Below are 144,179 nucleotides of genomic sequence, written 5' to 3' on the forward strand. Positions count from 1 at the left end.
ACAAAGGTCAAGTCTGACTTTGATCAAGTGACTAAAACATGCCACATGATCAAACCTGAGGTCAAGCAGATGAGGACATGTTGCTTCCAACAGGATTCTCTGACCATCTGGGTGACCTTTGTTTCCTGCTAGGACTGTGATTAAATTATATTTTAAAAAGTCAAATTTATCACAATGATGCATGAAGCTGCCTTGTTGAATACAAAGGCAAGATTGCAGCCAGTCCTCGGGAATGAACCAGATGGAGAGAGTTGAGTCCATTAAGGACTCACCTTTTCTCAGTTGTGCTCCTTTCAGAATGCTTCCCTCTTTAGCAGGAAAAGTTCACTATCTCTCTTACCTACATATTGCAAAACATCATATCTAAGAAACCATAAATGTACTGTTCAAGATAAACTTGTCATTAGTTCTAACTCTGCATTCTCAGAGAAGACTTCTAAGTCCTCTGCAGTGCTGCACAGAGAGTGTGATGTCCAAGTTCACATTATATAAAGTAGCTGCTGGGATCCAGCAACATAACTACGTTGATTTGATAAAATTAATAAGAAAGGGACATCTAGACAGTTCCAGCCATAGGTTTCCTTTATAGATCATTATTCTGTTAAGCAGCTTTTATTAATTAAGTAAAATTAGTTTATTTTTGTTTTAGTTTTTGTTTAATGTAAGATTTATTTTCTACCTAAAGGAAATTTGAGTTTTATAATATGCTGTATCGTGGTTTTTGAATTCAATTTTTTGTTTGCAAAATGTTATATTTAAGTTTTCATTTTTCCCCCAAATACAGATAGAAAGAAAGCATCTTAAGTAGCTATCTCTCTGAAGACACCCGTGAAATTCAATTACTTGTCTACCTGCATATAGATATGGTATTGAGCCTAGGAATGAAGATGTTTTCACTGACTGATATATCAGATAGTTTTTGAGGGAGAGATTTTGAGTAAAAAGAAACAATGATTGTCTACACTAGGATTAGTATACCTATACTGCATAAAAGTATTAGCAAAAATACAAAAAAAAAATAGAAGCATTGTACTCGAAAGTTCTTGTCATTTCTTTTTGCTCATAATCTATGTGATATTTACCTTCACCTCAACAACACCGAGACAGGTGTTATAACTTCATTTTGCAGATGAGAACTGATGTTCAGAGAGGTTGAGCAGCTGGCTGAAGGTCACACTATAAATGGCAGATTCAAGATAACAAATCCAGGTTGGACCAACTCTAAATTCTATGCTTATTTGTAAAGTATCTAGCATATTGGTGTAATGAAGTAGATTTGCATGATTCTTTAATGAAATGAGTGGAATGGGATTATGATTACTGTGGGTTGCACTATTTCAAAAAGACAAAGATCAGAGTGAGGTAGGGTACATAGAGAATTGCTGAGGCGGGCTCCCAAGTGGCTGTAGTTAGGTTCCCTTACTGAGCTTTCCGGCAGGCTATGTGGTAGCCAGGGTTGGGAACCAACTCTGTTATGGTTAGTAAAAACCAGAAACACAGAGATTCAGCATACAGAATCAAGGTCATAAACATGTGAGCATGTGCCCCTCACCCCCTTATGTAACCTGTTGGCAGTGTGCCTTCTTTGTTTTGAGACTGCATATAAAAAGAGCCTAAGGAAATGGGCAAAGGGGAGGTGCTAAAATGGAATTGGCTGGGGGTTGAAATTGAAGCTGGTGGATGGCTAATGGCTATGGCTACCTCTGCATGCAGAATGACCACCATTCCCACCGTGCCTTGCATCTTCTTCCACTTGCTGAACCCCAAATCGGTTTCCTGGGTCAAGGCCCTGACACGACAAGAATATTTTATGCAATGTTTGTATTAGTTATGTCATAGGGAACTGCAGTAACAAATCCATCTTAAAAATTCATGACTTAAAGAAGAAATGTGTGTTCATTACTCATATAGGAATCCAGCGTGAGTTTGGAGATGTGGTAACTCTCTTCTGTGATAAGAAAAGCACTCAGGTTAGCAGTTGCTTTTCCCCTTGCAATGGGTCCCTTGGGGCATCTATCCAAGGGAAATATGGGGAAGGAGCACAGAAGAGCATGCGTGCACTTGGATGTCACTCCACTCTTGAAAGTGTACCCCTCCCTGGTTCTCACTGTAGCTCCACAAGGCGCCTCTCTATGAGAGTGGCAGGGGCATGCAATGTAGCTGGCCAGCCCATATACTTGACCTTTTCATTGTAATGGAAATATAGAACATATTGTGGTGGACATCTGGGAGTCTCTATCGTAGAAGAAAAACACCCATGTATTGGAGGAATGAAGAAGAGAAAGAATGGCTTTATCTAGTCCGGAAGAACAATAAGAATGATGAGGCTGTTAATCCCCATCAGGTTTCTATTTCTTTAGCTGATAAGCAAAACTTATTCTAGATGAATTCCAACATTGTTTCTAACTTTTAAGTGCCTATGGTTCTGGGAACTAATATTCAGTGGATACGGTGTTCAGCTGGAGCAAGTTTTTTTGTGCTGGAAATGGTGCAAAATAACTCTCACCTTGTGTGAAAAGAGTGGGTCTTGAGTAATCATTTTATTACACTGGAGATTAAGAAAATATCAAATAACAGATGCTGATGAAAAATTTACTTGTGATGGTTAATTTTATCTGTCAACAAGACTGAGTCATGGGATACTCTGATGTTTAGCTGGAAAGACATTATTTCTGGGTGTTTCTTTGAGGGTATTTCAGAAAGCGATTAGCATTGGAATCAGTAAACTGAGTAAGAATCCACCCTAACCAATATGGTGGGCATTACACAATGCATTGAGGGCTGGATAGAATATAAAAGTGGAGGAAACACAAATTCACTTTCTTGCTGTTTCTGAGCAAAGACATTCATGTGTCCTCTCCTTGGACGTTGAGGGCTCCTAGTGGTTACACCTTTGGCCTTGGACTAATCATACTGTCTGCTCTTCTAGCTCTCCAGCTTGCAGGTGGCACATCATAGGACTTCTTGGCCTCCAGAACTGTGTGAGCCAATTCAAATAATAAATATCATATATCCGTATAGATCTTACTGGTTCTGTTTCTCTGGAGCATCTTAGTACACTATTAGAAACCAGATACTTTGTCAGGTGCTGTGAAGGAGACATTCTTTTAGAGAATAGATTACATACTACTTTTTTAAAAAAAATATTTATTCTCTAGTTTTTTTTTAGGTGGACACAATATCTTTATTTTTTATTTTTATGTGGTGTTGAGGATTGAACCCAGTGCCCTGTGCATGCCAGGTGAGCGCGCCACAGCTTGAGCCACATCCCCAGCCCTAGATTACATACTATTTGTGGAGGAAGTTGAATTGAATTAAGAAAAAGAAAGATTAAAGCAAAACAGAATGGGATGTGTTCCCAGAGTTCCAGACCTCAGTATGCAGTGAATATGAAATGGTCCTTGAATATCTTCTAGAAGACCTTTCTGAAGACAAAAATAATAATAATAAAAAATAACTAAAAGAAAAGAAAAAAATATCTCTAGTAGGAGCTTATTTTACGGTGATTTGTTTTTTACATTGGGTCATATTAAGTTTCCATTCATTAAAAATTCTGATTAACTTTAGGTTAACTATAGTTTTATTGCAAATACAAATATATATAACTCTATCCTCTATTTTTCAGGTTGGGCTATTAATTTAATATTTTTTATGAGGTAAAATCAGGCCTTTATGCAATCAATAATTATTTCATACAACTTACCAATTTCCATGAAAATATTTTCTCAGGTGCTATAACCATCTGAAAACTCTGCCAAATGTAGTGTTATATTGCTATTAATTCTTCACCAGGTATAACTCTAAAATATTCCAGGACTCTGATCTTTGGATGTAATGTATCTTTTAATTTTTTTATTAATTAGGTTTTTGGAATTTGGGATTGAACCTAGGGGCACTTTAACCACTGAGCTACATGCCTAACTCCCTTTCTTTTATTTTAAGACCGAGCCTTGCTAAGTTGCTTAGGGCCTTGCTGAATTGCTTAGGCTGGCCTCTAACTTGCCATCCTCCTGCTTCAGTCTCTGGAGTCACTGGGATTACAAGGCCTGACCTACCGCACCTGCCTTAATGCCTCTATCTCAGCTTTACTCTTCTATGGTTGTAGTTACAATTTGTAAAAATCTTTTATTCTTAAGGAAATTGCAATCTTGTAGATTTTAGAGGAAGGCCATTTCAAATGTTTTTCTTTAGTTTTGGGGTAATGTATTGTTATAAACTCACTGTAATTATTTTTGTTATCTGAAATCCCTGCTTCAATTTGTCTTCCTGATGGAACACAAGACCTGGGACTAGAAGTCGGGAGAAATGCACTTCAATCAGGTTTGCCACTCACTACTGGGTGCATTCTTTACCTTAATGAGGCCTTGGGTATAACTTTCTTTCAAATGAGGGGATTGTGATAGCAAGATAAGGTGCACTCTTTAAAATATTATTCTTCTCTTTGTTGACGTTGGACTAACCACTTTTATTTATTTAGTTTCCATATGCCCATTCGTTTAATCGTAAATTCTAAAAAGTTGTGTTTCTTAATTTTTGAACCATTTATGACTGGGTGCAAAATTAGCTTATACAAGTGTCCTTTTCCTCATCTGCAGTACTAAAAGGCAAGATCGGCTTTGCAGAAATGTGTGCATTTGCATGTTTAAATAGGGTCTGATTTATACTGCGCCAAGCGCCATCACTGACAATTACGTAGGCTTGGAAATGAAATTATGACTTAGAAATACATGTGGCATATGTTCTACTCCAATTTAAAAATATGCCTGTGGGAAACTTTAAAAAAATTTCATAAACCCAACTAAAATCCACAGATTGTATAAATCAATTTACAGAGGTATTTTTCCTTTGCATGGAAATAATGTTTATAATCTCTCAACTTTGGAACATCAAATAGCTTTAAATCTCATTTGATGTTGTAGTAATTACAATCACATTTATAGTTCCTTACTAGGTGTCAGGCTCTGTACCATATGCTCTATGTGAATTATTCTTTTACTCTATAATCTCTACAGCCAAGATGCCCTATTTAATATGTACATTAGGAAAATGTTACTGTTCAACTGGTATTACACACACACACACACACACACACATACACACACACACAGAGAGAGAGAGAGAGAGAGAGAGAGAGAGAGAGAGAGAGAATCACCGAAAAGCAAGAACAAAGACTCTTTAAAATATAACCACCCTGAAATCATTGAGAGATCTAGCAAATTCTTTTTATTTACATAGAAATGTGTACACACACTTTCTCTGTACACAGAAAATTCTAAGTATATATACATATACGGTTCCCATGTATTTTACAATAAATAGTATTCTACTCTTGTTTCTAGATGAAAATAAAAAGATGCCTCAAAATATTACTTACTGACCACAAAATTACAAAAGCACCTGATGAACTCAGAGCAAAAACTTCAAGCCTGTACTACCACACACTAAGCCTAGTACAATTTTTACAAAAGACAAAATCGAACACTGTGCAGATATCACACAGGAAGAGAATGGAGATGTAAAAATATAGAACAGAGCTGTTGTTGGCTTTCTGAACAGTGTGGTAAGGGCATTTTTGTTGGTTAGGACTTATCTTCCTTTAGTCCACAATTGAATGTTTTACATTAATTGATATTTTACAGATAAGAAGGCCGGGGGAAGAAGTTAACGTCTATTGTAAATAGCAAACCATTCCACAAGCCCGAGCTCTAGAAGTCTCTCTCCTTGCCAAGCAGATCCTCTTTCTGTGCTAATCCATTGATCATCCAGTTCTACCATACAGGTTGCCACTGGTCCCTCAGGGAATTCGAGAAGGGCACTGGTTGTGAAGTGACATTAATTTGGAAGTAATTTCAAAAGCCAAGTGAGCCAGGTATCTTGGATATCAGCGCTTTATAATTAGAAATGTTCAAATATAACTCATTATTACCACATAGTTTCATCCTTCTTCCTAATAATTAACTAAATACAAGAACTTAATCTGAGAGGCTAGAGATTATGAACTCACAGTCCTGGAATTCCTTCCTTCAGCTTTCATTTTTACTTTTCCCATTCCAGTCTAAGGAATCAACCATTTTTGCTCAGTTTCAGAGTTGTTCTACATATGTAGATAATTAAATCAGACCATTAAATGAGTAGAACGAGGGAATAAGCTCTTAGGATGACTACAAATTTTATGTCGCTTCTGACAACCTCACAGCATTAACATTGGTAAAAGACTATAAACATCATGGTCTTCATTATTGTTGAGTGGACGTACCCAATTTGCTTTCCAGTACACCAGTATTATTACTCAGATGAGAATCATAAAGGTGGTGACCAACACGGGGTTAGGTAGGTGCTGAATCACATTCCACTGAACAGCTCAGGTTGCTCCTCTGTGGCACCGTAACTTTACACACGGGTTTTGAAACAAATTTTACCCCTTCCTCTCTCTTTATCAATACTGGCACCAATGTGGGGAAAGAGATAGCAATTTAAAAAAAAAAAGCAATCCATATCAGAAACACAATTCATCTATCAAATACCATCTTTTCAGGTATTTTACTAAATCTTTACCGAATTTGAGGTAACTTTCCAAAATATATTTCAAAGGCCGGCTCATTTCAAGAGCAATGTCTATCACATGTGAAATTGGCTTCCTTCTTTTCCCCACGTGGATACCTTTGATGCTGCTTTTACAGAAATAATATTTCTAGATCTTAGCCATCTCACATGAAAGGGATGGTTTTCATAAACAGTTTGACTCTTTAGATAAAGGTACTTATGATAGAAACAAACACATTTCACCTTGGAATATGTTTCTTTTTCTTTTCATTTGAAAATGTGATGGGAAACTATGGTTCACTGACAGAAACAAAAGGGATCCTGTACCATGGAAAGCTGGGCTTGTTTTTTGTTCATTCTAATTAAATATACATGAGTCTCTCATTTCTATCACTGTGGACAGATTCAGCCAGAAGATAAGTATGGGGTCTCACTATGATAATTATAGTCAGGACAGACCTTCTGCACAAGTTTATAATCAACACTGTAAAAGGCAATGTAAATGCAAATGACCTTGAAGGGCTTAGAGCATAACCAAGACACATGGCTCTGAGTCTGCTCCTGGTAGCAAATCTTGGATGGGTCAAAGTTGCACAGGGCGGTCTTCTTTGCCCGGTCTGTTTTTTCATACTCAATGCGACAATTGAAAGATTTGGATTCCTTGGTCTCTAAGGTCGACTGGGGGGAAACTTCAAATTCCACCACTTTGGAAGGAGGTACCAAGCTCACTGAAACATTGCCCAGGCCTGTTGAATTATGCCGGAAATAAACACTGAAGGTTCCATTTCCATGGTCGACAATTTTCCCTGTGATGAGAAGGTTGAGTTTGACAGTTTTAATGTTGGAATGAAAGTCACCCCATCCAAACATTTTCTTAAATTTTCCCGTTTTCACTATTGGCCTCCGCTTAGTTCTTGCTAATGGCTCCTGAGCCTCTGTGATATTGGCCAGCCAATCCCAAAAGTTTTCCATGCTGTCTGCATATGCCATGGGACCTGGCTTGGGCACTGGAGACTGTTTAACAAACAGGCGCAGAGGACTGATGATCCTTGAGTGCACCACATTTCCAACCAATGTCCCTGGGGTATCTTTGTCTTCCCAGTCCAGACCTTCTGAGGCATGCACCGCCTCTTTACCATCACAGAAGAGCTGTGGGGAAAGAAGAAAGAGAAATCAACTTCAGGTGGGCTTTGAGCATGCACACAGACTTGAAGGCAAAGCACAAGAGAGTTTCAATAGTATTTGGAGTCTTGTTAAATAGCATTCACACACACAGCTGGTCTCAGCAGTATTACGAGATGAGCATTTAATTCCAACTGTGAATAGAAAAATTAAAATGGTAAAGTTAGGAAGAGGGCATTTTATTTTGAGGGTTGATGGGATTTTTTTCTTTCTGTTTCCTCATCTTCACAATTTTTCTTTTCCAGATTGTGAAAAGTATCATGTTTTGGCCTCTCATTTGATAAAAACTGTTAAATTTGTGAGGTCTTTTCTGTTGGAAGACAGCTTTAGATGCTGAAAATTCCTACCAAGGAGCTATACAGCATTTGAATATAAGGTATTGATAAGTCTAGTAAACATATTTGAAGGATGTTATTATATTCAAAGGCTTAAGACATATAATTTTATAGTTTTTGATATAATTCTATCTCAAGTTGTTACAAAAAAAGGCATGTGATTAATGTTAAGAGGTTTTACAGAAGTTTCAGTGGGAAAAATATAATTACACATTTAGTTGTCTTAATAGAAACATAAATTAATGTTAAAAGTATAAATATAAGTAGACTTATATGATTTAATATATTTTATTATAGCAATATTATAATCAAAAGACAGGATTGCTAGGAAAGCATCATGAACATGTGTTTTACTGGTTCTACAGCATTTTAGTTCAAATCATAGTCACTGAAATATAGCACTTTGTTTGCACTTGATTTTCCTTTTACTTTTGTACTACAAGGGTCCTTACAATTTCTAAAAATCATTTAGTTGAGTCAATATGGATTTTCAAGGGGCAGAATCATTACATATGAAACTGTTGACTGGAGTGAATATTTATGGATGAGTTATAAAGTCTGGAAAATAGAGGTTCCTAGTGGAAACACAGATAGCCTCTTATCTCTAATGGCACAAACCACTCCTGTGATGATTCTACGGAAAACTGTCAGCATGATGAAAAGGATGAGGAGAGAAGAGACGCTGTGTTTATGTACCGTTGCTCTAGTCCTTTCATACTTGCAAAGCACTTGGTAGAACTGGTCTCAAATTACTCCAGAAATTATTGCTTTCAATACAATTTTGGGGAAAAAAAGGACACAGCCTGGATTATAAATATTGCACTCAGCTACACGGTGTAGTTTGATAACATGAGGTCCTCTTTTGTATGTTCATAAAATTTTAGAAGTTTAAGTTCTAACAGAACCTTGTGAAAAGTGTTTTTTTTACCTATACCTGTTTCCAAGATCACTTTGAGGGAGGTATTCAAGGACTCAAAATATATGAGTGGAATTGTGGGGTTTATTTTTTCCTTTGATGGGAGTAGTATAGGGGGTGTTGGATATACATTTCTGCCTTGATTAATTTTCTAAAGCCTTTTCTTCCCAATTTCTACAGTTTAAAAAATTATTTTCATTAAAATTACTGATGTTGGCAGAAGGGCAAATTAATGATGCATATGCTTACCATTAAGAACCCGTATAACTTCGTAGGGGCTTATACATCCTGAATTGATTATTTGTTTGTTTTTTCCTAGGGTTGTAAGGATGGCATATTCACTAGAGAAAGAAGGACAATCACTCAGGATTTGTGGCTCAAAATATGTCTGATACTATATAATTATAGCTTTCTGATGTTGAGCACTCTTAATTAGGAGGTAGGTAGATCAACTGAAAGCAGCCCATGGAGTTCAGTAACCTGGCTCCAATTCTGACTTGGGTTTCCTGAGAACTGATGAAGACTGGTCTAAGGGACATGTCCTGGCCTTGCTCCAAAGAGCTCCAAAGTCACATGCTCAGGCAAGAAGCCTCTGGGAGATGAAGGTCCGATTTCTCCACTCTGTGATCATGATTCTTTTTGCCCAGAGTCTGTCAACTATTTTTCACCTGTCTCCAGTAAGATTTGTCTTGCCTGGGAAATGCTGACAGATAACACATTCCATTTGCTCAACATCTGGTGTGCAAGAGCTGCTCCTTTGCTTCCCCATTTCTACCCCTTAATTTAGTATAGATTTCAAACTTCTTCCCTCATTCCTGCTTTCCTTTCTCTCTTTCATAGGACACATCCCTTCTGACATGTTCCCTTTGTCACATGCCTTTAAAACCCCCTCAGTTCTTATTCCTAAACCCCACTGTCCTAATTAATACTTCATTAGCAGAACTAAGATACATATTTCCACCCAAAAATATTTTTTCAACTACATGTTGAAACATTCATTGCTACCAGCAGCAGTGGTCTACTTTTTTTTTCTTCTTCTCTTCTTCTCAAAGTGTATGTTGTATGTTATATACTTTCCTGAAAATTTTCTGACTGGATAATTTCTCTTGATTCAGTGCTTTGCTTGATTTTTCTCACTTTCCGTTACTGAAAACCTATAAACATTGAGTCCATCTTTCAATGATGAGTATATTTTGCCATCACATAGATTCTCATCTGATTCTGATGCATTTTGGAAGACACAATAGGCCCCCAACATTTTAAGAGATTCTCCTTTTATTTCTAGGATTTCTGTTGTGATGGTTCCAAGATTATTCAATAATAATAATGTGTGAATATTTACTGAAATTTTTTTTAAAGATCTGAAGATTTTCCCAGAAGTCATTTATGTTGTAATATAACTTTACCCAAATATATGAGACTCACTTAAGAAATATTGGCTTGAAACAAAACAGAACAAAAGCTAATAGAGCCTATCAAATAGATAAATTGAATGCAATTGTTTTTTTTATAAAGACTCTTTAATTCCTCAGAAAAAAATTCTTCATGAGAACTTGAAATGGAATTTGATTTATAAAAAATTCTCTCTAACATATTACTCTTCAGGTCCAAGAGCTACTCAAGGTACCACTGCTTTTAAAGTTGGTCTACATAAAAAAAAACACTGTCTATTTATATGTATAAAATTATATCTATATATTTAGGTGTTTTTTTTTTTTTGCTTTGTCCTAGACCATCATTTTTTTAAAAAAATTTTATTTATTTTTATGTGGTGCTAGGATGGAACCCAGGACCTCACACGTGCTAGGTGAGTGCTCTACTGCTGAGCCTCAACCCCAGGCCTAGACCATCATGTTTTTAATGTGCTTTAACAACAAAATTAGACAAGCTGAGAAAAGCTGTGTACAACTTCATCTATTTATTATTTTAAAATACATGGTCAGTTCTCACAAGTGCTGATTTTCCAAATCGAAGTCCAAACTCAAAAAACCATTGGGAATTAATAGTACACCACTACAAGAGTATGATTAAAAGCGTAAAAGTATCTCTTGTGGTCTTTTACAAAGCTGCCTCCCTCTCTTCGTTTCCTTTCCCTTTGCTGTAACTTATTCAGCGCCAGCCTCTTGTCATAAATTATCACTTTATAACATCTTGGCTGAGAAGGTACCCTTTCCTCTACAAGGCTAAATGGCTCATGACTTAAGTCTCCAAGGCCATGATTAACCTCAGAAGAGCTAAAGGGGAAGATGAGGGCTGATGAGCCACAACTTTGTCCCCTTTACCCACTTACACCTGACTGGGAAACATTATGACACGACAGAAAAAGCAGTTTGGTACTTGATGACATCATCACCCCTTGCTCAAGTGCTGACCAGAACCCCAGTTTTCTCACCTATCCTTTGATGGTTAGTTGTAAGGACTAATCAAAAGAATGGATGGAGCCTACTTCTTGGCAAATGAAACTCAATGATTGATGGCCTTTCCATAGTCCAGTGGGCAGGCTTCTGCCTTTCACTGGCTATAACCCACATAGCCAAAGGATTACATGAATTTTCAAACCTCCAGAAAACTAATTAATAGCTAATTGAGCAACTTGTTTCACACTGTGTGATAAATTAATGACCAAGAAGAAATCAACCTTCTTAACTCCGGAACATGAATCAAATGCTTTCTCATGTTTCCATTTCCATTGGTCTCTGAGTCACACCTAGATCACAAGTACAGGTGAACTCTCTTTGCCAACAAAATGTGTTTGTGGATCTTTGATTCCAACCTTCCAAATGAGTCAGCCAAGGCTGAAAGTACAAAGTGTCTGGCAGGTGCCCACGTTCCCCCATGGATAATTTCTGTGATGCAACATGCTGAGAGAAGACTGTAGGTGGTTTTGAAGCTGTTGGCGACCCTCTGCGTTCAAGGCAAGTTAGACGTTATCTAAACACATGGCTGTATCCCCCTGTTTCCTTTCGTACTTGCTGGGGCTCTTCATGCTAATTTCAACATCATTGCTGTCTTCTGTCCCATCATATTACAATAATAATGCAAAACATTTAACTGCAAGCACAAAATGGAGTTTTAAACAGGGGAAGAAAGAGGAATTGCTGTGCTTTATCTGTTTGAACATTCCCTGATTTCAACACATTTATCAAAGCTTAAGTAATTTATGTCTTGGCAGGGTGTATCAATTTCACAAAGCACACACATTAGCTAGATACAATGATATCATATTAGCTTTTTCTGCATCTTACAGAAGAGCTCAAAAAGATTAATAAAAGCTCAAACCTTCATCAATTAAATGAAGCAGGTGGAAGGAAGGGGGTAGAAGAATAAGACTGTATTTCATTTCAGTTCTTTTGTTTTTTTGGGGGGGAGCTGACAGGTTCAAATCATTCATCATAACAAGCTGAAGTTGAATTTCACTGATAATTAAATGCATTTTTTCCCAAGAGGCAGAGAAGCTGCTATGAATTTTATAGTAGCAGATGTGAGAACTGTCACGAATTATGGAAATAATTTATAAACTAAAAGGCATCTTCCTCTGCAAACATCATATCAGAAAAGCCTTTTTTTCCCCTTCAACTGTATTTGCGGTGTTTTTTAATTAGCATTTTATTTTGGAATAACTTTAGTTTACAGAAAAGTTGCATAGTACAAACTCTGCTCCCAGTTTCCTCCATTGTTAACCTCTAACATTACCCTAGTACACTAGTAACAACCAATTAATTAATCAATACGGACACAATATTATTAACTGACCCCTATACTTAGTTGTCCTTACTTTTTGTTTAATGTCCTTCATCTGTTCCGGGATATCATTGAGGATTGCATATTTTATTTGGTTATTTTGAATCCATGGGGTTTATCTTGGCTATGACAGTTTCTCAGGCTTCCCTTGTTTTAGATGACCTAAATGTTTTAAGGAGCACTGATCAGGCACTTTGTAGAATGCCCCTGAATATGGGTTTCTCTAGTGTTTTTCTCATGATTAGACTTGGGGGATAGGTTTAGGGTAGGAAGAACTCATATGTAAAGGGCCACTTACATCACTTCATTTTAAGTGCACACGCTAGCAATATGGCTTATAATGGCTTATACCCTGTTGATGTTATCTTGATATCTTAGGCTTAAGTAGAAAAAATCGTTAAAAAAAGTTTTGTTTTCAGAATTCTCATAAGGACTATAGACTTTTTTTTAAAATATATAATTTCATTCCGAGTCCCTTGGGACCTCTAGGACCTCTCACTGCCCTGGGGTCATCTGCTATTTGGTGTTTTCCCAGAGAAGAAGCAAGGTTTGTAGTCTTTTACTATCATAAACTTAATTTAATTTACATTGAGTTCATTAGTACTTGGTTAAAGATTGACTTTTTAAAGTCAGAAACTCTAAATTATTTCAATTTATAACTTCAAAGAATTACTAAATTATCTAAAATAACCTCAGCTGTTTAGTAACTCAGATTATTTCTGAATAATTCTGGCAATTTTGCATGTTATAAATATGTTTGTCAACATCATTACCAATATTGCTATTTTATTTTTAGTTTATTAACCCCTTAAAAAATCAGGTATATTTTGATAATTAATAGCTCCATAAAGAAAAGTTTATTCTGCAAACATCTTGTGCAAAATTGGAAATATTTTCTGACTATGTCACATGTCCCTTCTTCATTTAGGAATCAGCCCATTGCACAGAAATTCTTTGCATCTAATGAGAAAGTCATCAAGCTTTAGATGGGATTTTCTTTCCAGGCCAACCAGTTTACCAAAGAGAGCAGTGCTAATGAAAGAAACTCTCCATAAGGACTCTTCTATATTCGGTGCTCCGGGTGGTACAGCACCATGAATGCTCTTGACTTCCCCTGGGTTCTGTGACAGTCAAAGCTTTGCCATACTTTGGGTTAACCCTTTTCTACGTGTTCATCATTGTGATTGCTTTGCCTTTTCTTGGTAGCTAAATGTTGGGCTGGTTTCTCAATTGTGGGGGAAAAATGATTCTTCAGCACTTAGTGAATAATAAAAGGGAAACTGAAATCTTTGAACTTTAATACCTATCATGCCATTATCAGTGTGGGTAGTGCTATATTTACAGCAGTCCTAACAGATGCTATTTTTCCTACTTGAAGAGGCGCTAAGGGAAGAGGGATCACCACCAGCCTTGCTGTCCTAGGCCAGGGCTTGACAACTCTAATAGACACATTTATTTAGCTTTTATTGACTCCTCACTTAATGGCAACAAGGGGATAGGGGAGGCCTGCATTCCTTAGATCATTCTAGCTGAGTCTTTTAAGCCCACTGTTTCTAAATATGCTTCTCCTGACTTAGCAGGAAGAGACTAGATGATATTATCATTCTGTTTAAGGAAAGTGGAAGTCTATAACAGTGCAGAAACAGTTTCACAGAAATATTATTTTATTTTTAGAGGATGAAGTTTGTTGCTTACTGACTTTTGTCTATACTTGCATTTATGGGAATGCTACAGGACTCCCTCGCTGCCCTCACAATCATTTGACTGGGACGAAAGGAAAACTAGAATGTCCCTGTCAAGTCTGTCTATGGTAGAAGAGTATATCACATCCATCAATGGCTGAATTTACCCAATCAGAAAAATTGTGCCAAGAGTTAAGGAACTAATCAAAGAAGCAGGGCAATGAGCTCAATCAGGACAGGTCTGATCAAAGAAAGAATGGAAAAGAGAGATGGGAACAGCAGTGGGAGTGCTTTGATTTAACTAGATGGCCTTGAGGAAAATAGAAACAGACATTTGACACGGTCATTTAACCATTCCAGCAACCTGTGCAAGCCAGGACCCTTCTCTGAGCCTGGTTTTCTTTTTTCTTTCAGTACCAGGGATTGAACTCAGGGGCACTCAACCACTGAGCTACATCCCTAGCCCTATTTTGTATTTAATTTAGAGACAGGGTCTCACTGAGTTGCTTAGCACCTTGCCGTTGCTGAGACTGGCTTTGAAGTCTTGATCCTCCTGTCTCAGCCTCCAGAGCCGCTGAGATTATAGGCGTCCACCACTGCATCCAGCTGAGCCTGGTTTTCTTTTTTTTCCTTGTTTAATCTCTCTTTAAAAATTTATTTATTTATTCTAATTAGGTATATATGATAGCAGAATGCATTCTGATTCGTTGTACACAATTGCTGCACAACTTTTCATTTCTCAGGTTGTACACAATATAGTGTCAAACCATATGTGCAGTCATATATGTACCTAGGGTAATGATGTTCATCTCATTCCACCATCCTTCCTGCCCCATGCCTCCTCCCCTTTGTCCAATTTTCCTTCATTTTTCCCATCCCCCCGCCATTATGGATCAGCATCCACTTATCAGAAAGAACATTCAGCCTTTGGTTTTTTGGGATTGGCTTACTTTGCTTAGCCTTGTTTTCATAACAGTGAAATGGTACAAAGCACAAAAGGAAATGCACTTTGCAGAGATGGAGGTGCCTGTGAGACAGACAGTTAATTCAAGTGGACAAGTCTGTGGTAGGGTCTCTGTAAGAAAGTGAGCTCTGCAGTGCAGAGAAGGGCGGGAACCCTCAGCCGTGCTCACAAACACCCTTACAAATGTCCGTACTAGTTCTTCAGTCACTTACTCAACACACACTTTTAGAATTTATCTGGGTGCCTGTATTTGTATTCTCAGCCTGGGAGTATGATGCTGAACAGGACACACATAGTTCTGCCTTATGCAGTCTGCCAAAGAGCAATCAAGCAGAAACATTAAAGAAATAATCATATATAAATAATAATTTACTCATTTACAGTTGTCATGAGGGCCTGCACGTATGTGTATACGCATCTTGGTATAACCAGGTGGGGAGTGCTAATACTCATTAAGAGAACAGTGTTAGCAACAAGGAAAGGATTAAACAGAATTGGGCAATTAATATCTTTATTCGGATAAGAGAAATGAAATCCAAGATTTACCAGTCGATAGCTGATAAAGAATGAATTAGCGACAAGAAAACAAATCTATCTCAGAATTTATATTCCCTTATCGCCAGATCCAAATTGTTTATTGATTTGTTTATAATTACTAATGAGACTGTGATAACATTATAAGGCTATAGTGTTTTTTATTTTTTATTTTTTTTAGTGGAAGGCTAATCTGGTGACTTTTCCACAATGATGAGTCTGCGGTTGCTGTTCAGTCTCTGCTGAATTCCAGACTTGCAGCTACAGTGCTAGAAAGAGAGGACCTCAGCTTCGCAGGTCTTTTACTCTAAGACTTCCAAAGAGCTATGAAAATGTTAATAATATATATCCTTGGGCCCTGGGACAGTGAGAGCTTTGCCATGATTATGGTATAATCCTCATTTTTGATTATATAAATTAATGTAATATAGTAATGCTATCGATGACAGCTTAGTTGATAATAAAATAAGTATGCTCTAAATGAGTACAAATATTCTTCAATAATATAGATTTGTTTTTATGTTTATAGGTGTCTCAAGAATCTAAAAGACAACAAATCTAGCTAATGTCAGTGATTATCACAGTTCTGATGAATGTTCTAAATGAAAGAAAAAAACAAAACAATCTAACTTTTCAACATAGTTATAATATCAAAGAGGCATCTATACTCAACAGAGTTTTCAGTTTTCTGTGTTTGCACTGAATACAAAATATTTATAGTCTATACAGGCTTACTGTGAAACACTTGGTGTAACATACAGTACACAATGCATAGATCATTTACCATCAAAAAGGAAGGCTGGAACTATTTTATAGTACACCAAAAATACGTACTACTCTACCCGTCAAAGAAGGGGATTTTGAAAAATGAGCTGTATGTTCCAAATATGTGGATTTGTGACAAGTTGGGAGAGTTGGCTTTTCCTTGACAAGAGGACTGGCACACATTGCAAGGAACAAGTTGATACAAATTTGTACAAATATTTTTAAAGGCAGCTGGTTTGCTTGTATCATCCCAAAGAGGGACAGTAAATTGCCAGGGCCCGAATGCCTCTTCTCTGTTCCCCCAAACCAAGCCAAGTTAAGAGAATGAGGAGAGGAAGCCTGGGCCAGTTAAGATACATATTAAGAAAGTTAAGATACATATTATTTTGAAGGACACTGGCTTTCTCTTACGCATACTGGGACCTAAGGCAAGGTAGTGTTACCCATATAAAGCTACTTTTTGCATGTATACCAGCACAGTTGCTCCTTGGGATGCTGGGCCTGCAAACAAACTAAGAAAGTTAATTCTAATTCTGCAGCCTAACGTAAAACTCCCTTCTGAGCAGGGCCTGGCGTGGAACTAAGGGCACTGTGGAAAGGGTATGTGTCACTCATCCAGTCAGCTATCACTGGACAAAACACTGTGAGATAGAGGAGGCAGTGCTTGGCAAAGCACCGTGAGGCACAGAGGTGCTTGTCAGCCTGTTGCCACTAAACTCTTGGGGCAGTCAGTGATATCTTGTAAGCTTTTCCCAATAAACCATATGTCTCTCCCATGCTGTCTCTGGGAACTTTCTTCGGCCTGTCTGCAACATACTCCCACTGAACTGGCACAACTGGGCTGTGGATGAGACACTTTGCCTTCTAGAATATCTTGGAAGCATTTATTAATGCTTTTTGAGAGTGACAACCATTCGTAAGTGCCAATTGGGAAAAATGGATGCTTAATGAATTTGTTTGTAGTGGTAACAATGGCATCTGTATAGCTGACCATTAATTATTTCACTGGGGGTATTAGTTTAAGCTGAGAACCCTAAAATGATCACTGTTAAGACAACCTGGAGGTGACTTGCAGATCCCTTCAGAGCTGAAAAATTAGAACTGATAATGAATAGTGATCCAAAGCCTCGCTTTTGTTGCTTACATATAGCTTACCTTATTGGATTGCTTTAACAATTCTGTCCCATATCCTGCAGTTAAAACTAAATAACAACTTGGTCAGCAGGAAAAAAAGAGAAAAACCTACAAAGAACAACCTTGCCATAATCGAACTCAGCATCCCATTAAATTTTTTTTGCTTGTAAATAAATCTTAGAAGGCATTTTCTCTAGGTAAAAATTTTACAGAATATCATCCCTGCTGACAAAACAGGAACACGTATCTGTTGGACAACATACAATGCTATATTGATGATTACTAGTATGGTTTGCCCTAGAGTCATATTTCTGGCGCTCCATTACAGAACTGTCAGAGCAGATTAAAAGAAGAACAACAAAAAAGGAATGAAGAATGACAGAATCAAACATCTTTCAATGTATTAATTATACCTATTAATATTTTGTGGCATTATATGGCATTATTTCAAAATTTATTTTGCAAGTTGGAAAAAAAATGATAGCTTAGGAGAGGAAAGCTAAACAATGGACATCCTTTCTGCTGAGAGTAGCAAATTCATCTTACCTTCCAGATATCTTTTAATAGCTACCCTTTACATTTTTCTAAATTGATACAGGAACTAACAGGAAACATAAATGTGAAGACAGAAATCTTAGCAGTAAGAGCCAAAAAGCTAGATTGCAATGCTTGGCAGTCATCTTATTGCTAAGGTTAAATATGGCAATTCTTATTTTATCTTGAAGACAGTAATCTGGAATATCAACAACACAAGTATCTGCAAAAAAATCAGTACACACTCCAATGCACCCTCACACACGTAATGTGACACACATAAATCATGCATATAAACACTGTGTGTATGTGTGTGCACATTTCACAATTTACTATAAACATTTAAGGGGATTATGAGGAAAAAACTTAGACTTCATTTTGTATTAGAAAGCTGAATAAAAAGGGCTCTTTAAACAAGTTTTAAACAGGTTGGAAGCATGTTAAAGATGTCTTGTGATAAGGGGCTGCTAAATATGGCATGACCATGTTTCCCTACTAAAACAGGGTCAGGAGGCAATCTCATTTAATACAGTTTATGCATAGTCAAGCAAGTTTTTTTTTTTTTTAAATCTAACAGACTGAAATAGTCCTTTTGTTACTAAGTAAATGAATCATCATGTTAAGTGGCCCCTGTCTGCTTTCACCAATGTGTCTTTTAAACCCCATCCAAGTTTTCAATGAGAGAGATGGCTTCCGATGATAGGAACACATAAATACTCCTGAAATATCATGGCTTGAGACAGACAACAAGAATCTGTGTCTTTGACCGCTAAGATTTGATATTTAAAAAGGAGAGTTGTAACCAAGAGAAGAGCAATCAGACGAGGAGTGGAAATGCCAGATTATTCTATTTCCATGTCAGTTTAGGCAGGGTGTCAAGGAGAGATGAGAAAAAGTGTGGGGAAGTGCAGAGGAGGCAGCAGGCCAGGGTTAGAACTGTGTGTATGTACAGCTTTGTGTCTTAATATCAGATCCACTTGGTATTTCAATCCGTAGGTACCATTGATTTGGCAATGAGCCTACACTGGCTGTCCTGGTCAGCTTTGTACTGACTTGGCTATTAAGCACTATCCTAGGCACTGGTGTGAAGGCATTTTGTAGATATGATTAACATCTGTATTAGCTGACTTTTTTGTTGCTGTTCATCATGTTAGCATTTATTGTTTATAGTCTTTCACCAAATGTGACATGTTAATTTAAATAATTTTTCAAGTTGCAGTAGATACACAGTGTAATACCATTCACAGTCTATTGGGGATTTCCACAGGATCCTATATAAATGTGCTGTTTGATTATGATCCAACTTAAATATGTTTTGTAATATTGGCAATAGTTCACAAATTAAAAAAAAACCCTACTTAATTAAAAATAAACACACATAACTCATACATGAAACTGATAACTGTTAAAATATTTCTGCAATAATCATTGTTGATATTTATATTGAGAATTAAAGTGTTGATAATAATCTCACTTGATTCTTACATTTACTCTTTGAGATAAATAGGACAAAAAAATAACTTTAGGGAGGTTAAATGACTTGTTCAAGGTCCAAGTATTAACAGCCAGCTATAAATCTAGAAATCAGGTTTTTGGGTAAGGTCAGTTATTCCTACACTAATGGTCTAATTGACCTGACACCAAAACACACACGTGCATGTGCACACACACAATACACCAAAGTATTTTGATTAATGTAATAAAATATCACAAATTTGCCTAATAGATTAAAAACTTTGTCTTTATAATGAGGTTTATTCTAGAAGACAAAAGTGAGAAAAATTAAAGTCTGATAATGACAATTACTATTTAAATGTTTAATTCATGATTTTCCTCTATGTAATATAAATAATATATATTTTATATATTTATTTTGAAGAAAACTATAGTCAGTTGTATAATAGTTTAAATACCCTGGAAGAAAAACTAATCTTGCTATTATTATGAATAAAATCTAAATTCAAATTAGTGTCGATTTTCTCCAGATTTCCTCCCTAAACCTTGAATGAGGTTTTCCTGTTCTAGCATTTGTCATCAAAATACAGATAGAAGGCTCCTGGATGGTTCTGGCAGGAGGAAGTTCACTGTCTTTTGGGCCCACTGGGGTGGCAGACTCACCCTCTGAGCCCAAGGAGGTCCCATCCACACCCTGGTCTTTTTAATCCATGATTTTGTCTTCAGAATTGCACTTTCTACATTTCTTCCTTCTCGGTTTCATTGTGTCTGTGCTGGCAACATTAGTGGGGGTGTGAGGTTTTCAACCCCTTGTCAATCTTCTGTGCAATTCACAGGAGTCCAAGCCATTGGCAAGAGGGTCTTCATATCCCAATTTCTGGGTTCTGCTGAAGTGGTGAATTAGATCCATGTGTCATAAAGCTAATGTTTCTAGTAAAAGTTGTCCAGCCACACCTTTGCTGTTTTCTCCAGAGCAATTAGTTGACCTAAGTCAAGCAGATGACTTTTCAAAATGCAGGTGGGCTGCCTCCGATTGGAATGCCTTGAAAGCACAACTGAACCTTACGAGATGAAACTGTGCCTCAAGACCTGATGCCCAAAGGTCTCCAGCCTGCTGCTCTGCCCTATGGATTTAGGGCACAGAGTCACATGAGCCAATTCCTGGAAAAAAGTTGTTTACACCCTTATCTCTCTGTTCTCCTGGTCTGTGTCTCTCGAGAACTCTTGTGATTTTAATTATTATGTGTGTGCATATTTTTTTTTATGACTCAATTAGGCCCTTGATTTCTATATCCTCTACAGAATATAGTATGGTGCCTGATAATGACTTAGTAGTCACAGGTTCGGATTTAGAGTTAAATATTTCTACCTGTTGCTCTTAGGGTAAACTATGAAAGTAAAGGTCACTGCACTTGTCACATTCTTTATTATTATCATTTTAATTGTATACACACAATACATACAGGTATACACATATATACATATATAGTGTGTATAAATGCATACACTATATAAACACAGATTTTGCTGTTATTTTTTTGTTTGTTTTGGAGTGATGGAGATTGAACCCAGGTCCTCATGCATGTGAGACAAATGCTCTATAACTGAGCCACACTCCCCCACAACTACTATATCTCCAGCTCCCTGTCACAGGGCCTGAATCCCCAATAAGGTCTGAGAAAATAATTTGACTGGCAGTGTATAACTTCCACAACCTTTTACTTTCTTAGGCTTTAATTTTTATGACTTTAGATGTTACTTTTATGCCATTTTGGGAAATGTTTTAAATTCTAATTGAAATTTAGTCACTAAAGCAGTCAAATAGGAAAAATAATGGAAATGGGCGGCAAGAAGTTAGACATTGTCAAAATGGAATAATAAGTAATGATAATTTGAGAGAAGTATAATGAAAGTTATATCAAAACATTTAAATAGAATTGGGAAAAGGTGGATCGTAATGATTTAAAAGATTAATTGACAGAGTGTAATAAAAATAACAAGGTCTATTGCTTTCCAGGGATAATTATCTACCCCTATGGTCTGGGATTGACACACAGATCCGTACATTTAGGCCAGATCTTTTCAACTAGTCTTCTAATAAATGGATCCACTTTAATGCAACATCAGTTTTGCACTTTGTAAAACATATGTGGTTCTTCTGTGGTAGTAATTAGTAATTAAAGAGGAGGCTAGGGGCTGGAGTTGTGGCTCAGTGGTAAAACACTTGCCTAGCATGTGTGAGGCACTGGGTTCGATTTTCAACACCACATATAAATAAATAAAGGTCCATCAATAACTAATAAAATATTTTTAAAAAGATGAGGATAAAAATTTTAAAAGTAGAGAGGGAGAAATCCTGGGTTCTTTGTGAGAGATCAACTGATCATTAGCACTTCCTTGTAGGAGCTGCACCTGGCTGGCGTTTTGCTTGCACTACCAAATAGACTTTCCCTACTTGGCTGACAATGGACACAGCTAAGTATAGCTGTGGGGAGCTCTTTCCAGCCCATCTGATACCTGACTAAGGTGGGTTGCGGTTTCTTTCTTGGCATCTGCAATTATTTACAAATGAGATAAAAATCTCGTCTCTCTGGTGATATCCTAGTGGCCCTCCTTCTTTCCCACCCAGACTGCTCTCCACACCTGGTTCAGGAGTCCTGGGAAAGGTCAAACAAAACTTGACTGGGATTAGATGGCTCAGGGCTACAGGGGGAAGGCACAGGCTCAGTCTGCTAAGCATGTGCTCACTGAATTTGTGAGACCTCCATAAGGAATAGCTACCTATTACCCAGAACAAGGTTTCATACATTCAAAGCCATGGAACATTTCCCCCGCTACAGTAAGCTTTCATAGAATTCCAATATATACAAGAAATGGATGTCACTTATAATGTATAATTATATGTGGGTTCAAATGTATAATTATTATCATTAACAGCTTTTTTAACATTTATTTTTTAGTTATAGGTGAACACAATATCTTTATTTTATTTTTATGTGGTGCTGAGGATTGAACCCAATGCCTCACACATGCTAGGCAAGCCCTCTACCTCTGAGCCTCAACCCCAGCCCCACTAACAGCTTTTGAATGAGAACAATTTTAGCAAATATGAACTTGAAATCAGAGGTTACAGATGATCACTGAAGTCACATCCCTCTCAAGATAGCTCATGGCAGCATCTCTTTCATAGCATCTCTTGACTGATGGACTTGGTCACTCCCTCCCCCAATTTGGGCTCCTGCCATTGTACTCCTATAATAACATTTGAACTGTGTGTGTCCCTACATTAGGCTGAACTCAAATACAAGGACATTTTCTTATTCTTTGCTGTATTCCTAAGGCCAGCACAATGCTTAAAATGAAGTATCCATAGTGAGTAGCATATGTTCCTGAAAAAATGTCACTTTCCCCATGAAGTTCCAATATCATTACAATATTGATTGAATGGTTTGGTTAAAATTTCCCTTGAGGTTTTATGTATTGCCAAATGACTCCTGGCTTGTACTCAAATGACTACATAATATTTTTAAATTATTAATAATTTTAAGAGGCTTCACTGACTGAAGCTTTTGTAGGAAACCTGGAGAATGCAATCACATTTGAGGAAGGAGCAAAGTGAGATGCTGCAAGCAATTCTTGATGGGTGTTGGCAGTTTTGGACCTTAGAGAGTGAAAAATAGTCCTGTAGGTCCCAGGGGAGATGGGTTGCTGAGTTTGGTTGAGAGGCATAGTCAGATTTAGGAAGGGTCCTGGAAGGGGAGGCTGTGACTTGCCCTTATAAATCAGAGAAAGTTTACTGTGAGGAGAATCTTCTGATGTCCTACAGAGAATTAATAGGACCCATTAAACTTGTTAAGCCTATCCGGGAGGATCCATGTCAAAGTAAAGGACTAAGGAAAAGTCACAGTATTGTAGGACCGCCTGATGGTTTCAGGCCCAAGTGTCCTGGACATAAGTCACATAGGAAAATTCTCTATTCCTCTCTATACTGCATTTGGCTTTTGTAGACAAATTTAACAATCTACTAAGTAAACCAGGATACTTAACAATCAGTGGCAACCTCCCCAAAGTGTGACTGAGGTGGAAGGAGCAGCCAGTTAGACCTACAGGGTCTTTATAGAGAAATAGTTAAGATATGAATTTATCAACTGGGCAGTTAAACTAAGCCTGTTCTGGTGCTGACTGAGCGAGCAACTATGATATGCACAGACCATACTGACATCCTCTGAAACTGAGAAGCTGCAGTGAAAGGGATGGGACTCCACGTTCAGGGAGCAACTTGAAGTGGTGGCATAGAGAGGAAGAGGTCAGAAAACAAAGTTATCCAGTGACTGGGAAACTATCTTGAAAACTCTCCTTAACAATGTTATCCCTTGTGCAATCACTAGGTCTTATTTTTTGCTCATATTGTCATTCTGATGTCCCTCTTGCAAATTATTTCTAATCCCATTTAGTGCATCTTCATCCACCAATGCTCAACCCAGAACCTTGAGTTCTTCTTGAACCGTCCCTTGTTTTCATCCTCCCACATCTAATTCATCACTAAGTCCTATAGTCTATCCCTAAATCTAATAATGACATTATTACTTTTTTTAATTTATTTTTTATTTGTTCTAATTAGTTGTACATGACAGTAGAATGCATTTTGACACATCATACCTAAATGGAGTATAACTTCTCATTCTTCTGGTTGTGCATGGTGTAGAATCACATCAGTCATGTAATCATGTATGTACATAGGGTAACAATGTCCCATTCATTCTGCTATCTTTTCTACCCCTATATCCTCTTCCCTCCTTCTTCACTCCATCTGCCTAATCCAAAATACCTCTATTCTTCCCCAGCCACACCGCCTCTCATCCTGAATTAGCATCTGCATATCAGAGAAAATATTCGCCTTTAGGGTTTTTTTTTGTGTGTGTGTGTGGGATTTGGCTTAGTATGATAGTTTCCAGCTCCATCCATTTACCTGCAAATACCATAATTTCAGTCTTCTTTAAATCTGAGCATTAAGCTCCAGGATATATAAATAACTCAAAAAACTTAATACTGAAAAAACAAAAACACTCAAAAAATGGGCTAAGGAACTCAAAAGAAGAAATACAATCGATCAACAAATATATGAAGATATGTTCAACATCTCTAGCAATTAGAGAAATGCAAATCAAAATTACTCTAAGATTTCATCTCACTCCAGTCATAATGGCAATTATCAAGAATATAAGCAACAATACATGTTGGTAAGGATGTGGAGGGAAAAGATACACTTGTACATTGCTGGTGGGAATGCAAACCCGTGCAATCATTATGAAAAGCAGTATGGAGATTCCTCGGAAAACTTGGAATGGAACCACCATTTGACCCAACTATCCCACTCCTTTTAAGTCCCAAAGGATTTAAAATCAGCATACTACAGTGATGCAGCCATATCAATGTTTATAGCAACACAATTCACAATAGTTAAACTATGGAACCAACCTAGATGCCCTTCAATAGATGAATGGATAAAGAAAATGTGGTGTATATACACAATGGACTATTACCCAAGTCCATTTTAAATCTACCTTTCTAACCTCCACTGACTCCTCTATGAGCAATAGCATCTCTCTCCTAATGCCTTCAGAATTCTCTTGTCCAATCTTACTTTTTCAATCAGCTTCACATACAGCACCCTGAGTGAACTTTACACAACCAGACTGCATCCCTCCAAAGCTCGTACTCTTCAGCTGATTCCATTGCACAGGGAATATCATTCAGCCTCCTCAAAAGGTTCTTTCAGCCTGACTCCTTCTTTGCCTTTTCAACAGGAAAGTCTTTGAATTTCTTTCAGTTATTTCTGAAAACCCTTGGAGAACTTTGCACATGGCTCTCATAAGGAATATTAACATTCTGCCTCATTTCTCCTCTGCTTACTAGATTGAAAGTTAGTCTGAGTCTCTAACAACAGCCTTTCCATACATATTTCGGGCATGCTGCTGTGTTCTAAGACAGGGACATAATGGTGAATAAGATAGGCACAGCTGTTAATTTATGGAGTATAAGGTCTGGTGGAAGAGACCAGGAAGAAACTTGTAAACAAATGCATTCACAAAACAAAGTGCAACTGTGAGACTGCAGAGAAGAAACCCAATAGGACTGTATCAGAAAATACGGTCACTTTGGAATGGGTGGGTAGGGAAGATGAATGATCTTTAGGAGATACTGTTTAAGCTTTTTTTTTTTTTTTTTAAGAGAGAATGAGAGAGGAGAGAGAGAGAATTTTTAATATTTATTTTTTAGTTCTCGGTGGACACAACATCTTTGTTGGTTTGTGGTGCTGAGGATCGAACCCGAGCCCCACGCATGCCAGGCGAGCGCGCTACCGCTTGAGCCACACCCCCAGCCCCTGTTTAAGCTTTTGAAGGGAGAATTAGCTGGAGTTTGTCATTCAAACACTAGAGAAGGAGTGTTGTGGGCAGAGGGGTGGTGTGTGAAAGCCCCATGGATTGACTAATCTCAGTGAATTGCAAGATCTGGGTGAAGATGTGAATGGAAAAAAGGACTCAAGGTGATACTAGAAATGTCAGAACATTTGAGCATGAGATTGAGTGGAACATTTAGTGGAGGTATTTAATAAATATCTGTTGCATTTTCATGAGGTGAATGTACTTCAACTGCAAAATTTATAGGCAATGGTATCAAGGTCCTTAAAATTAAGAGAAAAGTCTAGAATTGAGGTCTCCATATTCCTAGTTAAGTGCTATGTCTAGTGTCACTTGAGAAGTGATTATATAACATCAGAAGATGACCATTACAAATTCTATCACGCACAGATGAAATGTAACTTCCATATATTACTTCACCATCTTTTATTGGTATATGTCTCCTGGAGTCTTTTCATTCTGCAAACAAATACTATTATTAGCCTGAATATTCCTTTTGTCCAATTACCCCCATATTTTTTTCTGCATCAGGGAAGTGATTCTCCACTATTGAGGCCAAGTTATAATTCTCTAATATAGGCACTCTTGGAATCCAAATACCAAGTAAAAAGTCTAATTACTTTACTGGAAAGGCCATGTAAAGAGTCTGTGAAATTACATAGAGAAGGAAAGGAGCTCAGCTGAATTATCCCATCCCTTCCCAGGTATCAGGGAAGTGAAGGAAGCCATCCTAAGTACTCCAGACCAGTTCAACTGCCAGCTGCATGTCCCTGAGCAACCCCAGTTAATTCTACAAGTTCAACAGTCACCCAAGGAAGCCCTGTTCAAAATTCTGACTTATAACATCATGAAATATAAATAAAATGGTTGCTGCTTTAAGAAATCATGTTTTCCGTTATTTGTTTTTTGTTTTTTTTTTGAAACTTGGGAGCTGTTTTAGTCAGCTTCTTTGTTGCTGTGACTAAAGGACCCAACCAGAACAATTGTAGGGAAGGAAAAGTTTATTTGAGGGCTCAGGGTTTCTAAGGTCTCAGTCCATAGAAGGCTGGCTTGATTCCTTAGGGCTTGAGGTGAGGCAGAACATTATGGCGGAAGAGTGTGGCAGAGGGAACCCGCTCACATGATGAGCAGAAAGCAGAGAAAGAAAATTCCAGATACAAAATACATACACCATAGCCACACCCGAAAGGAACCACTTCATCCAGCCACACCCCACCTGCTCAGTTAATCCCATCAGGGAAAATTTCACTGATTAGGTTAAGGCTGTAACCCGACCATTTTTCCTTCAAACCTTCTTGCATTGTCTCACACATGAGCTTTTTGGGGGACATCCAAACTATAACAGGAGCCATATGTAACTCTACACAATGGTAGAGTAATAGACACGACACACGGGTCAAGGTAATCAGAACTTTGAACTAGAGATGATGTTGTCTGAATGTGGAATGCCCTGTGGGAAATTGCCTAGATACTTCATTTGAGTCCTGATTTATGGAGCCCCCACAAAGCCACGGAGTCCACCCAAACTCTAATTTTAAGATGTCATAGTTATTATTGAGGCAGATTCTTGAAAGTTCCACGTCTGATTCCTAGGTTTTTCCAGAACACTGTTGCCTAAGTCTAAACTGCTGATGTGAATTCTGTAAGAGGCTAACTTCACCGGTACTAGATCCTAATCAGCCATTGCAGAGCTTTGGCCAATTATATCTAATATTTCAATGATATTCAATATATGTATAAGAGAAGCTTGAGTAACTAACTTCAGATGCTAAGTACTCATCTCATTGTTTTGTTTTGCCTAAGAATTCCTATCGGTTTTGAGTCTTCATCAGGTATCTTTTTGTTGTGAAGAGAATTATAAAAGATTAATTTTGAACAACTAATGGGAAAAAAAATGTTAGGACAAACATTGCTAACCAGGCCAAAGAGACAGCAGATGAAACTCATGATTTTTAAATTTTTTAAAATTATATATTTACTTAATATACTGTACATAACATAGTTGATCATTAGCTATATTTCACTTCTCATCTGGCTATGACTAATTCTAAACAGTATGTGCCTTACAGTACTTGGAGATTTATAATATTCATAAAAGAATCACATAAATAATCAGAGGATAGAAGAAGAGGAAGCAGATAGAAGAAGTCTAAGTCAGTGGTCAGATTATAAGGAAGCCATTTCTCAAATTAAACTGCTTTCATATTTTTACAATGCATGTACATTACATTCCTATTTTATGCATATTTTCTTTTAAAACTAAGGCTCAAATGAGGAATTAATGCATTGCTAACATTTAATGCTTGCTGGCCCCCTTTGTCATTCAGCATTGCTGAATCACTTAAAAGTGGCCATCTGTTCTAACCACTTTGGTCAATCACCAGAGGGCTAAAAACTGTAAAGGTTGATTATTTACTTCCTCATCAACTATGTACCTGTAGGAGAAAACTCCCTGATAAAAAAGTGTGGAAGTCACTCCTTTACAACTATCGGCCAGTCTAAAATCACAAGGCAAGGCCTTGCCTGGGAGTAGGTTGGGTTGAAATAACAAAATCAACCCAGGTGTCCTGAATTTGGGACTGACTCCTGAGGCAATCAATGAGAATCAGGCTACTCAGAACTCACAAGCCCAAGAGTCCAACTTTACTGTGAACATTTCTAAAGTATCCTCCATAAATTAGTGGTATGAGGTTGTTGCATGAAAATGGATTCTTGATTATGGGTATATCTCATTGTTTTCATCAAATATGAGAATTGTTTTGGTATATCTGCATGGCAATAACCAAATGAGATATTTAGTGGGTTGCCCTTACGCCTGCATACTGAGACAATCAGTAGATTGACTGTGGCTTGGTAAAAGGAAGAGAATTCTCACTCGTCAATACAACAGCCTGCTCCTGTGATGGTTTTATGGGTTGAATTGTGTCCTTCCAAAAGAAATGTTAAAATCTGTTAAAGCAAAATTAAAATGGAGACCAGGCCTGAAAAATTCCTGAGCCAACAAAAACAGCTAGACCTTAAAAATAGCCTTAACCTTGCTTAAACTGCAAACATAGGCAAAATTTAACTTGGGTCATTTCTGGTAAATGCCTGTGTTAAAGAAAAGCAAAACCTAACCTTAGTCATCAGAAACAGCCAACCAGCATAAAATTATATGATCAGGGACTTCCCACTAAGGTAAACCAAAAATGTCAATTTTATAACTATAGCCAATCAAATAATTGCATTGGACTTCTGTGTTCACCCAGTGCTTTGTCAGCAGAGCATAAAACCCCCCTTTGGAATTAATGCTTCCCAATTCATAAATTGTTGTTTACTCAAACTCTTTTAACATTTTAATTTTGTCTCATATTTTTCTTTTAATAAGTCTTAACCCTGGCCTCCTGTGACTGTGACCTGATGTGAAAACAGGGATTTTGCACATGTAACCAAGTCAAGAAGAAGTCATTAGGGTGGGTCCTAATCCAACACCACTGGCGTCTTTATAGGAAGGGTGAAGTACAAAGGCAGGAGCCCCTGTGCCTGGAGACAGAATCTCAGAAGACAGCCTCAGAATGGAGTCAAGCTGTCTCCTGTGGAGGAATGCCTGGCGCTATGGGAAGCTGCAAGAGTCAAGAAAGGATCCTCCTCTGGAGGCCACAGAGGGTGAGTGGCCCTGCCAGCACCTTAATTTCAGACTTATGCCTGAAAACTGTGGAGGAATAAATTGCTGCTGTTTTAAGTCACCGGTGTGGGAGATGGTAGTCTCCCCTTACCTGTAGTTTCACTTGTTGAGGTTTTGGGCACTTATGGTCAACCATTGACCTGTGGTCACATATTATTATTTGTCTTGACTCTTTTGAGAGAGATTACATTCACATAACTTTTGTCACAGCATATTGCAGCAATTGTTCTATCTTGTTTAGTTTTTGTTGTTAATCTCTTAGTATGCCTAATTTATAAATTTATCATAGGAACATATGTACAGGGCAAAACATACTAAATGGGGGGGGGTGTTTATGTATGTAGGGTCCAGTACTATCCATGGTTTCAGGAAGCCATGGGGGGAGGTCTTATAATATATCTCCTGTGGATAAGGAGGTCTATGTACTTTGTTATGGCACCCCTAGGAAACTGAAACAGGCATTTTCTTCCTTGTCATTCAAGATGTTAAAGCACGGTACCTGTAATTACAAGGGAAATCCATAAACCCATTTGGAATTAATGTAGAATATTTCTATATTTCGATCCCAAATGATCTTCGTTTTAAATATAGTTTTGTACGGTCTATAAATTCTATTTGTGGTTTTAAAACTATGTACCTACTATTATTTCAATTATTTTGAACTGTTGCAGAAGTTGTAGCCAATTCAATAAGGCATAAAGCAAAATAACTGGAAAAACTCCTGGTAACAAAATGACTAAATTATCAGTATTTGTTAAGAAAAATAATTTATAGATAGGAAATCCATGGATAGCAAATGACAATGATTCCAAATTGATATTAATCCAGCCAAGAGGCCTGATGAAAGAGCAATAAGCAGAAATAGTTTACTATATTTTAAGAGTAACAACAATGTTAAAATGTAATTTGAAAAAGATGCTGGCCATATTCACATAGTTTAACATGTGTAAGAATAGGCTTGGGGCTGGAGTTGTGGCTCAGTGGCAGAGCGCTCACCTAGACATGTGAGGCACTGGGTTCAGTCCTCAGCACCATGTAAAGATAAATAAATAAAGGCATTGTGTCCATCTATTAAACTGAAAAAAAAAAGCTAAAAAATCATAGGCTTAATAGGAAATAGTTGCTGCTGCTTCTTTTATTTGTGTACCAGAGATTGAACTCTGGGGCACTCAACTACTGAGTTGGCAGTGGCCACATCCCCAACCCTATTTTGTATTTATTTAGAGACAGGATCTTACTGAGTTACTTAGTGCCTCACATTTGCTGAGACTGGCTGTGAACTCACAATCTTCCTGCCTCAGCCTCTGGAGCTCCTAGTTTTACAGGTAAGCACCATCGCACCCAGGCTCCAAGAAATATTTGCTTCTGTGAGAAAGTATACAGAACTTTTTAAGAGAAACAAGCCTACATTAAATGGAGACATACCATGGATATGGATAGTGTGAAGATGGATAGGAATAGATAGTGTGAAGATACTATTTCTACCTAAATACATGTATGTATTTCATGGAACTTGATTCTGAAATCCTAGCAGGATTTTTTTTTTACAGACTATTAAAAATGATGTTAATGTCTATTTTGCAACAAAATAACAAACATTAAATGGTTTATGACATCAGAAATCTGACTAACAAAGTTAAAATGCAAATGAACTGATAAACTATTTAGTATACCTATGTTTAGATATGGTAGAAAAAAGTATTATATCCTTATCATTCAAATAGATTATAAATACTAAGGAAAGAAGTAAAGTTCAATATTGAAATATACACAAATGATAAAAAAAAACACAGTCCACAAGATAGGCAAATAGACAATGAATACTGTGACAAGACATAAATAAGCATTTTAAAACAATGCTATAACAGTTTCCAAAAATTAAGTTGACAATTTATTTAAAGTAAATCAACCAATGTTGAAGGTTGGGAAAGTACCTGGAAGAATGAACAGCTACAATCTTACTAGAAAGAAATTCAGGCATATTCAATGTCCTTAAAAAATGAGATACCTTTTGAACCTAGTATCTCAAGTCTAGGAAATTATCATAAGTCAAAAATGATGCCCAAAGGTATTGGCATGTGTAACAACAGAAAAATGGAACCGAATGGACATCCCAGAAACAAAACCATGTATTTCAATAGATTTTTAACCAGGTTGCCAAGTTAATTAAAAAGGAAAATAGTTTTTGAACAAATTGTGTTGAAACATTTGAATATCCATGTGAACAAACAAACTTCTTGCATCATACATCACAATTAACTCAAAGTGGATCATATACCTAAATGTAAAAGTTAAAACTATAAGACTTCTGAAAGAAAAAAAATTGAAATAATAATAATTGAGATCTTGGGATAAGCAAAGATTTTTTTAGTATATAAAAAACAAATCACAAATAAAAAAATTGATAAAATTGCATGTCATCAAATTAACAATGTCTGCTCTTTCAAAGACATTATTAAAGAAAATAAAAGACAAGCCACAGACTGGAGAAACAGTCACATTTATCCAACAAAGGGCTTGCATTTAGAATATAATAAAGAACTCAATTCCACAATAAGAAGACAAACATTGAGTTTTTAAAAATGGGAAAAAAATACTGTTCGGCATCGAAGATATATTTCACTAAAGGCACAAATGTCCAATATGCTCATTATAAAATGCTACAACTTTTTAGTCATCAGGGAAACAAATATTAAAGCCATGTGAGACTGTACCTATGTACCCACCAGGATGGCTAAAATTAGAAAGACTGGCAGTATCAACAGTGGTAATAATAATTAAAGCCTTGTATATTGCTGGTGGGAAATTAAAATGTAAAAAGCAACTTTGGAAAACAATCTTTTGTATAAACTTAAAGGTATACTTCCAATAAGACCCAATAACTTTACTCCAAAATATCTATCCAAGAGAAATGAGTGTGTGTGTGTGTGTGTGTGTGTGTATACTCATTCCATGTATATATATGTGTATGCATATATATATATACATGTGTGTGTATAAATACGTATATATACACACACTCATTTATTTTTACATACAGATTCTCTTATAGTCATTAAATATAGACTTTTACTCACATATTTATAGCAACTTTGTTTGTAAAAGTTCCTAATGTAAATAACTCAAATGTCCAAATAATGAACCATCAATTGCAGAAAGTTTAAGTGAATATTCAAATATAAAATAGTTGATAATTAATTTAAAAACGAAATCAACAAAACTTAGATGAAATATAATAGTAGAGAAAATATTAATAAATAATTTCATTAAATGGAATTATGCATTAAAAAGAACAAAAAATATTCATAGCATTCTCCAAAATGAATGAATCTCAAAAAGATCTCAGAAAATAAAAGAGTATCACTGTATGATTGCATTGATACACAGTTCTAGAACTAGCAAACCTCTTCTGCAGGCAGATCATTGGTTGCCTTTGACTAAGCAGGTGGGGATGTTGATCACAAAGGGATTTAAGAGAAATGCTTGAAGATGTGGAAGCTGTAGCTTGATTCAGATGGTAGTTAAACCAATGTGAACATTTAAAATTTATTTAAAAATGTAAAAAGAATGATACAATTTATGTACAAGCATGTTAACTGTAGCATTATTCATAATGGAAAAATGTACAGTGCATACATTTAATGAAGCATTAAAATGTAATTTATATGGGAATCTATTAAAGTAATGTACATAAAGAATAATAATATGAAAAGTGAAATACTGCTGAGTGAAGAAAAGTGATATACTTTTGTAAAAAATAGATTATAAGTGTGTTACAAATTACTGAAAAAAGGGAAAAGATAAAAAATGATAAAAATTATTGGCAATGCATATACCAAAATAACTGGTTGTCTTAGGATAATAGATTCTTGATGTTTATTATCCTCTTTGTATTTGTCTTTATGTTTTCTTTCTATATTAAACTTACATTACTTTTCAAATCTGGAAAAATAAATCATACGAGCTATTGGAGAGTAAACAATTCATTAAGGATTTTACATAAAATGCCTAGCATAAAATCTGGCTAATAATCATTAATAAATATTCATTAAAATGAACAGAAATGAAAAAAACTAAAGACATGTTAATGTGTGTACATACATAAACAAACATACATACACACGAGTATTCTCCCAAATCAATCAACAATATGGAACAAACTTTCAACTGTTCAAGTAAAGAATATTGGAATGAATGCAAACCTATTTTGCAGTTGTCAATAAAGTAAAAATCTTCGTCTTTGTGGGCAGAAGGACTAAAAATTATCTACTGAAATAAAAGTGCTGTCCTACAGCCCTGGGAGAACAGTAATGGAAAGTTTTTCTTTTTCCCCCTCCTCCTCTCCCATCTTATTCAATCACAGTTGGCCCCAGGGTGAAGCTGTGAAAACAGAGAAAGTAAAGAAACAAAACAACCTGGGTTACCAGTTGATACTTTGTGAATAATTCATTAAGAAGCTCACCTTTAATAGTGCCTGGGAAGAGAGGAACACACTTCCCCTTTGGCTTTATGTATTATCTTGCAGTTTACTCTGTTAGAGGAACTTGCAGATGCTGGGATGGCTAAGGCCTAGGGCAGCAGGGACAGGTTTAAAGATGTTAGGCAAAGTTGGGGGTGGAGAAAGATGCTACCCTCAGGTGGAGGTGGAAGTGAGGGCAGGTCTGGCTGTGCCCACTGTGAGAAGGCTTGATGCTGGCACAGAGGGCACATTTTCTGCAGGGATTAGACTGAGTCAGAGCTTTGAGAGAGCAACTTTTCTACCTGATCCGTCAGTCTCCTGCTGGGGTGCAAAGCACCAGCAATAGAAATATGTTCATCTGTATTTTCTTGTTAATACCAACCTTTAATTAAAAATTCTGCAGGAGGCCAAAATACACTAAGAAACTGTGCCTAGTGTGCACGTCTTCCTCAATGCCTGCTCAATATTATAACATTTTTCCATTCAAGTGCTCTAATATGTCCTTGTGGTGGCCTGTATAGTCAGAGGGTATCACCAAATTCTTTTTCTCTATTTCCCAGTAAGCCATGTAAGGCAAATAGTAATAACTTCATTTTGCAGATGAGAGGTCAGGGCACAGAGAGTTTAAGCAACTAATCCAAGTTCCCCAACTAAGTGAGGCCTGGAAAATAAGCAGAGCCCAGCTCCCTTTATTACCCCTACAGGGATGTAGCTAATAGTCCATTTCAATCCAGCATTCAAACCATTTTTATCATTATCTATGACTTTTCCTTTAATTGAATAGTCTGCATAATAACTAAGCCCTCAGTAAAATATGTATTTAGCTTTATAAACATTTTAAAAAAATAAACCTTAACAATTCAACAATCTTTTCACCTATCAATATCTGGTTTCTAAAATTTCTATTTTGCTGAAACAGTTCATGATATTGCTATCAATTACTGCTGGGTATCATGCCACATAAATATTTAATGATGCCATTAATTTCTGAAAGAGAACTTTGACATTAGGTTTAAATGGATAAGAATTTTTTTTGCCATATTTTGCATTGATATTAACTTGAGGTTCTTGGATTGAAGCTTCACATCTATGATTGATTAGATTTTGACATGGCTCTTTAACATTTCTGTTCACCTTTAAATATGGGCTTCCCTCCCCTTTTGTGCAGCACATAAAAATTGGAACATTCAATTCTCTCAGACCAGCACCTGCTGACCATCCGTCTGTTGGACTTCTTCCTTAATGTCCTCCCTCCTGCTTGTTTTTCGAATGCCTGGGAGATTTCACTTTACATTTGCTAAGACTGGTTCATTAAAATACTAATTTTAAACTGTAATTATCTGTTGGTTCATATCAGTGGTTGAACCACAGTGGTGCTGATATCTTCTAACTGCAGGAGAATTTCACATCTGTTCTCATCCCCTGGAGCCTCAAGCAAGAGTTACTGTGGTGTAGTTGGAAAGACGTGTAGAGAACTGTGTTTTAAGAAAAGCAGCAAAGGCAGGAAGAATTGTAAATATGGCAAATCGATTCAATTGTAAAGCTGTTCATGATAATACCTCCTAGGGGAAAAAAAAAGCAAAAGCAATCAAATAGGAGCATGCCAGGTAACTGTCCTGTTGTCAATTTGGGAGAATTTTAACTATGCAATTGCTAATCTAATTCCAGGAAAACTTGCAATCTGTTGGCTCAAGTGGGTGGGAAGTCGGGTGGGGTGGGTGATTTCTTGTTTTACGATAAAGGTCAATGATATCTTTAGGCTGGAGTGGCATCAACCAGCTGAGGGAATGCCCATTGGTTGGCAGAATGAAGTGCAGTTCTCAGATTTAAAGTATAAATAAATGAGAAAAGGGGTGGGGGAGGCAAACAAGAAAACAGAAAGGGTTTCAAAAAGGAACTAGGGATAAAAAATTGGAAAAAAGACAGCAAGGAAGAAGGAAGACATGTTCTGGAAAGGAGAAAGTATATTTTTCTGAGCAGCCATTACACCAGGTACTGAAGGAAGGAGGTTAAAAGGGACCATTTCCTGAGCTATGGACATATTATCCACATTGTATAGATGAGGAGATTGAGCTTAGAGAGATCAGATTCTAGATGTGAGAATAGAATTTGTGGAAGTTCACTGCAAAATGTTTCATTTCTAAATAAATACATATTTATTCATTCCACATATTTAGGGAGTTCTAGCTTTTGTTGGGAGCAGGCCATGCACTCTGCCTATCATAGGATAGGAGAGGTGAAGGCACACTGTCATTTACTCTGGTTTAAGGCAAAGAGGGTGTACAGGAACTCTGGGCAATTTCTCTGCTACACAGAGGTCACTTACCATTTCCAGAGACTATTCTTTATTTTTTTAATCCATTAAATCACAAGTTTTCAATACTATGAATATTTCAATAAAACTGACACAAGTTACATTAAAAAAGGATTAGAAATCATAATCTAGAGTTGATGTATTATTATATAACATTAATTAAAGTTATATTAAAATTATATATTTAAATTTTTACAGGTGTTCCACATCTGGAATGATGGGACAAGATGAGTGACTATATCTTATAAAATTATAAAATTTTAGGTCTTAGCTTTCACAGAATTTTAAAATTGATCCACAGTCTCATGGTTAATTAACTGCCCACCCACTATCAGGAGCAACTACGAAAGACTCAAAATTGGTTAGCTTCCCACCCTCCATCCCTCACCTTACCATAACCTGAATAAAATTAACCTGAAGAAAAAAGAATTAGTGATGGAAACAGAGTAACAATGAGATCAGAGGGTGTGATTATTTATTTGCTACAGTATTCAGGGCTTCACAAATAGTAAAAAAAAAAGGGTGTTGCTTTGTCTATATATAAGAAGGAAACTGCCAGGCACTAACAATGAAAAAGAAAAAGTAAAGAGAAACCTCTGAGCAGACATAAGTGCTTTAACAATGGCAAAGTAAGAGGAAAATAGAGAAAGAAGTTTAGGAAAGAAGGAAAGGCAAAAGAACATCTCTTCTGTTTTGAGTATGGAAGGAGGTAAAGTAAGTAAGGGCAAAATTAGGCTTAATGAGTGGAATGCTCTACTGGCAAATTAATTTGGAAATAATTTGAAAAAAATGTGCTTCAATTTTTATTTATTTCTGCTGAAGAGAATGGGCCTTATACTCTCCCCTGTGTTAAATAACACATATTTAGCCCAGGAACTTAAGGTCCATTATATATATAAAATATCTCCAGGACCCTGGGACTAGATTGTTAATAACTTAGCTAATTGAGTAAAACCTAATGCTTCTTGAAGCAGTGAAATAAAAATTCAAGATTTCCTGTAGATATGGGATGCATAATATTTAATGCTTCAGAGATCATTAGTAAAAGAAAATATTACAGCCATACACACCCTCTGAGAGTCTAACTAATGAACGTCTCCCAGCTGCTGTTGGAAAATCAGCAGCAGCATCAGTACCAATTTCAAGACAAAGCACAGCTGACAGATGTTTGAAGGGATAAATCAGGCTGTACGAGGATTAAAATAATAAGTCCCTAGTGCCTTTTAAAGGCAGAGGTGCCATACAGCTAACTATTTCCACTCACTTGAGTACAACTGAGAGATGGATCCTGGGGATCATTATTGAGAAACCTAGTAGGTGTCTGAGTGGTATATTACTAAAACCTAGCATAGGTTTTATCTTTAATGAGTTTAAGGACAACCTTTGTTGATACCACTTTGTTTTAAAGCAAACTCAGGGTTTCCACTTTGGTTACAACATTTGTGACATGATGTGACTAAATGTGAACTGGACAATATAATGAAAAACAATGACACTGATTCTTTTATTTTTTAATGTACATTTTAATGAATACTAAACATGGTTAAGTAGCTCTTACAAAAAAATTGTGGCAAACCACCTCTTATTGAGAAACAGAAATTTTTCCAGAATACATTAGATTTCTACTTAATTTATCCCTTAACAAGGGGGGTTGGGGGACATGATTTACAATACAACTTGTTGGGGCTCATTCCAAATGTATGGACACCCTGTGAGTCACAGGCCCTTCCTTCACCACCTCTCTGGTTGTGACTTTATTATATCACATACTAAACTGCACTGTCATGGTTTGAATGCATGCTTGTTACCCTTTTCTTACACAAATTTGAATGTGAGCTTATTGAGGGCAAAATCAGGATCTAAGTCACCTTTAGTCTCTAAGAGTCTGAGATAATACCTGGGATGCAGAATGTTTAATAATGCTCTAGCATTTTCTTATGTGCATAGAATTTGCCTAAAGTGTTCCCGACTAAAAAATTGTCCTTGGGCTAAAATATTCAATTCTAGAAGATATGTAAGAAATCACAGGAAAGGCAATGACTGACAGACAATCCAGGCTCTCTAACCCATAATATGTCACTCTGGCTTCATGTTAGAGTAAGCACTCCTTAAAGTCGAATCAACAAACTGTTAGCAGTCCAACATAAATACTTCTGTATTCAGAAACTTTTGTAGCACTTTGACATTGCAACACACTGTTGTGATTTTTGCACTTTACAATAGTATAGGATTGGAATTTTAAAAACAACAAATATTGGTCATTTACACAGATGTTTTAGGAAATAATTATCCTAGAAAGTTTGTGCCACCTCAGACCAATTAAATAAGAAGGAGGAAGATGTCTGGACATCTCCAGGGTATTTAGTTCCTTGGGGAATTCTAAGATGATATTGGCTGGTCCAGCACTGGTACTAACCAATTGGTATGGTAGTTGGTCAGCATCCACCAATCAGAATGGAGACAGGCCAACCAGTACTACAGCATCAGCTCCAGCTCCAGGTCACCATTTCATGTCCAAGCCTCCCCATGGTATAAATCCTTAATGAAGAAGTCTGAGTTATTTGCACAGGTGCAACCACAGTGAAAAGAAAGATATACTGTCCCTTTTCTATGTAACTGTATTTGAAAGGGATTCTAAAATGGAAAATCTGTGGGTATTCAATGGTCAAAAAGTAGAGTAAAATTCCATTGTGGAATTGATAAAAGATATAGTGGGTGGGGCTCAAATTATATCTCTCAAAATATGACAGCTATGTAGAGTTGGACTGTTGTCTTGTTCCTCAATATGAAAATAAAAGGATGCCAGTACTATTTATTTCTATACTCGGAGAGCTACAATTACAGATTTTATTTCACAAGGTAGGACCTATTAACATTTTCCATGCTTTTCAGGGTAAGCAGTGTTAAGCATTATCAACCTTATATATCTATTTTCAGATTTGTATCTCTCTGAAATTCATATAATAAATCCTCACAAGGTGGAGATGCTAAATATCCTTTTCCAGAAAATAATATTGATATTTTTCTTTTTGATTTGAAGTATGTAATTATTATATATATATATATATATCTCACATTTCAGACATCTTGAGACAATAAATAATCATTCTCTTTAGAAAGAAAATATGTTTTTGTAAGTTAAGATGAAGCAATGACATTCAGGACTACCCTTATTACCCTTATTTTGGCAATCTAAAACTCAAGGAATGTTTTCTGTCTATGAATTCCCTACAATAGCTTGAATTTGTTCCACATCACCACTGCAAGTTGGCCATCCCGTCCATGTCTGAACATGTCTAGTGATAGAGAGCCGACTACCTCCCAAGGGAGCCTATTTCATCTTTGAATCCTCTATTAAAATCCACACTACTACTAACCTGAAATTTGTCTGCCTGCAACTTTATTTGATGGTCCTAGTTCTCTCTTTCTGGAGTCCTACAAAAGCAGCACAGTGATTCTTCCATATAATAAACCTTCATATATCTGTGAATGTTTGCATCGCTAAATTAGCACTTCTCAGACCAAATGCTGCCATTTCCTTCAATCATAAACTACCCTTCAATTCCTATAACCATTCTTGGGACTTCAGTCTGATTGTGATCTTGTTTCTTTATAGTCCTTACAAAAAAATATAATACAATTAGTTAATTCCAGAAACATTTCCTAAAAGCTCAAAGTGTAGGAGGGATACAGAGTTGAAAATCAGGAATCCTGCTCTATAGGAGTTTGTAATCTATTATATCAGAGTGGGAAAAAATGTTTTAAGGGAAAATGTTTAAAAAAAATCTAGATTATGACTACTCATAAAGTAATAATGAATATTTATTGATAATTTTCTCTGTGCTATGGACTATGTAATCTCATTTGAAACTTGCAACAGTCTCATAGAGTAGATGATATTATCTTATTATTCATATTTTACAAGGAGGAAACTGAGGCTTAAGGGACTAAGTTGGCAATGTCTACAAGGAGTAGCAGAGCTATGATAGTCTATATTAAGATGATTCACTGTAGAAAAGTGAAGGTATCCTTAAGCCTGTTAACCAACTGCCCAGATTAACAACCTCCTCCCTGGATCTAGCTGAAGCCCTCAGCACACTGAATGCTCAAGTTGTGGGCTCTTCTCTAGCATTCATCTACTTCTTTTGAGATTTTTTTTTTATTGGTTGTTCAAAACATTGCAAAGCTCTTGACATATCATGTTTCATACATTATATTCAAGTTGGTTATGAACTCCCATTTTTACCCCAAATACAGATTGCAGAATCACATCTGTTACACATTCACATTTTTACATAATGCCCTATTAGTAACTGTTGTATTCTGCTACCTTTCCTATCCTCTACTATCCCCCCTCCCCTCCCCTCCCATCTTCTCTCTCTATCCCATCTACTGTATTTCATTTCTCTCCTTGTTTATTTTCCCGTTCCCCTCACAACCTCTTATGTGTAATTTTGTATAACAATGAGGGTCTCCCTCCATTACCATGCAATTTCCCTTTTCTCTCCCTTTCCCTCCCACCTAGTGTATCTGTTTAATGTTGATCTTTTTATCGGAGTTAATTATTTGTCTCCATCCTATTTATATCAGTTATATGTCACTTTGATTATGTAATTTAATAAATTATTACATTAGCTGATGAAATATGAATGAGAAAAAAGTTGTATTTAAATATCAAAATTAAGTTGAAACCTTGGAGAAAACTGTTGCATTTAAGTCTATTTCAAATTGTTATTGAAACAAGTGAGAGGAAAAAATTATAAAAGGAAAAGATATAAAATAAAAGAAAGATATGGACTGATTAAAAATGTTTTTAAGTGTCATTCCATTAAAAAATGAAGAAGCAATAGCTAGAAATATTAGATGATTCTTAAAGGATGAGGCTCATGATAAAAAAACAAAACAACAACAAAGAAAAACTTTAGTTAGGGACCCATAGTGAGAGTAATAACAATCCAAGTATGCAACCAATCGAAATACACAGCAAGCAAATGAGAACAGAGGTCAGTCACAAATCAGATATGGAAATCAGATATGGCCATAGTGCTGTGTAAGGCTTGATCCTTCATAAAAAGATGTGTGAGGAATCAACACTCAGAATGTAAACTGAAATGTTTAATATACCTTGAATATTTTTATGAATCATCTGTGGTCTACTCTGGTGGGATGTGAGTTTCTACTATACTCCAAGTTGGAGGGAGGGTCTGAAATATGGTTGACCTCAAAGAGCATTCACTTGACATCTGTGTATACTGCCTGCAAATGCTTTATGCTATCACTTTCCTCTTACTAAATACCACAGTCTATTAATACAGTCGGGGTTGCATAAGCATTCTGGAAAGCTTATGCACATTTGGAAAGCTTTCGCCATATTGATGATTCACAACTTTAATTTATTTTCAACTAAAACTTTTCCATACTTGCTATCCATATATCCTTTATCCCATGGTGGGGGTGTTCTTTTTGTATCCAAGTGCCAGACCTTGAAATTATCCCTTTTAACTTTCTTCTTTCTGGATCTTGCCCATCATTCTAGCCTGCTGAGATCCTTTTGAATCCTGTCAGCCAACATATCCCTTCTCTCTCTGAGCCTCATGTCATCAGCTAATTTAATAAGTAAGACTTGTGTCTGCCCTTTTAAAATGTGACCTTGTCAGAAGGCTCCCTGGGCAGTCAAGCTGATTGCTATAGATACTTCTTCCATTTCTTTCTTGCTGGAGTAATTTATGATGGCAGTCACAAATCTGAGGGTCTCAAGATGCCAGGGCTGTCTTCTCTTGAAAAGGCTTACACATGATTCTGTGTCGTTTTGTCGACAATTGCATTTAGCTTAATACACAGGGCATATAATAATAAATACATTATTAAATTAGAGAATTCCACTTTTTTCAACAAAGAAGTCCAATCTGTAAAAATAACAATGATAATAAAAAACTGCTCTATTTCCCTAAATGTCATACATACTGACCACTTCACAACTGTCAAAACCAGGAACCCAAATTTAAGGGTAAAATAAGCATAGATACACCAAGGAGTTTTATAAAGTTTCTGACCATATAATTGAGCCAGTATTATTTCTTTCATCAAGATTTGGATATTGTAAACAACTGTACTGATTGCCTAAATCTAAAAATAATTTTATTAATGGAGGCAGATGTAATGAGGTTTAATATGCAAATTAATTCTGCATTCACAGAAAAATATTAAATCAGCCCATTTAGCAATTTGACTGGAATTTGTTAAACAAATTTCTAAGCAACTTCCTTTCCTTTCTGCAATCTTACTGAAAACTTTTGAAAGACAATAAATGTCTTTTAGTTTTGAATAGTCTACATAGCATTCCAGAAATAGGCCCAAACTAATGTGAGGTATAGTGCTTATTATCCTTTGAACATTGTTCTAAATTAAAGAGACAAGTTGCCGAAAAGTTAACCACTGTGAACTGGAAAACCTCCAATTAAGTAGCTGGATTCCAGCCTTTCCTTGACTCAAAGACTCTTTGATAAGGACACTTATCAAAGCTTGGGGAAATCAAGACTGAACACAAGGGCTGCTTTGGACAACAAAACACTCTGATTCACTCTCTCCATGTTGACAAAATAGATTGTGCCCACAAACCTAAGCTGTGGCCACGCACACACAGACCAGTTTGAAACAAAAACAAGGGAGCATTTAAATTTAGACCAATTCTGACAGCAAAATCTGTGTTGCCTGGCACACTACCAGATGAGGAGCTCCAGAAACCAGCACTTCAAATATCCCCCTGGTCTATGTGTGTATTCTAGCAGCAGGGCCTGGCAGTGGAGCTAATTCTAGCCAGCCAGGACACTGTTTCAGTCCTACAGGACTGATTCTGAGTGCCTCTGGGGGATTCTGGGTACAGCAGCTCCTTCAGTTTCTCAGGGCAACTGGCAACTGCTCCAGGGAGGAGAGCAGAACCCTCAGCAACCCATAGGCTCAGAGGACAATTTTCTCTTTTACCCTTGACCCTAGAACAAACTTTGCAGCCTCTCCCTGGCTTTCTGGGTACTGGGGATTAAAATCAGGGGCCTTCTACCATTAAGTTGCATCTCCAGCCTTTTTATTTTATATTTGAGACAGGATCTTGCTAAATTGCTGGGGCTGGCCTTGAACTTGTGATAACCCTGCCTCAGCCTCCAGAATTGCTGGGATACAGATGTGAGCCACTGTACCTGGCTTCATTCACTTCTTCTTTTTTTTTTTTTTTTGGTGTGTGTGGGGTATAACTGGGGATTGAATTTAGGGGTACCCAACCACTGATCCACATCCTCAGCCTTATTTTGTATTTTATTTAGGGTCTCACTGAGTTGCTTAGCGCCTTGCTTTTGCTGAGGCTGGCTTTGAACTCGCAATCCTCTTGTCTCCTGAGCAATGCATAACCTCCCCCATTATCAACATTTCCCCCCAGAATGGTACATTTATTATAACTGATGAGCCTACATTGACATCGTTACCATCCAAAGCCCATGGTTTATATTAACATTTACTTTCAATGTCGTACATTCTAGGGATCTCAGCAAATGTATAACATGTTTCCACCATTAGGGTATAAAGGAGAGGAGTTTCACCACCCTAAAAATCCTCTCTGCTCCACCTGTGCACACAACCCGCTCCCTAACTCCTGGCAACCCCTGAATCTTTGTAATTTTGCCTTTTCCAGAATGTCTCATTGGAATTATAGAATAGGTAGCTTTTTGGATTGACTTTTTTTTCCCTTTGTAATATGCCTTAAGATTCTTCCAGGTCTTTTCATAACTTGATAGGGCATTTCTTTTTAGCACTGTATAATTTTCCATTATTTGGATGTGCAATAGTTATTTACCCATTCAGTTACTGAGGGACATCTTGGTAGCTTCCAATTTTTAACTGTTTTTATTTGTAGAATTCAGTGGCATTAATTATATTCACAAGTTGTGTAACCATCCTTGCTGTTTTCCAAACTTTTCCATCACAAACTCTTTTAGCCATTAAGCAATAACTTCTTATTACTCCCAGCCCCTGGAAATCTAATTTCTGTCTCTGAGTTTGCTTATTATTGATATTCCATATAAGAGAAATCACATAATATTTGTCCTTTTGTTTTCTGGATTATATAATGTAGCATAAGGCTCCCAAGGTTTATCAATGCTGTGGATATATCATATTTCATTCCCTTTCTTTGGCTGAATAGCATTCATTTATATGTATACACCATGTTTTATTTATCCAATCATCTGTTGATGGAAACTTTGGCAGCAGTGAATAATGCCACACTGAGGATTGGTGCACAAATATCTATTTGAGTCCCTGTTTTCAATTCTTTTGGGTATATATCCAGGAGAGGAATTGTTGAGTCATATGGTAATTCTATGTTTAGCTTTTTAAGGAACTGCCAAACTTTTCCCAGTTTCTGAACCATTTTACATTCCCACCAACAACACACAAGAATTCCAAACTCCAGCTTTTCTTGAGGCCCAAACAGAATGATTAGTTCAAATGAGAATTAGCTTGAACTTACCTGGCCTTTTGAATAACCAGCATATTTATTTCACCCCAGTTCTCTAAGATAAATTTTAGTATAAGCTATTGTAATTTACCAGTCTCAGAAGTATAGTTCTCTATTGGAGTTTCTCTCACTAAGAATTTTGTTTCTAAGCCTTAGGTGTCCTTCTTCTAATAGAATCACAATTTTCTTATCTTCTGGTTCCTACTCTGAAGAAGTAGTCCAGGCCATTAAGTTTTGAACTCACCTCAATTACCGAGGCTTAACATTTATCTAGGCTGCAGCTTCACCTACCCATTTCCTCATTATTTGCCTGAACTTCTTGGTGTTTCTTGCTGATATCCTCCTTATTCCTTAGTTAACATTCTTCTTGCTGTCATCATCCTAGGACCAGGTCCCCCTTACTAAAATAAGGTGAGACATTCCTTTTGACCCTAACTTTGCACAATACTGCCTTGCACTGGCACAAAAATTAGAAAATAATTTTAAAATGGCTAACCATTAATGGACATTTAATAGAAGTTTCCTTCCCATTTTCCTTTATGTGCACCTTTCTTTCATTCATCCATCTGCCAACATCCTACTTGAGTCCAAAGTTATTTCATGAACAACAGCTTCTAAGCTTATGTCTTTGCTTCTAAATTGTACTTCAGTACAATTTTGTTGGCCGCCTAGTATTTACAGTGCAGATTATTTTACTTCATCCTGTTAGTTGTGAAGTTCCCATTCAGTATGATTCAAAAGTCTGATTCTAGAAGTTTTGACCTTTCTCTTACTATTTATCTCCCACTATTTCCTTACAGAAGTCTCCTGTCTTGCACCTACCTGCTGTTTACATCCCTTTGCATCTGGCTCATGACCTGTTCTTCTGCTTGCCATTCACCATGGTCCTTTGCTAACAATAACCTTCTATATTTCACTCAAGGATACAGTTTCCTTGATGACTGTAGCTATAAGTGAAATGTATATATCCTGCTAATCTCACAGAGATTTTAATATTTGGCTCATATTTTGCTTGATCTGAAAACATTCACAAGCTTATCATGCAACCAGAGGAGGACAGGTGGCTGGATGCCAAGTGGTCACATATCTGTCATTCACCAAAAGTTAGGGTCTTATCCTCAGTCTGGTAGACTGGGGAAACCTGACTTTGAACTATACATTCTGAGTATGATTGGCTCTCAGGGATGAATACACATTATCTGAGGTGGTGGAACTGATGGGTTTATGTGTACATTACAGAATGCCATTAACTTAATTAATTTATAATGACAGGTATAACTTACATGAACTGAAGCATGTATAGTATATGAGTAGAAGAGCTTTTCCCCAATGGACAGGCTTACACTGGAAGCCAATTTATAATGCAAATATCTAGTGAGTAGAAAATCAAAAGAAACTGATGGCTTGGTGAACCACAATAAGGATTCGTCTGTCATAGAGGCTGACCTGCTCACATCATTAGAGCAACAATTGTGCTCCATATCTGGACTTTGGAGTTCCCCCTTATCTGGCCATGGTCATTGTGTTGTTCAGCTTTTCATCCCTGTGGCCCAGATACCCTACAAGAATAACTTTGTGGAGAGGTTTATTTTGGCTTACAGTTCCAGAGGTTTAGCCCGTGGAGGACTGACTACATTGGGCCCAATGTGAGGCAGCACATTATGGTGGAAGGGTGTGGCAGAGAAGTGCTGCTTCATTCATGGTGACAAGGATGCAGGGATGGGGAGCCATACAGGAAAGATGAATTCTCCCAGGGCATACCTCCAGTGACCCACCTCCTCCAGTCACATGCCACCTTCCTACAGTTACCACCCAGTCAGTTCATTCAAATTAGAAGGGACTGACTAGATCCCAGCTCTTATAATCTAATTATTTCACCTCTGAATTTTTCTTCATGAACACAGGAGCTTTGGGGGGACACTGCCTATCCAAACCATAACAACCATCTTCTGTTAACATGCAGTCTTACAGTTTTTTTACTTTCAACATCCAACCATGCATTCAACACGTTATCCTCCACCTTGAGGCATTAGGGTGACTTTGGTACAGTTTTGCTTCCCCCCAAATCCCGCAGCCGCACACTGTTTTGGCTTATGTCCAAACCGAATTCAAACACTGAAATATGCCTAAGTGTCCTTTCCCCATTTTAACTCTCTTCTTTTCAGAAGACAAAGTCTATCTTCCCTCCTTTTCTATGTTCTTGGGAAATAATTTCCTGTTCTATCATGTGACCACAAACCCAAAGGCTTTCCTAATCAATATTCTGAATAAATTACCTCTAGTTTTTTTTTTTTCCTCCCAGCTATGTCTGTCATTAGTGATTGTCTTGAGACAATTTTAAATGTTGGTTGTTTTCAATGAAAATGTTCTTGATGAAAAAAAATAAGATAAATCAGTTACACAATTCTTACAAGCCATAAATAGTTGGCTATAAAGTAATAGTCTCTCTACTGAATCCAAGGGGGTTGTCTATGGCAGAACACTGGACTGGGAGACCATTTGGGATCTGCTAAGTGGCTCTATATTCTTGGAGCTGTGACTGGGCTCTTGATTGCTGCCCTTCTGATTTGGGTCTGACCTTCCCGGATTCAAGCAGCAAGGCTCACAAGTTACAGGTCAGCATGCTGAATGTACTTGCATGTGTTGGTGACCCAAATTATCTGAAGAAAGATCCTTAGACATTGGGGGGGACAGAAGAGTTCATTTCCCTGGCTAACTTTAGAAGCTTCCAAAGGAATGAAAACACAAATGTCAAGAGGGTTTTGCCTTCCACTTTGCCTCCTGGTACTGGTCATTCCAGGGTCCACTTATTTCTTTGTTTTTAGTGAGAGAAATGAAATGAATAGGAAAGAAGAGCAAAAGAAATATAAAATCGTTTCTAAGACAGACAGCATCTAAACTAGAGTGCAGGTATCTTTTTAAAAAATTGCAAAATTGGTGCATGCAAAATCTCCATTTGCCCAGGATCCCAAGAGAATTTCATCTCACAATGTGTACTGTGCTGGAGCTATGTGCCCAGATCAGTAGGATGGGGATAGGCTGTGAGCACAAGGGAGCCTTCCCAGACTTTTATTTTGCACCAGGTCATAGCCTACCCACCAGGGGAATCCACTGTGTTTCTTATCAAACCTTTTTGTTTTCAGTGTGAATTACTGAACAGTCCTCTAGATACTGAATCTTATCTCCTTGCAAGATAAATTTGAGTTTCAACCAGCATATTCCTATTCAGTACCCCATTTTCAAATATGTAAATTGGAAAAAAAACACAGAAAAATAATAAAAATCAACCAACAGACCAAATTCCAGCTACATTTAGTGAAACAAAACCTGGCAGGAAAACCAGTCAGAGGGCTTCTTTTTTTCCCTTGTCATTTTAAAAGGGTAGGAACTTAAATATATGTCCTAACACATTAGATGTACAAGAGAACACTCATTTGGGCCTCAAAATTCATGCTGGAATACATCACATTTTTTTTTTCTGTGCCTGTCCCTCTCTCTTGCCGCGTGCATGCATTTGTGCTAGGGCAAAAGGCACATCAAATCATTCCTCCATGATATTTTAGTACTATTGATTCCCTGTTTTAACATCTTTCACTTTTTATTCATTCAACAGTTATTTATCAGGTACATGCACTGATTTGGGAGGACATGCTGATGCTGGACATGTTCTCATTCAGGATATCTTCACGTCCCCACACGAAATCACCCTTCTCATACAAACACAAGACCTCCCCTTCCCAGCACCTTAGGAAGTACCCACCTTGGCGGCTTTTGAAGATACACAAGGGGAGATTGTATTCTTGTAATATAGAATCAGGGGAAGCAGGCTATGCTTACCTTCTCCAAAACTGGAAATAACATACTTTTCTGCTACTGTCCTGATTAAAAAAATAAGGGTGAGGAACTCAAGAACCAAGTTTACCTTCTGGGATAATGGAGTTGATTCAATTGAACTCCCTGCTTCTACTCTATCTTCCCATCATGTTTCCTATTTATTTCAACAGATTTACACGCAGGCGCGCACGTACACACACACACACACACACACACAAGAACAAAAGCCCAGCATCTAAAAGAAATTAGGCAATGTACTAAAACGATCTGAATTCATTCCACATATTAAAACATCTTAAAGTATACATATGTGTGTATGTATGTATTTATGTCTATGAAATTGATGTCCTTTAGCTTTAGGTCTGTGACTTCTTTATCCAGAAAAATAGAAAACTGGAGAAGGCATTACATATATACCACAGAGCCAGTAAACCTACTCGTAAAGTTGTTAAAAGGCTTATTAGTACAATTTCCTCACACTTTTTAATGAAAATCTGTAAAACATTATGGCCAAACAAATTAGAGAAGTTAGAAAAGGGATGTTGGACTAATACAGAAGACACAAGAGAGGGTTATTTTCACTATATTAAGATGATAGCTGACTAATTCCAGTTTATCCTAATTTATCAAATTCTTTCCATCTATGATCATTTACTTTTGATATAATCACTCATGGCTTCCCAGTACATAGCTAAAAATATTTCATAAAGATAACTGCTTCCAGCAATATGCTAGACCAGGTGTTGTTCTGCAGGACTCATCTGCTGTGGTAAGTTCCTAGTTCGAGCATGCTTTTTAATGATCATAAAAAAACAGAACTAGGACTATCTAGAACCAGGACTAGTTGGCAAATGATAGGGGGCAGGTGCAGGGTTGCCTTGAAGTCTTATGCCTATGTTGACACAGTAAATTAGATACTGAACTATGGGCAACACAGACAAGCTGAGCCTTGAGATTATCCAAAGGGCAGAATGGTCCCCTGTTGATGGAGACACTTGATTCAGAGCATAAATAGATACAAATACTCTTGAGCAAAGCATTCCCTTAGATCCTCACAGAAGAACAAACAAAAAATGCACAAAGATCACCAGGTACAACCGGAAACAAGCTCCAAAGGTAAGAGTCAGAAGTAATAACAAGGAACACATTTGTCCCTCAAAGACTGCAGAACCTGGAACTGTCAGATACAGAATATCTACTTAGTTATGTGTGAACAATGTAAAGAAATGATATAAGGATAAAAAAATAAAAACAAGAAAGAAACAGGGAATTATTAGATATGACCATGTAGACTTGTAAAAGAATCAAACAGAAACTCTAAAAATGAAATAAATATATTTGGAATAAAAAAAGGCAAAAGTGCCAGTTGGATACAGATAGAATTAGTAACAAGAGAGATCTGAAGAAAATATCATTAGCATAGAAAGACATGAGGATGGAAAACAGGAAAGAAAAGTTTAAAAATATGAAGTGAATGTGGGGTTCTAGCATATGTCTAATGGGAATCTCAGAAAGAGAATAGAGAGGGTGGAAGACAAGAAACAAGTTAAAGGGGTAAGGCTTGAGAATTTTTCAGAACTGATTAAAATGAGATGAGTTTCCAGGTAATAATAACCCAATGAGAATGCGCAAAACAATTCCATGTGAAGGTGTCTCGAAATTTCTAAACACCAATGACAAAGAGGAGATATAAAATCGGGAAGTAAAATTTAAAGCATAATAAGAATTACTTATCAGTAAGGTGACACTGATGTTCTGATAGTTGTAGGTACACTCACCCAAACATGCTGAAAAGAATTGTGTTTCATGGTCAGTTCACTATCGTCACTTTGTTACTTTACGTTAGTACCCACGTATTTATTTATTAAAATTGACCACAAGGTAAGAGCTGGCATCTGCTCTTGCCTTTTAAATGCAATTAGAATTTGATTTTTTTAAAATTTCCACTCAATTTTAAAACGAGCAGAAATTATTTTATTCTGGACACAATGGATTTCAGTTCTTCAGAGCAGGTTTTTTCAACCCTGGCTACAACTTAGAATTACTCAGGTGAGGGGGGGGGTTATAAAACACCAGTACCTGGGCCTTTCTCTAGAGATTTAATATGGCTGTATGCAAATCAGGAAAAACGAGAGTCCACATACATCACTTTTTAAAGATATATGAAATAAAATATAACAAACATGATAGTGCCATAGCAGGGTTAATTACAGCAAGTGATCACACTCATAGGGTTGGTTGTTAACAAGACACTTTCTCCCCTGAATCAGGGGGCAGAAGGCAGGTATGCGACAGGCATCCCCACAGTGTCAAAGGGGGATCTTATTCTGGCAGCAGAAGTCTTTCCTGCTCCTACAAATGGAGAGTCACTTTCTTTCTATTTCCTTCACTTTCTGAATTGAGATCAGGAGTCATAGTAATCTCCATTTCTTTGCTCTGGGGGTTTGGTGCATTTCCTAGGACCTCTTCCTGCTCCCATCAGCCACCTATTCTTTAGAGAAGAGGTGATGAACTTCACAGCAAGGCCCAAAACTGTCCGCATCAGCTGTCAGTCACCTTTGCACTTGGGGTGGGGCAAGAGCAAGGAAGTAGCTGGAGTGTGTGTTTCACAGTGGGTTCCTAACTTGATACCTCAGGATTCCTTGATATAATAATAAGAACTAATACTCCTTAACTTATATCTTGGTGATTGCCTAATGATCTGCTTTTGCCTTTGTTCTTATTTGTTTGTGGAGATCCTTGGGAAGCTGTCTTGAGAAGAGCTGCTTCTATCTCTGACTTAGTTTTCTTGTACTGCTTTCCTCTCTCCAAATTTCTTTACATTTTTCTAGGCAATTGCTAGCTCTCCTTTTTTTTTTTTTAAATAGTGATATTACTTTGCATTTTTATATGCATTTATCTTTTAAATTATCTCAATGAGACCATGAGGGATGGAAGATAGGTGGGTATTATGGACTGTATATTTATGTCCCTGTAATATTTATTAGGTTGAAGCCCTAATTTCTAATGAGATGGTATAAGAAGATGAAGCCCTTGGGAGGTAACTAAGTTTAGGTGATATCATGAAGTTGTCGCCCTGTGTAGAAGTTAGTGTTGTAAGAAAGGGAACACTAGGACTTACTCTCTCCACCATGTGAGGATTCTTCCAGAAGATGGCTGTATGCAAAGCAGGAAAAAAAATGGCCTCATAAGACACTAGACCTGCCTGCATCCTGATCTTGGTCTTCCCAGATCAGGGAAATAAACATTTGAGAAATAAATATCTGTGGTTTAAACCCCTTCTTTCTGCAGCACACTGAGAGGGCTTAAAGGTATCCCTTAGTTATCCTGAACAGCTCCAGTGCAAATGCAGATATTTTTCCAGTTCCACCAAATTAATCAGCATAGGTACAATCCCTGCAAGAGGACACAGTAAAAAGTAGTACAACACCGTGGAGGAAACACTGGACTCAAAGTTTTGAAATGACTATCTGGTCTATACTCTTGAATCAACATTTTATGTAACCATGATCACCCATCTCTCCTGGGATTTTTTTTCCCTCATGTTTAACGTGGAAAGGCAATTTATTGATATTTGTCAAAATTAAAAACACATTTTGCTTTTGAGCATACAATCTCTCCAATCTCTCCCTTGAGAATTTATTTTGTAGATATAACTGCACATGTGTGAATTGATAGATGAATGATATTATTTATTGAGGTACTTCCCTAATATTGAAAGTATTCAAGTGTGCAAATCAACAGGGAAATAGTTAAATAACCATAGTGCATCCACACAATTGAGTATATGAATCTTTAAAAAAGGAGGGGGCTTACTAATAATGATAAGAAAAATTTTTAGAACATATTATATTAGATTAAAAAAACCAAGGTGAACAAGAATGCATATAACCATACACCTGCCCCATGACCCAAAAGTGGCATGCCTAGGTCTTCACCTCACATGAGAATCACCTGCAGGTGGCAGAGTACCTCAAGGCAACCTACAGGATTCTTAAATATAATCAGACAGCAGAAGAGCAACAGAAGTGTGAGGAAATAAGTGGATCAAAAATAACCCTAGAAATCTTAAATATTATCTTTAGAAAAATTAGCAAGGTTACTGTACCTATATAACACACCAAGAAAGATTTTTTTTTCTGGAAATTAAAAAAGTCAATGGTCTACCACCTATTATACTGGAGTTAAAAACTAAGCTATTGATTGGAAACTTAACCAAGAAATTCCAATTACCCCAAAGGAAAAAAATCAACCAAAAAGACATATGAAATACAAAAAGAAAGTTTAGAAATACAAAGAGTAGGTCCATGAGGCTCAACAGTTGAGTCCAGTGAAGATCCAAGAGACAAAAAATAAATAGAAAAGAGCAAGGACAAAAGGGAAATAAGAAAAGGAGAGGAAACAATGGTGAAATAAAAAGACCTTAGGCTGAAGAAAAATAAAACCCTTCATACTGAAATCATCATCAAAGATATGTGAGGTAGATGGAAAAAAGACTCCAAACTTAAACATGTTCTGTTAACATTTGTGGAAAGAAAAATTTTAAAAAATTTTAAAGAGAGAAAAAATGAGATCATCAATAAAGGAAGGAAAAAGAGATAAACAGTAGATGCCTATGGGTGCAAGAGAACACTGGAACCCAAGGGACAACGAGAAGACAGCTCACTGTGGTAAAGACTTTGCACTCAAAATTCCTTATTTAAATTAGTTTTTTATGTAGCATTTCCAGTCACAGAAATTTTCATAAAGTTTGTCTCTTCCATGCATTCTCCAAAAGCAAACAACAGAACAAAAAGCTTGTATATTATAAATACATAACAAATAATAGCCACAAGAGTATCAAGGAATATGATTTAAGGAAAGAAAACTCAAAAAGAAATTAAAAGAGAAACCCCCACTTGGACCTCTGTGCTTGGGGAGTTGTTCTTTGATTGGCTAGAGATTGATATCTGAACATTATATTTCTTTCTTTATAAATTCAATAGCATAACTTGGTTCTTTAGCAAATATTAATAAAAGCACAATTCCATTAATGCCTTTTAAGTTTGTTTTAACGCTTGAGTTAACCTATGAACCAAACATGGAATACATAATTACAGTCACAGAACAAAACAGCAGATGGAGGGAAGTAGAGGAGATGCAGTCTAAACTAAACTAGTTAGACTGCATAGTTCCTAAATCAGCAAGTCGATAGCTGTTCTCTAAAATTGAAAGAGAAAAAAAAATAAAAAGAGGAAAATGTAATTTAAGATATAATACATAACACAGAAACTTTTACATTTTTTCTTCAGGAGCAAATTAGGGATACAGTACAAGATCACCCAGCTTTTACTTTTTGATCCTTCTATATGATTTGACTCTAAAAAGTATATAAAAGGCTTCTCTTATCAATAAAGGATTACTCAGATAAATTGAAGCAGAACCATATAAGAATATAATATATAGTGCTTGGAAAGAACACAATATGTGTATAGATAGATATTTTGTGGAAGACTGTCCCCATAAATGTTAATATAAATAATGAAATTTACAATTTAGTATAGAATCATTCCCGTTAAGTAAAAAAAAAAAAAAACCAAAAAACAAACAAAAAAAACCCCCAAACTTTAGATGTCTGAGTGCCTGTGTATATGTTAATCATATAAAAATATCTGGGAAGAGAAACAGTGTACTGGAATTTTGAATCTTTCAAAATTTTCTTGGAATACATGAGACATGCATTATTACTGTAATAAAAAGGAAGCAGTCCTTAAATATGTATTTCTAAAACTTCTGGACTGTTTTAATGTGCAATATGTAAACATTACTTTAAAAAATAAGTCCTAAACTTTTAAAATTGTAAATGTACTATGTTATATAACATCAGAAAAACTCCCTAAGTATATAGACATACAGTGTTACTTTCTTACTTTATTCATTTAAGACTTTGAATGATTTAGTGTGTTATCAAAAGATGAACTTCTTGTGTATGTAGCCAAATAGTGCCGTATTACTTATTAAATAAACTCTATTTCTTATGGAATGGAAACGCTCTCATTATTATACAGTAACTTCCCACATGTACCTCTATATGTTTCTTGGGTTGATTCTATTCCACTCTTTTGTTTGCTTTTTTTTGTGCAAATACCATTTTTTTTATTGCATTAGCTTTAAAGTAAATTCCAATGTCTGATATTCCATGTTCCACCTCATTATTTCTCTTCCTTCATATATTCTTGGGAATTCTTATATTTATTTTTCTATATGAACTTTCAAGTCATTTCAGCCCATCAGAAAATATGAATCTTTCAAAATTTTCTTGGAATACATGAGACATGCATTATTACTGTAATAAAAATATTAAAAGAATAAAAAAAATCCATGGTTAGATCAACAGAAGTCAATTACCTCCACTGGAAGGACAACCCAAAGCCAGTTTCCTATTGATGGCATGAAGAACAGAAGCCACAAGTGTTTTTCTCAGTGATAGAAAATAAGTATGCTTATAAATCGCCTCCCTGCAACAAAACAAGGGTGCTCACGGCCTACTGTGCTTACTGACTAGGTTTCATGGCACACTGAATAAGCAAACAGTAGTGAAGCTCAGGCACTGCTTAGACAGCCTTGAAGGAGTGGTGAAGAGCAAGATCATGTGGCTAAGAGGGAGGGCTCACTGTCCCATGATGGTTATGTGATAAACACAATTCCCAGTCATATTCTTTATCACAGACAATAAACTAATATAACTGCAAAATTGATGGCCCAGGCCATTGAGGCATGCAGCTGACAAGAGAAAGCAAAAGCTCTGCCAGTGACAAGCTGTGGCTCTCAGGAGGGGGTGGAATTCTCTAGGCAGATGGTGGCATGCATTATAGGAGGGCAGGCACTCATACTGTGGCAAGAAAATGCAGCTCAGAACCCTGCTCTCCCAATTTCAAGCTATGGGATTGTGTGCTCTGTGAGCTTCATTCAGCTCCTTTACATATGAAACATGGACAAGAATGCTTTTGAGGAGGATTATGTGGTGATTATCCAATAATGTCTAAAACACCCTAAACAATGCTCAACACATCGCAGGCTCTCAAGCAGTGCTAGATATTAATGACAACCAGAAATGCTCAATAGATAGAAATAGCGCAGAGAAGGTAGGGTTTTTTTTAGAGTGCTAGAGGTTTTTTTTTTTTTTTTAAATGCAAAATTGAAGGATATCTTCTAAACTTATTAAATCATTTTATATTGTGAAATTAAAAGTTTCCAGGCAGAGAAAGCTGGGCGGAAGGCTGAGAGGTGCACAAGAATTCAGTTAGAAAGGATGTTGTATCCCAGGCCAAAGAACTGTGCTTTTGTTTTGTTTGCAGTCTTTAAAAACAGGGGCAGGGGCATAAAATAATAAGATTCACGTTTTATAAAGACTCTCCTGATAATAGTACAGAAAATATACTGAAGGCATTTAAAGATAGGGTTGTGTATTAATACAGCATGCAGGAAGACTATTTTATTTCAAAAGAATCACTATTTTTTTCCTGAATCACAATGGGAGAGAGATGATGTGTGCAAGGAAAAAAAAAAAACTAATAAAAAAAAGAGCATGTTTAATACCTGCAGAGGTGACACAAACTATGGGAGTTAAGGAATCCCTTGTTAGGCTCACTCTTCCTCTCTGCTCTCTCCCAGCAAACCTGAGACTGATAAAGGCTTAAACTTCCCCAGGCTGAGTAACCTTGTCAGCAAGTGGATAATGCCTGTAGGTTTGCAGGATTTAGATGCAGCAGGTAGATATGAAAGTGCAGTGTGCTTTGAGTATTCTGTCTTTATTGAATTTGCAGACCTACAATAGCAATGGATGGAGCATGGCTATTTTTGCTTCAAAGTCAGCTGCTGGATTTAGCAGAAAGAGCAGAGGCTGCAGAGACAGCCAGACTGGGGGATGAATTCGAGGTGCAACACTTAGATTAGAAGTAAGTAAATTAATTTCTCCCAGAAAGTTAATCTCATTTGTTAGTGTCTCTTTCATGAAATTCCCACAGTAGTGGAAGTAGACAAAACAAAAATATATGAAAGTTGGGGCTGGGATTGTGGCTCAGTGGTAGAGTGCTCGCCTAGCACAGGGGGGACCCTGGTTTGATTCTCAGCACCACATAAAAAGAAAGGCATTGTGTTGTGTCCATCTACAACAAAAAAGATTCATATTCTCTCTCTCTCAAAAAAACTATGAAAGTTGGTATATATAGTGAACAAAAGAGTGAGCAAGAGAATGAGAGAGGATCTGAGAATGGAGTTTTATTTAAGATGGTCAAGGAAGGCATCTTTGATAAGGTCCTATTTGAGGATGCGCTTACAGAATATAAGTTTTGAGAGAATTCCAGGTCTAGCAACCAGCAAGTGCAAAGGACTTGAGGCAGAAGAGTTGGACTTGGGAAAAGGAACAGCAAGTAAGTATGTGTAGTTGGAATGGCACCAGTTAGTAAAAAATGGCAGAGAAGAGGCCAAGGAAGGGGCACAGGACAGACCATGTGCAGGCAGCATGGAAACTTACCCAGCAAGCATGGGCTAACATCCAGGCCAGAATCTCCTGGACTAGCCAGAAGGATAGGCAGTCACTCAGCAGAGCAGAGGCACCATCTGACTTATTTGAGAATCACTTGGACTACAGTGTTGAGTTTAGACTGTAAGACGCATTGGAAGAGATCATGCCAATCTTTAGGAGATGCTAGAAAGTCCAGTTGAGCATTGAAGGCCTAGTCTAGGCTAACAGGTAGGAATGTTATAGTGTGGTTAAATTCTGGATAGACTTAGAAGGTGGTGCTGCCATGATTTAATGGTGAATGGCCAAGGAATGATCTATAGCTAAAAGAATTCTTGTTCTTCTTCCAAGAATAAAACAAAGTAAACAAGGTTCCTGTAACTGCTCAAAAATATTAGTTCCTATTAACCTTCTGTGTTATTCAGCTTTTTTTTTTTATCATTGTGAACAAATTCCCCAGCAAGTAAAACTCAGAGAAGAAAAAGTTTATTTGAGGATCATAGTTTTAGAGGTTTAGTCCATGGTTGACTGACTCCTTTGCTCTGGGCCAGAGGCGAGGAAGAACATCATGGCGGAAGGGCAGTGGCAGAGGAAAATTATCAATTCATGGCAACTGGGGAAAAGCAGAGGAGGGAGGGAGGTGGTCACAGAGAATATGCAACCTACCAGAGCATGTCTCTCTCTAGTGATCCACCTCCTCCCAGCCATGCTCCAGTTGCCCATACCAGTCAGTCAGTCCATTCAAACTAGGATGCACTGATTTGATTACAGCTCTCACAATGCAATCATTTCACCTCTGAATATTACTGCACTGACACAGGAGTCTTTTGGGGACGTCTCAAATATGCAAACCATAACACCTTCCCTTGAAGCTCTTTGGCTTCAGGAGCTCCAGGCCTCTGCAGCAGCTTGGCCTGTGCAGAACACAGTTGAGGGTGGCACCAGGGCTTTTTCAGTCCCCTGGACCTTCCACCACTTGTTTTCTAGGTGAACCAAAATGAAAAGATTAAGCACCAAATCATTTACTATGTGTCACCAAGCCAGGCAGAGGCAAGAAGAGCTGCTTGAGATAAGGTATTTTCTTTCCTAAAACAAAACTCTGGAGATTCATTGTAGGGTTTCCCATTAAAGCAAAGTGAAGCAGCACAAGCAGGCAGGCAAGCAAACTGTGTTCCTCAAAGCTCAAAGCCTTTATCCAAGTAGCTTTAATGAAGCTTTAAAAAGCAACAACCAACGGTGGCAGAAGATTTAGTTCCAGAAGGGAGCAATAAAAAATGAAATTCATTGAAGATTAGAAATATTGGAAAACTAGTGGAAAAAAAATCATGGTTAAGTGTGCTTATCAGATTACTTGGAATCTGAGGAAAGAATCTACCCATTCGGCTCAAACCCCATCCCTGAAATTTAATTTTCACATTAAACCAACCAATTGGGGAGCAGCCTTGGTTTTGCTAGTATTCTGCTTTTGCAAGAGAAATATACATAAAATGCTGGACCTTGCCCTTTCCTAGTGTAGGCCACCCACAGGGCCTTCAGGATTTCATCATAGAGGGAAACTAATGTCTACTGTGCCTCTGCCTCCTGTCATCCTCGGTACTCAAGCTTAATTCTCACAGTACCCTGTAGGTTGAGTGTTACTTCTTCCACTCATCAAAGGTGGTACTGGAGACTAAGTGAAGCTGTTACATCATGAAGCTGGGATGTGACTGTGCAGAGGCAGAGCCCAAGACTTTTCCTCTCTGGCCATAGCTGTCCTTCCTCCCAGAACTATCACTGACTGGTATTTTACATGCTCTGAACCCTGATTATTTCACCATTATGCCTAAACCATCCATTTCATGTTTTTTTTTTTTTTAACATTTTCATTAGGAAGAGTTTAGGCAAACATAACAGCTTCAGGGAAAGTGGCCTCCATTTAGCCTGACTCTACTCCCCACTGATCCTTGTCACATCCTCAGAATCTGCAGTGTGGGATGAGGACACAAGAAGCAATGAAGTAAAGTCAGATCTAACTTCAGGGCACCAGTGCTGTCAAAGGGATGATTGTGCGTGCCTGTGTGTGTATGTGTGTGTCCATGTTTGCAAACGTCGTAGGGGAGCCTATATCCCTCTGTCGGGCAGGGCTCAACGGATCATTCACTGTTGACTACTGGATCCTTCTCCCTTCATCCTAACCATTTCACCCCTTGAATTATTCATTGTCATTTCTATCTTTAAGAAAAGCAGAGGATCATGGGGTGGTGGGGACACTGACCACTCATGGTCCTTTAGCACTGCTTCAGTGTTGAAGTGATTCAGTAAAATGGTGAAACACACTAGTCACAATTATGTGTGTAACTTGTGTGTGTTTTCTTGTCTGAGTTGGTCTATTAGTCCCTCAAGAGGAATGTCATTATTAATTAATTAATTAGCTAATTAATTAAACGAGAGCAATGGAGTGCCTATTATGCAGCAGGCATCATGTGACCTGCTCTTTGAAAGCAGCCCTCAAAAACAGCATCACACACAGCTGACAATCTATCTGCAAATGGAAGAGACTCGACCAGTGGCAGCCGCTGCTGAGGCTGAGCTGTCCCTTTTTCTCCTTCTTCACAATTATGGATGACTCATTATTCTCTGTGTTAACAAATGAGAGCAGTGAGAAAGACAAGCTAAGACGCAGTATGATTAAAGTACATTTAATATTCTCTTGAAAAACAGTGTGAAATGTAAGGATGAATTATGTCTGCTCCATAGCAAAAGAGTTGAGAGGCCTGTTGATTAGGAGAATATTTCATCCTACTATTTTAAACCTCTGCAGGTTTTCAAATGTACAGTTATTAAGGTAACTTGCTACAAATATTTACAAAGTAGCTGATGTTTAAATTTTTCATCTGATACTTTTGTGTTGAAGGGACACTGAGCCAGCATCCCCAAATAGATAAGATAAACTCAAATATTTACCTATCCTCTGAACCCGATTTTTCTTTATGTTGCATTTCACTCATGTTTATCCCAATCTGGGATAGATGTAAGCTCCTTGGGGTAGGATGGAGAAATGAGATGAATCTGCAAAGTTTCATTTCTTATATGATACAGGGTTCTGATTCAATAATGATTATTAAGCTGAATCCAATCATTAATAGTTACTAAGGTCATGACTTTTAGGTAAAGTTCATAAAAACTTTTTTTCAGAGGTAGCTTTAATTCAAGATTGGGCAAAAGAATATTACACGATATGTTATATAATACCTGGCACTGTAGAGAAAATGTTTTTATACTCTTGAATTAATCCCATACTTGTCTCATCATATATGTATATAGTTGTTTTTCATATTTCAAAGTGATCGTCTAACAATGAATTGTATTTCCCAGCTTCAATGATCAGTGGCTTTTCTCTGACAGCCTCTCTATGCTATTTTATTCTCTTGCATAAAAAACTCATTTACTGTGTGTAAAGAGTTTTCAAATGTGCAGTAAGAAGTATTTCCATTCTTCCAGGATGCCTGCTTCTAGTATTTATTGTCATTCACATTATCTCCATTTATATTCTTGTTTCAGGATGTATGAAATTGTTTCATCTCAGCTGCAATTTCCTGACAATATCTTGATATTCTAGGCGTCTGCATATTGACTTTATCTCTTCAGCAGCATAATACCTACCAAAGTATGGCCGACTTAAAGTTTAATTAACATAATGTTGATTTATTTCCTCAGAGATTATTAACCAAGATGTAGAAACTGTGTTACAAAATTGGACCATTACTATACTACTGTAATTTCCTTAGGATTTCTAGAGATTAAAAATATTCAATCTAAAGTGAACTAAATTGCTTTATTTGTATCCTTTTCAAAAAGTCAGAGAAGAAAAAAACACATATATCTCTTCCATAGCACCAAAGACCAACTTTTACTGGGTAAGTCACAGATTCATATGTGTGTCTTTTAATAGCCATTTTTTAGAGCATTTTTAAGTTTACAGCAAAATTAAGCAGCAAGTACAGAGATTTCCTACAGGCAATGAACAGCTGAAGAACCAATGGAAACATGTTCAAAAATTCCTGCGTTAGCTAACAGGCTTCTGGGTGTATTGCTGTGGTCCACAGAGAAGGCTGGAGAAGGTACAAGGAGACACTGTATCAGCTACTACTGCCTTAGAACAAAATCTGTCCTCTTAAAACAAAATTGGGTCCTGACTTCAAAACTGTTCCTATGCAGTTTATTTTACTTTTGCTTAATTAAGTTAACAAGAGGATTTTTTTTTCCCTGGGTGGGGCGAAGTAGATTTCCTATATATCCCCTAGCCCTGCATGTGCATAATCTTTTCCATTATCAATGTCCCCCACCAGACTGCTACATTTGTAACAATCAATAAATCTACACTGACATATGGCTACCCAAAGCCATAGTTTACATTAATTTTCACCATTATACATTTTCTGGGTTTTGGACAAATGTTTAGTGCCATGTACTCATCTTTGTGGTATTGTACAGAATCGTTTCATGCCCTAAAAATCCTCTATGATCTACCTGTTCATTAATGCCTCCCATCCAACTCCTGGAAACCACTGATCTTTAAACTTGCTTTTCACAGAATATCATATAGGTGGGATCATACAGTAGAGAGCCTTTTCAGAATGGCTTTTTCATTAGTTGTGTGCATTTAAGGCTATTCCATGTTTTTTTCATAGCTTGATAGCTCACTGGTTTTAGCACTGAATAATAAACTCTCCATTGTCTTGACATACCACAGTTTATCCTATTAAAAGACATCTTAGTTTGTCCTACTAAAGGACATCTTAGTTTCTTCTAAATTTTTGCTAATTATGCATAAAGCTACTGCAAGCTTCCATGTGCAGGTTTTTATATGGACCAAGATTAATGTGTGTGGACTTGTTTGCATAAATACCAAGAAACTCAATGTCCAAACTATTCAAAGTGGTTGTAGCATTTATATTCCCACCAGCAATGAATCAGAGGTCCTAATGCTCTATATATTTACCAGATTATAGTGCTGTCAGCATTTTAGATCTTCGTCACTCCTGCATATATGTAGTAGTGCTCCATTACTGTATTAATTTGCACTTCTTTAAGGATATCTTTTTCATGTTTACTTGTCATGTGTAAAACTTCTTTGGTGAAGTGTCTGTTCAAGTCTTTTGTTCATTTTTAAAAACAGGTTGTTTACTTACTATAGAACTTTATAAACTCTTGTATATTTCAGGTAATATTTGCTTCTTCTGCAAATATTTTCTGCCAATTTGTGGTTCGTCTTTTCATTTTAACCTTAATGAGTTTTGTTTTCATAATCTTTAACACAAATAATTTCTATCCCCTTTTAACTCCTATTTTTTGAGTATCCTGCTACAGTTTTGGAAAACAGAAGCAAATATTCCCACATGCGGTCAAATGAGTGAAAATATAAAGTAATATAAAGTAGTGGGCGGCTCAAGGCTCCAGAGTCAGGCTACCTGGGCTCCAATCTTGGCTCTCACATATCCTCTTAATATTTCTGCTATGGGCTGCACCGTGTTTCCCCAAAAATTCATACACTGAAGCCTTAATACTTCATGTAACTGTTTAAACATAGGGCCTTTACAAAGGTACCTGGTTAAATGAGGTCTTAAAGGTGGGGCCTCATGCAATAGTAGTGGGGTCCTTAGGAGAAGAGACACCAATAAGCTCTCACATTCTTTTTCCATGAGTGCACAGAGGAAAAGCCACATGAAGACACAGGAGAAGCATTCATCTGCAAACCAGGGAGAGGGCCATGGCCAGACACCAGCACCACTAACATCTTGATCTTGGATGCCTAGCATCCTTAACTGTGAGAAAATAAAGTCCTGTTGTCTAAGCCAACTAGTCTGTGGTACTTTATTATGACAACGCTAGAAGACTAACACAACTTCTACAACTGAGTATTTTATCTTTGGAATATAAAAATAACACATATCTTGTAAGGACAATTTAGATTTAAAAGAATGAAATTTAAATGATGGAGCATAGTATATGACATGGAAATCTAAACAAATGTTAACTAAGTTTTTAAATAAGAGGGTTCTTAATCTACTGGCAGTCAAAAAGAATGCTTTTACTGGAAACTTTCTTTCTTAGGGTATAAGTAATGCTTATAAGTACAGAATACAAATTTAAAAATCATATGAAAATAATGCCAGAACAACAATATAGATGCATTTATTCTCCGTTACAAAAATGTTTGCCATTATCAAGACATCAAGCAAAAAAAGCAAAATTATAAATTTAAAATGGGAAAACCATTTAAAATTCCAGATGTGGCTTTACACAACATTTTGCTTACTTCTGTTTTAATTTTTTAGTATAAATGTTGTGAATTATGCAGACAAAATCAAAGTTTTGCTAAGGGCTTACAATACTTTCCAGCATACCACTTTCTTATACCTTACTGACATTCTCTTATAAATCAAATTAATTTTTTTAGTGTTAAATAAATCTGGACTTTGCTTCTGTTTCTTTTCATACATATTAGCTGAATTACTAGACAATATTATCTTCTGGAGAAAGACATAGGTCACGATGCATGTCTTCAGTCTTCCCCAATGTATTCAGAATTCTCCTATGCATTGCCAGAGATTTCATTAGAGAACAAGTTACACTTGTTATTCTTAAAAAGAAAAATGTATTTCCTCCTTTAAAAAATGAGACTGACATGGAATTCTACTTACAGTTCATTTTTTTTTGCTAGATATGTACAGAGATCTAATATCTAAAAAAATTATTATAGTTTTTCTTTTTTTTAGTATATTACAGTTATACATAATATTGGGGCTTATTTTAACATGATTATACAAGCATGGAATATAATACATTTGTTCTCATTCGGTCCCCAGTACTACTAGCTTTTTAAGAGTAGGAACAACTTTATTTTTCTTTGCCTTACATGGGATATGCTTTGCATGCTTATAGTAGGAGGCTGTGAAATATTTGTTGAAAAAAATTAATGAATATGGGTTCAGTAATGCTCTGTTTTTGCTGGGGAACAAATCACTGAAAATGACATGACTGGATTGGGGAAAAGGTTTGTTTAAACTGAAGTAGTGCACTTTTACTGAGCACCTGCTCTTGCCAGCTCTAATGTAGGAGCTGACAATGTCATGACAGTCAAGGAAACCCAAATGTATAAATAGAGCTTCTACAGAAGAACACTGTGACAACTCACAACTAATCTACTGTTGAGCATAGTCTCCCCAGGGCTTTGAAAACTGAAGGTAAGAATTAATACTGATGAAAATATTGGCTAAAGATGCTAATCACTATCTGTACTTGGTGAGTGGAGTTGAGTTTCTAAGTTCTCTAGTAGACACTAGGCTGAGCCTTAAGTCCATGGGTACCAAACATTAGAGATTTCAGTAAATTGGTAGACAGACTTGCTAAAAAGGGAAGTCAACTCACAGAGAGAACTAAAGGGTTCCAAAGTTAGGATTGAAGATCAGGACTGTGCATCAGCATTTTTGTATACAGCAACTAGGGCCATTAGACCATCAGTTTCACAGTTCCTGATAGTCACTTTTGAAATTACACATTTTTTGTCCATTGTGTGATCATTGTTTCTAGTTGATTTCTTCATTATTCACCAATTGTACAATACCTCAATCTGTGACCCACATATATGTACCTTTGCCCAAATCTGAAAATGATTTCTGTAGGCTTCTATGAATGGGCAGGTATGAATGGATAGATCAAGAGGGGAAAAGAAAAAATGCGTCTAATGTGGTAGTGTAGGTTACAGAACTGGCTGATGGCTCTCAGTCACCTGTTTATATCCAGGAACTTTGGACACTGAGGAATTTGCTGATCTGATTACACTTTAGCAGAAGCTGAGAAAACAAAAAATGTTTTTAGAATCCTGTAAAAAAAAATCTGGTCCATGATAAGTCAGGGAAGAGCAGGAGACTGGGAAGCTCCTCTGGTGACCTGTTATACCTCCAGCCCTGCAAGAAGGTGTACTACGCACTTACTTTGAAAAGTCACCTGAACAGTTAGGTAAAGAAAAAGAGTAGAAACATCAACGTGTTAACCTGTGAATGGGAGGATTCGTTTTCAGATGATTTATGAAATTCTGCAAAGATCAGACTTGAGGCCAGGAACTTTTTAGGTGAGATCTTAGTTTCTCTTGAGTGTGCCGTCCCAATCTTCCCGTTCGAGGACTCAAAGTTTTGCTCCGTGTTCTTGTTCTCTTGATGAGTCATCTTGACTCATATTGGACCCTTTTGACTTCTCTTTCTGAGCCCTGAGTCCTCTCAGTGTTTCTCCTGCTGATACTGATCTAGTCTGTGGTCTAGACCTCTTCTTATTCACCATCCTAATAATTGTCTCTTTGTAATTTAAGAACATGGCTCCTCCTGCTTCTCCTGCTCATCCTTAGATGTTCCACTCTTAGAAATTTGTTAACTGCTCTTGATTAGGTATGTTATGGCAATTTGACTCAAAGGAAAAATTCTGAGACAAATCATAAACATTGGGTAATACAGAATACACTTTTAAGCAATTTAATGCCTTTCTCTCTTTTCAGGTACCATCTGTGACTTCTTGCTCTTAAATCTTTTCTCATCCTACTTGAAATACCCAGATCTTTCAAATGCCTAACATTACCTTGTAGTTTTCTTTCCTCTCCTTTTGCTTTTGGTGATGGAGAGAACGCTTGAAAAAAGTGAACTCTTAGAAGTAACTTGCGTTGTATATTCTTATCAAATTATCTATATCTATAGGGATTATAATGAAAAATTCTGAAAGAGAAATCCCATAAAGATTTTTTCCCTTAATTAAAAAGTTCCTATTTGATGCTTCAGTAGGAATGTTCCAGTGATAAATGTCTTTAAAGAAATCAGTGTAGCTGGGCGCAGTGGCGCAAGCCTATAATCTCAGCAGCTTGGGAGGTTGAGGCAAGAGGGTTTCGAGTCCAAAGTCAGCCTGAGCAAAAGTGAGGCACTAAGCAACTCAGGGAAACCCTGTCTCTAAATAAAATATTAAAAAGGGCTGGGGATGTGGCTCAGTGGTCGAGTGTCCCTGAGTTCAATCCTTGGTACCAAAAGAAAAAAGAAAAAAAAAAAAAAGAAAGCAGGGGTTGAATTTCATTTCTATATGAACTTAGAGGAAAAAACATTAATCAAAAATTTTCAGGCCATCCAAAACTAAGGAGTGACAGCTAATACGTTAAGTTACAGAATTAAGAATGAAAGTTTTCAAAAGGCAAAAAGGAAAATTTGAAAATAATGGAAAGAAATGTTAAGTTCTGCATTTAAACTTTAAAAAAATACCTGCAGAAATTGTCATTTCATATGAAAAAGAAATCTGAATGTTTAATTATCCCCTATTTGTGATTAACAAGAGGGTACAGTATCTAAGAAAGTTTTCACAATGTTTGGCTACATTTTGAGTACAGACTATACACAGTCTGTATCCATTCCATTCAGATCACACCTCAATATTAATGCTTGATTCTTAAAGGAGCATTGAGAAATGACTCACCTCTAGAAAACAGTTTCCTAGAAGTGTCCTGAAAACAAAGTCAGAAACAGTGAAGAGATTTGCTGGTATACATTGGGAAAAGAGAAGACTTAGGAAAACTTCAAATATTATTTATAGATATCAGAAGAAATGCAAGTGAAAGAAGAATGAAACATTGTGGGTAGTTGTAAAGGGGTAGTGTAGAATGAATAGAAGTTACTGAGGAGAAAAATTCAGATTAGTATTCAATTCAATAAAAGTTTAAATATCTCTTATGTTCAGAGTATTGGCAATGCTGAGCTAAACAGGGCTCTGTTGTCCAGGTTGGGATTCAGGGGAAGAGGCAATGAGGTCAAGTAAACTATTCAGTGTGATAGGTGGTTAGAGAGGAAGAACTAGCCAAGTCAGGGAACACTTCAGGGAAAAGGGTATGCTAGAGAGGAATCTTTAGCAAATGCAAACCACTCATAGAAGGATGAAATCCACAACATGGGAGGTGAGCTGAGGTGTGGGAGTGCTAATTATAAAGGTGACAGCAATAAGCCAGAGGAAGATGACGGTAGGGGCAGGAAATTTGGAAGAGGCAGAATGAATGAGACTTGCTGGCTAATAGGATGTTGCAAAGGGAATAAACCCAGAACATTCCCTAGATCTGTGCTTGGTGTGAATGATGATTAACAAAAAGCCCATGTGCTGACGAGGTGTGTGCAGGGGTAAGAGGAGACAGGAGAGTTCAGTGCTGGGTAAACTGAGTTTTCAGTGGCTCAGAGACATCTTGACAAAGATGTAGAATGAAGAGATGGAAATCAGAAAAATGGCCAATGACAGAGACGTAGATTTAGGGGTCAATGACTTATAAGTGGTAAAGTCTTGGTCTGGGATGTGGTAGAGGAGGTATAGCCAAGCAGGAAGAAAGGCAAGAATAAAACCATGATAAAGGCAATAGTGGAAAGCCAGGTAGAAGGTGATTTCTATGAGGTCATAAGCACGGACATGGTGTTGCTCTAAAAAGTCCATGGAAAAGACCTTTGAATTTGGAGCCATTGGTTTGTTGACCATGAGGCCTTTGACACCTATGTCTCTGTGGCTAAGAAGAGAGATGGAGGTTGGGAACAGCTTTTATAGTTGGGATACCTTCATGGTATTGCCTCTCACTCTCCAGTGTCTCCAATTCCCATGTATTTTAATATTTATTTTGAAGTATCCATCTCTGGAATGTCTCTACCTCTCTGGGACATTCTCTCCCACATCAAGAGCAATGTTTGGATTAGTTAGAATGGGATGCTCCCTCCAGTCCTTTAAACTTCTGGCATCCTCATCAGTAGTATGTGGAAAATACAAGATTTTCAGGCAAGTAAAAATTGGAGAGCTTCTTTGAATCATTATATAGCAAAACATTGTCTGAAAGACATGGCCTTTCCAATTTACAGTTAATAACTCAATGATTAACACAAAAGAATTATTCTATGGCCGTGCTACGCAGATCATCTTCATTTTCACATGCAGATAAAGTCCAGTGTAGTAGAAAGAAGGCAAAGTTTGGATGAGTATTTGGGTTGCTAATCTAACTTTATTCATTTCTAAAGCTTCATTGACAAAATAGGAATGATTATGTAGCTCAGGGGGCTGTTCTGGTAATTAAACAAAAAATACTTGGAATAATACATGACACTTATAGACTCACCCTCAAATGGTCATTAATATTTTAAATTGTATTTTGGAAAACATTTTTTCATCTCTCCTCATTGTGTGCAAAAATCTTTACCTAGCCTTTAGAGATATACCTATTACATCAGTCCACAAGGATAAAAGAATCTAAAGAAAAAAAATTGTTACTACTCAAAGGATTTTCATGGCACTGATAAATGGGTCTTTGTCCAATACAGATTTCCTTGATCACTTCAATGCTCATTATAGAAGCACTCTGTTCTGTTCTCTTTTGCAGTTTTGTTCCTACAACAAAAGAAATCAAAGCACCTAAGTTCAATGCGATACAGTGCAACTCTGAGCTAACTGCACTGAAACAAAGAGGCAGAACCAAGGGGACTGTCTGCAGTCGCTCCCCTTGCTCAGCCTGGTTAGTGCTGTTATCACTCAGGCCACGTGTGCTGCAGCATCAAAGGGTGAAGAATCCAGTGAATTGGAACATTGTCTCTCATCAGCTTCTTTGCAGATGGACAGACCTATAACACCACCCTCAGAGACCTTGTCTGGTTTTGACTCACCCAGACTCAATAGACAGTACAATGGAAGTCGGCAAGCCCTGAAAGACAGGTTGGCTCCAATAATGCATGAACTCCTGGGAAACAACCTATTGTTTTAAGAAAGGAACCTCTTAAAGCAATGGGTTAAATTCTACAATGGATGTAGGAAGAGTGAATAAGTTTGCATATGATTGTTTCCATAGTCAAAGTTATATTTTCTGAAAGGCAGAACACTACAAAGCATTCTATCAATAATAAAAATAAAATAACAGCAATAATGACTTCCACCACCACCACCACTACAATACTCATAGTAATGTTTAATCCAACAATCAATCACTGAATTCCACATGAGATTACAAGAAAGCACTTGATGGAGAAAGAGGGCTACAGGCCAAGTGTACATGCAACTATTAGACACATGTAAATAAGCAGGGTATTTGACATCAAAAGTATACATACAGGTGCACACATGCACGGAAAAGGGAGAGTCACTGGCTGGGATGACCAGGAGAGGCTTCATGTGGGAAGTAACAGTGGAAAGCAGGGAGGGACTCTCATGGAAACAGAATATAGGATAAACTAACATATGGAAGGCACAAAAAATGAGAAAGACAATGACCGAGGGAGATAATGGTGAGTAGGCCCATGTGCCTGACACACAAGGTCTCCACAGTGGGACAAGGCCAGAGAAACATGGTGGGAGCTTACAAAGGGACCTGGGGCCCCTTTGGAGGAGGTGTGACTTTCCTCAGCAGTACAGATGTAGAATCAATGGGAAGCCATCTGCTCTCAAGTAGGGAAGTGACATAGGAACAAAGCAGTGATGCAAGATTAACAGAGGGGCAGTGAATCTGCCCCGAGTCCCTTTTTCAGAATGAGACAGGATCTGTAATGCATGTACACAGAAACCAAAAGTAGTCACAGCAAATAGAAAAATAGTGGCATAGCACAGAATGAATTTTTAAAATGCAAAGAGGGGAGGAAAAAAGGCAGGGAGAAGAGCAGAAGACAAGTAGGAAGCTATAGTTTTTGACCCTGGAATTATTTGGATATGGACTTTTGGGTGGCTTCTAGAATAGCCATGTTAATTTCCCCCAAATCTATTCATCTCTGCTCACAATAACCCAGTGGTTCATGTAGGCAAAATGGTATTCTCTCTATAATCCCCAGGGGGGAAAAAAAGCCAGCTGAATAGCCATACTGGGCTTGAGTTTTGGCTGAGGTCTTCACGTGAAGGTCTAGAGTACTCTGATGATCTGGCCTTCTAGAGGCCGTGACTGACATGATGGAGGAGAAAAGGGAAAGATGAGAGAGTTAGTCATGGGTCTTGGTTATCTTAGGAAGAGAGGGTCCTAGAACTTCATCAGTTTTTAAAAAATATCTGTCCTTCGGGAGAAAAAAATAAAATAACAGCCATAAGGTAAAAGTATGAGTTTTTCAACTTTTTGGCTGGAGGTATTCTGGAACGGAGCTGTTTATTCCCTCTCATCTCTTAATTGACATGCCACACAGGTGTCTAACTGTTCCTGAACTTTGCTTATTTGCTTGTGCACCTTTTCAGAAGATTATCAAACTGTGATGAGGGGTTCTAGTCATCCTGAAATGAATCAGCTAATTAAATTAATTTTATCTCGGTATGTTGCTTAGTCCAATTAAGTAACTAAGGCAATCACATCAGAATAAATCAACCATATTGTTACATAATTCTTTTTAATAAACAGAGTTATAATTATATGAAGGCAATTCTGAGGATACCATATGCTACAAAGCAGGGAACCTAATTTATTTCATTGATTTGGAGAGACAAACTCACTCATGTGTGATAACTTTTATCATCCAAAATTTTAATTCTTATTGCATTATAAAGTTTAAAGTCTCTTGCTTGCTTTATAGATCATCATCGTAAGAACTGGATTGCTATGGGCCTTGAGGGAGAAAGGGAGGGTGTGTTTTAGATCTGAAACAATGTGCATGAATCCATGCTGTAAATTCTGCTAAAGCAATGTTGGATTGCTCCTTACTTTTGAAGATCCATTTTAAGTAGAAATGTGAGTGAGAAGTAGAATGTGAGTGCATGGGAAAATGCACCTTGGAATGGTGCTTTAAAGTGGGAGGACCATGTTGGGACAATCCCCTCACTTCCCACTTCCCCCTCCATACTTTCCTGGCAAATAATAGGTGTTACAGCAACTCCTGGTGAAAATGACTTATTTTAAAATACAACAGAATAGAAATTTCACTTAACAGATGTGAGAAAGGGAATGAAAATACCTTTGTTTGAAGACTTGGTCTCATTCTTTTCAGTTTTGTTATGGATGCAATGAATAAAGTCTGTGGAGGCCATCAGTCCATAGTAGGATGATGTTCAGAGGGAGTTATCACCTCTGGCCAAGCCATTGCTGGCAGAGATGTGGACATTACTGGCTCCAGAGACTGAGCGTCTACACAGCCTCACACATCATCATTCATTCAGCCACTCAGAGGAATTTAGGCCAAAGTCTTTGAGAGATACCTTAGCTAACTTTGTCTTTGAAGTGATTTCACAGAATGCTGGAGAAAGAGAAATTCATCTTCTACTTTTCTTCCTTTGTATTTGTCATGAAGGAGGTTCTGAAATTGTTTGACCTTAAAATCTCTGATTTCAGGACAAGACTTACAGATTTTTCAACTGGGAATGGCAATTCTTGTCATTTAACTAATTTTCCTGTTTGCAGAAATAGTAGCACTTATAAGTCCTAAAATAACCTAGAGGAAAACGTTCTAATTTATCTAAGAAAAAAATCCCAGACTAAAACAGAAAAAGTAACAAAAAATTGACATGAAAGCAAGGCACCTCATTGACTATGTACTTTGTATAGTAGTTTCATATATTTGTATCCTGAGTTCCTGCTAGAAATAATGGGTATCACCTATATTTTCTTCCATTTCCTTCTTGTCCTTACACAATTAACTAGATGAATAACAGACCGAAGTAGAGGATCCCCAAAGCAGAGAAAGACCTGGATGGCATTTGGTTTAGGTATCACTGGAGAATGTTACCATGGTAAAATGTACTCTTGCTAATTCATGGCTACACCTTCCACAAGATGAAGCTACACCATGCAAGAAGAAAAGAAACGACATGTACCAGGAAGCATTTCCTTGAAGTCAGGGTAATCTGGGCAGTTAGACAGAAAGTAATATCCATCAACTGGTGAATGGGTAAATACAATGTGGTATTTCCTTACAGTAAAATGCTGTTCAGTTGTAAAAAGGAATGAAGTAGTGCCAAACACTATTACAGTGGGATAAACCTTTAACATTCTATATAAGAAGCTAGTCAATAGCAACCTGCATTGCATTTATATGGAAAGTCCACAATAGGGAAATCCATGGAGAAGTTAACTTGGGGGTTGCCTAGGCTGGAGAAAGAATGGGTGGCAGATGGTGAGTGACTGACTGCTCAATGAGTATGGAATTTCTTTTTGGGGTGGTGAAAAGGTTTTAAAATTAGACAGTAGTGAGGCTTCATAACTATTTAAATATACTAAAATAGAATTATGCACTTTGAAAGAGTGAATTTTATGGTCTGTGAATCATATCTCAATGAAACTGTTATAAAAATGACTGAAGCTATCCTGTTATTTTAATCTATTTTCACTTTGTCTTTAAGTGCCCTTATCTTAATCTCTTTTTTTTACCTTGTCTTCAAGTGTCCTTATCTTTATGAAGATTATTAGAAGAGAAGTCACTCTAATATAATAAAAATTTGCTTCTAGTATGTATAATGTTATGGATTTGTGTGTATTACAATTTACTTTTCTTAAGAATATTGCCTCCACAAATAAAACAAGTGACTGGTTTTCCCTCTAACTGGTACAGATGATCCCTGAATTGATTACTGATTTCACAATGGATCTCCTTTAGGTTAAAAAAAGAAATGAACAAAAATGAGAAGGAAAAGGACCAAAAAGAGGGAGAGTGAAGAGTAATTAACTGTTCTCTTTAGTGTTAGCTCTATTTCACATTATGTGTTAGAGGCTTGTAAAATAAACTGGCTGTCCCTCTAGTACCCCAAATCACCTCTTAGTCTCTTCTTTGATTAGCTCCACCATCTGGCACTGGATGGGTGTTCAGCCGGTCCTCGCCTCCCTGTACTTGCTATTCCTTTAATCTGCACTCCTGGTTTAATCTTCCCCAGTCCTCCCTCCTTCTCTTGAGCCTCTCTTGCCATATGACCTGATTGATCATGCTTCCTAGTCCCTCTCTTGCCTCTGGTCCTTAAGGTCTGGTTTCTTCTACTGTGTGGGGTATTTGTTTTTCTAGGCTCCAGCTCCCCCATGTGAAGACCAATAAGATAGGTTCACTTCTTCCCTGCTGGGGCACTGGGTCTCTGTGTAGACTGCTGCTTCCAGAAGACTCTTCCCAAATATATCCATGCCCACATGCCAAGAAGAGTGAAATGGTGGTGTGTACCAGGAGAGTCAGGATTCTTAGCCAGGCAGCCTTATGGGTATAAGTGCAGAAACGTGTGCCCAGCTGTCAGCTTTCCGTGTGTGGCTGGCAAAGCTACAGAAATGGCTACCGCTGCTGCAGAGACAAAAACAGCGGCCTGATTCCCACCATGCCTGTACTCCTGCCACCCCAAAGACTAACAGAGAAGCTGCTCAGGCTTCCCCTGTTGCCTTGTTAACTAGGAAAACTAAATGAATAATGATTCTAGGTTTTAGGCTAAAAAAAGAAGAGTGAAGAGTTATTCCTTGAAACAGAACCAGTTAGGTCATAGGGTTTGCTCCATATACTAAAAAATTTGCTTTACAACATGGTTGTGCCAGCAGGGCGTAACAATGTCAATTGGCCTAACTTCCCTCCAACATATAAATGGATAAGAAATTTTTTTCTTCTTTTTCTGCTAGCAATTATTACTAAACTTAAGCATGCTTTTGTGTGTGCATTAGCCAATGAAGTTTCCATTTTCATGCATTGTCTGTGAACATCCTTTGCCTTTTTTTTTTAATGAGTACTTTGCATTTTTTCCTTCCTTTGGAAAAGGAATTGAAATATGAGGGGAGATAGAAGGAGAACAGCAGGAAAGTAATTATAACTATAATGTTTAATTTATTAAATGTGATGTGTTTCATGGGACAAGATCTTTGCTAGCTACTCTTCTGACTGAGGATTAATATCTAGTATAAGAAACTCAAAAAACTTAGCACCAAACCCTGAAATAACCCAATTGACAAATGGCCAAATTAACTAAATAGATACTTCTCAAAAGAAGAAATACAAGTGCCCCAAAAATATGAAAAAATGTTCAACTTCTTTAGCAGTTAGGGAAACACAAGTCAAAACTACACTAAGATTTCATCTCACTCCAGTCAGAATGGCAGCTATCAAGAATACAAACAATGATAAATACTAGAGAGGATGTGGGGAGAAAGGAACACTTTTATACTATTGGTGGAATTGTAAATTAGTACAATCAGTATGGAGGTTTTTCAAAAGACTAAGCCTGAGGCCAGGCACTGTGGTGCACACCTGCAATCCCAGAGACTTGGGAGGCTGAGGAATTGTTAGTTGTAAATTGGAGGATTGTAAATTGAAGATAAGTCTCTAAGCTATTTAGTGAGACCCTGTCTCAAATTAAAAAATAAAAATGGCCAGGGATGTGGCTTGGTGATTAAGTGCACCTGGGTTCAATTCTCAGTACCAAAAAAAAAAAAAAAAAAGGACTAGGCATGAAACATAGACCCATCTATAGCACTCCTTGATGATTATCTTAAAGAATTGCATATATCAATATATGCAACCCATGTTTGTAGCAGTCTAATTCACAATTGATTAAATACAGAACCACTCTAGGTGTATACTAGTGGATGAATGGATAAAGAAAATGTGGTATATGTATACAATGAAGTTTTTATTTAGCCACGAAGAAGAATAAAATTGTTATTTTAAGGAACATGAATGGAACTTCAGAATATTATGGTAGTTGAAAGAAGCCAAATTCAGAAAGTCAAAAGTCATATAATTTCCCTTACATGTGGAAGTTAGAGAGGAAAAAGGAAAACAAGGTGATGGTGGAGATTTCACGAAAATTGAAAGGAGACCAGTGGAGTAGACGAAAAAGTCTTGGGGAGGGAGGGAGAAAGAAAAAGGGGACATACTAGGGAACAATATTGGCCAAATTATATCATGTGCATGAATAAACATGTAACAACAAATCCCATCATCATGTAGAATTATAATTCAACAAAAATATGGAAAAAAAATAAATACAATATACTCCATAATTACAAAATGATTAAAGGATCATAATGCCATTTAGTGACATATAGGCTTTCCATCCCTGAGAGATAGCATGGCTGCCTAGTCCACTAAGAGATGGTAAAAATCTCCATCCACAGTCCCAATATTCTGGTGATAGTGCTCATAGTCCTGGGGAGAGGATGCAAGGAAGGTGGCAGCACACAAGCGAATTCTTTTTTCTTGTATAGTTATCTGAATGGAGTAAGTTGGCCCTCTGAGCACATTCTAGCAAGGAGTGGGTGATACTGCCTATTGGCCTATAGCAACAGTCAAGACCACCAAATTCTCCGTTTTCATTAGTGCCAACCCAATTTAGGAGCTCATCAAATATAGTAAATTCCCCTTTCACCTAGGCTTAACTAGTCCCTATAAAGATAAATCTCAAGTTATTTAAGCATTTTCTTATTGATAGACACTTAAGTTGTTCCTATTTACTATCATAACCAGTAACATGATGAATTTTCCTGCACATTTATCATACATCCTCAGTTTTGACAAAGTTATGATAATTCAGCTCCTAGGAAGCCTGATGGAGACGTGGCAGGGAGAGAAAACTAAAGACCCTGCCTGCCAAACTTCGCAGAAATGTGGTATCCTGGAGATGGTTGAGGAGGGGCTGGTACATTAGGTCAAACAGTCAGAGAGGCACATGCCCTTGTTCTGGGACTGCTTTTATACCAACTGGTGTACCACAGAAGAGCCAAATCAGATTCTAATTTCAAAGGCTGCTTCAGGGCCACACATGGGACACTGGTCCCTGATGATGACCTGAGCCCCTTATGGCTGTAAGACCATCATGGTTTTAATGAATCCTCTCTGAAAAATGACATTGTGATTCTGGAGGACCTGCTTTACCCTGGCTGGCTCTAGAGGGAATGAGGTACAGAAAAGCAGGTGTAAATCTCATCCACACATGTATCAGTGCCCTTCAGGATCTTTTGTCTGAAATCAGGAAGACATTGGCTGGCCCTATCCTTCCTGGGACAGGGGCCAGAGCAGGAGGGGTGGGGGGAGTACCTTCCCTTCTTGATATTGATGCAACCTGATCACAAAAAAATGTATGCTGGCAGCTCATGAACTCATTTATAGACATCAGTGTCCCACCACAATTTGTCTAAACAACCTCCCTTCCCTCCAGGTTCAGTTAATTGCTATAATTTACCCTGCCTGGGACTTGTGTTTACATCCACATCTCTCCTAGATCTTTTTCCCACCCAATACTAGAAATTGAACCCAGGGAGGCTTAACCAACCCTTTTTATTTTGAGACAAAATATTTTAAGTTGTCCAGGATGGTACTGAACTTGTGGTCTTCCTGTCTCAGCTTCCTTAAGTACCTGGAATTACAGACCCTCAGCCTCAGGACCTCTTTGATTTTAACATATTCTCTCTGACATGACTTGTGAGGTTAGGTGAGCCGGTTTGGAGTCAGATGCTTTTGAATTCTTTTATATAAGCGTTGTCATTTACTAGAGCAAATTGTGTCATATATTCATTTATCCAAATGTTTATGGATGTTGTTATATGGCAGGCACTGTGCTAGATGCTAGTGATGCTATAATGGGTCACTAGAGAAAAGGGATGATGAGCAATGAAAATTTGCTTCTCTGGCCTCAGTTTCCTCATCTGTTACCAGGAATGAAATGAATATGTCTACCTCAGAGGACTACGTGAGGGTTGCTGTGAAGCTCAGCCCTGTGTATGAGAGTGAGAGCTCATTAAAGTTAACTGGTATCATCATTTATAGCCTCTGCAGGTCAGCACTGTAATGAGGCATCCTGGTGCCCAGAGAGGCCACTTTCTTGACTGACTCCCCATCATAGTTCTCTCTTTGAATAAGAATGACAATACAAACAACAAAGGGGTATAGAAAAACATAGTACCAACTGTTTATATATAGACATATTCCAGATATAGTACATATTCCAAATGTAATATGGAAATGGATAGAAATGAGCTAGAGATTTATACACACATACACAGACAGAAAAATATACCATAGAAAATGTATTTGTTATCATTAGAAGGAATTGCTGTATCTCAATAGCAAAAGTAGAAATTTCTTACTGACTACTGGATTAACTTTGAGAAATCAGAGATGTCATGTTACTGCAAACCCAAGAATAAGAGGAAATAATGTACAAGTAAAGCACTTAAAGTTAAGAGTGGCATTTTTTATAGATAAAATTATGCATTGTGATCAGAACGCTTAATGTCTACTCTGTGATTGTATAATAAAACAGAATAGAAAAGTAGTTTTGCATTTTTGCCTTTTTTACTACTTCTCTTTAAAAAAAAGACTGCATTTTTTTATGACTTAGTTCATCTGGTCCTAAACTGTGAGGTTTCATGAGTAAATTACTAATAATAATACCTTATATATTCCCATGTGCTTCTCAAATTACTTTCATATACACCATATATCTTATATATCAATATGTTTTAAATTTTTCTAATAAAGGATCTTGAACATTTAGAGAGCAAATTCTTTACTTAAAAAAATAAAGAAAATGTGATAAAAGTTCAGGAATTAGAGATTTCTCTAAATATTTGTCTTTCATCTGCCTCTGCATTCCAGAATTCTTGGTTTAAAAACAAGAAGGCAGGGCAGAGGGTGTGGCTCACGGTAGAGCAATCGCCTTAGCAAAGTGAGGCCTTGGCTTTGATCCCCAGTACACACACACAGAAACACAAACATACACACACACACACACACACACACACACACACACACACACACACACACACATGCTTACAGTGGCAAACTTATTCAAGGATTTCAGGGTAGTTGCTAAAACTACAGGGGGAAAGTTACTATTTTATATTACAAATAGTTAAAATGTCCTCCTCTGAGAAGTGTCTGTTCAGGTCCTTGGCCTATTTGTTGATTGGGTTATTTGTTATATTATTGTTTAATTTTTTGAGTCCTTTGTATACTCTGGATATTAGGGCTCTATCTGAACTGTGAGGAGTAAAAATTTGTTCCCAGGATGTAGGCTCCCTATTTACCTCTTTTATTGTTTCTCTTGCTGAGAAAAGCTTTTTAGTTTAAGTAAGTCCCATTTGTTGATTCTTATTAACTCTTGTGCTATGGGTGTCCTATTAAGGAATTTGGAGCCCGACCCCACAGTCTGTAGATCAGAGCCAACTTTTTCTTCCATCAGACACAGAGTCTCTGATTTGATATCAAGCTCCTTGATCCATTTTGGGTTAACTTTTGTGCATGGCGAGAGGAGGGGATTCAGTTTCATTTTGTTGCATGTGGATTTCCAGTTTTCCCAGCACCATACAATCAATCAACAAATACATGAAAAAATGCTCACCATCTCTAGCAGTCAGAGAAATGCAAATCAGAACCACCCTAAGATACCATCTCATTCCAGTGAGATTGGCAGCCATTATGAAGTCAAACAATAAGTGCTGGCGAGGATGTGGGGAAAAGGGTACACTTGTACATTGAGGGTGGGACTGCAAATTGGTGCAGCCAATTTGGAAAGCAGTATGGAGATTCCTTGGAAAGCTGGGAATGGAACCACCATTTGACCCAGCTATTCCCCTTCTTGGACTATTCCCTAAAGACCTTAAAAGAGCGTGCTATAGGGACACTGCTATAACAATGTTCATAGCAGCACAATTCACAATAGCTAGACTGTGGAACCAACCTAGATACCCTTCAATAGATGAATGGATAAAAAAAATGTGGCATTTATATACAATGGAGTATTACTCTTCATTAAAAAATGACAAAATCATGGAATTTGCCGGGAAATGGATGGCACTAGAGCAGATTATGCTAAGTGAAGCTAGGCAGTCCCTAAAAAACAAATGCCAAATGTCTTCTTTGATATAAGGAGAGCAACTAAGAACAGAATAGAGAGGAAGAGCATGAGAAAAAGATCACCACTAAACAGGGATGAGAGGTGGGAGGGAAAGAGAGAGAGAGGGAAATTGCATGGAAATGGAAGGAGACCCTCATTGTTATACAAAATTACATATAAGAGGAAGTGAGGGGAAAGGGGAAAAAAAAACAAGAGAGAGAAAAGAATTACAGTAGATGGGGTAGGGAGAGAAGATGGGAAGGGAGGGAAGGGGAGGGGAGGGGGGATAGTAGAGGATACGAAGGGCAGCAGAATACAACATACACTAGTATGGCAGTAGGTAATAAAGTGGATGTGTAACCGATGTGAATCTGCATTATGTATATAGGGTAAAAATGGGAGTTCATAATCCGCTTGAATCAAATGTATGAAATATGATATGTCAAGAACTTTGTAATGTTTTGAACAACTAATAAAAAAATTAAATTTCATTTTAAAAAGTTTAAAAAAATAAAAAATAAAAATAAAAACAAAACAAAACAAAAAACAAATAGTTAAAATTATAATTTAGAATGTCAGAATAAAACAATAAGTTTCACTGACATAAAATTCTTATTTTTGGAAACACGCAGTCTTCTTGTTTCTTATAAGGGAGTATTTTAGCTTTCCTCTACCAACTAAAGACCTGATATCTACATTAAAGCAATAGCAGGGAATGCACTGTTTATATAAAGGAGCTTGTCTAGTTTTTGCTTTTCACAGGATGCTTCATTTTGGAATATCCAAATTAAAAGTTCCTAAATAAGGCAAAAAAAAATACTATCTAGTAAATAGTCAAATTGTAGAGTTAAAAAATATTTTAGTTGAAGCCAGAAACAGGGCCACAGGTGTCCATTATCTATGAACCTCAGAGAAGATAGAGGGAATAGCCTTTCACTGATTAGGAGGCATCTGAATTTGAACTTTCACTCCTCTTGGTCTCAAACAGAAAATACACAAGTGATACACATTCAGTGATTTGCAGGGTGATGAGAGGCTCAAACAGGATGAAAATAAAAGTACAATCTTTGTTTGCTTCCCAAATCCAGGTCTTCTTATTTTATTCTCTTCAACAATGAAAACTGAGGTTTGTTTGTTTTTTCTTTACAGTCCACCAACTACTATGTTCAAAGGAAGCATTTTGTGAATCTGAAAGTTGTATTCTGCTATTATTATCTCTCATGGAGATAAAAAAATAAGTTGGAAAATATGCAACTAATTTAATTCAGAACATGAACATACAGTCCAAATATATCCTATGGCATAAGCAAATTAAGAATTAAATAATTCATCATTTTGAGATATCAAAATAAAAGAAGTTCCTGAAATAAAAAAGAACTAGCTGTAGTAAATAGTCAAACTGTAGAGTTATAAATACTATGGATGTAGTCCAGCAAGTGTAGCTACCAATATGTACCAACAGAGTGAAATCTCATGTTTCATCCATTCATTCATTCACTTTCTGACTCAGCAAACATTTATCGAGTTCTGATACAGGCCAGGATCTATACTTATGTATGAGAGACACAAAGGCGAATAAGATGCAGTCCTTACCTATGAAGGCCTTACAGAGAAGTGCATGATGACAAATCTATTGGACAATACTATGACTTCAAAAATTAAATTAAAGGCAAGAGAAGATATATACACAGCTCCAGCAACTTCAAGATAACCACCACAACGAAAAAGACATAAATATTACAGGCTGTAGGTTAACCAGAAATACTGAGGCCCTCATTGCAAATTATAAGAATAGGGGTGAGTTCTACTGCCCTAGACTATTTTGTGGCTTTTCACATGGTATGGCATGAGACAGATCTTTTAGCTGAAGGATCTAGCAAGCCTGATTGAGTAAGAACATTTTGTGTCCAAATACACCTTCCTGAATACAATAAAAACAACTAGAAAGAAAAAAATAAAAGCATTTTCAGGTTGTTTAGAAAGAGCACAAAAAAAAAAAAACCCTAACAAGAGTTAATTGATTGCACTGAGTTAAGCAAACAATTTATTAAATATTTCCTAATAAATGTTTTGTTATTTTAAAAAGAATAAAATAAATCCTCCTGGTAGACACTAGGCTTAGCTTTTAGAACTGTGACAAATTTGGAAATATGTTTGCTTGGTGAATAGTGTATAACATAATTATAGAGTAATAACATAAAGCTTTCTAGTTCTAGGAAATATGCTGTAAAGTCTGAGGCCCTAGGCATCCCGCTGGATAAGGAAAGGCGACATTCTTGCTAATGTCACACTATCATTGGTTATACACAGATTATTTTCCTCATTTCAACCCTATAGTTCAGAGATGATTAATTAAAAAGATAAATTGAAATTATAATTAGAGTTACTGTGTTATCTTATTTTTTAAAGATGGAGAGTCCATTAATTTACTGAGTTGCTCCAATACCATAGTGCAGTCTCATTCCTAGCTTTGAAAATTTTATTTTTAATAAACAGCAAGTTTGTCTCTCAATCCATTCTTTTTCAGAAGCAAGCCTATTCTTATTAAAATCTTTCCCATCTTATGAAAAATACTTCAAGGAAAATGTAAGTCTGTTTACATCTTTCAGGGACACAATTCTGTTTTATTAAACGTCTTTCAAAAGCTACATTATAATAATGCTCCATCAGCAGCGAAGGCAGAAAGACTTCTTGCTAAACCAGGTGATGTTAGATGGTAGGATGCCAGCAGGGTCCTCAGCATCCTTTCTTTAAAAGTTATACATCCCTATGTTGACATCATTGTTATTCAACCTATTAACACCCAGAGAGGAAATAAATGGGCAACATACCATCTTCCGTTCCCTCTTCCTAGAAACAGATTATCCTCCCTCAGTTATTCCCATGTCAGGCTTCTTTCTTTCACTCTGGTCTCAGCTGAGGCTCACATCAGGTAGGACTTCTTTTACTACCTCTATAAAACTGTGCCTGCCATCGCCATGCCCCTCTGTCCTTTCTGTTCCTCATCACCCTGGGTGATTCTCCTAAAGCCATCATTCACTGCCCAAATCCCCTGATGATCGGCTTTCTTGTTAGTTCTGTCTCTCCCACAATATTTGTTCATGAGAGCAAGTATCTGGTTTTCAAATGAACCAGGATACAGAAGGTACATGGGAAGAAATATTTGTGCAAGGAGTCAACGAGCAGCACAGATCCCATATCAGAGAATACACATGATCTCTCTGACTGAGCTCCACACAGAAGCCCAGATGATAAAGACAATATGTAGAGGAGATGATTTCAGGAATAAGCTCTTGATATTCCTTTCTTGGTCACTTAACATATCCTAAAAATGACTTAAAATTTGGAGTTAAGTGAACTACAATGTATAATCTCTCTCAAATAACTATGTTTCTTCAGTAGCTTTTTATTATTATGACTTCATCAACCATGTGAATTTTATTTTCATATTGGCTATAAAACCATTGTAAACAATTCTTTTTTAACCTCCTTAAAATAACTTAAATGATAATTAAAAAATAAAATGGGACAAGGGGAAGATTGGCTTCTCTGAGTAACTGGTGCATCCCCTCTTCAAAGGAGATATAATTTTAATCAGATTTCCTTGTTTTTCTTGGCCACCAGATAAAATAGTGAAAGATTTTATGATAAATTATAACACCAATATTAACTTTAATGGTTAAAGGACTTGTTTATCCTCTCATATGTATTTAGATTTTAAAAAAACACTGAAACTGTATTTTTTCTCCGAGGGTATCTTCTTGTTCTTATTGGAAAAGATGTCAGTAATGCTGAATTCAAATTGTATGTTAAATCCTAAATCTGATGCTCAATATTGAATACTGAATTCTAAATTGGGTAACAGACATCACTGAGACTGTGGACAAAAACTTGAGGTATATTTATGAAAACGCATGAAACACTGAAATGGAGGCATAAGAGGGATTAAAAATAAACTTTGAGAGTAGAACAAAAAGGAAAGACAATTCTACAAAACAACATGCTTTTAAAGGCCTTTTAAAGGACTCCTATATCTAATTATGTGTTTAATTTACATATAAGGAAATGGGAAGAGAAAAAGTCCACCTATGATTTCTTTTCCAAATATCATTAGAGGTAAGGGTTCTCACAAATTTGGTTTTCCCTCAACGTCAGCCTCCTTAGCCTCTGGGAAAAAACCAAAAAAACAAAACACTATCCCTGTGGGGTCAGGGGTACTGGATGAGATAATAAAACTAAGGCATGTACAAGAGTTCTTGTCCTCAAATGTTTTAAATAAATTTTTACTTTTAAACATTTTAAATTTTACAGGAAATCCCAAAGATAGTACTATTATATCCCCACACCTAATTTCCCAATAATATTAACATCTTATATCAGTGTGGATTATTTGTCATTAATAAGCCAATACTGACATTATTAACTAACGTCCATACTTTTTCATACCTCCTCATTTTTTCCCTAACATCTTTTTTTGTGTTCCAGGATCCCACCCAGGATGCATATGACCTTCAGTTCTTGTGTCTCTTAGGCTTCTCTGGGCTGAATTTCTCAGACTTTGTTTCTGAGAACATTAGCAGTTTGAGGCATGCAGGCCCAGGTATTCTGTAAAATGCCCAAGTGAGGTTTATCTCATGCTTTTCTCATAATCAGATTTGGGTCATGTGTCCAAATACTGCAGAGATTTCCATAATAGTATATTAAGGATACACACCATCAGTCTGACCTCATGTGGAACTTAACCTTGATCATCTAGCTGAGGTAGCAACTGTCAAGTTTCCCTGGCATAGGTTTTTTCCCCCCTTTGCATGCTTTATTCTTTGGAAGGAAATCAGAGCACAGACTATGCATAAGGAGTAAGGTCTTCAGTAATGGGGGAGTATCTTTATAAATTATTTTGGAAGTTTTCATGAGATGTTTATTTTGACCCATTTGTTTATTAAATAACTTGTATTGATAACTACTCATACTTTATAATCTAACACTAATTTATTTTGTTCTTCACCTTGTTCCATTCTCAGCTCCTGTGTCCTTGAGCCATACCCGTATCATTGAGGGTGTAAATTTTCTTTCTTTCTTTCTTTCTTTCTTTCTTTCTTTCTTTCTTTCTTTCTTTCTTTCTTTCTTTCTTTCTTTCTTTCTTTCTTTCTTTCTTTTTTAATGTGGAGGTGCAGTGTTCTGTTTATAAGTACTTTCTTACTTTCTAGCATTACAAGATTCTACAAGCTTATGTTGCATATTTCACGCTCAAGTTCTAGAATTAGTCATTTATCCAAGGGATTTTGATCCTTTTTATTAAAAAAAAAACATGTTGGAAATAAAAATCTGGCTTCAGGCATGCTCACTGTTGCAGGGGTGTGTTTTCCTCTAGACCCCTTAGTAGGCAGACCATGAATATATGTGTTTGTACTAAGTTTTATGTGTAACCATCTATATCTACATTATGGTAAACATGAGATCATATAGGTGTTTCCAAACTCTAATCTATTACCAAGTGGGTCATTCTAGCCTCCTCTTGCTGTAAATTACAGTTTCAAAAGTGAAGAATCTAGTTCCCACCATGTACCATTCATTTCCTTATATCCATTCTGGTATACATATAAAATGATGTAAGAAGAGCTACCCAATAGTCCCCTCTAACACAATGTTATCAACTAGAGTGCATTGCTTAGGCATACTTTCTGGCTTTAGCTTGAAAGAGACTCTCCTCGTTTATAAAATCACTGAGGTCAGCAACTTTTCCCTCTCCCCATTCTCTTCAGTGAGGTTTTTCTCATAGGTTTATAATAGTTAGATTCTCTTGTCATATTCCACATTCCATAATGGAATTCCTATATTTTAAAAAATTTTGGTCTGGGCGACCAACAGCAGTGGTGCACACCTGTAATCCCAGCATCTTGGGAGGCTGAGGCATGAGGATTAAGAGTTCAAAGCCAGCCTCAGCAATTTAGGGAGGCTCTAAGTAACTCAGCAAGACCCTGTCTCTAGATAAAATACTAAAAAGGGTTGGGGAAATAGCTCAGTGATTATGTGTCCCTGGGTTCAATCCCTGGTACAAAAAAATAAAATTTAAATTAAAAATTTTGGTCTGAGGATATAGCTCAGTAGTAGAGTGCTTGTCTAGCATGCAAAAGGGGCTCAATCCCTAGTATCACACACACTCACACACATATAGACAGACAAATTAAAACCTATACACATAAATGTTCATTCCTTGTGCTGCAAAATTCTACAGGTTTTGACAAATAGAGTCACCAATTCATCATTATTGTAACAGACAGATAGTTTTCATTGTTCTAAAACTGCTCTTGTTCTTCACCATTCAAATCCTCCTCTGCCTCCAGAGTTCTTGGCAACCATCTTTTTACTGGTTCTGTCTTTTGTAGAATATTACATAATGTCAATCAGGTATACAGCCTTTTAGATTGGTTTCTTCACTAAGTAATATATATTTAAGATTTATTCACATAATTCATTTTTAATCACTGAATAATATTCTATTGTATGGATGTACCATAGTTTAGCTGTTCACCTCTTGAAAGATATCTGTATTCTTTCAGTTTTAGGTAATTATAAATGAAGCTACTATAAGCATTTGTATACAGGTTTTGGTGTGAAAATAAATTTTCACATCTGTTGGATAAATACCTAGAAATTCAATTGCTAAGTCATCAAAAACTATACTTAGTTTTTTTTAGAAGCTGTCAAATTTTACTCCAAAGTGGCTGTACAATTTGGCATCCCTATCAGCAATGAATGAGAGTTTGTATTGCTCAGGATCCTCTTCGACAGTTGGTATTGTCAGTTTTTTGGATTTTCAGCATTCTAATAAGTGTGTAGTGGTATCTCATAATAGTTTTATTTGCAATTCTCTGGAAACAAATGATGTAGAGCATCTTTTCATATGCTGATTTGCCATCTGTATGTCTTCTGTGATGAAGTTTCTGTTCAAATCCTTTGCCCATTTTTAATTGTTTTTTCTTGTTTAATTTCAAGAATTTTTTGCATAAGTCAGGCACGGTCATATGTGTTTGTAATCTCAGTTGAGAAGGGAGAATCACATTGGCCCAGGAGTTCAAGTCCAGCCTGGGCAACACAGTGACAATTCACCTCAAAAATAAAACAAAACATGATCTTTGCTTATTTTGCACTCAATTCCTTTATCAGAGATGCAGTCAATAGATATTTTCTCCCAGACCATGACTTTTATTTTCATTCTCTTATGCTTACGCTAAGAAAATTTTTAATTTTATTCAAGTTCATGTTATTAACTTTCCTTTTCATGAATTTTGCTTTTGGCTTTGTATCTAAAATTTCATCAACAAACCCCAGGTCACTTAGATTCTGTCCTGCTTCCTCCTGTTTTGTTGTTTTGTATTTTACATCTATGATTCATGAGCCAATTTTGGTGAGAATTGTTAAGGTCTGTGTCCAGGTATGTATGTTGCATATGGATGTCCAACTGCTCCACCATTTGCTAGAAAACGAAACAGAACAACCGTCCTTTCTCCATTGAACTAACTGCCTTTGCTGCTTTGACAAAGATCAGCTGACTACACCTATGACAGTATAGTCAGACCCCAGCTTACTGGTGCTGGGATCTGTATTCTGTTCCATTGATTAATGTGTCTATTCCTTCACCAAAACTATAATACTAAAGCAAAATAATAAATCTTAAAATCAGGTAGTGTGAGTCCTCCAGTATTGTTCTTCTTTAATATTGTGCTGGATATTCTAGGTCTTTGCCCTTCAGTGTAAACTTTGGAACTAATTTCTGAATATCTACAAAATAGCTTTCAATGAATATTGCATTGAATAGGTAGATCTAGGTAAGAAGAAATGACATCACAACAATATTAAATCTTTCAATCCATGTACACACACCACTTTCCACTTATTTAGATCTTACTTGTTTTCTTTCATGGTTCTGTGGGTTTTCATATAGATCCTGTCATATTTTATTAGCATCATACTTAAGTACTTCATTATTTTTGTTGCTATTGTAAATCATGTTTTTTACATTTCAAATTCCAATGGATCTTTTCTTTTTTCTAAGTTTTTTGTTTTTTTAGTTGTAGATGGACACAATATCTCTATTTTATTTATTTATTTTTATGTGGTGCTGAGGATTGAACCCAGTGCCTCATATATGCTAGGCAAGTACTCTATCACTGAGCCACAAACCCATATATTATATGTGGTATATTAGCTTCATATTCTGAGACCTTTCAATAATCACTTATTTAATTTAAACTAATAAATCATTTATTAGTTTTTGTAGTTCTTGTTGATTCAGGGAGGATTTTCTAGTTATATGATTGTAAAATCCATGACTCAAGATAGTTTTATTGTTTCATTTCTAATGTGAACATCATTCCCTTTTCTTTTTCTTTTTTTAAGCAGTAGACAGAATTTCTAATACAAATGGTTTTTGTTTTGATCAAAATATATAAACATGCCAGTCTACCATTATCAGGACAAGACCTTTTTCTCTGAGAATGGGCCCATTGATGGCAATTATGTGTAATTTTTCTTGCAAAAAACTCATACTTTCTTTCAGATTTTTCAGCGCCAGTTCCTTTAATAGCCCCCAAATGAACATATTTGCAAAGCAGTCTGGAGGCAGAATTTGTCTAGAATTTTTGGAAATCTTTTAGCCTTTTTTTCCAGTTGCTCTGCCCATCCTTAATTTTTCAGCTGCTAGCTAGGCTGGCAAACAAGTCAAGTGGATTAAGAGGTAATTGATTTCATTAAGTTGTAGACTTAAATTTTGGCCCAATAAACAAATGAAGCAACACTCAGCAGTTAGGGGACCCACTCATTTTAATAACTGGACTCTCACACTAAACAAAGTGATGTACAATATAGTATGCTTTATTTTGTAGAAGTGTGACTGTCTACAATCTGAAGCAGTATGACTTAAATAGAAAAGACTAAGTGAGGGTTTAAGTCTACCACAATACAAAGCTACCTGGAAAGGGCAACTAGCAGTTTATAAGAATGATGCTGAGCACTTTACGGAGATTCCCTTAACTTAAGAAAAGCCATAAAGTTCTATGGGGCAAGAAATATGCTTTATATTTCCTCATATTCCCCACTGTGATGGCTTTGTAATGAGTCAATTTGGCTAGGCCGAACTACATTTCTCGGAATTTTCTTGCTTACATGTTAGGATAAGAGGGCCAAGAGAGCAATTTTTTTGTGAGCTTTGGAAGGCAGAAGGAAGGAAAGCGCTGTTTTGAGGCTCACACATGTTGCTGAACTGCTGTGCCGACACGAAGCAGCAGCCGAGTCTGTACTCATTCCACCTTCTCTTGGGTCTTCCTCCAGGTTCTCTGACTCCTGGCCAGGTGTCAGCGTTTAACTCTTGGGCAAAAGGTCTTAGTTGATTTATTCAGAAGGTTATCCTTGTAACCAAGCTCAGAGTTAACAAAAACTGGCATGGATTTCAGTCCGTCTGCATGGGGTTCCACCTCATTTTTGTCAGTTCTGGCCTGCTAGTGGTCTCCCCTTCCTGGCTGCCTGCCCTGGACCTCAAACTCCAGCATCAGACACAGAGGAAACAGCCTTACAGAGTAATTAATCAGCACTCAAACAGCATAAGACCAAATGCCTATCACAAATCCAATGATGTAAACACAAGTACCAACAAATCATTCTCTCATATAAATAATTGTATATGTGTATATGTATGTAGCATCTTTCCTCAGCATCCATGGGGGATTGGTTTCTGGACTACCCCCTCCAAAGACACCAAAGTCTAGGGATGCTCATGTCCCTTACAAAAAATGACAGGATTTGCATATTACCTTTGTACCTCCTCATATATACTTTAAATCATCTCTAGGTTTCTTATAATACATAATACAATGTAAAGCCTTATAAATAGTTGTTACACTATATAATGACAGGAAAGTCTGCCCATGTTCACTAAGATGCAACCATCATAGGCCTAATTACAAGTACATGAATGAATTGCAGGTGAACAATGTTCACACAAGTGCTAGAAAGAGACTTAGGATCCATGAAATAGTAGAAGGCTACAGCAGGGCAAGGGCACCGCCATACATCACCTCATTCATGTGATTTAGCATAGTGCTCAATGCATGGCAAGTTTTGCTCTTGGGAACTTTTTGGAATTTTAAAATATTTCCCATCTGTGGTTGGTTATATGGATGCATAACTTGCAGATATATAGAACCAAATGTATATACGCATATGTGTATGTGTATCTATATCTAAATATCTATCTATTGATCATCTCCCACTGATTTTGCCTGTCTGGTTGAAACCAGACAAATACACACACCAATGAACTTTCTCTGAGAGTCATGGGAGTGTCAGGAATGAACAACACTACAGTTAAGATGTGATTCTCAGAAGCTGTGTGAATGACAGAGAGGCACAAAGATGAATCAGGGACAGACTCAAGTTTTTAGAAAAATTTCTATCATCTCCTAAATCCATAAACCAAATCTCATAAAAGAGGTCAAAGTCCTTCTACAACAAAGAAATCCAGAAAAATATAAAACCATCACTGAGTATGACTGTACCACTTTTGTAAAATCTCATCACTCTTTTCAATATTATTACCTGAGCTCTATCTATGATTATACTAAACAGTATTACCAAGGAACTATCTGGGGGTCCTAGGCCTCTGCTTGAATTTTGCTCTAGCCTCAATAATCATATCCCCTTACCCTTGTGAAATTAACACTGAATCATAGATATTGGGATCTGAGTGTAATTTTAAAGTTCATATATTTCCTCATTTGTAGGGAAGAAAAGTGAAGTTTAGCAATATTGTGACTTGCTCACGGTCACTGAGATAATCAAAAGGAAGAGCCAGGACTGAAGTTCAACTGTCTGCCACCCACCAAGGCTTCTCTGTACAATACTCTTTCTGTACCTGACTCATATCTCCCCATGACTAAACTCCTGAGATAAGCCTTTTGGTTGAAACAAGTCCCACCTACAACATATCCTAAGTTTATCAAGTCACATGCTTACAGATGCAAATTTCCAGCTCTGAAGAGGTAAAGACTCTTGATCAGAGAGCACAGCATTGCAGACCTATTCCCCTGACTGGTTTCCACATCTAGAGAACCCTAAGGTGAACAGACTGTGCTCATACCAATCGTACCACACCAAGAACATTATCACAAAGTTCACTTGGTGACTCCAAGCATGCCATTCCCTCTCCCCCATTCCGAGGAAAAGAGAGCTGGTACGATTTCTGTATCACAGTATGCTTATGTCATCAAAGTGTTTTCTTGCTCTAGCTTCAGAGATAGCTGAATTCACAAACAGCCGTCTCTGGTTCTAAAACATTTTGCAACTACCCACTTCACGTGATAAAACAAGTTGGGGCCATGCTTGCTGGGATGGAGGGATAGACAGGTGTCTGAAGACTCTTTGCAACACCTTTTGAACCCCATAAGACTACTGCATGCTCTTTTATTTCTATTTATGTATTTATTTTTGTGGTACTGGGATTGAACCCAGGGGAACTCTACCACTGAGTTATATCTACAGCCCTTTATAAATTTTATTGTTTTATTATGAAGTGGGATCTTGCTAAGTTACCAAGGCTGGCCTCCAACCTGTGATCCTGATGCCTTGGTCTCCTGAGTATCTGGGGTTACAGGTGTGTACCAATGTGCCCTGGTGGTACACGGTTTTTAAGAACATTTTTTCTTTACTTTTCCTTTCTTCCTCTTTTTTTTTTAAACCAATAAGTACCTTTCATAATGATTATAACCATCATTGATTATGGCTGTTTTTATTAAGGTGGCGCACTTCATAAAATACTTAGTATTTCACCTGCATCAGGACAGTGAGTGATTTCTAATAATAAAACCTTACCAAAGAGACTTAAATAGGCATGGATTCAAGAAATAAGAAGACAAGCAGACTAGGGATGGTACAGAGGCTTGGAAAGACCATCAGAGACATAGCTTTTGCCCCTTGTTTCTTTTGGCCATTCTTAAGCTGCCACTCTCTCCATGCTTGCTGCCTCAGGTTCACAGTGTGGCTGCTGCATCTCCTAGCCTCAAGTCTAGATTACAGGTGGGAAGGTAAAAAAGGGACAAAATGCCAAAGGATAAAAGACATACCATCCCAATTTATTCTTATTTTAAAGAAAATGGTAGAGGCTTCCTGAAAGTAGCACTTACTAAATTTGTTTCTTGTGTGCCATTGGCCATGCCTGTGTCTTAGAAGCCACCTGAACTGGAATTTTATAAAGAACAAAGAAATTATAAATGGAGATTGTGACACTTAGCCAGGGATGTCTGCCATACACTTTGTCAATATTCTCCTATAAAGTGTTTAAATGAACAATCATTCTAAATAAGTGTTCAAATTAAAGTCAACTTCGAGAACTTTTTTTTTCCAAATAAAATATTTAAACTCATTGAATGGGTTCAGTTCCCCCAAGACTAGGAAAATTATCAGTATATATTTGTGGTGACCCACCAATAAGACAAATAGGTTCCCAAACTACTAGTGAGCAACAATAAACTCATTTGTAAATCATTCTTCTTTGTTCCCTGCTGCATATTACATCTGAGTCTGTCCCATTCTCAATGTCTGCTCAAATGTTAAGATCACTCACCCTGACCTTTTAAAAAGAAATGTGTGTTAGAAATGTGCTCACCAGGAGTGAAATCCTGAGAAGTTACGCTTGGAGTCCAGGGAACCACTCCTTATCGACTGCACAAAGGTCTCTGCTCTGGAGGGTGAATGTTGTCAGGATCCATAGATAAAAACCATAATGCATCTAGAAGAATATTTTTTAATGCTAAGAAGATTCCTTTAGGGAGGTGTTTCTCCAAGTGTCATCTCTAGCTGTGCAGGGTAGCACAAGCCTGTAATCTCAGCAACTCAGGAAGCTGAGGCAGGAGGATCACCAGTTAGAAGCCAGCCTGGGCAATTTAATGAAACCCTCAGCTAGTTAGCAAGACCATGTCTCAAAATAAAAATAAAAAGGACTGAGGAAGTAGCTCAGTGGTAAAACACCCCTGAGTTCAATACTCATAGCCTCCTCAAAAAAAAAAAAAAAAAAAAAGACATCCCTTAAATGTGCAATAGAATCACTTGATGTGCTGCTTCAGATTCCTGGTCCCTACTAAAACTAGTGGCAATAGCCAAATAACCTATTTTTTATTTTAGCAATTTTTCCAGGCCACCGCATACTAAAATTTGATAATTATTCTCTTAGATTCACATACAGATTTATGAACTAGGTGAAGAGCCTCGTAAAGTTTCCAGACAGGCAGATAGGCACCTTCTTTCTGAAGCCGAAAGCTAGTGGGAGAACAATTATTTCAACTCAGGAATGGAACTCAGGACAAAGTCTTGAGCGTCTTTAGCTAAGCAAGAATCCAGGACAAGAGCAGCTGCTTACCAGGCTCTACATGTACAGGTTTTGCACATGCACTCCTCCACCTGATGAGTAACCTTGCCAGGTACCTGTTCTTTCTACCTGTATGTTCACAGTGAAGGAGACAGCTCTGCCTGAAGCTCGGGATCCTGGAAGATCCAAAACTTATGCCCAAAGCTACTCCCTTCATCTGGCCCAAACTTCATCACCATCTGAGCACAACTACCCTCCCTCAGTCTTCCCTACCTGGGCTCTGCCTGTCCTCAACTAATTCTTTCAACTCTGCCTTCTCTAAAATGTTTTCTGGCTGCCATACCTACCTCCTATTCCAAACAATTTTTTTTTCTGATCTATGTTACCTGATTTCACCAATCACCAATGGCTGTCAATTGCTCTTGTGATGGGGTGGATTTGACACCCAGTTCCCTGTCCAGGTCCCCGTGTGTCAGAGGCCAGAGTATCCTTCCAGTCACACTTATGCATCAGAGCTTTTCAATGTTATTTGGCTGCATTCCTTCATGGTTTTGAGATCTCTTTGATTTACTAATGCATCTGCTGTGCCTCCTGTTGGTTTTAAGCAAGAAGCTGAAGCATGTTCTGCAGCACAGAAATGAGTGCTATTCTGAGAGAGCATGTTGGGAATCTGAAAGGGGTTTCCTGTGCCATTTGAAGCTGAGAAAGGAGGATCCTGTCTTGGGCTTTAGTACCAAAGTATATCTTCTTCCACCCCCAAAGTTCACTAAAATAAAGTTGGGAAAGTGATTTTCCGGCCCCTTGCAGATACAAGAATATTTAACTTTCAAAGATTCTGATTGAAGTATATATTTAAAGCAAAACACCTTTCATCTTATCTTATGCATTTAAATATATGTATTCTCTGGAGATATAAAAGAAAGTTGGTAGATTCAGCTAAAGAGAAACCTAGAAGTTCTGAAATTTAGAAAATGAAAAGGCAGGGGTCAGAAGCTAACCATGTAAAGCACTGGTAGGGGTTCAGAGAGGATGTCAAGAGTAATGCTAAACACAGAAATGTCACATTTCAGAGAGCACAGGATTACAAAGACAGAAATCCTAGATTAGTCAGTTGGTTAAAATCCAGAGTAGCATAAGGGTCAGGCACAAGTGTGACTTGGAGAATTTCTTTTCCTGGATCAAAGAAAAGTAGATACAGAACTGAGAAGCAGCCAGGGCAACATGGGCCCTGAAGGAACAAACTTAGCAAGCATTTCTGTGGGAAATCATACTAAGCAGATTCAGAACTGAGCGTATGTGAGAAAAAGGAAGGAAAGAACAGATGTGAGGCCCAAGATACAGCTCTTGCTTCTTTTCTGATACACCTTCTAGCTTATCTCTGACATATCTGGAGACAAGAGCCTGGAAGTGCACTCCAGTGTATCACAACCAAGGGCCAATCTGAGGTCACAGGAAACCACAAGCTACTAAATTTGTCACATCACTAAAGGAACCAGATTATATGCCAATACTGGTATGCCCTACTGTGATTCACACGTTACCCAGAAGCCTCTAGCACCCCAAAATTCTTAATTAAAAAAATCCTCAAATCTCTCATTGATAACATTCAAAGATCCTAGCCTTTGCCCACTGTAAGCACCGATAAAATATTGCTGTTCCATGGCACACTGCAGGCATTCCATTGAATAACTTAGGTTCCTTAGATGTCACATCACCTCAGCATAAATCCAAAGACAGACAAATCCATACCAAATATTACGGAGGGAATTTGCTGATCAACTTGGTCTGTGCCTTCACCATTTCAATTGTGGCCCATTATGTAAATGTGATACAGTATAAAGGAAGGGTTTATTACACCCTAATAGGTTTCTTGTTTAGAATTCAGAAGAAAATTTGTTCATGCATAAAACAGTAAGTCCCTTCCTTAACAGCCTAGGGTAGGTGTCATGGAAAGATAATGTCTTCATGCAATAGAGCTGAGGACTGTGTCCTTCTTGAAGTGGGACAGTCCACAGATGATGCTCTCCAAATGAAGGAAGATCTGCTGCTGGAAACAGGCTTGTGCAGTTCCATGAGAAGACGCACCACTTCTCATAAAGCCTTTCTCAGCTTCTCAAGTCAGACCATGTTGATTTATACACAATATTATATTACATTGAATCTACTTCCATTTATAGCAGGAAAATTTGCGGATGTTCCACTGTCAAAAGAAAGTTAATAGTATTTGTAGTTAGGTAAAATGATGACTCTCAAAATCATTTGGTTTTTGAAAACTTTCACTGTCATCAATGAAATAATTGCCTTAATTAACAATAAACAAATATCTAATACATAGTGATTAGAATATGAAAAGATAATAAATTAAGCCATATTAAAAGTGTTCCTGCTACACAAATATCAGCAAATTAAACCCACTACCTCACCAAGAAACATGGATATAGAGAAGGACGTTTATGGAGACAAACACTACAATATCAGAATTGAATACCAGATCAGAGCTCTTGATTATAAATTTAAAACTATCGACTGCTTAAACTCTTATTGACATGGTATTTTTCTATCAAGCAATGGAATCTAAACTTCAGAAATAACATTTATTTCCCATATTAATTATATTTCTATATTCATGCAAGCATCAATATATTCAATGAGGCATATTGTAGAAGTAATGTGGGAGTCAATAATGAAGATGACTTTCTAAATTATAAAGTGGCTGTTGGTCAATGAACATCAAATTTTACTTTGTGTCTATTATATTTACTTTCAAAAGAGAATTAACTGGTTTTCTTTTTTTGTCCCAGTAGAAAACACAGTTAACCTTGAAAAAGACAGGATAGGAAAAAGTCTATTTTAATACAGCATTTTAACCTAGGCATAGTCATCTTATCCCAAAAAAGCCTAATAATCATATTGTTTAAAACAGAGGATTTTTTTTATATAAATTCAAAGCTCCAAAAGGAAAGGGTTTCAGGCACACTTTGAAGATCAGTGACATTGAGCTAAGGAGACTACAGGATTAGATTTAATAATACTGCCCAAACTCGTTCCCTATAATCTGTCACAGGTAGCTTTTCATTGGCTCCAAAGCACAGCCTGTCAGGGGAGCTGTTGCATTATTTCTTTCAATAGTTCATTCATTCATTCAAGTATTTATCTGATGCCTACTATGTGGGTAGTTTGGGATATTGCAGAGGTTGACAACCACATTCTCTATGCTGATAGGTTTCACTGGAGGATAATATACAAAGATGTGCACCCACTATTGCTATACTATGAGATAAATGCTGCAATGGAAGTATAAATAGGGTGTAGAGGAGACCAGAGAGAAGCACTTTACACTTCTTTGGGGGAGAGGTCTGCAATGCTGGAAACCCCGTTCATGTCCTGGGGTATTCCCCTTCCTGAGGCACTCACTGGCTGTGTACAGCTTTCCGTAGGGCTGGCTTATGTTCCACCTACAGGAGCCAGGGCCCCGAAAGCTCTATGAATTCATAAAGGCAAAGGACATCTATGAGACCATCTGGCCTAAAGGTTCTCAAAGCTGGCTGGGTCTCAGTATCACCTGGTGCCTTGGCTCCATCCCAGAGGCATTGATGCAACATGCCTGAAGGTTCAGAAAATGCTTCCTCACTGTTGCTGCTGTAGCTGGCCCATGGACCAGCATTTGGGAATCACTGAATCCAAACACCTGAATTTTCAGTAGGAAAAGCCTGGAGAAAATTCATACCACAGAATTAAAACAATTTCACCAAATTGGTGTTATAGACATATTGGAACAGCAATGGTGAAATATGAAATACCTGGCAAATGAATGTTTATCCCCAATACTTGTCAAAAATATTTAGAAGGCATATGACATAAGCCATATATAACAGGACCACATGTAAAGAATACAACGTCAAGAACTATTTAATGGGAAAGAAAACTAGGTTTACTAAAAATGCTTAGTGCGATTGAGCTATAAATTAACACCGTGTGTCTTAACAGGAAAATTTTAAAAAAGAAAAACCAACTCACAACTTTCAATATTTAAATTAGGATACTTGAATAACCAGGGAAAAATATTTGTCCTTAGGAATATATTCTAAAGAAAAGCTAATAATGCCATGCCTAGGGTAGATACTAAAACTACTGAATGAATGAATAAATGACATGTGTGTGTGTGTGTGTGTGTGTGTGTGTGTGTGTGTATCACCCAAAACTATTTTCCTACATAATTATTTGGATCTAAGGGTACATTAGTAAATATTGATTTGTTTAGGCATCTGCATGGGGAAGGCTAGTAGCACAATTTAGCTTTTTACTTCAAAGTAGAGATAAGACATCTTCCTGCTTATGAAAAGATACAGCCTTTTATGTGGTGGGAAATTCAGTAGGAGAGTGTTATCTGTATATACATATGTGTGTTGGATAAAGGCAGGGGCAGGAGTAAGCTGGTCTGTTCAGGAAGCTCCAACATACTCTAGGGCTACAGGAGCATAAGTGGAGGCTCATCTTACATATGTGTAAAGGGACTGAGCTGCAGTCCACAGCAGTTCTCAGACTTTACCCCAAAGAGTATGGTCATTACTTATGCATACCTATAATTTCATAAAAACACATTATATTTCAAATCTTAACACCAGTAATGATTCTGTTTACTTTTTAATTATAATATTCACCTCCAGGGAATAAGATGCAACAACTCTCATGCGACACCTTCATAGATGCATTTTCGTAAAAAAAATGAAAACTGCCTTAAAGGAAATAAAAATGAAAATACATTTCTATGTAGACCAAATTGATTCATACAATTTATAAAAATAAAATAACTTATACTTTACATTTCAGTAAAGTTGAAAATCCCAATTTTTCAATAAAAAGAAAGTGAGGGGCTGGGGTTATGGCTCAGTGGTAGAACACTTGCCTAGTAAGTATGAAGCACTGGGTTTAATCCTCAGCACCACATAAAAATAAATAAATAAATAAAGGTATTGTATCCATCTACAACTAAAAATATGTTGTTTTTTTTTAAAAAAGAAAGTAAAATTTAGCTCCTAAGAGGTACACTTAATTCTCAACTACACTGACTCAAATTTTACATTCAAAACTATTGCCTTCCAGTTTTGTTATCCAAAATACAATCTGATTTTGTGATAAACCCTTCGAAGAATATGATCCCACTACATTTTAATTATAACAAATATGCATTCCAAGTGATTTAGTTCACATTTTATTAACCAACTAATGTCGATGATTGCTATTTTCAGTTTTATTTGCTGTCTCCTACAAAGTTTTTTTCTCTCATTACTGCATTTCAAAATATGGAAATTAGAAGGCTTCACTAAAACTTTCTGAGCCAGCCCCCAACAACTGGTAAGATCTGCACCTGAGGCAAAATAAAATGTGTGACAATTTCTCGTGGGGAAGGAAAGCTTGTCCAGAGCGAGAAATATCAGGGGTTCATTCATCATCTATTTCCCTTAAAAAGGAAAATATGTCAAATAGAGATGTGTGCACTGGGCACAGAGCCTAACAGAGCTGGCACTCAAAAGTATTGGTTGAACTGAATTAATGGAAGGAAATTTACCTGAGTTGGAAAAACAAAAGTGTTGAAAACAAAAGGTTCTATGCCAAGTGAAGACTCCCTTCTCCAAAGAGGTCACTTGATCCAGCTTCTCACATAGGCATGAAGCATCTACACAAGAGATTCTCAACTGGGGCTCTCTGCTCCCTAGGGCACATGCAGCAATTTCTGGAGAGGTGTGGTTGCCACAGTGAAGTAGCTCTTGCTGGCGTCTATGGGTTAGTGACCAGGGATGCTGGTTACAAGGCACAGAATAGCCCTCCCCCACCCCACCCAAAGCCCCAAATGGCAGCAGCGCTGGGGCTTGATAAACCCTGCCTGCAGCATGACCACAGTGTCTGTCTTTCCCCTTGTGAAGAGCTCCTGACCTTATAAGAAATCTTCTCTGCTGGACAGCTCTCTCCCAGCTAAGATTTTGAAATTTTCATTTATAAGCATTTATCAAAAAGTATTACAGAAAGATAACTTTTTTGAGGTCTAAAATAAACTACAAAATTATAGTTTAGGATCAAGATTCCTTTTTCAGATCTTTAATTTTAATTATATTTTCTAAACTATTTAAACTATAAAAGAAACAAAAAGCACACAGAAAACAAATTCACACATTGAATTTTTTTTTTTTTTGGTTGTATTACTTCTGGCATTTGGTAACTTTTAAGACATTATGCCTATTCTTAATTCTATTAACATCTTACTATTTAAGATAAGGAACCTGGCATGCACACTTAAATTCACCTTTTACATTCCTTTTACCTCCATATTTTTACAGTTCATCAATATTTATTATATTACATTTAGGCTACATTTAAATAAATCAGACCTTTGTGTAAAACTCCAGTTTGAACACAGCAACTAACAATGACCTTTATGAACTTGAGAATTATTTCAATGGAATGCCCCCAGAGAGCCCCCACACCTGCATCACAGAAGGAAATGGGACCTCGCGCCTTCCAGAGTCAGAGGCTAACTGAGTCACATTAAGACTTGACTGCAACCGTGACTCACATCACCTCTTTGTTCCGTACTCCTCTCTTGCTTTGAAGCATTTCTTTGAAGACTCTTCTACGTGGAGAGCATAGTAGCTCCTCTGAGATCTTTGCAAGCCCCGAATGGTATTTTGCCTTCTCTGGTTTTCTCTCCTCTCCCCTGTTCCTTCATACTTCATTGATAATTTGGCTGTCAGTTCAATATCTCTTCACCCTTACAACTTTGATGGCATTATTCCACTGTTTCTAACATCCAGTGTGGTTAATGAGACGTGTTTGTTTTGTAACAGTAATCTATCTTGTTTCTGTGAAAGCACTTAGGATTTTCTATTTTATCATTTGAATGCAAAAATTTCCCAATTTTTTAAAGTCAGCCTATTCAATGCTTTTTCTTGTGACTACGTCCTTCCCCTCATTTCCTCTGTCATCTTTTTGTGGGCTCTTTGCTGGGCTTTCTGTACTTATCCTCTGTGTCTCATCTTTTCTCTCATATTTCCCATTTGGGTCTTTTGGCTCCATGTCATGGGGAATTTCCACCACTTTACAGTGCAGCAGCATGTTCTTTATTCCTATTCTTTCCAGTCTTTTATTGTAGACATTTACGTGTTTCATTTCTAAGAACTACTACTTGTTCCCCAGTTGACTTTCTTCATTGAAATCTGCTTTCGTTCAGGGCATAATACCTTCTTAACTCTCAGAGAAGACTGCTTGAGGATTTTTGAAGTTAAAATCTTTCTTGAGTTACTGGTTTCTTCCAGAATAAGTTGTATTTTGTTCTCCCTCTCTGGCTTTGCTTTGTTTGCTTCTTGTTTATTCTCCTTCTGAAGATTTCTTTTAAGTATCTGGTAATCTGGATTTTTATGTCCATTTATCAGTGGAAGACCGTATTTATTCTTCCGGAAAGTTGGAATGGGTCTTCTCTGTAGTTGTTTGTGTCTTTCTCTATTGGAGCTCCTTCTGCAGTGGGAGTAGGGATCACGAGTTCTCTAATGGGAGCACAGTGTTGATTCCTTAGGATGTGGAGCTGTTCATCAGATCAATACCCCCACCTTCTCAAATCAAAGCATATGACCCAGCCCAACCACACCCCCTCAACCAGGCCACGACCTCTTAAATAAAATGAAAGAAGACTGGAGGGGTAAAATGGTTAGCACTTGTTTGTCATCTTAGCTACTTGACAATCTCCTGATACCTAGGCCCTGGATTCTGTTCTAGACATGTATGGTTCTCCAACCTTTCCTGTGAGCTAGAAACTTATTCAATGAAATGCTTTCTGCTAACATTAGAGTCAGGTTTTATTGCTTGAACACAAAGAAGCTTAGCTGATACATGTGGAAAGGAAATTGGACACTTGGTCAGCTAATGCTATGACAATTATTTTACACTTTTGTATATAACCATCATTAACACTCTGAGACAGCTATAATTACAATTATTTTATGAGGAAAGAAACTGAGATTAGATTTATTAGTTTGACTAAGATGCCAGAGAAAGTGCCAAAATTCAAGTTAGTCTGACACCAAAACCTATGCCTTCCTCTCCATCCTGAAGTATTCATGGAGCATTAAGAATACAGGCTTAGCTACAGTTAAGAGTATGTGATGAATATTGGATGAGAGACTTAACGCTAAGAAAGCCAGGAAGAGGAATTTAGATTCAATGTGTTAAAAAGAGAGAATCACAATCTCATTCTTAATAGTGGAGTGGCATAGTAAATCAAAAGAGAATTTAAGGAAGATGATTCTGTGATATGTGCAATGAATTTAGAAGGCTCATGTTGGAATAAGGTAGACCAGCTTGGAGGTAGGGATGAAATGGCAGAGAATGGAGAGGAAGAGACAGTTTACAGAGGGATTCACAAAGAAGTTTTACGGGATTTTGTGACTGAATTGATATTACAGGGATGAGGAAAGATAAGCCAAAAATGCCTATAAGACTTCTAGTTGCAATGAGGGAAGCTGAATGAATGCCTTTACTTTTGTCTTCCTCTCCGAATTCCAAAGACGTGAACTTGGAATGTGAAAACAGGAATGAATGCATTGGGGTATTAAAAAGAGAAAAAAAAATGATGCAGAAAGAGTCCACAAAATTTGAGACTCTCTGGAAGACATAAAAAAGAGTGAATCAGAATTGTGGAAAAATCAAATGTGCTGAGCAGCCTGAAACCAAACATAGGCAAAGGCAAACAGCACCTGGTCAGGAAACTGAGGCTTATCCTCATGGCAACCCCTTCCCACCACCAGGTTTAATGCAGCAGGAAGGGGGAGAGAGGGAGGCACTAGGGCAAATACCAGGGGACCAAAACATCCTCCACTGAAAGAAAGCAGGTGGGTTCTGGACACTCACGCTTACCCTAGACTCAATCCAGCCTGGACCACTTAGTAACTTACCTGTTTTTTTTTTACCTGAATTTGCCACAGAAGCCTTCTATCTACATTGCCAGACCCAGAGACAGAATGAGGGCAGTCTCTTAGCTTTCATTGTTCAAAAATGATTAATACAAAATTGGGAGGAAATATAGTATACAAATTCACAATTATAGAGTACATTTTAAAAAATTTAAGTAATAGTACATATAATTTCATATTAAATAAATAAACTCTGTATAAATTTCTTTTAAAATTAATAAAAAGGAATCAATTAAGATTGAAGAAATTTATGGATATGTAGTGACAAAGAAAAGAAAAAGTTTTATAAAAAAAAATCTCCTCTGCCAAAGCAGAAAGGCTTAAAAGTGTTACAATTATTATCAACAAACTTCCAAAGAGAAACAATTTTAATTTTAATTTTTTCCAAAACTCAGTGGGAAAAAAATGGAAGTCTTTCTAATTATGATCCTAGCATAATCCTGATGCAAAAACCTGAAATGTTTCACATTTGCTGTATTTCACTTATAAATATATACTCTGCATTCCTAATGCAATACTAATGTACTAATGTAAAAACAGAAATATCATCAGTCTATTAAAATACAGAAAACAGATTAATATTGGGAAAATTGTTCATAAATAAAAAATAAACATTTAAGAATATATACATTTAAGAAGGATGCTAAAAAAGTTATCTGAAATCAACCTCTAGTCTTGATATAAATTCATTTTAATGTGGATATGAAAGGGTACTCTTAGCTTGATAGATTATCAGAAAATAAGAGCAACTTTCATATTTACTAACACCTTTCATTAAAGTTGGAAATAGGTAAAAAAAAAAAACCCACCCAATTTCAGTTTTATTGAAAATATTTTGAAGGTTCTATCCATTATACTAAGAAAATTTTAATATGAGATATAATGTTCCATAGGAAGAGCCAAACATTATTTGCAGATGATATGATTGTCTAGACAAAATCCAGGAGAATCAAATAAAAATTATTAGAACTAATAATCCAGTTCAGAAATAGAACAGTTATAAGCATAAATATACAAAAATAAAGAGTTTTCTTCCAGCAAAAGTCAATTTAAAATGTTGGCATAAAAAATATCCATAATATGGGCTGGGCTGTGGCTCAGAGGCAGAGCGCTTGCCTGGCATGCATGAGGCACTGGGTTCAATCCTCAGCACCATATAAAATAAAATAAAGTTATTGTGTCCACCTATAATTAAAAAATAAATATTTTTTAAAAATCCATAACAGTACCATAATGTATAAAACATCTAGGAAAAATAAAATAAGGCCAATTATGCAAAATATTAAAAAGAAACTATAAAAGTTAAAAGGCTCCGAACAAAAAGACAACTGAAAATGGTGAATTATTTAAAAAGAAAATTCATGAAATAAAAAATACAAATGGTTATTAAACATAAAAACACTTTACATTTCTAATGAATATTATATTAGAGACTTTTAAAACAATGAAGTGTTTTCCTGTAATAGACCAGCATGTTTAGAAAAACCACCAATATTCTGGAAGGGATATAGGAACATACATACCTTGTGAGTAGTATTGCTATAATTATTTAGGAAAAACATTATATCTACACAAATTCAAATTGTACATTCTCAACATCAAGCCAGCACCTTCAATTCTAGGAATTTATTGTATAGATATACTTACAAATGTATTATATAATTAAAAACAATCAAAATATTAATTAAGGACTGACTATATTATGGTGCATCCAGGCCAGGAAATACTATGAATTTGCTCTACATAGTATTAAAAAGGCCGAAACACATCATTGCATTAAAAAGTATGTTACAGAACACTATGTTGTACATGACATTATTATGACAAAAGCACACATATCTATAATATCTTGAAAAAAATTATACTAAGAATAGTGATTCTTCCTGAGTGTGAGCTGTGAAGTAGCAGAAAGCAGGTAGGGTGACTATGGTACTATAAACATGTCTGAATACTGCAAAAAATCTTAAACAGAAATCTTAGGTCAAGTTCCCCTGAAGTGTTCACTGATACAAATATTTCAGTGAAAGTGATTTATAACTGGAGTGCTTCCAGGAAAGCCTGAAAGGAAGCCGGGTGGAGGGTTGGGGGGGGGGGGGCAGGTGAAGGACCATGAGAAAGCCATGGAAGTGTGTTATCTGAGACAAAGTCCCGCAGAGGGTAGCTTCAGCCTGCTCCTGCAGGGACACCAGAGTATCCATTACACATCAGAGCTGGGCAAAGGAGCTGAGCTTCTCACAGTTCGGCACATTAAGTCATCAGTGAAGAGTTTTCCAGAAGAAGCAAACAGCATGTGTGGCTCTCACTGCATTTTGTCAAAGACCATCCCCAAATCTGGATGAAGACTAACAACCCCACTATAAATGTTACTTTTATAATAAAATACATATTTTCATAAAAAGTAATAAAGAGAGCAACAGTAGTATGCTACCGGCCAAACAAAATTCTATATAATGCCCTTGAATTCTTTATAAATGAGGACACTGACCAGTTCCCACCAGTTTTTTCTCATTTCCTCATGTTCCTTAGAAAACCAGGATTAAGCAGCCTTTGAACCTACATGTTCCCTGACTGCTTCTCATGTTTCCTATCTGGAGTGCTATAGAAGAAGTCTTGAGAACTTAAGGCAACTCTGAAATCCTCTGCTGATGCTATCTGGAGCCACATTTACTAGCTATCAATTTAACATGAAAGCTGGGTATAGGCTAACATATGGCAAGTATACTATGTGAGGTTAAATGCAAAATAGAATAAGCATCATCTTGCAAGAATCTGTATACATTCTGTTTAACTTATCTGACCAGTGGCAAGACTTGTTTAAAATATCCCTTATAGGAATGAGTTGAGATTTTCCACTTCAGTGCTGTTGCTGAGCAGAAAAGGGCATTTCAGAGAAATGCCCCTCAAGTCCATCATTCTGGGCATTCATGATGAATAACTAGAAAGACAGCACTCATCATGTATCCCACAGTCTGCTACAAATGGATGCTGCCATGAGCCAAGGGCTGGACGGGGCGGACAATTCAATCTACCATTCATGCAGCTATAGTCTGCCTCTGAAATCTGTGGTGCTTTTGTGTCTTCAGCTATAAAATGAATATAATTATTGCTCTACTTACCTTTCAGGGGGGATGTGAAGATGACAATGGAATCAAATACATGAAGGAATTTCATAAACTATATAGTGATTTACACCAAGTCACTTGTCGGTAGTACAAAGACCCAGATGTCAAAAACAGAGATGTGGTGACTTCAAGAATGGAATCCATGAATGTTGAAAGGCACTTGTTCAGAAAAGGAGTTTAGCTTTGGACATGTTGAGCATGAGCTGGTAGTACAATATCCAAGTCAAAATGAATAGTAAATTACAGAGATATGGTTTGGAACCTAACCAATGGAATAGAAACTCAAAGTCATCAATATAGGAGCAACATATAAACTCAAGACTATGGAAAACATGTCTTTGAAAACATCACCTTCCTTTCCATTTCTGTGGCCCTAGTCCTTAACCCACTCCTAGTCATCTCAAGTTTAGACTATCCAAATGCAAAACATTATTAATACATATTATTGCTATCATTCTACACAATGTGTAATGGTTCCTTTCAGTCTCTATTTACTTACTACATACATTAACAATTCAAAATATGCATCAACCACTTTCACCAGGTAAGTCTATACATAAAGATGAAGAACAGAATTCAGGAAGAGAAATCATAGGCATTATTAATAGCCATATAAAAGAATATGTAGGATCTTCTTCTTCATAAAATCTACATGATTTCTTATGTCACTGTTTTGAGCAGATAAAGATACACACTATGCAACTTAAAACAAATTGATTCTTACATAAAGAAACATATGCAAGTGTTTTTATGGCCTTTGAATCAATTTATCTGCTCCCAAAACAGCACCACCACAAAGTCAAGTTTCATTTTGAAAGACATTGTGCTGTTTACAGTTGGAATGAACCTCAGGACTAGGCTTTCTGTTTCACTTGGATTATCTCCAAAGTTTAGGAAAGTTTCTTCCTATTGACAGTTGTCACATTCTAGGGTTTTTTAATATTGTGGTTTTATTCGGCTAGCATATATGTACAATACCCTGGGTTTAATCCTCAGCATTTCAGAAAGTAAATAAATAAAATAAAATAAAACAAAATTTTATGAATTTTTCCTGAAACATTTGGCATTAAAGGGATTTCTGCTTTAAATAGGCTGTACTCTATATTGAGGCATACAAAAGCCACTTGTTAGTCTTCTGGTTAAAGAATCTGTAATGTTACCTAACTTAATAATTAGAATTTAACTGAGAGTCAATTTACTTTTTACTTAAATTCAAACAATGACTAGATGTTTGTGATTTACAATTTTAAATGCACTCTTTTAATTTAAAATTGTATTGATTTTGATTATATGATTTGAAAAAATGCTCATCGATTTCCTTTGCTTAAATTTTCCTAATCAATCTCAAAGTATTTTATATCTATTTCTAAGTATATATATCATTTATGATGTGATTAACAGCATAAAACCTATGTAAACTATATATTTTAATCAATTATACTTGTGTGTAAGAAATATTTTAAATTGTACAGTAACTAAAGATGTAACTCATAAAAAGAAAAATCCAGAATCACTATTATAATATATCTGTAAAAAGAGATAATAGAAATAATTTTTCATATACTTTATCAATACTAATCTCGTTTTTTGGGATCTGAGACTGGTAAGTGATCTCCCTGAACCACGCATACATGCCCACACATCTCACTCAAACACTTGGACTGGGTCTATTTTGTTTACTGTTGTGTCTTCACTGCTTGCTGTAGTCTCAGTGCAAAGTCTAGGTCAAAGCAGATAGTAATATTTGTTGAGTGTTCAATTTATTTAGAAATAGAACTCATATTTTTGATACTATAGTCATTGCTCTTTCCAAGAATGGAAACATTTAAGATACCTTCTATTTTCTAGTCTTATTGTGAGAAAAGAAGGTGATAACCTGTATAAAAGAAACTTAAAAGTGGGTAAGAATATGTAAAGCATTATTATTCTGGTGGTTTGAGTTTATAAAATGTCCCAATTCTCTTACCATAGATCTGTATGTCTAATAAAGGAAAGATTGACAAAAATGGCAATTTTAAAGATGACAATCTGAATTTCTTGAATGATGTGACAAGGAAAAAAATATTTCCTATAGCATTGGTTAAAATAATAAAACTCAGTTTTAATGGTAGTTCTATAAAGAAACAGAATTCCTTATTATACAAATTGTATAGCATATTGAACCAAACAGTTTTTTTTTGTGGGTCTACATTTAGAGTTTCACAAATTAAAGTAGCATAAAATAGACATTTTCAGTCAATTAAATCTTAGAATCTTTTCCATAATATAAAAATCTATACTGTAAATTACTTGAGATCACTTTTTTATTGAGCAGAACTTGCAAATAAAGAATAGAGTTGTCATCCACACCACTGGTCATATCACTAGTAATACAAATTTAAAAGATTGTTAGTAAATAAAGATTCATAAAAACACTGAATTGGGTACCTGAGTCTGACACCACAAAAAAGGCTTCTGATAAAACAGTGTTACAGTCACACAACGATACAATAAATAGGTTAATTGAAAAAAGATTACCTAAAATAATTTTATTACAACTTAGGTTATAATCATATGCAAGTCTTAACTATAGGATTCTGCCTGTTAGTTTAGTCATTAAGTCAATAATACAGAAATTAGTTTTCTAAATCACCATCCTGCACACTATAAGCATACCTAGAGAGCAACCTCTCATGGGTGAATGCTCAGAATCATTTGAGCCAATTTTTTAAAGCAGCTTTAAAATAATTGATTCCCAAATCAAGATATTAAATGCCAGCTTCTAACCAGCAATAATGCTTATGGCTAAGATAGAAATGAGATTCTTCACAGAAATGCTGACACAGCCTTAACTGTAGGCACTTCAGTATGTGGTTATAATTCTTTTTTTTCAAACCTTACCCAGCAAAGCTTCAGGTAAAGGAGTCTACAGAATATGTAAACAGTAGGAGACATCCTAGAGCTTTTATAAAATCACAACCCTGTGACACATTTATTCACCTTTGATTGCTACCACTAAATGAGTAAACCATTCAAGATGCATCGATTAACTCCTTAATAGATAAAAGATAGGTAATATATTATAAATGTATGCTTCAAAACATCATGTTGCACATGACAAATTAACATTTAATTCATTCACTTTGCAATAACTATGCATTTTAAACTGACAATGTAAACCTTGAAAGGTTTTTCAAAAAAGACTTCTACCTTATTTAGCATTCTGACCCTTAAACGGAAACAATAAAAAGAAAAGAAAATTCAGAAAAAAATAGAGAATGAAGATTTAAAAAAGCTTTTCTTTTTTAATTCGGAAATCTATCAAGCAATGTAAGTTCCCCAGAGGAGTCAGTTTCTGTCAAAGGCATTTAAACTGGACCAGGTACCATAATCTCAGAATAGGTTAAGAAAATTCAGGTTTTACTGAGAGATAGATGGCTGGAACCAAGGACTTAATTGTCCAATCTTAATTAATATATTTAAAAATTCTAAGACATTGATGCTCATATATTAATTTTAAAGCCCAGCTATCTCTCAGTCATAACCATGATATGGAAGTATTTTCTTTTTCTCCTCTGCATTGCCATCTAGCCAACAGATGACTATTGATCCTACCCTGGGAAATGCTGTTTTGATGTTTATAGATTAGTACTACATGAAGGAAATTGTGATTTTTGAATGAATGATGGTTATGGGTTATAACTTCTGCTAAATATAAAACAAGGAATAAATATGCATATCACACTAAACAAATATTAAAATCATTACTTTGTTAAAATAAATATAAATATCCTTTATATATCTATGTAAGACAAAAATACATAACAAGATGAACTTAAAATTATACTTTCTTACATCACAAGGGTTCTTATTTTATAGTATTCTAAAAATTTGCTTATTTACATCACTTTTAGCTTTTATTTATAAATTTGGCACTGTATCACAGAAAAGCTAGTTGAAATGTTCAACAAACCTGTTTTAAATCACTTCTACATTTTGTCTCAACATAGAGCAAATGTCATCATACTAGAGTATAATGTCATGAAACAACACTCATTTTTTAACAATATTAATTCCAAATAATTTTTCTTAATTGGGTGTCAGAAAAGATATAATGTACTACCAATATTCTTATAATGAATGTTACTGATATACAACCACAAGAAGGAGATCCTAATTAGAATAAGTTATATTCCATGTATGTATACTATGTGAAAATACACTCTACGGTAATGCCTATCTAAAAAGAGCAAATAAAAAAAGAGAATGCTACTGAATAAGAATATCAAAAAAAGAATGCATTCAATGTGGGTATCTAAATTTTGCAAGTGTCCAGTCATCTCATTTATTAGGTATAGCAACCTATCTGTTAAAAAGGCTGGACAGAGGCCAGCAAAATTGAGCAACGACAGGGAGCATACACCCATTCTTCATAGGCCACCCGCAATATTTATCAGTTCAGTTTATTATTTACTTAAAAGTTCTAAATATCAGAAAAATAAGTAAAAACATTCTAGTTGTTCTAACAGCATAATGTGGTTGAAGACTTATTTGGGGCCAACTCCCTGTTACTGCTTTCAGATGAAACAGGCAATTTTCATGTAAATAAATGTTGAATATGCCTAAATAAATCCAATACTTATTTAAAATATTTAGCATTTTTTTAAAAAAGTATATTTCTTCAGGCTGCCAATGAAGATGGAAGACTAAAACCCAATTTACAAAAGAATGTAAGTCCATCCCTCCCCCTCCAACAAGTTTTAAAATATCTATATAGCAGAGAGCAGGTCTTTTGAGTACTTATGTTTCCTAGAATACTAAAAAAGACTAGTTTTCAATTCTAAAAAAAAATATCCATTTGCTTTTAGGATTTAAAAAACAAGTTCAATATCATCTGGGAAAGATAGAACAAAACTATGACCATCCAAAGGAACAAATTATGATCTGTCTTTTTTGATATTTACTGGGGTGGGGGTATAGTAGAATTGGGCATTATTACAATTTAGATTTACCCTGCTCAGCCACTCTGTTTTTCTTTCACATCCTAACCCCCTTGTGTTATAAGGCTGGAAACAGCTCTAAGAATGTGGAGAATGTAAACAGCCTTTTATTGTCCAAGAGGATGGCAGTGTAAGGCTTGTGTGCTTATCACAGGGCTGCAGCTACCTACCTCACTTACCATGATAAAGTGCTCCAGGAAAAAAACATTACAACCGCAGCACAATCCAAAAATGGATTAAAATTTGACATAAGCTTCCTTAAAAAGTAATCAATCAATCTGTGCTGTAATATTAGAATCTAGCTCTTAAGGAGGGTATATAATCCCTTTAAGATGCATTTCCTAGTCCTTATTGAGTGTGTGTGTGTGTGTGTGTGGGGGGGAATCTAACATTTCCAAAATAGTAGCTGATAGGAGAACTTTTCCCCAACAAATGCCCAAATATATTTCATCATTTTTAAGAACCTAACACAGCAGTTATGGAGCAAAGACACAGTCTACAATCATTGAATGCAAAATTAATGAACTAAGGTTTCTGAAGGTATTCTATAACCCTACAATAATTACCTGATCCCCCCTCCCCAGGCTTTTTCTTACATGTTACAAATACTGCTTTGTTGGCTCACCTTTCATTGAAATTTAGATTAAATTTTTTTAAAGCAAGTAATACTAAAGATTAATGTGGTATATATTCTGGATGCATAGGGCTTTAGATGTAAAAATTATTTTAACATGCTGAATTGTAAATAACCAGTATGTGCGGGCTTATTCTAGGACATTCAGGAATATCACTGCATTTTCTCCTTGATGCCACTGAAGAATGTCTGAGTTAGCACTGTGCAGGTAAAGTTAATCTCTGTTGTGACAGAATGGTCCACAGACTGTTTGGTGTTGTCTCTCCTATTCCTTTTACAGACCCTTCCACCCTTGACACTTGGAAAGTGCCTCTGCCTGTACAATATTGTACATGTCACTGAGAAACTTTCATAAGTTATTTGATTTTCCCTCTAAAAGGCAAAGGAAAGAGAAGTGATTGTTTTTCTGTATGTTCTTGGGTCCTTTAATCTGGTTTTTAATAGCCAGAGTTAAGTGAGTAAAATTTAAGTATGAGGATCAAAGAAACCGTGGCTTTGGGAGAAGCTCTTTTAATAGTACCAGATCGAGCAAGACTGGTGCCAAGTGACCAGGAGAAATCCATCAAAGAGTCCGGCCAAGTCAAAGCAGTCTATTTCTACAATATTATTCAAAAGTTGCTTCCGAAGGTCTTACTTTGGGTCGATCTTAAATTAACTAGCAAAACATGTATATAATATAGGACCATATATCGGGAGGAGGAGAGCATGACGCGTATAAGAGAAATCCCAGAGAGTCCTAACAGGAATAGTCGCCCAGTGTCGCTAGTAAATCCGGAGCCACCTTTCAATACCCTTCCAATTCCTGGACATCCCCAGACCAGGTTAAAGAAGTCTCTGAGAAAAGACCATTTAAAGATTTCTTGCGTAGAGTTGGGCGCCAAATTTATATCTCGCGTTCCCAGCCGGCAGAAAACCCCATCCCAGTCCCCAGTGCCAGGCAGAAAATAAAGAGAAATTCAAGCTGCCCCCTAAAATCTGTCTTTTGCATAAGTTCCCCCCATCAAGGCGCCTCCACCTAGCCCTATGAAATAGGACACATGATGCTCTGTTTTGGAAGAAGTGTCTGAGGGCATTTGGGCCAAACACGTGAAAATAAAAACCGCCAAGTCTCTCAATCTCTGGGATGCAGGAAGGTCTTTCAACCCATCCTCATCATACCCATCGACTCCCACCCTCTTACAGACCTTATCCATAAACCGTTTTTCTTCTCCAGCACCTCCCTTCTGGCCACTTTCTGCCTACTTTATCTCAGCCCTCAAATCCTAACCTTTGCTAAGCCCCTCATTCGCGTTTAGGTCCCCTCTATTCGAGTCCCCATTTCTTCCCTCAAGCCCTAAAGCAATCCAAAACTTCTTTCATTCCAAGCTCCCCCAGCCCCATTTCTCAAGCAGCCCCTAGCTCCGCTTGCGAGTCGGTCACCAGCGTGATTTTCCCGCCGAAACGCATCCCCAGCGCATAGAGCGGAGCAGCAGGCTGGGCACTCACCAGCTGCAGCAAGCCCGGGACCACGACGAGGGGCAGCGGCCGCAGGCGCATGGTGCCGGCTAGCGCGGCGTCTCAGGAGCTGCGCGCCCTCGCCTGCCTCTCGCTCATCTCCACTTCTGGGGGCAGGACTGAGGACGCCAGGGACTGAGCGCCGCACTTCCCTCCTAGAATCCCAGCGCAGCGCTGAGCCGCGCAGCGCAGGCCGGGTGGGCGGGCGAGGAAAAAGGGGAGGGTAGGCAGGCGGGCGGGAGGTGCCTCTCCAGGCCCCCGCGCGCCCCTCCAAGGAGGGGGCCGGAAAGGAGCGTGTCGGGCCGCTGAGCTTCCGCAAGCTGTGCGGAGTTCCAGCCGCGCTCGGTACTCGAGCTTGGTTGGGGTCCGGGTGACCTCAGGGGGTGCCCAAGGGCTAGAGGCAGCGACTCCGGAGTCTTGGTCCCGGGTTCAAACGGAAAGCTATTCTCAGGATCCGGCCCTGCCAGGTGGCTGCCCAGCCAGGTGCACCCCGAGAGGTCGGGTGCCTCTTTGTGCCCCCGCCCAGAAGAGTGGCCAGTCCAGGTGCCTTGGCTGTACAAGGCACCCTGCTCACTGACTGGCTTTTGCTTTGGCTGGGAAATCTGAGGGGGTGGGGGGAAGGAATGGTTCTTCCTGGGTGGATGCTAGAAGTAGAGCTCCGGGAAAGCACCAAGGGAGTTCGTCCGAGAAAGCGACGGTAGGGTCCTGGGGCGGGGCGTGGAGCTCTGAGCAGAAAAGACTGGGGCGGGGAGGTGGGACTGGAGCTCCGGACGCCTGGAGAGTACCCTACTGTGCAGCAGCGCTTCGCTCGCAGAGCGGTGGGCAAGAGGTATAAGGTGTTGCTGGCACAGCTGGAAGGATTTCTGGGGTTGGCAAGTAATACGGACCTCGAGGGACCTGGAGGAGTGGTAGTGGCAGGGCAGTGAAAAACAGAGCTAGGTGTAGCGGTTCCAGCTTACTGTGGTTTGGGAAGGTATAGAGAGCTGAGTGATCGGGACCGGCAGAGACGCGCTGCGGGTCCCTTTTGCCAGGGCGCAGGAGGAGCAGAATAGAGGTGAGAGGACGCTGCAGCTTCCCACTCTGAAGATCTTGGAGAGAAGAATTTTCGAGGCTCAGCAAGTCTGCAAACCTTGACCGTGTGCTTCGACCTCTGTGTTAACAACTCTCCATTGGAGAGATCCTTAACCTTTAACTATCTTGTGCTGGACATTCAAAGGCAATGGGGCACGCAGCCTCCCACAACGTTTACGATGGCTGAGAATTGAGCCGCCATCCATCAACCCCGTTATTGAACAGATGGAAAACCTAAGTTCCGGGAGGTAAATTCACTTCTCCAGGGATGAAAGTCTAGGCTGCTGCTTCAACAGAAAACGAAAGGCAACGCTAGCCTTTACATCTGGAGACACCAGGCCCTAACAGAAAACATGTTAGGCAGAAAAGTACAATTGCGATTGTTTCCAAGTTTTAAAAAATAAAACAAAAAGAGTAGTTTGGTTTGTACTCTGAAGACACCCCGCCCCCCAAAAGAAGTTCTTTTTAAAAAAAATTCCAGAATAAAAATGAAGGGGTTTGGTCCAGAAATATACTTGAAGTAGGCAGAGGATTGATTTGAGTAGGGAAAATCCTACTCATCCTTTCACAGTGTGTGCTGACATTGTGCAGAGGGGAGGGAGGTCATTCAAGAGTGCTCTGGGATCCCAGTGTGATTTGGTAAGTGTATTGTCCCTGAGCTCCTAAGGGGTTATCCCTCCAGTACACCTCCTTCCCTGAATGGAGGGATTGCAGCAAATAAGGGCCATGTATGCTTCCCAGCCCCTGCCAAACCTGACTTGAGGGTTCTAGCATCCTATGGCAAAGGATACACCATCTTTATAGCACTTCTGCTGAGCTTTAGACTCTTCCTTGGAATCGAATCAAAAAATAAACAAAATCACTGTTTAAATATCTAAATCGATAGCTCACCCACAACATTTTTTTTAACCAAGGCTTAGTTCTACCTCTTCTAGAAAATTAGTCTGTCCTAGAATCACAAGTATGATTCTCCAAAAATTGAAAGAGGTCTTTATTGGTTGAACTTCTTGCCCAACTCTGGGTAGGGTTTCATTTTATTTACAGAGAACTTTAGGAAACAAAAGGACTTAAAAGAAAGTATTTGGTAAAGATAGGGGAACCTCCTTCTGAAAAAGTACCATTCAAATGGGAAGGAGGGCAAACAACTTTGCAAGATGAGGTACGTAACTTAGATTAAATATCTGTGCCTGAGCCACAGATGATTCATCTGTAAATCCAGAAAATAAGATCCCTTCTCAATTTAGTAGTTTGCAATTCTGTTATCACCAACTCTCTAAATGAGGAATGCATGATTAAACACATCAAAATAGGTAATTAAGAGGAATGGAATACTGGAATACTGCACTCTTTTCTTTCAAATATTCATATTTCTTAGATCATTTCTGTGCTTTTAGGAAAACTTATACATTAAAATGTAAAATTGGAACCTAAATTTGGATATGTGTTCTTGCAACACTAAGTCTTCTCACAAACCAACATACTGAGGGAGGTGGAATTCCAAGCTGAAATTTAAGGGTCACAAGAGAATTTGTGCATTGTGCGTCTTAGTGGTCAGGTTATATAAAAGAGAAATACAGAGGATCTCACTGGTTTAAGTCTGTATTGCTGGGGTTTGTTTTTGTTTTTGTTTTTGTTTTTTGATAGTGAGTCCTGCTCACTTTCTAGATTGCCTAAAATCTACTGTACAAATGACAGGAAAATGAAAGGAACAGGAAGGACGTATTGAAAAACAAAAGAGGGAAGGATGGAGGGAGGCAGAAAGATAGGTAGAAGCATTTAATAGACATTTCTGTCCTCTAGAATCATGTGGTCTAACCAGGAAAAATGCAATAAAACACAGTAGACAATACAGGAATATCTAAGAGCTGCCTGGAACAGAGGGAGGAAGAGAAGATTATTGATCATCATAGGGCACAGGAGTGCTTTATGGAAGAGATGAAATGCTAGTTGGCTCAGCTTCCACAAATGACCAAGACTGGTCTATGTTGGGGAAAACAGGAAGGCAGTTACATAGAGGGGGGACAGCATGAGCAAAAGCAGAGTAGAGGAACTTCAGTTGGCATAGCTGAAAGACGGGTGGACAAAAAGCAGGCTGACTGGATAAGAAATGTGTTGAGGAAACATGAGGGGAAAGATAGGTTTATGGGCTACACTACAGAGATCAATGCCAAGTTAAACAGTCTAGACTTAATCTTCAGGAAATAAGGAGTCTTAAAACATTTTTGGAGTAGACAAGTCATACATCAAGAGGCATAAAGATATATGCAGTGGTAGAATGCAGGATGTCTTGAGGAGGAGGTGGCATGAGGAGAAGGTCATGGTAGTTGGAAGGAAAAGAGTGGAAAGACGTGGGTGCCAGAGCTTTGTGAAGGAACAGTGAACTGAACTTGGGGTTTGAATATTTTAAAACTTTCCTAGCAGATTAGAGAGAAATTTTAAAAGCTTTTTAAAAATTTTTAAAAAATTTTAAAAGCTTTCTCCCTCTTTGGTCAACTTAACTATAGAATCAGTTCATTGCCTTTTTATTCTGTAAGGGTGATTTTCATAGTGTGAGGGAGGAAGAATGATCTTCTCATATAAACCAGTGGCAGAAGCTAGCAACTATTGAATTTTACTATCACATGATCCCATGGTAGTCTTTAAAAATGCAACTTGTAGGGATATGTTCAATGCTTGCAGAGCAGTTTTGTCAACTTGGGGCTTATCTGGACCATTAGCTTTTTTCTTGTGCTTTTTTTTTTTTCCCCTCTAGTTACTTTCTTACCATTTAATGCTCATTAGCATCATTACCAGAAGGTGGATAGGAAAAGAGAATTCAGTGTGGCATTTCAGAGTTGCAACCGAAATGAGATATTATCCAACTTTCCCACTTCACATTTAAGGAAACAGAGGCTTGAAAGGTTATGTGAATCGCTTCAGGTCACCTAAAGAGGCACGAGCAAATATGTAACTGGATTCAAGTTTCTAAGATTCTCAGCGCACTACTTTTTCCAATTCATCACTCTGCCTCAGGTATTTTTCAACTTGCCAGCAGTTATAAAAGTTTTGATGTAGTGAACGAATGAACCTCTAGCTAATAAGAGATGTGGGAATGATCTATGGATGCTAAAAGCCACAGAATCTATATTCCTTTCAGGAAAAGAGTTCCCACTATACCGAGCCTGAAGCATTGATCCGGTAATAATTTTAGAAAGGTGAGCAGGAAGGAGAATGACAAGGTGCATAGGGCCACTGTGCAGCCCTCAGAGAAGTGGGATTCAGGATTGGAGAGCAAGGCAGTACTTCCCCCAAAGAATAGAGAAAATACAAAGGGAGTCTTCCAGCTTCTTAGATTTCAGCAATAAGAGGCTGGTGGGCTTTTCAGTAGCAATTCTTAATAACTAAAATCCTTTTGAGTCCCACTCTTCATGAGCAACGGAATATTCTTGGGTCAATATTTAACAAAATATATTGCATTACATCTCAACCCTGATTGCACAATGGAATCACTGGGCAACTTAAACATCTCTGTGCATGAGCTGGAACAGTAATATTTTTCACCCAGGAGATTTCAAAATACAACCATGGTTGAAAACTACTATTCTACCTGGAACTTGTTGTTGTTGTTGTTATTGTTGTTATTATTATTGCCTCCTTTTCTGCCTCCTTGCCTTCTTTCCTTCCTTCCTTCGCAAATAGAATTGGGGAAGAACTGTTGGAATCCACTGAAGCTTTAACAGAATATCATTAGGACCTATTCTTGGTTCTATAGGACCTTCTCAGGACAGAGCTGGCTATTTTCTTTAGAGATATTTGGGTATGGCTGGAGGATTTGTATAGTTTCATAGCATTATATATTTGGTGTTCCAATACAAATCAAGGTTTTCAGATGTAGTGAAACTATTTTTCTCCCCAGTTTTGGTAACTACAACACTGCGTCTTCTCTCTTGTCTTGGATGTTGGAAGGAAGTCACAGGAGTGTGTTAGTGGTTGACACCACTGTCAGTCGCAGAGGAGAGGCTACAGGGAAAGAGAGACAGGCAGGATCCCAGTAGGTCTTGTGATGAGGGGGCAGCTGGGTCAAGAGCACATCACTCAGGACTGACAGGCAGTAGAGAGCTTCTTCCTGAATGCTAATGTTACATCTCTACCAAGTCGGTCATGGTCATTGTTTTACACTTTCACTATCTTTCCACATGTGTTCCCGTGCGCTGTCCATGCACGCATGATTAGTTAACTGAATAGTCACCTTTTCTAGCTGGACATCAAATATAATGTATGTCATCACTTAAACTGCTCTGGATGTTGCTTCATGTATGGAGACAGGGCAGGTATACAGAGTCCTAGACACATAGAATTGTAATATCTTGCTCAGGTTATACAAGAAGATATTTAGGCCAGGAGAAGGAAAGAGATATTTCCAAGGTCACATAGCCAGGTATAGTAGATCAAGGTTAACCCCCAGGGTCAGTGGCTCTCAAACTACACTAGGCTTACTCTGTGGGATGGCATGGAGCTGCAGAGTGCCTACTTCCTGTGCCACAATGATTATGAAAGGGAAAGCACATTCATAAAATTCTTTCCTAGCTAATCAAGTGGAAACTTCCTGATTTGAGAATATGTAGAGTACCTAGAAGAGGCAAGACTGTTACCTGGGATGAAAAGAGACTGGAGTGAACCTCCACCCTCACCACCTCTGCCTATGATTTCTTACCATGTACTAATGAGGCACTTTTGGTTGCAAGTGCCCAAACACAAACAACCACAGCAGATAGGAATTTAGTGGCTTACATGAATTGAGATCAAAGGTTGAAGGTACTTTTAGGCAATTTGAGGCTAAATTTAAAGATTACTGAATCGAACTCAGAGCTGGCCATCCAGAATGTGTTTATTACAGTAAGCTGGGGCAGAAGATTCAGAAAGCTGAAAAGTTGCTCCTGGAGAGTGGAGAAGGAAAACCTATCTCCTAATTTTTATGAGTTGGTTTTTCCATCACCACCAATTTTCTACAGAAGGAATTTGAAGTTATTTCTTTAGTTTTATCATGAATTTCTTTCAGGGGCCTTTTCCTCTTCACATCGTCTTTCCTTGCTCACGTGCCTCCAGTTTTAATTTGAGAGATCCCTGACTGACTCTCGACTTCTGACTTCTCATACTTAAACTTTCTGTATCTGCCTGGACTACACCTTAGTACTCATCACCTTTTTAAATACAAACCTGCTCTTGCTGGCGTAGATGACCTGACATTTCTTCATGTGGACTACGGTTCAAAATCACATGAGCAGATCTTTTAACTACTTGTTACCTGGAAAGGAAAGTGCAATTATTCCTTAAACTCCAGGACATCTTCACTTGTCAAAACATAGTAGCTACTGCTTGGGGTTTGGGGGTCCTATTTCCCTGCTTTAGGTTATCAGGATCTATCTTTTGTTTACAACCAGGCCTTTAGTTGTTAAAACACTGCATTGTGAAATACTTTATAACCATGCCTTTTGGCAGGATCAATGAGTACTACAATGTGTTGCTTATGGAGCCTTCTTCATTCTTTCTGATCTCTCTGGACCTCAGCATTACCATTCAAGTGCTGCTTTCATGTTTTATTTCAGTTTATGTCAAACGTGTGCTACCTCCCTACCTTCATAGAGAAATTGTGTTAGGAAACAAGTAGGCTAATTTTCCTATCATGATAAAGTACAAGTGTCAACTGGGATTCGGTTTTAAAAAATTCCAATTTCTAAATATCTGGGGGTTTCTATTTTCTTCCTTTGCTGATCTAAAATGAGTTTGTCTAATGTTTCCCTGGCAGAGTAATAATTGCACCAAATGCCTTCTCTCCACTTATTGGAATATCTTTAGTGCTATCTACTGGCCAAATGAGGCACTGCCTCATAAAGAGTGAATAGCTGGCAAATGGTCATGGCTCTTTTAAGCATAACTTTGGGCAAGGGCCGAATGTTTTAGCACATTCAAGACCTTCTTTCTAGGATGATATCACTTCTAGAGGTTGTTCATTGTCTTCTAGTTCAGTGGATCCTTTGTTTAGGAATCAAACAAGTTGTAATATAGGTGAAATGTGATAGATGAGCAGTTGTCTATTTGTCCTTGAAATGCTTCACTCTGAATAGCTTAAATCTGATTTGCACTTTGCTGAATAATAAACAGGTAGAAGTAAGCCATTATTATAAAATGAGCTTACCTATATCTAATCAATACATAATCTTATTTCTGCATGTGTCCAAATAGAGAAGAAAAGTTACAAAAATCCTTTCCAGTTAATTCAGGTAAAAAGTATCTGCCAATACCAATAGCACTGAACAGAATATTTGAAACAAAAATATTAAGTTGTGAGTTAAAATTCATCCCATGTATGCTAACGAAACTCTACTCTCTCCTCAAGTGCCTTTAAGTTATCCAGAGAAGTACATTATGTTTTAATCAAACTTACAGAGAAGAGCATGTCAGGAGGGAGGGCAAAACAGCGTGTGTTGAGAGCCAAAGCCAAAGTTGTGGCAGACACTGTCAAAGAGAAGTAGATCTTGCTTATAGTAGCAAATTGAAAGATTGTCCTATTTAGGACAAATAGTTGTAAAGGAAGAGAAAAGGGCAAGAGATGCTATTGATTATTGGGCAGTAATAAAAAAAAGGGCCCAAAGAGTGGACATTAACTTAGGTAAAAACCCAGAATATGAAGGTGTAGTTAACAGGATCTTTTTGCAGCATGTAGATTAAACAATATAGAGGGAAGTAAAATGTCCGGTCTAGATTTTTAGGTGCTTAATATTCAGCCTATACCTTTACCTCAGTGATCTGAAATTGTTTATTCAGTCACTTAGAGTTATTCCTATCAGTTCATACCTACTTTTTTTTTTTTTGGTGCTCCTGCACATTTTCAAAAAGCATATTTATTGCTCTTTTTATCTCTTTTTTTTATTGGTTGTTCACAACATTACAAAGCTCTTGACATATCATATTTCATACATTAGATTTAAGTGGGTTATGAACTCTCAATTTTACCCCAAATGCAGATTGCAGAATCACGTCGTCATACCTACTTTTTATTAGTAGTACTTATTTTTTATTGTTCCTAGATTGAGCTTTCTATTTTTTCTCACCTCAGGTGTTGTGCATATACGTTGACATATGATTATTACAACAACCTTATGAGGTAGGTATTATCTGAAATTTGCCATGACAAAGCTGAGGAATAGAGAAATTGAGTAATTTGCCAAAGGCGGCTTGGGTCCCAAATGTAGGAATTTGCATCAAGAAACTCTGGAATTTTTTCTCCTACTCATTACCCTATCTGTCTTTCAACCATACTGCTGTTTTCATTTCATCAGGTCTCTCTGAACTCCTCATCATTTGTTTTTCATTGTGACTAGAAGAAATGAGAACAAATAGCAAGTGGTGTGAGGCTGCTCAAGAAGGTGTGTGGGTGTGTGTGGGTGTGTGCACATGTGAGAAAGAGAATGGCGAGAGAGAATCTGGTACAGTCCTTATCATTGCCTAGAATCCCCCTCCCCCCCAAAAAATTGGTTAAATGTGAATCTTTTGAATGTTGTTTTCAATCAGGAAGGAGATTTGGTTATTTTCTTTTCAGAAATAATACTATGATGGGTTGCTCTTTATAATCCATCGAGCTTAGAGTTGCATCTTTTTCCATGTATAGACCTAGGTTAGAGAAAGCCAATGAGGAACTTGCCTTATATTCGATCTAGAACGCAGAAACTCGGCAGCAGCAATCCTTCATAATCTTCTCAGGTAACAATGGTAACACCTGGACACAGTGGGCCCTGTGGTTGCATCCTGTCCTCACTCTCTTCCATGTCATCTTGTTCTTCCTACAATTGTCCTGATGCCAATAGCTGCCAGGGCTCAGTCCTAGACTCTGGGTAGCAGATCATTGAAGGTGGTGGATAGATATACGCAACACATGCTCTTGATTATTCGGTGGACCCCACATGGCATCTCAGAATATTCATTCTGACAGTTCCAACTTTTCACCTGCTCTGGTGCTTCAGCAAGACCGACTGGTGCCTTCTCTAATGCTTTGACACCTGCTTCTGAGTCTTCACTTCCTCTTCCACTCCAACAGCTGTGTAGAGTCTAATTCCTACCAAACAATCCCTGGTTGATCAATAGCCCTGCTTACCTAAATGAACCTTGACTGGCATACTCTCCAAGTGTTATCTTCTCTTTTATTTACAGTTTATAATCAAGTCCCTCATTCTCCTTAATGTCAATTGACTCAGGTTTGGAGCTTTAATGCTTTCTTCTAGAAGAAATATGCTCCTTCCTGGTTTGTAATAGAATTCTTAACCAGTAACTGGTTTCTGAGTGTCTACTCCTCTGCCTGCTAAAGAGGATTCTGCCTGGACCTGCAGTTGTTTCTGCCTCATTTCCTCCTTAGGAGAAGTCCTACATTATCAGACTTCTTGGATTCCAGAGGTGGTAACTGAAGTGTGAAGGGGTAAAGAAACAGAACCAAAAGATAAAAGGTAGTGAAGGTTGTAGGAGCTTTGCAGCGTCATTAAGATGAAAGAAGTGGAGGTAGCTTTAGCTAAAAGCAGTGGAAAGGAAAATAGAGGGTGTCCAAAAACTATTGTATAGACTATATATTCCTTTCATGGTGTACAAGAAAATTAAGAACTTGAATTAATTTAAAATTACTTTTGGGCACAAGAATTGGGTTCTTTAGATTGTGGCCCATCTCTCGGACTGAAATATGTAGACTGTGATTTTTTAAGACTTACACATATGTAAATACGTTTCATGAATGGTCTCTACATAGGTAATACAAAAATTAATAAGAACCTCTCCAATTCCTTAAGATCTCAAATTTTTTTCTGACTCCAAACTATTCTCATATTATCTGATGAGCAAAAGTGTATTCCACCATCTGTATTTCTCAAAGTGTACTATTTTATGAAACAAGTTCAAAAGAAAGTTAAAATATTTACATGAAAGAAAAATCCTGAGTTCAAATAAGTTTGAGAAACAGACAAAACAAAGTTGAAGAGATTGATTTATTCAATGACAATTTAAATCCTTAGTTATTTTTCTTGAAGTGTTTTGAGTCTCTTTTGAGGCTCATGTGATCCAAAATATATTTTGAGGAGCATAAAAGAACCACATAGGAGCCATGTCTTCCTGCATAGAGGAGAAATTAAGAGGGGCATGGATCAAATCAATTATGTCTAAACTTTGGTCTCTGCATTGATCATGGGAAAAATAAGGGAAGCAATGTGACTTGACTTGAACTTTGTCTGGTAAACAATAGCCAGCTCTTCAGAGGTTTTGTTTTATGCCTTAATTATAGTAACCATATTTCTGATTTCAGAACATTAAAATCAATATGGTACAGAATAAAAGTTTTTTTGTGTATGGTATAATTCACTCTTCATTGTGTTCAGTGTCATGAGTCTTGGCAAATGCATACACATATGTATCATACAGAAAGGAGTGTTTTAATTCCCTCCCAGTTTTCTTATACCATCCCTTTGGAATTAGCCCATCCCCACAAACAAAAAATCTGGCAACCACTGATTTCTTTCTCATTTCAATAATCTCCCTTTTCCTGAATATTAAAATAATTAGTCTTTACGATATGATTTCTTTCACTTGGCAATATGCCTTTGCCCCCAGTCTACAGTGTTGCACGAATTAATATCTCCTGAATTACATTTTATAGATGTTCAGTGTTTTGCTGATTGTTCATCTATTCTCCTATGCTAGGAGACCTGGAAATTTATTCTAGTTTTTGGCAATTATAAATAGAGTGGTACAAATATATATTTGTCAGTTCATTTGGGTGAATATCTAGGATTGGGATAATTTCATCATGTGCTGAGTATATGCCCAACATTCAAGAAAGCTAACAAATGGTTTTCCTGAGTGTCTATACTATTTTAAATTTTTCTCAGCTGTGTGGGAGAGTTCCAGTTATTCTATATCCTCACATTAGAAATTGTGTGATTTGAAAAATTTTAAATCAGGCTTGGGGTATAGCTCAATGGTAGAGTATCTGCCTACCATTTATGAGGCCTGAGCTCATTTGTGAGGCCTGAGCCCGGCACTGCAAAATAAATGAGTAAATTAAAAAATGCATACATTAATTTATTATAGCTATTAGCAATTTTAAATATTCTCATCACAAAAATGGTAGGTGAAATGGTGCATATGTTAATTAACTTCTTTGAGCCATTCCACATTCAAAACATCATGTTGTACTCCCCCCCAAATGTATATAATTATTTTTTGCCAATTTAAAGTTTGAATAAAATTTTAAATCATTTTAACATGAAAGTGGCATCCCATTGTGTTCTGTTTGCATTTCCTCAAATACTAATGATGTTGAGCAACTCATTTGCCATCCATGTATTTTATTTGAAAAAATATTTATGAAAGCATTTTGATTATTTTTATTGTGGTATTTGTTTTCATATTATTAAGTTTTCAGAGTGTTTATATCTTTTTCGTTTTTCTTTGGTACAAATCTTCTCAGTTGCTTATATGCTCATTTTCTTTACAGAAGCTTTATGAAACAAAAGTTTAAGAATTTGAAGGCCAAATCAATCAATATTTTCTTTAATGGACTGTGTTTCAGATGTTGTATCTAAAAGCTCTTTGAAAGATCCAAGATAACACATATTTTGCTTAAAAGAGGTGTATGATAATTTGCAGCTATTAATTTCATTTCTTAAAATATGATGTGAGAGGTCTGGAGATATAGCTCAGTTGGTAGAGTGCTTGCCTAGCATGCACAAAGCCTTGGATTCAATTCCCAGCACTATGGCAGGGAAAAAAAAATACACACACACACACACACACACACACACACACACACGCACACAATTTTTACAGCTTCTCAACCTGGGTTCTCATCTCCAGTTAAAGCAAATCACTGCCCTTTCAACACACCTTGGCATTCTTATACCCATTAATTCACTCCTTCACCTCTTCCAAAATCCTGATACATCCTTTATTTCTATTTAAATCCATTGTCAGGAGCTGCTCTAGAAATACATGTTCTTAAGTCCTGAGCAAAAGGTAGTGAACAATTATTGAGCCCCGCAATAACTGGGGCTTTACTTCTGGTCAGATAATGAGACATAGCTCCAGAAGTAGGCATTACCTGGTAGGGTTGAATTACATGCACCTGTTCCTTTGTAATCCTAACCAATGCCCTTTTGGGGGCATTGGATATTCTAAGAAACAGCATCCCCCAATAAAAATCAACTCCAGAATGTGTGCTCCCTCTCTCTCATCAACCTGACATGACTTTCTCTTGCTTCCCCTTGTGGGAGCCTGAGTTCGGGAGCCAAAGCTTATATAAAGGTATTTTATGTCTTTGTTGTATTTTGTGTCACCCCAAATTCACATGAATTGGTTCAGTTGCCCACGCTGGATGGTGGCAGCAGAATCCATCTTATTTCTTTTTATTTTATAATGTTGAATTGGCAAATTAGGACTGCAAGATGTTCAGTGTGATGATGTGTTATAAATATGCATTGTGTAGAGATTACCAAATATTAATTAACACATCCATTAACATGCATGCTACAAATAAGATCCCCTGAACTTGCTTATCTTATAACTAAAAATGTTATGCCCTTTGACCAACATCTTGCTATTTCCTCCACCCACCAGCCCCAGTCCTTGGCAGCTAGCATTCAACTCTTGGTTTCTATGAGTTTGAATCAAATCCATTTTCAAGGTTTAACTCAAGAGACACTCCCTGGTTTATTCAACTCACAGCCATATCCTGCTTTCTGAGTGCCTTTCATAGATATAGTGAGAACCACTCATCAGATGCTTCTTAAAAAGTGTAGCATATTGTTAATATATTTTGGGACTGAGAATATCTAATCAGAAACATCACCTGATGAACTCCCTGGAGGCTTAAGGCTGTATTTATGTTCTTTTAAATCTGTGTAGGTCATAAGAGTATTTAGTGTAAATCATTGACAATATGTATTAATTAGAATTAAATAATTTTCAATACTTGAAACACTAATAGTAAAATATTAAGATTTCTAATATGTCTAAAACCTTAAATATTCAGCTGGGAAGTGTTTGGATTAGAATAGGGACTTTATGTAGTTCAATTCTATAGTTCTAAATGGTCTCTTTCATTTTTTCCTCTTTTCTCTCCATCATCTCCACTCTTTTGGCATTTGGGTGGGCATATCTTGTTCTTGGTGGTCCCTTGTGTTGGGTCCTCTACGTAGGGCCCAACTTCCTTGGGCTCTACTTAATTCATTCTCTGATCAAATATTTTCTCTCAACTATACCATGTCCTCAAAGTACTCTTCTTTTCTAAGTGATGTGTAGAGATCAGAAAAAGAGCAGGATTTTGATCTGAGAGATTAATCTTTGAAGATACACTAACAGAATTCAGGTAAGGATTTTTAGTGAAAAGTATGTGGCCTTCAAATCAATATTTGAATATAGGCTTACATTCAAATCTAAACTCTACCACTTACCATCTTTGTAAACTTGGATAATTTTTGCAGTTTAAATAAGAGAAATTACAGCATTTCCAGAATGTGCTGGATCAGGGAGGAGGAACACACATTAGATGCTTTGGCCTGGTTTTTCTGTAATCTTTTTCTGAGAATACAGTAATAGCTATTACATGTTTGCCATTTTCTGTTTGCCAGACACAGTGCTAACTGACTTACATGCATTCACTCATAATCTTCAGAGCAACCTAAATATTTGGTATTATTGTATCATTTTTCACAAGAAAAAGCAAAGACTTAGTTTAAAGAACATTTTATAAGGGGTGTATGTGTGTGTGTGTGTGTGTGTGTGTGTGTCTATATTGGGGTTTGAATCCAGGGATACTCTACCACTGAGCTAAATCACCAATCCTTTTTGGTTTTCATTTTGAGACAGCATCTCACTAAATTACAGAGACTGGTCTTAAACTTGCAATCCTTATATTTTAGTCTCTTAAATCACTAGAATTACAGGTGTGCACCAATGCATCCTGCTTGTAAGTTTTTAAAGGAAGTTGTGAAGTTGGCATTTGAACCATGGTCTGATCACTTCTAAGACCTGGCTTCTTAGTTACTATATCATTCATGTCTTGTTAAGGATGTGCACTGTCTCCTTAGCGACATTTATAACCATATTTAAATTTTTCTCTTTCCACTTTTGAAATTTTTTTTCTATTTCTGTTTTATATTTATATTTTTCCCATTCTGTTTTTCTTTTTTCTTTTTCTAAATTTAATGATGATGTTGCCATTCTTCAATTTTTTTGTAGTAATCATTTTCTACTGATTTTCTGTTAGGTAAGATGAAGCTCTAACTTTCTTTCATTATTTCCCATCCTCTTACCCCTTTAATATGGCTGCATCAAAGCATTGGTTAAATATTCAACTTTAACACTATTATGACTATTATAAGTGACCTTAAAATTAAAACTGAAAATTTTAAATTTGGGGATAAGTATCAAAGAAATAAGATAAAATGGATTGTAGTGCTAGACTATGGGGATCTATGTATATAAGAGAGCAGCAAATAAGCATTAAAATACAGTTTTTTTTTTTTGTCATTAGGACCCTCCACTTCATTTCTCTGAAATGGCTCCAGTGAAAGTTGTTCACAAGAAACAAACCTCATTTTCACATTTTCTGTAGAAGGAGCCAGGCCCAGAAGGATGTCCTAGGAAGCACACCAGCAGAGGACACTGAAAGCAACAGAACCCAGACAAATGCAACTGCAGAAGCAAGAACATAGCGTGTGAACAGACAAGCTCTTTCCTACCATCTCCAACTCCATCCCAGCTAGTGAATCCCTAGAGAATGACTGGAGACCCAAGAAGAGCAGTGGACATTTTGCTAAATCTGACCGGGCCCTACTTAAGTGTTGTGAACGGCTTCCTATTCACAGTGCTTCTTTATTAATTGGTTGTTAGAAATCAGGGCAGTAAAAGGTCAATGGGGTGATATGAATGTATGAGCATTCTGGCCAACTAAAATACATTTAATAACTTAAAAATGAGGCATATACATATGTGCTTCTTACAGTATGAATAAATCCATATGAAAAGATCATGTGAAAAATCCACACAACTTAAAATATCTCTCCCATAGATTTCTAGATATTGAACATCCTCCTTTCTTTTTCTTCTTTTCATCCCCTGTTCTTGACTTTACACTTTCCCTCAATTGTTTAAATCTTCTCTCTGTACAAAAGCAGTTAGAGGTCAGTCAACTTCCTCTTCCTGGGATGTTTTTCTTGGATACTCCAACCTGTTCCAAACTCCTCTGGTCTGTTTTGTTTTACCTGTATCTTGAGGTTTGCTTAAAATGTTTCTATTTGTCCCCAGTATTTCATGATGCTGTGCCTTTATTGTGAGTTTATGTTTATCCACTATGCTAAGCACTAAGTAGGCTCTTTTTATGCTAGAAAAACACTACTCAGTGTTGGAGAACTTTTCTTCAATTATGTGCTTCTTTTTTTCTTTTACTTTTTTCTCTCCTCTACCCCTCCCCTCTTCTTCCCTTCTTCCCCTCCCCTCTCCATCCTCTCTTCTTCATTTTTTTTTCCTGAAAGGCCTATTATTCAGATATTGGTCCAACTAGACTAATCTTTTCCTTATCAATTCCACATTTTACCTTCTTGTGGTTTTCCTTTACTCTGAGAGATTTTCTTAATTTTATCTTCCAAACCTTCAATTAAATTTTTGGTTTATGTTACATTGCTATGTTACGAGAGCCTCTGATCTGTTATAGTTTGTAGCTGAGGTATCTTCTCTTGTTTTTCTGAGAATATGATTTTAGTTTTGAAATTTTCTTCTCCCTGTATGATCTTTGTTTGGGCTTGATTGTTTTCCCAAGATGGCTTTGTTTTTGTAAGCTTTGGCTTCAATATTTCATGTTCAGAGGTCTCTTATATGGCAGAGTGGTCCTTGGTTTTCTGCTTGTATTGAAAAATGTGTCACTGAGAAATTGATTGTAACTATCATGGGTGGGATATGCGTGTCATCTCTGGGCTTCACTGAAAGTTCATTTGCCTGGACCATTTCCCTGGAGAACCCAAATGCCAGTCAATACCTTTAGCATTCTGTCCTGATCAGAATGCTCAGACAATTTTCCTATCTCTGCCATGAGACTACAGTTCTTATTTCCACAGTTCTACTGGTGTTAACTAGTAACATGACCCTGGAAGGAATATCAAGATCCAGTATGTGAATGTTCACTGAGTCTCTTTGTTGGGTTATGTATTTCAAACCTTACAGGATATCTGATATTTGTCCAGGGAGGCTACTTTACAGTTTCTGAGAGTGAGTAAGGGAAATCTGTTCATCTATATGGAACTGGTGAGAGGATTTGGGAATTATCTGTTTCTTAAATAGACCTTCAATGGTTCTTCCTCTTGCTAAGTTGCTTAGGGCCTCACCAAGTTGCTGAGGCTGACTTTGAACTTGTGATCCTCCTGCCTCAGCTTCCCAGGATACTGGGATTATACGTGTGTGTTACCTTGCCTGGCTTATTAATATTTTTTAATTATAAAAATGGTGTATATTCATTGTGAAGCATGAAGCATGAACTTAAACTCTCTTTTACAACTAAAGGGTGATATAAATGGTAATTATATAGAAATTATTACAAAATCCATCTAATTATTTTCTTTGGTCTTACTAGTATTTAAGTACCAAGTTTAGTATAATATCAGCCAACATTTTCTCAGAAATAGTTAACTTATTTATGAAGTAATGCTTCATTCACCAGATATTCTGTGAGCACCTATTATTTGCCAGACTGTATGCTGGGTATTGGGGTCAATCACTGATGAAAAATGAGAAATTTAGGGTAAGAAATTCTTGATGTTCTATTTTTGTGTTTTGATTACTGATTCATCTTTACCTTCTCTCCTTAAGAGATGGATTCTTTTTGTTTTTTCTTTTTTTTAAATTAATTAACTTATTTTTTATAATTTGTTATACACGACAGCAGAATGCTTTTTAATTCATAGTACACAGATGAAGCTCAATTTTTCATTTCTCTGAAAGTACACAAAGTAGAGTCACACCATTTGTGTCTTCATACTATACCTAGGGAAGTGGAGTCCAAGGAGATGGATTCTTAAATGCAAAGATCTAAGTTATTTTTCTACCATTTTAGTTTCTTTAGCTATGATATTAATTTTTCCTTCTCTCCAGTCTTGTAAGCTCATGGTAGGGGTTCTACAAGCAGGCACTGTTCTAAATTACCATCAAGGACTGACTTAGGAAATCAAACAGATATCTTAAACCAACAAGTTTCTGGCTGATTCCTAGCTGTAAGGGGACTTGTTTCAAAGCATCCTCTGTCGTTACCAGTGAAAAATCAATATGCAGCTCACTAGGATATGTTAGTGGGGAAAAGGCAAAAGATAAAGAAAAATAGCAATAGAAAATGACCACCAATACTTAGTATGAGAAAGTCACCACTTGCAATACTATTTATGTTTCTTAATTGATTCATCATCTTGATAATTAATGTATTACATTTCCCTAAAAAACTAAAATAACAATATGCTTCTTGCCGCAGTCCAGCTGGGCCAAATAACTGGGAGGTGACAAACAACTTGAAGGTTAAAGTGGGAACTGCTTTATTGCGGGGAAACTGAGTGGGAACTCAAGGTAGCAGGCACCCAACGCTTTATTGCGATACAGCAGAGGTATGTATACCTTACTGATTACACACAGCTTGTCTCAATTATCATCATCTAGATACAGTAGTCAGCCAATAAGGAATCCTCATCATCTTAATGGCTCGGTGGCGTTGCCTCACAAACCACTCCTCCTGGCAAACTGCCAGGCACCATCTTGACTTGATCGCAGCCCTCAACATCTCCCCCCTTTTATTTTATTAAACAACAAGTATGTGGTTTAGGGACCCTGCCTGTTTTAGGCTATCCAATACTACAGCTTCTGAGTTCAGTTAAAATCTGACCTGAAGACCCAAGGAAGTAGGCTTACTAGTGTAGTTACCTGTATGGTTTCACCAGCACAGTGCATGGCCTCCTCCAGGAGTAAACATGCTCTCTCTCCCATTACTTGTAGAAATGGCTGACTAGAATGCTCCCTTTTCTACTGAACAACTGTATTTAACATAGTTAAACTGCTTCAAACACCAACATCTGGAGGATGTAACTAACTCTAGCTGTACCTTAGAATCATCTGTGGAGAGTTTGAAACCTTCAGGTGCCTGGTTTCTGTTCTTGGATATTTTGAAAAAGCTTCATACATGAGTGATTCTGCTGTCCAGAAGCTCTGAGGAGCCCTGGGCAGCATCAGGAACCTGGCTGAAGGAAGGCATGTCTGGGTTTGTTTCTAGGAGGCCTAGAGAGTTGGGTGAAGGCTGAACTAAGCACAGTGTCCAAGCTCAGATGCATCTCCACTAAACACTTTCTAATGGATCAAGGCTCTCTCTCCACATGCATGGTATCATGGTAACTTTGACTTATTCAGGATATCAGTTCATGCTGAAAATGCAAAGAAAGGATAAAATGCCTTTTTTTCCCCCTGTTTCATCTTTTTTAATCTTTCATGTCCATCTTAGTTCCACATCATATTGGCCATCTCTACCCTCCTGGAAATCCTTTATAAATCAAATGTATATAACTGGGTTGTATACTTCTCATGATGTGTCATGATAAAATGCTTTTTGCAAATCATTCAAAGTACTGATTTAGTATACTGATTAAAAAAAAAATAGTTGAAGCCAGGGAAGTTCAATAAACACATGAGACACATATGCAATGTTAAATTTTCCAATAGGTTCATTAACAATTAAGATGCAGATAGAAATAATTTTAATAATATATTTAATTTAATAGAATATATCATGCATATTATCACTTAGAACTTAATATGAAAAATTTTTAATGAGTTATTTTTTATTCCTTTATCATGCTGAGTCTTTGACAACACATCTCGGTTGTTCTCACCTCAACAGTTGTGTGTCATGACATGATACAAACATATTGGACTGTTTTTATCTAGAAGGATAACTTTCTAAACTCATTGACAATTGGTTGATAGAGTCCCTGGAAAGAAAGCAATCAGAGCTAGTGATTGATACTTAATATATTTCCTTATTGTTATTGTTTAGATGTGAGGTGTCCCCAAAAAGATTATGAGTGAGACAATGCAAGAATGTTTAGAGGTGAAACAATGAGGTTATGAGAACTTTAACTTAATAAGTGAATTGATCCACTGATATGGATTAACTTTAGGTAGGTAAAGTGTGGCTGGAAGAAGCAGATCATTGAGTGGTTGCACTTGGAGTTAATATTTTGTCCCCAGTAAGAGACGTTCTCTCTGCTTCCTGGTTACCACGTCCTGAATCGAACTGTGTTTATCTGCCACACCCTTCCGCCATGATGTTTTGAATCCTTGTGGGCCCAGAGCTAAAGAGTGAGCTCAAGTTGACCACAGAACGAACCTCTTAAAACATGAACCAGAATAAACATTTTCTTCTTTAACTCTTGGCTCATCAAAGCTTTTGATCACAGTGATGAGAAAGCTAACTAAAACACTTATTTGATATTTTTAAGTCCCCTCTGAGGATGAATGAGTCCACAGTGTTATGTACAGTCATGTTATGAATCATGGGCAACCTCTAGAGTTTTATAGTGTGGTAGTCTTGAGTTTAGTACTATTCCTGCTCCCATTTTACAGATGCAGAAAATTAGAACATTTCTCTCACTGTATTCATATTGCTATGCCTTTGCTCCTCCTCCTCTTTATAGGTTGAACTCTATGATCTAAATTATTGTTTTTTTTTTCACTTTCAGGAAAAAGAAGAAAGTAGAATTCCAAATGTAGGCAAAAGAATAGAGTAGATCCACACTTCCTCCTTTAACTGAACTTTGATGATGCTCCATCTTGCTTTACTGCCCTAGGATGGGATTTATTACTAAAACAGACTAATCATTGATGACTTCTCAAACCCCAAATCTCAAATAAACAAATAACAACAATAAAAATCACATAAATAAGGACATTTCTACTTTACTTTGCAAGGAAAGTGATTTTTTTTCCTTTTTAATTTATTAATACTGCAGCACAACAGGGTCTTCAGGTTCTTCTCTTTAGCCTGTGGGTGGTTAATAGCAGTTCAAACTACAACCTAATGGGCAATATAGGATTTGGAAATGTGTTCATGGAAAGCTTTTTTAGGGCCAGTGCACTCTGTTCTGTTAAATTCCTAAGTAGTTTTCAGACTAATTTAAAGATAAAAGGTAGGATCCCTTGACACAAGCTTACTCCATCAGATATGGAGGCTGTGCAGGTTTGAAGGGCATGCCACAGGCATCTCCACTAAAGACATTCTAGTGGATCAAAGGCTCTCTCCACATGCATGGTATCTTTCTGAATTCCTACATGCCGTCAGCAGACTTTCTCAAATCATCCAGGAAAATACACCGAGAAAGAATAAAAGTGTGCATTTTCATGTTCAGGAAGGGGGATCTTAGCGAAGTGAAGAAGAAAAATTTAAGCTTTTAAAAACATTTGGGGACCTAATCCCACATGATGGAGATTAGAGCTTACTTTTTCTTCTATTAGATGCAGGGTCTCTGGTTTAATTCCTGGGTCCTTGATCCATTTTGAATTGAGTTTTTTGCATGGTGGGAGATAGGGATTTAATTTCATTTTGTTGCATATGGATTTCCAGTTTTCCTGGCACCATTTGTTGAAGAGGCTATCTTTTCTCCAATGCATGTTTTTGGTGCCTATGTCTAATATAAGATATTGTGATTTTGTGGGTTAGTCTCTGTGTCCGCTATTCTGTACCATTGGTTTATCTGTCTGTTTTGGTGTCAATTCCATGCTGTTTTTGTTATTATTGCTCTGTAGTAAACAAGAATTTCTTCTGAATGTGAATTGTTTATAGTGATTGTTAAAGATGTTTTATTTCTGTTGATGAGTTAGTGTACTTGTGTGTTGTTAGAAACTACTTCCTATTTCAACCACTCTCAGCCAATCATTGGTGGATTCAAACAGTGTATAGAGAGTTCATGTTCTGGGCTAGCAGCATTAACTATGCAAGACCATGAGCCAGTCATCATTTCTCTTGGGTCTCATATCCCTAATGTGCAAAGATATCAATAATAAAATTACAGCATTGTGGTTAGGATTAAAAATAACATGTGTTAGTGACATGTGCCTTGTCATATGTGTGAAGAAGTAGATCATAGGACCTAGAATGCATCAATGATTAATGGGAGATTTTTTTCTTTTTCCACAAAAATTTTAAATCTAGTTAGGGAAAGTAGACAAATGTTCAATAAAATAAGAACATAATCCATATCAAATGTAAAATGTGAGGTATAGCTAGGACTTCAGAAAGGAGAGAAAACAACTATTCATTGATGTGCATCTCCCCTATTAATCTGTAAGCTCTAGGAGGGTAGATAGCTACTGTTTTTACTCATTATTGCACTTCCAGCTCCTAACTCAGGGCATACATTATGGTAGGTGTACAGAAATACACTTGAATAATAACACAGACTGACTAGTTATGTGTTATATCCTGTCAGTGCCTTAGAAATGCAGGCAGGGTAGAGAGACTAAGGAAACCCAGGCAGGTTTGATGGAGGAAGCAGTCCTTGAAGAATGAATGGAATTGAAAGAGCCAGAAACGTGCAGAGGGGCATTTCATGGACAAGGGTGCAAAAATTAGAATAGTATCTTTTGTGGAGATGATACTAAATAAACAAATTTGACCAAGAGAGACTGTGTTAATATTTACAAAGATATAAAACTATATTCGGAGTCCATTTCAAAGAGCTTTAAGTGCCAGGCCAAGTGCAGTGAGTAATGAAAATCCCCCCTCGAAACTGTTTTATACAACAACCCAAACTCTAGAAACCACTAAACATACAGGAGAAATCTCCCCCACAGATTCCCCTGTTCTCATTTACATTGTGAAACAATTGCCAAGGTCTGTGAGCAGAGATGGAGAGATGCTGCCTGTTATGCATGGCCTGAGGCCAGGAAATCTCTGGCCAGCTGGGGAGCCCTAGTCAGAACAGATCGCCTTTAAATGCGCAATCAAAGCCAGGTCAAATGTGTTCCAGAACAGACTGAGAAATGTGAAGCCAAATATGATAAATCGTGGTGAGTAGTTGGCTGTGAGAGAAATTGGCTCTGCATGTTTCTCCACACATTGTTCCGGGAGTCATTTGCTTGTTGATTGTTGGGTGCATTTTAAAAGCAAAACTCTGGCTCATCTGATGAACATGGCCAATAACTCTTCCCTATATGCCAGTTATTCCTATACTGTAAGGAGGTGCCAATTAACATAAGCATTTGGTACGATCTGGATTGGTCACAATTAGGTGCAATCCAATTTCTGTGATATTAGCTGGAAATAATTCAATTACCCCCTCACCTCCTCTAATTCACTTTTTCAATTTCCTTTTTATTTCTATGCTGTGATTTGAGATCCTAAGTTTTCCCCTAGGTACCACATGGTTCCAAATTCTCTCCAGTCTAAATAGTTTCTTTTCTGTTATTTTTAAATCATAACTTTATTCACGTGCATATGTGCCTAGAGTGGCTGTTTATGTGAAGGCTGCTGATTCTAATGTAGAAAACTCTGATTTCCCATTATATCTAGACTTGGTTGGGTTTTCAGGTGAAACTAATATAAGGAACCTACTATATTCAAAGTAAAAAATGTTACATTCCCAGGGACACAGTTCAGATCCTTAAAAGGGATAGTTTACTGAAAAAAAATTAAGAATAAGTTAATCTGGGGTAGATGGATTCATAAACCTGGCATTTACCTTTCCCAACAGCTGGAAGACTCTGGCAGGTCTACTTTTGGATCATTAGAAGTATTTAAATACACAATGATTCCAGATCCTGGTTGTGCTTCTCTTTCCCCATGCTGATAAGCTGATATTTTGGACAGCTGCTACTCTTCTGAGAATAGTATTGAAAAACTGCACAGAATTTTAAATGCAGAGAGAAAGAGAATGATGCATAATAACTTTTTTTTTAAAAGGAAGAAAACTTCAAGAACACAGAAAAATGTTAAAAAAAGAAAAAAAGGAATATATTTGAAAACAATATTTTAGCAAGATTAGGGTTTTTGAAAACATGAATATAATATTATTTACAGTTTTTTCACATCTGTGATTGTTTTCAGAAGTAACTTGCACTCTCTCTTACATATACTTAGTTTTTCTTTTCATTTTCTCTATAGTGTGCTTATGTTTTGAATTAAATGAATACAACATCAAGGAAGCCATTAGATGTATGAAACTGTAAGGCTTGACTATGTTATGTTTGTACTATTGCTTACCCATGCTGGAGGCTGTGAACTGTGGTGTGTCTGTACTGAGGTGTACTGTGTGATGAACACATTGAATTCTGAAGACAGTACGAGAAATATAAAGTCTTTTATTGATAATTTTCTTTTATGTTGCTTACATGTTGCAATGATAATATTTTGGAGATAATGAATTAAGCAATTACATTAAAATAATTTCATCTATTTCTTTTGTACTTTCTAATATGTCTACAAGAAAATTCTCTCTTTATAGAAGTTATTTATGTATTTTATTGGTGGTTTAGAGTTATACATAATGGTGGGATTCCTTGTTACATATTTATACATGCCTATAACATACTTTGATTAATTTCAGTCCCTAAGACCTCCTGTTTTCTTCCTTTCCTCCCTCCCTCTTGCACCTCTTCTCTCCTCTACTGGTTTATCTTGTATTTTCATGGGATTTTCCCTCCCTTTTCTCCCTTTTTTCTCTCTGGCTTCCACATAGGAGAGAAAACATATGACTACTGACTTTGCCGTGAGTCTGGTTTATGTCGCATAACAAATGCTTTCAAGTTCCACTATTTTTTTTTTTTACAAATGACATAATTTAATTCTTCTTTATGTATAAATAAAGCTCCATGGTGTATATATAGCATATTTTCCTTATCCAGTCATCTGTTGATGGACACCTAGATTGGTTCCATAATTTGGCTATTGTGAATTGTGCTGCTATAAACATGGGTGTGCATGTAATTACTTTAGTACACTGATTTTAATTACTTTGAATAAGCACCAAGTAGTGGTATAACTGGGTCATATGGTGGTTCCATTCCTAGTCTTTTGAGGAATCTCTGTATGGATATCCATACTGGCTTACTAATTTACAATCCCATCAACAGTGTGTGTGTTTCCTTTTCTGTCCCATCCTCTGAAGCATTTCTTATTACTTACATTCTTGTTCATTGCCCTTCTAACTGTAGTTAGATAAAACTTCAGTGTAGTTTTGATTTGCATTTTCCTGATTGCTAAAGATGTTAAAATTTTTTTTCATCTGTTTGTTGGCCATTTGCATTTCTTCTTTTGAGAAGTGTCTGTTTAGTAATGGAAAATGCTCATGTTCATTTGTGATTCATATTGTTTCTATTAGAAAGCAGTAGAGGTTGAAAGCATTTAATATCTCTTAAATTCTTTTCACTTAGTGTTCTGGGACTTTGGAAGAGCATATGAAGCATGTGCCAACGTATAAGCTAAGAAGAAGATAGAGTGTATTATCCTGGGGTTAATGTAATGGCAATCCATGGATTAAGTGTTGGTAAATAGGAATAATGTAACTTGGCAGAGGTGTATGAAACCATTCAATGAGAATGTTTGAAAAAAATTCAAGGAAAATGATGAGGTAGAAGGTAGGAGAAATCTAAATAACATTGGAGGACGTTATGTTAAGTGAAATAAAGCAGGCACAGAAAAACAAATACTACATGCTCTCACTAATATATGAAATATAAAAAAGTTGAACTCATTAAAGCAGAGTGTGCAGTTGTGTTTGTCAGAGGACAGAAGCAGGGAGGAAGGAATAGAGAGACGCTGGTTATAGGGTCTAGAAAATTTCAGTTAGGAGGAATAAGTTCTACAGATTTGTACAGCAAAATTTCTATTGACTATCATTGATAATAATGTATTGAGTCCTTGAAAATTTCTTAAAAAGTAGATTTTAGCTGGGTGTAGTGACAAATGCCTGTAAACCTAGCAGCTAGGGAGGCTGAGACAGGAGGATGATGAGTTCAAAGCCAGCCTCAGCAATGGCAAGGCACTAAGCAACATAATGAGATCCTGTCTCTAAATAAAATACAAAACAGGGCTGGGAATGTGGTTCAGTGGTTGAGTGCCCCTGTGTTCAATCCCTGTACCCCCCCCCCCAAAAAATGTAGATCTTAAATGTTCCCATCCCCAAAAAGTGTACATGAGATGATGGGTACATCAATTAGCTTGAGTTAATTGTTTTATAATATATACTATATAGAAACATCATGTTGTATATCACAAATATACAATATTTGTCAGTTATATATTAATAAAAATATTTAAAAAACAAAGTAATATATAATACAATGGATATTACCTTTTATTTAACTTCTATTTAAGTAGTTTGCTTTAGTAATGGAAAAATCTGTATTTTTTGTATAAGCTATATTAATTGGCTGAGGCTCACAAATGTACTATTTCTTTTATGGCTAATAAGTGCCTAGGCAAGTATGTACCTACTCACCAATAGAGAGAGACATATGCTTATCAGGATTATTTGTGTTGAGTACTACACTAGCTTATGCCAGCTTCACTTGTTGTATATAACTTAATAAAATTTGAAGTGGTTAAATATAAGTGTGAAAATAAAGTTGTTATTTCTATAAAAAATCAGTTTAATGCTTTGGGATCAATAAAGTCAAGTTGTTAAAACATGATGTCAAGTTACATCTTGTTTTGGAGGAACTGCAAAAATCTATATGAATTCTGTATTCAGTTTGTTTCACAATGCCATTAAGCTCTGCGAAGAAAGTAGAAATCATAGATCATGCAGTAAGTCATTTTATACAAGAAAGACAATGAATTTTAATCTCTCTGTCATCAGCAGAACAGAGGGTGTGGATTTACTTTTAAGCATATTGAAACAAATGCTTAATATCCATTATGTATCACTTTGTATGTCTTTAATCCACTTTCATTTCAGTTTTGTGCAGGGTTAGAGATATGGATATAAGTTCATTCTTCTACATACGGGTATCTAGTTTTCCCAGCACCACTAGTTAAAAAGGCTACCTTTTGTCCAAAATAAAATTTTGACATCTTTTTCAACTATCCGATGGCTGTAAGTATGTGGGTTTATCTCAGTCTCCTGCTCCATTGGTCTTCATGTTTATTTTGATGCCAATACCATTCTGTTTTTGTTACTACAGCTCTGTAGTATAATTTGAGATCAGGTATTGTGATGCCTTTCATATCATTCTTCTTCCTCAGAATTGCTTTGGTGATTCTGGATCTTCCAAGGGAATTTAAGGACTCTTTTTTTTCTATTTATGTGAAGAATATCATTGGTATTTTGATGAGAACTACATTACAATGAATCTACATATTGCTTTTGTTAGTATGGTCATTTTGACAATGTTGATCTTTTATCTCCCAAGATCTTTTTCAATTTACTTCTTCAGTGTCCTATAGTTTTCATTGTATAGATTATCAAGGATTTTAATTTTTTAAGGTTATTGTAAGTGGGATAGTTTTCTTAATTTCTTTCTCAGCAAAATCACTGTTGCAGTATAGGAAAACTATTAATTTATGAATGTTGATCTTGTATCTTGCTACATTGTTAAATTCATTTATCAACTCTAAAGTCTTCTTATAGAATTTTTCGAGTCTTCTAGACATAAGTTCATGTTAACAAACAGAAACAGTTTTACTTCTTCTGTTCCTATTAATATCCTTTTAATTTCCTTCTCTTTTTAATTGATCTGGCTAGAATTTTGAGAACACTATTGAATACCAGTGGAGAAAATAGACATCCTTGTCTTGCTCTTGATTTTAGCACTAGTGTTAGCAACAGAGGTATAGCCCTAAGGTAAATGTCTAGTTTCTACTTTGACGTCTATAGCACTTATTGTCACCTGTCTAGGAATGGTGTGGTCAGCATTTAACATCAGCACCAATAATAAAACCCCATGAACTATATCAGGTATTAAACAGCAGGTGTCTACTATATAATCCACTGTGTTCATAACCACAATAACATAAATGGGGTAGGAATTACATAAAATATATAGTTCTATCAGATAGTGGGATTACAGTTTCTCAAGTGAATAGAAAATAGGATACGAAGGCAAAAGAAAGTTTGAAATATCTTAAAAGTGGAAGAATAGACATAGGAGATAGGCAGCAGATGATGACTATAAAGAAAGAGGAGTAAAAATTATTAAAAGTAATTTAAAAAAAAGAAGAAAAGGGAACAGAAAACTTTGGTTATTAGTTGGGTAAGAGTGTGAATAAGGGATAATAAGGAACAAAAATCAGGGTAGAAACCAACAGACAAACGTAAGATCAAAACCACTCAAACCCACATATAATTTTACCTAACCTAAGTCAAACCAAGGCTAAATAATAAGTGGGTGAAGAAGAAAGCAATTGAAATGATGATAAAAATTTTTTAAAATGTACCTATTTATCTAAACCTATGAGCATGGTGAGAACTCACTCATCCGCATCTACACAAACCTCGCAGAATGGAGAAAAGGGGGGCAAAAAGCAATGAAATAAAAATTGAAAAATATTTTAAAAGTTAAAATTTAAGAAAGTGAAAAAATAGGGGAATTTGGAAAAAACATAAAAATTCTTAATGAGAAGTAGAGGACTCATTTCCATTCATGTGATCTTGGCAAGGATGGATTTTTAAATTTTTGTATTTATTTTTGGGCTCTGTAACCCTTGGGCTTTAGTCAGATATTTCATTGTAGTGACTAAAAGAACTGACAAAAACAATTTTAGAGAAGGAAAAGTTTATTTGTGGGCTCACGATTTCAGAGATTTCAGTCTATAGATGGCTCACTCTATTCCTTAGGGCCTGGGATGAGGCAGACCATCATGGCAGATGAGTATGACAGAGGAAAACAGCTGAGAACATGGCCCCAGGAAGCAGAGAGAGAGAGAATGGGAGAACAAATATATACCCCCCAAGGCATGCCCCTCCTTGAATCTCCTCTTCCAGCTACCCTTACATGCCTAGAGTTACCACTAAGTTTACCTATTAGGGGACTAATGCACTGATTAGTTTAAACCACTTATAACCCAATCATTTCACCTCTAAACCTTCTTGCATTATCTCACACACGAGCTTTTGGGGGGAACCCCTTACATCTAAACTATAACGCTTTGGTTCAAGGGCTGGGAGTTATTAAGTCCAATGTCTTTGTGTTCCTCTTTTAACTGGCAGTCATTGTGGCCAGAAGCCAAAGCTATTTGTGATAGCTCTCACCTTCCTGTCTTCCAGTATAGATTGGGATAAACTGGGGAGTGTTAGTAAATTGTGTAATACTGTAGCAGGGGTGGTATAAAGTTCTAAATTAGAAGTTCCAGGAGTTGGGTTTTAGTTCTGGATGATCTTTGGAACTCTGTTGGTGGTTGTCTGAGATTTGATTCATGTTCTCTGTTGGTGGGGAAATGCTGATCTCTGCTGGACATCTGTAAATTGTGCTTTTAGGGTGTAAGGTCTAAACCTCCACAGGTTTCACACTCATCACTATGGAAATGAGTTGCCTGGTATCTGCCCCGTCATGCAGGGACTCCTATTTGGCCATTATTGTCATCTTTCCAAAAGTTCTTATGGGGCCCAGCATCACATGGAGCTCTCTCTCCTTGGCATATGGATGCCGGATGCCCCTAGATGCAAATCTCTCTGTGCCTATTTTAGCCACACTAGTCCCTGCATGCTCTGGGGATCATAATAGGTGATGCTGAGCCAGCTGGCAAATCTCTTTATAAGTTCCCATTCTCCTACCTTGGCTCACAATTACACAGTACTTATAAATGGTTCCTGTACTAGTGATCCCAGTTGCCCGCGATCTGTCTGAGGGCCAAAGGATTTTAGTTGCTTTTCACTCAACAACTTCCTCCACTGACCCTGGGTCCATTAATATCAACCTCTCACCCTATTCACAGGTTTCTCCAAGTCACATTTTTTTCCTGTTTTTTGGGGGGGTCCAATTTTCCTCTTTTCCTGCCAGCACTCTTTCTCCCCTCAGCAGCCAGAGCTGCCTTCGCTGCTAGTCAAACTAGAGCATCTCTGATCTATTATTTCTTACATTCTGTTCAAAGTTTCTGAGTTTCTGTGACTCTGGTTTCTTTCACTGTCCAGTATTGAATTTCAATGAGTTCCTTAGTCACACACCTCTCTGAGGAGAAGTCTTCCTTCTTTAAGTCTGTTGCTGAGGACTGCTGAAGCACATCTTTCCTCTAATTCATCTTCTTCTCTCCCAACATATTACCTTTTTCCTTCTTGATGGGGGATTCTCATAGGAGCACACTGCTATCTTCTTAACTCTCTCAGTATTTTATCTCTGTTGTTTCATGGACTTTTCATTGCAAGTTAATTTTGTTAATGTGCCATTTGTATCTCAATGTGGCAGAGATATGAGTTTCTCTTCCTATCATTTATTCTCTCTCCTTCCTTCTTATAAATAGAACCCAAAGTATTCATGAGGTAGTTTTTTTTTTTTCAGGCCAAGAGATATCTTAAAGCCCCCTTTTGATCATTTGCCTAAGTTCTGTCCAAAGACACATAGGCAGAAGCATTTTGCTGACACATTTGGGAATCTCCATAAAAACCCAGAGACATGTCATTCTTCCTTGTGTCATTTGCACTCTCAGAAACACAGAGAAAGATCTGAAATATACCACATACTTTGGGCCAGAAAATGCACTTGAGATTTATTTTAGCTAAAACACGATTATTTTAATTGGGCATACATGCAAATTAATGTTGTCTTAATTGATAGATCTATTAGACTCTTGTAGGAAAATTCTTGGTCCAATTCACCTTTCTATATTTAACAGGACTGTTTCCCCAACTATGATAAAGCACTTGCTTCCTGCCCAATTCATTAGTGGTGAGCACCTTTGTAAAATAAATTTATAAGACAGAAAATTTAGATCCCAGCTTTTTAATTAATGGATTTCACAGGCAAAATTAAAATTTAATAAATATTAGAAAAAATAAAAAAATAAAAACTCTTAATCTATACACATTGTCATTAAAAGTATTTCTTTCAGCTCTATGTAGATTTCATGGAAACAACTCTCTGATTCAAATTCCCTCTCTAAGCTTGCCACTTCCATGAAGTACCTGTCAGCAAAGTTCATCTCATATCTCTAGGTTTCCAGTTAGTAAGAACTCTCATTTTATATGGTGCTTTTCAACTAAATATATATATATCTGAATTAGATGTAGTCAAAATTCAACTAGTTTTAGTGATGAGGAAGCTGAGACTTGGAGAGGTGGTATGACCTACTGAAATCCATAGTGATGATTAATGACAAGGCCAGGGCAAAATTTGTCCCTTAATAATAATAGATAAATTTAATAAACAGAGGAAAAGAATAATTATATTCTATCCCTATAAGATACTTTTTATTATCAGAGCTAGTGGAGACAATCCACACTCAGAGAGCTTGAATAATTTGTCCAAAGTTAAACATTTGATGATGTGGGGTGGCATTCAAGCCCATACCGGTGGCTCAGAGCCAACTACCCTGTCACCAGATTCTGCTGCCTCAAGACCATTCTTTCCTTCTTCTGGTCCCTTCTACAGGGTTACAAGGGAAGCAGTGAACGGCCCATTATTGTTATTTTACAAGTGAGAAAATGGAGGATCAGAAAAGATGGGATTAGGGGAGTGATTGAAAGTTGTCCCCAAATGTCCTGGTCATGTGATTCCAAGACTCTAGTTATTCCAGGCAGGAGGGCTGAGATTCTGCCCTCAAACATGGTAAGGCGATAGGCTTCTTCTCCTGTTGCTTCTGGCCAGGCAACTTTCTGGTGGCAGAGAGCCCTGTGTTGTGCCAGCAGTTTACTATTTTTAGTATCACTCCTGGTTTAAAAAGAAAAATAAAATCTGTGGGTAGCACTTACATTTCTAGCTCCTTTCCCTCAACTGACCAAAAAGGAGTATTCAGGTTCATAAATGTTTCTTTTACTGCTTTCCAAATGATGCCAGTGAACCAGATAGTGTGTAAGAAGTGCACATGTTTTCCTTTGACTTGCTATTTCCAGTGTTACAATGGTCACTCTGAACACCCATTGGCTGCTGCACAGGAACATTTGGAGATGTTATATTTGTCAGTTGGGTTGGACTTGGCTCACAGACCCAGCTCAGATTCGGTATTAGGGACTTGCTAAAGTGTATCACTATTGACTTTGCTCAGCAGAAAGATGGGACATACCTGCCAGAACAGTAGCTCTATGCTGCCATCTACTGGAATTCTGGAAAAGATGCTTTTCCCTTCATATTAGAAAATGTAAAGTGAAATTTAACAGAAATGTAGTCAAACAGAAAATAACCTAAAACATAATAGATGACTCTACATTGGAGAAAGAAGGCTGATAAGATTATTTCAAAACAATAATTACTATAAATAAAAGTAATGAAGTTATGCTATGCTTTTATTTTCTTTTTAACATTTACCACTCTTGCTAGTAGACATTTTGGAATGATATCAAGTACCTGCTGTAAAATTGAGTCAGACAGAAGTTGTACATAATCTCCTGGATGTGTGCAATTTTCTTCTTGGCTAAAACCAATTTAGAACTAGGAAAGGTAAAAGGGAAAATGTCTCCCAGGATTCAGCAGACAAAGATCAGAGTAAAAGGGAATTCCTGAGATAAAAAGGAGTTTGTAATCCACAGAAATGGTTTGGAAAACCTCGAGCTTGCTAGGATGGGGATTTCAGTTGATATTCACTTTTTGAATCAATCAATCTCTATATCTATATCTATATTTCAGAACAAAGGACTTAAATATTTTCCAAGTCCAAGACATCAAGAATGTCAAACATTTTGGAGGTCCTTGTGTTTTGAGGCTCAAATCTCAGATGATTGAAAGCCAAGGTAGCCAGAATTTTAATATTTCTTTTAAAAGTAGGATCAAATCATAAAAATTAAAAATTCAGAAATTGTGCTATGAAAAATTTTTAGTGCTATTTTTTTTGCTTGATTTTAGGTTAAATGTCAGGTCCCCAAATCAAACTCTACCAGCAGAGAAAGGGGCCCTTGCTGTACTTGGTTTGTTACCCTCTGTTTTTATAACCTCTGTTTTAATTCACCTGTGATTAAATATTTATTTGTGTAATATTTTATTGAATCATTCCCTCTCCTTATTTAGACAAATTTATTCCCCATGCCTGGCAGAGAACAGATATTTGATAATTATTTGTTTAATGAATTAATGGTTGTTAGACATATATTCTGGGGTCAGTATTACTTAGCTACAATCCCTCA

The 144,179-nt window shown here is 37.0% G+C and overlaps 1 protein-coding gene across 1 annotated transcript; it reads right to left on the reverse strand.

Annotated features, from left to right (window-relative positions):
* Positions 1 to 5,200: 5,200 nt before the first annotated feature.
* On the reverse strand, positions 5,201 to 112,528 carry Nxph2 (neurexophilin 2). Its single transcript, XM_021720525.3, has 2 exons — positions 111,802 to 112,528; positions 5,201 to 7,692 (listed from the first exon to the last, which is right to left on the reverse strand). Exons 1-2 carry the CDS (start codon positions 111,850 to 111,852, stop codon positions 6,949 to 6,951), a joined length of 795 nt encoding a protein of 264 aa, XP_021576200.1. The 5' UTR covers positions 111,853 to 112,528; the 3' UTR covers positions 5,201 to 6,948.
* Between the last annotated feature and the right edge of the window lie 31,651 nt (positions 112,529 to 144,179).

The sequence above is a fragment of the Ictidomys tridecemlineatus genome, chromosome 7, assembly GCF_052094955.1.
Source record: "Ictidomys tridecemlineatus isolate mIctTri1 chromosome 7, mIctTri1.hap1, whole genome shotgun sequence".
NCBI classification, from domain to species: Eukaryota; Metazoa; Chordata; class Mammalia; order Rodentia; family Sciuridae; genus Ictidomys; species Ictidomys tridecemlineatus.

What these genes read in the sequence shown, in the direction of transcription:
- Nxph2 (XM_021720525.3), bottom strand. Translation starts at nt 111,852, where the DNA reads ATGCGCCTGCGGCCGCTGCCCCTCGTCGTGGTCCCGGGCTTGCTGCAG. An exon ending in TCCCGGGCTTGCTGCAGCTG is followed by an intron (nt 7,693 to 111,801) that starts GTGAGTGCCCAG and finishes CTTTCCCCACAG; the next exon opens with CTCTTCTGTGATGGTAAAGA.